The following is a 144,179-nucleotide window of genomic DNA, read 5'->3' as shown; positions in this document are numbered from 1 at the left end:
TCCCAAATATACTTCCTAGCTTCCCTAAGAAGCTTTTTCTTCTGTTGATAAGACATACCCCTCACAAGATCTCCAGTTGCTAAATAATTCGCCAAATCAGAGAACCATGGCAAACCCTCTACCTCGGCGCTAACAAAGTCTATTGTTTCATGAGGAAAAGTATCTCCTATGGAATCCTCACGAACCTCTTCTCTCTTTGGATCCTCTAAACGTGACAAATGATCGGCAGCCACGTTTTCCGCTCCCTTTTTATCCTTAATTTCTATATCGAACTTGGAGAGCAAAAGAATCCATCTAATGAGACGCGGCTTCGCGTCTTTCTTTTGGAATAGAAATCGCAAAGCGGCGTGGTCAGTGAACACGGTGGTTTTGGAAAGCACGAGATATGAGCGAAACTTATCAAACGCAAACACTACGTCTAAGAGTTCCTTTTCCGTGGTGGTATAGTTCTCTTGAGCATCATTTAGAGTTTTGCTCGCGTAGTAGATTGGATGAAAGTGTTTATCGACTCTTTGACCTAGGACCGCACCTACGGCATAATCGCTTGCATCACACATGAGCTCAAAAGGTAAGCTCCAATTGGGTGAAACAAGTATCGGGGCACTCACGAGTTTTTCCTTCAAGAAGTCAAACGCTTTGATGCACTCATCGTCGAAGACGAAAGGTACATCTTTCTCTAAAAGTCTAGTCATCGGGCGTGTGATTTTGGAAAAATCCTTTATGAAACGCCTATAAAAACCCGCATGACCTAGGAAGCTCCTAACGGACTTGACACTGGTAGGTGGAGGTAATCTACTTATGGTATATATCTTGGCCCTATCCACCTCTATACCCTCTCTCGACACCTTGTGTCCTAAAACTATCCCCTCCGTCACCATAAAGTGACACTTCTCCCAATTCAACATAAGATTTGTCTCTATGCACCTCTTAAGCATCCTATCAAGATTTAAAAGACATTGTTCGAAAGTGGTGCCATAAACCGAGAAGTCATCCATGAAAACCTCCATGGAAGTCTCAAGCATGTCTTGGAATATAGCAACCATGCATCTTTGGAAAGTAGCCGGAGCGTTGCATAACCCGAAAGGCATGCGGCGATACGCATAAGTGCCGTAAGGGCATGTGAACGTCGTTTTATCTTGATCATCCAGGGCGATGGGGATCTGAAAATAACCCGAAAATCCATCGAGAAAACAATAGAATTGTTGACCCGCTAGACGCTCCAACATTTGGTCAATGAATGGCAAGGGGAAGTGGTCTTTCCGGGTGGCGTCGTTTAACTTTCGGTAGTCTATGCATACCCGCCAACCGGTAACGGTACGGGAAGGGATCAACTCGTTCTTTTCGTTCACGATCACCGTCATCCCACCCTTCTTTGGGACGACTTGGGTCGGGCTAACCCATGGTGAATCGGAAATGGGGTAAATCACCCCGGCATCTAACAACTTAAGCACTTCTTTCTTAACGACCTCTTGCATGTTCGGATTTAAGCGCCGTTGAGGTTGCACCACCGGCTTATAGTCATCTTCCATGAGTATCTGGTGGGTACAATAGGCGGGGCTTATGCCCTTGATATCCGAAAGACGCCATGCAATGGCTTCCCTTTTTTCTCTCAACACCTCTAACAACCTACCCTTCTCCCCCTCTTCTAACTTAGACGAAATAATGACGGGAAACTCGGAACCCTCACCTAAGAAAGCATACTCTAAGTGGGACAGGAGGACTTTGAGTTCTAATGGGGCGGGTTTCTCTATAAGTGTACTCTCACTCTCACTTTTGATCTCACTCAATTCTGGCACTTCGGGGACTTACTCGTCCTCTTCTACTCCCTCACTCTCACTCACAACCTCCTCTACCTTGTCAACTACCTCATCTATCCTACTCTCAACTAGGTCGGCTCCACTAATATAGTCAAAGCAATGGTCGACACAAGATAAAAACGATTCTATGAAATAGACCGAATGACAAGGACTACTAAGATCATCGGAACCACTAGGGTGTTCCATGGAGCGTGCTATCTCGAAAGTGACTCTCTCCTCACCGACTTGGAGTGTGATTTTCCCGTCAAAGACATCAATGATGGCCTTGGCGGTACACAAGAATGGGCGTCCTAGAATGATAGGAACCTTTTCGTCGGCTTCCATATCAAGAACGACAAAGTCTACAGGAAAGACGAATTTATCCACTTTGACTAGAAGGTTTTCGATAATGCCACGTGGATACTTAACGGATCCATCGGCTAGAGACAAAGACATGCGTGTAGGGGACAACTCTCCTAGACCTAACCTCTCATACATGGAATATGGCATCAGGTTTATACTCGCTCCTAGATCGGCTAGGGCCCTACACTCGGTATCACTCCCAAATAAGCACGGGATGGTATAAAGGCCCGGATCCGTCAATTTTTCCGGGACCTTGTTCAACACTACGGCGGAACATCCTCCATTAAGGGGAATGTTAGAAACCTCTCCTAACCTATCCTTGCATTTTAGAAGGTCTTTTAGAAATTTTGCATATTTGGGCATTGATTGGAGAGCTTCTGTGAAAGGAAGGTTGATTCTAAGCTGCTTAAAGATTTCTAAAAATTTCCCGTACTCTTTGGAATAAGTTTGATTTTTAAGGCGGGAAGGAAACGGAGCATGGGAAATATCAACATTGGGTGATGGAACAACTTGAATGGGCTTTTTACCTACGCTTTTCTCACTTGAAGGCCCCCCGGTGTGTGCGGTACTTGCTGGGATTAACCTAGGTTGCACTTTACCGGGCGCCTCCATTTCAATCTCTTCATCTACAGGCTCCTCATCTTCTATCTCAACACTCTCGGGTCTCACTACCTCTCCTAGAGTCCTACCACTACGGGTCGAAATTGCCTTCAAACTACCATATGGGTTGGGCTTTGTGTTGCCCGAAAATTGACCGGGAGGTCGTTCTTGCAACTGGCGTGCAATATCCCCAACTTGCTGTTGAAGGTCTAAGAAACTTGAATGATTATTCTTTAGGAGCGTAGCGTGGTCCTCTAAAGTACGTTGGGTAGCCTGATCCTTAACCAATAATTGGGAAAGAAGGTCCTCTATCCTAGACAAACTACCATTTGACCCCTCATTCTTAGGTTGAACCTCTTGGTTTGACCCCTCACCTCTGAACTGCCCACCTGAACCTGAACTAGCAAATGGACCTGTTTGACACGACCCCCCACTAGAATAAAAACCTGGCCCCCTGCTTTGATATTGACCTGATGAAAAACTAGGGGGGTTACCTGATGAGCGATAATTGTTAGCATGCCAACTAGGGTTACTATTGTTGAATGGGTTAGTTGGACCCCTATCTTGACCTGCTATATACTCGACCTGTTCTAGGGTAAGTGTTGGGCATTCTATGGTGTCATGTCCACCTCTACAAACTTCGCATCTATCTACCTTCTTCTTAATTTCTAGCAACTCTTTGGTGATATAATCAAGCTGAGATACTACCTTTGAGTCTGAAACGACTTGGTTCACTCCTCGAGAAGATGAGGAAGTAATCACAGGATTGGAATTCCTGCCGGTAGCACTATGATCTATATCAGCATGAGCGAAGCTCTCAAAGAGGTCATTACAGTCAGCCACAGTTTTCTTTCCCATTAGGTGGCCTCCTGCAGATGTATCGAATCGGGCTTTGCACTCAGGGGTAAGACCGTTATAAAATTTTTCTACTAAGGCCCAATCCGACAGTCCATGTTGGGAGCAACGTGAGAGCAATGTTTGAAACCTCTCCCATGCTAAGTGATAAGGTTCGTCAGGCTCCATTCTGAAGGAATGGATCTGATCTCGAAGGCGAGAGGCCTTCGCAGGTGGAAAATACTTAGCAAGGAATGCATCTCTAAGTCCAGCCCAAGTAGTGTAAGTACCTACTGGCTGCGAATCGAGCCATGTGGCTGCGCGACCAGCAAGTGAAAAGGGAAAGACTTGGAGAAAGCGGGCATCAAGATTAACACCTTCGATGCCGAAGGTGCTACACAGACGGGTGAGGCGATTGATATGTGCTGGCGCGTCCTCGTCATCACGACCATGAACCTGACAAGAGTTGTCAATGGCAGTCATGATGTATGAAGGAATTTGCCAAGACTTATCATTGGTGATTTCAGGAAGGGTGATGGGTGAGTTTGCGGTAAAACCCAACGCTGGTGACAGTTTGGTTATCGGCCATTTGGTGAACTGGTGGTGGACTAGGGTGACGGGAGGGTGGTGGGGAATTGTGGGGTGATGACTTCGGGGTGTAGTCGTAGTTCGGTGGTTTAGATTGAAGTGTAGAGTCAGAAGGGGCTGAAGATGAAGTTGAAGATTTTTTTACCTGAAAACTGGGTGTGGAGAAGGAAGACTTGTCAATTGGCGGCTTCACTGGTCCCTGCGAACGCGTGTGGGGCATGAACTGCAAAACCAAGAATAAACAAGTAAGACAACTCCAACAAAAGACTCGAAGAATACGAAAAAGACACTAAAATTACTTGGACTCCTACGACTCACAAACACACAAAAAGCACGTAACGATATCAGCTGAAATCCAAATTAAGCAGTTAACGCAATTGCCAAGAGTCCCCGGCAACGGCGCCAAAAACTTGATGTGGAACAAGTAGTTCAACTAAATAAACTAAAATTACCCTAAATTAAGACTCAAGTAATAAAAATCTAGACTCTCTAACCTGACTAAACTACTCACCGGCAAGTGAACCGGTCGACTCTAGCACAGAAAAGTAAGTCCAGATGTCGAACCCACAAGGACTCTAATGAATTACGTTAACGACTCTATTTAGACTAGACACTGACACGACTAAACAATTGTTGTGTTTTAGGGGGGGGGGGGTTACTAAAATCCTAAAATTGCAATTAAAATGAAATTTAAACTAAGACACGAACGAAGACTAGGGTTTGATTCAGATGAGATTAACGACTACCTAGACTCGAATCCAGTTTAACTATGAATGGACCTCTAACGGTATTATTGTTGTATGGAGCTGGGATCGTAAAATACTGAACCTTGAGGTATTTCAATGCTAAGACTTCCCGACCCTTCTCATGAAGAAACCTAGGAAACCCTACAAGGTTGTTGTGTATACCGACTGTTAGACTTCCTCTCAGTCCTCTAACGACTCTAAAAGTGCCCTAATACGACTATCTACCTCTCAGCGCGACAATCTAAGGCAATTCTAGGTTCTGACTTGGTTTACTAGACATAAATGCAATTAGGGAACTAAAACCGACTTCTCTCAAAATCTATTTTAGATATATACTGCACCGAGACCTAATAACTAACTCGAGCCTCTCAGCGACAAGTTAAGCAGAATATTTATTTCTAATTGTATTTTAATTATTGTTTCTAAGGCTATCGGCCGATTTACCCAAAGATCACCCGAACCCGCAAGGATGCAAATAATCAACACAAATTTATTATGTGAAAGACATTCACCGAAATCTATGTGAAACAGTAAACAATCAACAACCAAAAGTAAATATGCACACGCACCAAATCAGAAATTCTAGAACACTTTACTTTCAGAAATCAATCCATAATCAAACAATAAACCGTTAAAAGATCCAAACGTTAATCAAACTATCATCTTGTCTAGGTAGTATCTAGGGTTTAGCCAAGAAACATGTTGTTCATAATAAACAAATCAAGTTCAAAACAAGAATTCATCGGAAAATATTGAAAACGCGAAATTAAAAAAAACCGGGAGATAAAACCCGAACAATCTTCACTTCCACGCTCCAAGTTTCAACCAAATGATTCTCGCGAGCTAAATCACCTTGAAAGACTCAAAATCTCCTCTCCAAAGTCGCCTAGGGTTTCTTTTTTCGTAATTAGGATTGTGTGTTCAGTTTCTTGGGAATCCCTCATCAAAACCCTAGCTGCTAACAATGTTTCTCCGAAAATACACCCCTCGCGTGACGCCAAGGGGGTGTGGCGTCACGCGACGCCTCCATGCCTTGATTTTATTAATTTTTTATTCAATTTCGATTTCCAGCTCCTCCGACGCGCGTACGAATCCCGGTTTGCTTCTAAACTGCTCGTTTTTACTCGTTTTTATCACTTTAAGCTACGGGACCTGAAATCAAAGCTTAACGTCAGCAGTATCAAAATTCTAACCTAAACTAGACTCAAAACAACTAAAAACTGACCAAAATATACACTATAAACATATGTACTTTGCAGTACATCAAATAGTAATCCGATCGGGTGGCTGTCCGACAGGACGGCTGTCCGATCGATAGGATAGGATAGGATGGCTGTCCGATAGGACGGTTGTCCTATCGATAGGATAGGATAGGACGACTGTCCGATCGGACGGCAATCCATCCCAACGATCTGATCGTCTTTGGCACCTGATTATTTTTTAGGGTTTTACAGTTTTGATCGAGACGGTGTTATGACGTGCTAGACAACAGAAACCCCGTCTCGAACCAAGTGACCCGATCGGACAGGAATCACCCAAATCTGACCGGTTTACTGGTTCATAACGTTCGTTTTGGGTTAACCCGAAATTGGTCGTCTATTTGATAGAAACCAGATCTTGAACCATCGCAACACTAAGTATGAGTAGAAGGTCGGTTCAAGCTCCGATTCTATTGGTTTTGAGTGCATTAAGTGTAAAAGAGTTTAAAGAAAGCTGGAAAACCATCTTTCAATCCTTGTAACCATGATTACGTGTAATTCTATGCGAGTACATTGTCTAATCATGTGGAAATTCTTCAGATCTGAGTTGTTCTTGGTGGAATGATGCCAAAGCTTGAAGTTCATAAGAACTCCATGATGACATCATCATAGAACACCTCAAATCCACTGATTTCACAGTTAAAAGTTGAGATTCAAAAGATAGAAAGGTGAAGGAGTGCGTGTAGATCATAAAAGTATAAGATTTGAGGTAGAAACTTACAAGAATCACGAGAAATTGAGAGGAAAGAGCCCTAAAGCGTGCTGGTCGAGTGAGAACTCCACATCAAGGCTATTGATGTGAAAGTGGAGGTATTTATAGGCAAGAGAGGAGAGGAGGTGGTGCAGTGAGTCGGAGAGGACGGCTGTCCGATCGAACAGGACGGCTGTCCGATCGAACAGGACGGCTGTCCGACAGGACGACTGTCTGATCGAAGTGCCATTCGATCAAACGCCTCCGGCGAGTTAAGTTTTGGCGTTTCGTTTCGATCGTTAAGCATTGCAATGGTTTGGCTACACATTTTCATACCCATACTCGTATATTTAATTTAATTAGTCACATAGGGTCGTATAAATATCCATATTTCAAAGTTGCGATACAATAACCGGGTTTCGTTTCGAATATACGTTACTTTGCGACGTTTCACAGCCATCGAGGAGGGTGGAATAGATCCTCACTCAACGTCATCATGAGCGTTGGTGTGTGTGATGCAATGTGTTATAGCGATAACGTATGCGTAATATGCGAAAATACTGCGATGTATGCGATATAGCTACATTATGATCCAAATCTCTGGTGCTAGGCGTAACGAGTATATTGAGTAGTAAAAAGCGCGAACGTGCGGGTTGTTACAGCTGGTGAGTTCAAAGTTTTGTTAACGCGTTTGGTTACCAGACACGAGTATAAAACAGTTCAATGATTTGATTTGATGTTGTTATTAACTCGATTACCGCAGATGGCAGCTAGATTTGTTTGCCCAAGCCCAATGTCTCTATCAAAACATTGATCAAGTGGTTAAGGTAATTAGTTCACTCCAGTCCTCCCCGGTACGGTGTGAGGGTGCCAAACCTAATAGCGCTATCAACTAATAACCTCGTTGCCTCCCTGACAACTAATCGGTAGATGTAAGGGGTCTTAAATGATAGAAATGAGTGTAATAACCAACATCCCAATAACCTGACATTCATCCCGGAACGTTACCCGATATCCCTCACCGGGATGCATGCTTGGAAAAAGAGCAGTGAACTCACCTTGGTTTGCTCGATTTGTTAAGTTACCCGTTATCCAAGTTAATCAACCAACCCTACCGTGTTACCAATGAATATCAGTTTCACAGTTATACAAGTCATTATTTTCACACAGATTGCATCTCACAACAGATCACAACATATCACGTAACCAAATTCACTCTTCTAATACAAGTACACATCTCATGAGTTTATCACCAGTAACACAGAACATAACAGGTGAGTTTGTTACACCAACTCACTAAACCAAGTTTCTTGTTATCATTAACACGTGACATGGATAGTGTACACACCAGTATCTATCATCATTAATCATTCACAGACACCTACTGTTCGTTACAATGAATTGCACGACGAAACATCCTTGTGATGAAAGGTACATTTTTCGTCGGGATGAGGTGTGACGAAAGTACCTAGGTTTCGTCGGACGGCTGTCGACGAAAGTCCCTATGTTTCGTCGGCATGAGATGCGACGAAACTACATGTTTCGCTTAGCAACCAGTTACAGATCTAATCATTTACAGTTCTACATGTTCTAGTAACCCTAATCATCATCAACAGTTTCACTGTAATCATCAATCGATCATTCAGTTCTCAATCATCAACAACATACAACAAGTACTTTAACAATTCGCATATACATATGATCATGATCATTATAACAGTTATTCAATTAATCTTCTGTTCATCATTCTAACCAACCAATAATCATAAGGAAGCACAAGAACATTCAAGACTCCATCGAATTACTCTAACTACATAACACAGTTATTGAGCGATAACCATTACGCACATAAGATCCAACGTATTTCACACATAATCATTGCAACACAAATCGTCGTATCGGATATAGATCCAATGAACTAATCAAAACACTAACCTTGATACAGTAGCTAGGGTAATTAGACCAAGAAGATGATATGCTTCGAGAGGGTTTGTTGCCGTCGATAGGTTTAGAAAGAGTCTAGGGTTTGCTAACTGACATTCTACGTATATATATAATCGAGACATGCTTGGGCCTCACCTGGGCCGAAGCCCTTCACGGCGAAAGGTTATCTCAGATGAAACTCATGTTTCGTCGAGCAAGGTGATGGCGAAACACTTAATGTTTCGTCGGTTATGGTTTGTGACGAATCACCCAAGTGTTTCGTCGAGTTATGTTTTAACAGTTCATGAATTTGTCAAGTTTAATATCTAATCAAACCAAAATGCAACTCATACACAAACAATATACAATAACAGAGTTTGTAAACAAATAACGTGCCGAGGAAAGACCTTGAAAACTCGGGTTGTCACATATTCCATGTTCAAATACAATTGAGTTGTTTTTAACTAGGCCTAAATTCACGGTTAACCACCCATAATCGATCCGTTATAACTAAGTGATTATGGTTATGGTTATCTATTAACCGACATCGTGGTTATGGTTATAGTTTTAGGCCCAAACGGACCCATACACACCCCTAGTTTCACCGGTATATTTGGAGTTTTATAAAATATTATATTCGAAAAATAAAATGTTACATGTTAAAGACATATCGACCACATATTTAATATTTATTTAATATATATAATTGGAATTGGAAATTGAATATGAATATGATTTTTATAGTAACTAGAATTCAGACCCGCCGCAATGCGGCGAATATTCTTTAGTTATAGCTAAGTCGATTTAGGACCCGCACGTTATGTTAAACCTGTCAAACGGGAAAAAATAGGCGATGTAAAGACGTTCACCCACACACGCACGTTGCGTCGTGTTAACTCGCAAAATTTAGAACGAAACGTAAAAACGTTAAACCAAGGACGCGAGTTGCGATGTGTTAAGTCACAAAATTTAGAACCAAGCATAAAACGAAAAATTTGCGGAAAATGAAAACTATAAAGTACCAAAGTTGAAAGTAAAAAAAGTTGCGAGGATAGATTGCAAAAGATAAAAAGTTTTGGGTTAAAAATAAAAATAACAAATAGTTTTGGGTTAAAAGTAATTTATGAAATATTTTTTGATGAAAAGTAAAAAAAATCAATTTTTTTGGAAAACCCCCAAGCCAAGGTCACATGAAATGTTTTAGGGGTTTTCATGGTATTTTAAGCATAATAAACATGATCAAGGGTATTTATGTAAACCAATCATAAACCACATATAAAACAAGTGTAAATATGTATATTTTGACGAGAATAAGTGTTGAATTTGCGTAATTTAGCATATAGATCACAAGTTTGCAAGTTTAACATATTTTGCACAAATTGAGAATAAAGTATCACGTGTTTAATATTTTTGAATGTACGAACGTGTATGAAGTGTATGTAACATAAATGTAACGAAAATGCGAATTTCATTATGATCCAAGTCTCGGATTTTACAAAGATTACAACGAAGCGACGATTACAAGAATACAAAGTTTCCAAAAATAGAATTACAAGCAATGGTTTCTAAATATGGAAAGTACGAAAAAGCAGGGCGTTACTCAATTCATTATTATCTTTTGAGATTTCTATAACTTGACTAGAATACCCGAACACAATAGTTCATGAACAAATCCACAACACAACTAAATCAAATTCTTGCAACAACTTGTTCCAATCTAGTCGATAATAACCACATCCAATTCGTGAATTAAAACCTAAATAACAATCGTTAACTTTTGATTACCCTTCGTAAACCACCGAATAAGCAGTCAACGAACTTTGTAATCCCCAAATAGACCTTCAAATTCAAATCTTTAAACAACACTTTGAATTCCAATTAACATCTGAAATATGAAAATAGAATTGTAAATCCAAAATCCACAGAATTGATTATAACCTTCGATTCAAGCCAGAGACCAATTCCATACCCATAGAAATTTAAATTTCAAACCAATGAACACAATGAGTGATCAAATCAACAACATACTTGCAAAAAACCCCACCAGCCAATGAACTCCAATCCAACAAAATTAGTTTGATATTTGTAGAATTAGAAAGGAATTCAAGCCAATTTCACTAACACAAATGGAACCGAAGAAAACTTGAATCACAGACAAACTGGGAATCACTTAGATTATCCCCAAGAATCGTGTAAATCTCTATTTGATCAAACTAATTTGATGATACCATTCAAATTGTTCAATCAGATTGAACTTAGAGTTTCACAAGAACAAATATGGAGTTGATTAAGAAGTCACATACCCTTGTTCGTTTTTGTCGACCAATGTTTTCTTTGTGCGTCAAACCTTTTGTACATCACCCGCAAACATATCGGTTTTTGGTTTTCAGCATCAGATCCAATCCATTAACCAAATGATACAATTAATGTAAGTAAACCCTAATCGTAACAACCAATTGTGGTCCAAAGAGCCCATAACCCCACCAAAGCATCAATACAATGAGGCCCAATTGTGTTAATAAAACCAATTTAATTGACATGCCCCCAATTGTAAAGATGTTATATGTTTATAAAAGGCCCCCCTTATTCCCACACCCCCTAGATCTTATTTTCACATCCCTAGTGTATACGGGCCGTATACAAAATATACGGCCCGTATAGAATGTTTTTTAATAGGAAAATGCGCAGAGAATGTTTTTTTTGATTTTATTATATATGGCCCGTATATAGTTATACAAGCCGTATACAAGTGTATACGATTTATAAAAAGTATACGGCTCAATGGATTTATTTTTGAGGTTTTTGATGTTTACCAAATTAATACGGGCCGTATAACTGTATACGGGCCGTATAGATTGATGTTTTTCAATTATCACGTTTTTCCCGTAAAAACACCATCATTCTAGGGTTTCTAAACTCTTCATCACCTTTAAACAACGTTGATCAGAACACGCCGCTTAAATCGGAGCACAAGTAGAGTAACGTTACCGATCAGTCCGTTGATCAAGTAACTAGCAGAAGAACCCGACACAAACAAGTTCTCCACAGTTTGTTATTCAGATCTCTATTCAGTCATCTTTCCAAACTACAACACACGATAACTTTAAACTTTATAGTGTGTGATTTGACCAGGAAATGATTGGAGGTGATTGCTACCTTTAATAAGCTGTCATTGTTGTCAAATTCGATTTCAACAAATCTTTTCCTTTTCCTTCAATTTCTAGAACATTCTGCGTAACATGAAGACGTGTCGGGTTCTTCTACTAGTGGTATTTTAATGAAGTATTGAAGATTGAATGTGCAAACCCAACCGTTTTTTACTACGGAAACGGTGGCTATGTGAAATACAAACCGCAACCGTTTTTTACTACGGAAACGGTGGCTATGCGAAATACAAACCGCAATCTTTTGTGACTATGGGAAACACAAGTTTTCTTTTTGAGCTTGATGGATGTCCGTTATCTCAGTTGAGGCGGGCATTGTTTAAATCTCAATATAAGTAGATGTTACGTGTAACTTCATTAAACCAAGAACAAAGCCTATTTCGAAACACATGTATTCGTATCAGCGTTGTTTATCACCCTGTGTGAGCATTGGAAACCCGACAAACAGTCTTGACAACTGTGACAGCTTATCTATCTGTGTGTGTCACATCCATCCTGTTATAGCAATCGATATGATTAATTTTACAGATTTTTTTTTCTAATTAGCGTTGTTAACTACCAAAAGAATGCATACACAAATAGTTCTAGTGGACGAAGCAAAGAGACCGTTGTGTATATGAATCACGTTTTTTTCTAATTAGCGTTGTTAACTACCTAGAAATTGATATGGTGAGTTGGTAATCAAAATCAAGATGTCAGACAACGTGCCTTTCGAGATCCAAGAGGAAATAATCAAATGACTTCCAGTAAAATCACTGATTCGATTCCGATCAGTCCCCAAATCATGGAAAGATGTTGTTGTTATTGTGCCTATCTTGGTTATTCAGTACTTTCGTGATAATAAAACAAGAAATAATCAAACGGCTTCCAGTAAAATCACTGATTCGATTCCGATCAGTCTCCAAATCATGGAAAGCTGTTGTTGTTATTGTGCCTATCTCGGTTGTTCAGTACTTTTGTGATAATAAAACAAGCAGACATTGATTTTGCCAAGATTGAAGGAAAGAATCTGGCCATAAGCGTTGTGGATTCTCAGCGTTATTCGAATGTAAGTGGACTGGGTTCTGCTAGTTATTCGGAATGTTTCGAATCATCACAGAAGACGTGTCGGGTTCAACTCTCCTATATCAACATACTCTTCTCCAGACGCTTAGTTGTTACGAATGACAACTTGAGGGGTCTAGTTAACTTTCAGATTCAGATTCAGGAAGCAGATGATTGGAGCGCAGGAATCAATGCAAAACCCTCACCCTCAAAATCAACCAGAAACCAAAGGAAAAAGGGCAGATAATGGCTGATGGTTCTTCGTCGAGGAAACCAAATGTAGACGGAAATGATAGGCCTGGTAACCGAAAGAGAAAAAACCCTAGTGCATATTCAATCTTCATTGCTTCATTAAAATTACAACACACGATAAAATGCTTGGAACTCACCTGGTAACAAATAATCAGTTCAAACTTTCAACAGTCGACATCTGGTCCTTGTTTTTCCACATCATTCTGTCACTTTGTGTGTTGACGAAGCTGACAAACACATTGGTATTTTCTCAAAATGTGCAAACTTGAAGAATCTCACTTCATTGCATATGTGCTTGTGCTGTAGAAACAGGTGATGAATTTGTGTATCTAAATCTGGTTCTCTGCCTTAGATCGGTCATTCCTTGTGATACATGAATGTTGTATTCTTGTCTTTCAGAAGAGTTGGTATTGAACCAAGAATACTTCAAACATTCTAAACCCTACTTGGAAACAAACCAACAAAATCCTTATACTCTTCTAGCAGAACCCGACACGTCTTCTATCATGTGACGGACACAGGTGCAAGAGAATGGCGAGTTATTTTCAGTTATTTCTGTTGATCCACAAATTCCATTGTTTAAATCAGAATCAGGTTCTCAAAACAAGGATCGTTCTAATAGATTAAAGAGAATAAACCAATTTTTACCATTTTTTACCCATAGTATACGGGCCGTATAACAATATACGACCCGTATACATCGTTCGTATACATTATATACGATCGGTAAAAAATTTTTTTACCGAGAGTATACGGCCGTATAAACCGTATACGGCCCGTATACATATGGTAAAAACCTCTGTAATCTTTATATAGTGTGTGATTTGACCGGTTGTATTAAGTTATCTCTGTTGAATTTGATTTCAACAAATCTTTTCCTTTTCCTTCAAATTCTAGAACATTCTCCGTAACATGAAGAGAAATCAATTGTATTTTCTGATTTAAACAAATCTTCTCTTGTTAAGTTTCTGAACCAACCGAAATCCACAAATTCCAACAGTTACTTCGTTTTTACCGTCCGGTTTCCAAACTCTTTCACTCAAAGTTAATATTCACTGTGGTGGATGCAAGCATAAAGTTAGAAAAATACTCAAGAAGATTGAAGAGTACACAATTGAAGGTTCAGTGCACGAAAAGTTTCTTACGAACGATATGTATCAGGAAGCTCAGTATCAACAACTTGTGAGTGGGAATATGGCTATGAAGAATAGTATGGATAAACAATCACCGGTATGGATTTTGGTGTTTTGGTAGGTTGAAAGAGGTTAATGGTCCTTGTTTTTCCATGTATCAACAATCACCGGACGTGTCATGTTCTTCTGCTAGTAGTATGAGTCTGAGTCCATTGTGGTTCGTGAACGTATTGTTGAAATCGTCCATCACTTAAGACCTTCAAAGATTTGTTGAAATCGAAGAAAAGAGTAACTAGCAGAAGACGTGTCGGGTTCTTCCAACAAATTGTGTATATGCTTGTGCTGTAGAAACCGGTGATGAACTTGTGCTGTAGAAACCGGTGATGAACTTGTGTTGTAGAAACCGGTGATGAACTTGTGCTGTAGAAACCGGTGATGAACTTGTGCTGTAGAAACCGGTGATGAACTTGTGCTGTAGAACGTTGGAAACCCGACAAATAGTCTTGACAACTGTGACAGCATATTCAATCTTCATTGCTTCATTAAAATTACAACACACGATAAAATGCTTGTAAAATTGCATCAACTCTCCTATATCAACATACTCTTTTCCAGACGCTTAGTTGTTATGAATGACAACTTGAGGGGTCTAGTTAATCTATTACAAGCTACAACACACGATAACTTTATACTTTATATAGTGTGTGATTTGACCGGTTGTATTCAGTTATTTCAGTTGATCCACGAATTCCAACAAATATTTCACTCCAGTAGCTGAAACCAAACGTAGACGGAGATGATAGGCCTGGTAGCCGGAAGAGAACAAATGACAGTGATTCGGAATGTTTCGAATCATCACAGAAGACATGTCGGGTTCTTCTGCTAGTGATTCGGAATGTTTCGAATCATCACAGAAGACGTGTCGGGTTCTTCTGCTAGTAGTATGAGTCTGAGTCCATTGTGGTTCGTGAATGTTTCGAATCATCACAGAAGACGTGTCGGGTTCTTCTGCTAGTAGTATGAGTCTGAGTCCATTGTGGTTCGTGAATGTTTCGAATCATCACAGAAGACGTGTCGGGTTCTGCTAGTAGTATGAGTCTGAGTCCATGCGGCAGACACAATTCTTGCAACTTAAATCCACAATCAACGTATACAGATGCAAGAGAATGGCGAGTTATTTTCAGTTATTTATGTTGATCCACAAATTCCATTGTCTAAATTAGAATCAAGTTCTCAAGACAAGGATCGTTCTAATAGATTAAAGAGAATAAACCAATTTTTACCATTTTTTACCCATAGTATACGGGCCGTATAACAATATACGACTTGTATACAATCATCGTATACATAGTATACGATCGGTAAAAATATTTTTTACCAGTCGTACACGGCCGTATAAACAGTATACGACCCGTATACGCATGGTAAAAAATGGTAATAGGTTGTGGTTCAGCCAAAATGACATCTAGCATTACTAACGATTCAAGTAAGTATCTAAAATTTTGAAAATTCAGGTTTACCTTGTTAGTTTCTCAAAACACTAATAAACATCTGCTTCCTGAATCTGAATCAGAATGTTAACTCTTTCACTCATAAACATCTGCTTCCTGAATCTGAATCAGAATGTTAACTCTTTCACTCATCAACATCGAGGGTTGTATCGGAATCAGGCGTTGGAAGGATTGTAGTAGTAGGACATTGGTACCGCTGTGAAAGTTGCATCAGGAAGCTCAACTTTAACGGACCGGTTATTCGACCGAGTAATCAATTGTATTTTTTTAGTTGATTCTCTTGTTAAGTTTTTCTGATCCAACCGAAATCCACAAATTCAAGTCAAAGATCGTTCTAATAGATTAATGAGAATAAACCCTCGTTTCTTCATCTTCATCTTCATCTTCAAGAACAATGATGAACATATGATGTTGGGAATTAAACGCATGTATGTGACAAAACAAGGATCGTTCTAATAGATTAAAGAGAATAAAGCAAGGATGTTGTGAATTCGCATAAACATATATTCGTTTCATAACCTCCTGCTATAAATCAACCACAACTGACAAAGAGCCTGTATTAGAAACCATCCTATGTCTTTTACCAACCGAAGAGGCAGCAAGGACAGATAATACTTCATTTGTCGAGAAACCATATTGTCAAGAAACTAACATCTTTTAATACTTTATTTGTAACCGTAAGGATAATGTAAATTTGTACGTAAAGATCTCTACACAAACTGTGTATGTGCTTGTGCTATAGAAACCGGTGATGAATTTGTGTATCTAAATCAGGTTCTCTGCCTTAGATCGGTCATTCCTTGTGATACATGAACGTTGTATTCTTGTCTTTCAGAAGAGTTGGTATTGAACCAAGAATACTTCAAACATTCTAAACCCGACTTGGAAACAAACCAACAAAATCCTTATACTCTTCTAGCAGAACCCGACACGTCTTCTATGATGATTCGAAACATTCACGAACCATAATGGACTCAGACTCATACTACTCACCCTCCCCTGAGGAAAAGTTTTCCCGACGACTCATGACAAAGCAGTTGGTTTGGGTTCATATCAGCGTTGTTTATCACCCTGTGTAAGCATTGGAAGCCCGACCACTAGCAAAATCATTGCATTATATCTCCGTTGAAAACAAGTGATTAAAACGCTTCTCCTTACAACTCTCATCAAATGCCTCACCCTCCTTTTTATTACAGTCATACGACACGTTTTTTTGTTTTTCAGTCTTTGTTACTTGTTAAAGTTTTATTTTTTTCTACTTTTAGAAAGATTTGACCACCTAACGACTGTAAAATGTATCGTGTGATTGACACAGTAAAATCCATTAAATACTTTGGGTAAAATCTAATTTTCTTTTCATACGGGCCGTATACAGTTATACGGCCCGTATACAGTATTCGTATCCATTGTATACGACCAGGCAAATTCTTTACACATGGTGTATACGGGCCGTATACAGTTATACGACCCGTATGGAATGAAAAAAACTGACAAAGTCTGAAGGCACAGACTTTGTTAGTTTTATTTTATTATATACCTGTCAAACTGACAAAGTCTGAAGGCACATACTTTGTTAGTTTTATTTTATTATATACCTGATAAAGTCGATTTAGGACCCGCACGTTATGTTAAACCTGTCAAACGGGAAAAATAGGCGATGTAAAGACGTTCACCCACACACGCACGTTGCGTCGTGTTAACTCGCAAAATTTAGAACGACACGTAAAAACGTTAAACCAAGGACGCGCGTTGCGATGTGTTAAGTCACAAAATTTAGAACCAAGCATAAAACGAAAAATTTACGGAAAATGAAAACTATAAAGTACCAAAGTTGAAAGTAAAAAAAGTTGCGAGGATAGATTGCAAAAGATAAAAAGTTTTGGGTTAAAAGTAAAAATAACAAATAGTTTTGGGTTAAAAGTAATTTATGAAATACTTTTTGATGAAAAGTAAAAAAAAAATCAATTTTTTTGGAAAACCCCCAAGCCAAGGTCACATGAAATGTTTTAGGGGTTTTCATGGTGTTTTAAGCATAATAAACATGATCAAGGGTATTTTATGTAAACTAATCATAAACCACATATAAAACAAGTGTAAATATGTATATTTTGACGAGAATAAGTGTCGAATTTGCGTAATTTAGCATATAGATCACAAGTTTGCAAGTTTAACATATTTTGCACAAATTGAGAATAAAGTATCACGTGTTTAATATTTTTGAATGTACGAACGTGTATGAAGTGTATGTAACATAAATGTAACGAAAATGCGAATTTCATTATGATCCAAGTCTCGGATTTTACAAAGATTACAACGAAGCGACGATTACAAGAATACAAAGTTTCCAAAAATAGAATTACAAGCAATGGTTTCTAAATATGGAAAGTACGAAAAAGCAGGGCGTTACTCAATTCATTATTATCTTTTGAGATTTCTATAACTTGACTAGAATACCCGAACACAATAGTTCACGAACAAATCCACAACACAACTAAATCAAATTCTTGCAACAACTTGTTCCAATCTAGTCGATAATAACCACATCCAATTCGTGAATTAAAACCTAAATAACAATCGTTAACTTTTAATTACCCTTCGTAAACCACCGAATAAGCAGTCAACGAACTTTGTAATCCCCAAATAGACCTTCAAATTCAAATCTTTAAACAACACTTTGAATTCCAATTAACATCTGAAATATGAAAATAGAATTGTAAATCCAAAATCCACAGAATTGATTATAACCTTCGATTCAAGCCAGAGACCAATTCTATACCCATAGAAATTTAAATTTCAAACCAATGAACACAATGAGTGATCAAATCAACAACATACTTGCAAAAAACCCCACCAGCCAATGAACTCCAATCCAACAAAATTAGTTTGATATTTGTAGAATTAGAAAGGAATTCAAGCCAATTTCACTAACACAAATGGGACCGAAGAAAACTTGAATCACAGACAAACTGGGAATCACTTAGATTATCCCCAAGAATCGTGTAAATCTCTATTTGATCAAACTAATTTGATGATACCATTCAAATTGTTCAATCAGATTGAACTTAGAGTTTCACAAGAACAAATATGGAGTTGATTAAGAAGTCACATACCCTTGTTCGTTTTTGTCGACCAATGTTTTCTTTGTGCGTCAAACCTTTTGTACATCACCCACAAACATATCGGTTTTTGGTTTTCAGCATCAGATCCAATCCATTGAACCAAATGATACAATTAATGTGACTAAACCCCAATCGTAACAATCAATTGTGGTCCAATGAGTCCATAACCCCACCAAAGCATCAATACAAAGAGGCCCAATTGTGTTAATAAAACCAATTTAATTGACATGCTCCCAATCGTAAAGATGTTATATGTTTATAAAATCAAAACCGACACACACATCAAACTTTATTAACATCACACCAGCATGCACTCTCACATCTTCTAACTCGTCTAATCAATAATAAAGCCGGCAAGTTAATCTAAAGTCACCAACAGTTCATTCATTTGTTCGGTTAAACTTAAACGAACATAAAAGCCTTTCACCGTTCACCGGTTACAACGTGTTAAATAAATATCTCCCCTATATGTTGGTCGACTCGTTTAGAACACTATCACCCTAGAACCCGGTTGGACCAGCGTCGAAACATTTGTGGAGATTATAGAGTCGGTGCTAGGGCATCGTCTTCCTTCTCAGACCTCATCAACATTCGCACATCTTTAAATCAAATAATAATATCTATCTGCGTCACCATTCGTACGGTATTCCCTCTCAATTCTGATTCTGAGATACGAATACGTTAAAGTTTGAAGAAATTAGGGTTTCAGGGATCCAGGTTACGATTCGAAAGCGAATTATCTGGTAATTTCTTTTTCCTGTTATGTGTATTCAATTTGTTGTATATGTGTTTTATTGATTTGTTCTTTTGTGATGTGATTTGAAACCTAATGTGGTTGTGAATTAGGGCTTTTTATTGTTGAAGCGTTATTAACTTGTTATTTTGTAGTTTAGGTTAATAAGAGTTGAGATATGGAGGATTCAAAGCAGGATTCGAAGCATAAGTCTAGCAAGAAGGATGATTATGTGAAAAAAGATGAGGAATTGAAGAGAGGGCATCGTGATAAGGAGCGTAACGGTGACCGACGTAGAGACCGGGAGAGGGAGAGAGATAGAGAGAGGGAAAGAGAAAGGAGTGTTGATGAGAAACATAAGGAGAGAGAGAAGCATAAAGAGAGGCACAGAGATAAGGATAAGGAGAAAGAGAGGGATAGGGAGAGGAAGGAAAGGGAGAGAGAGAAGGAACGGGAGCGCGAACGTGAACGCGAACGTGAACGGTTGAAGGAGAAAGAGAACAGAGAGAAGGAGCGAGAACGGGAGAAGTTGAAAGAGAGAGAAAGGGAGAAGGAGAGGGAGAGGGAAAGAGAGAAGGAAAGGGAAAGGAGGGAGAGAAGAGAGAGGGAAGAACGAGACAGAGAAAAGATGAGGGAAAAACGTAGAGAAGCTGAACGGGATCATAACGGTGGTGACGTAGATGATGGCAAGGATAGAGATAGAAAAAGGCGTAGGAGGGAAGATGATTACAAGGAGAGTAGTAAGGTTTCTAGCAGACGGAGGGAAGGTAGTGTGGATATCAGTTCGGGGAAGAAGGTTGATGAAGATTCTTCCGATAAGAAAGTGTCGAGGACCCGTGAAGAAGATATGGAGGAAGAACAACGGAAGTTGGATGATGAAATGGAAAAACGGAGGAGGAGAGTGCAGGAATGGCAGGAAAAACGAAGAAAGAAAGAGGAATCTGAAAGAGAACAACTTGGATTAACTAGTGAGACTGCTGGTAAAACATGGACTTTAGATGGCGAGTCTGATGATGAAGAAGCTGTTCCTGTTGAGAATGCAGATGCTGACATGGATTTGGATGGCAATGCGAAGGACGTCAATCAAGACGGAGACGTTACGGTTAATGGATTAGATAATGGTGATACTACCCATGCTTCGCAGAACGGTGGTGATATGGAAGAAGATGAAATTGATCCTTTAGATGCTTTTATGGACACCATGGTGATACCAGAAGTTAACAAGTTAATAAACACTGCGGTTTCTGGTTCAGATCATAAGAGTTCCGACTTAGAGAAAGATGACAAGAATAAGGATAACGAACAGCAGAAAAAGAAAAAGACCGGTGGCCGATCAATGGGGAGGATTATTCCCGGTGAAGATTCTGATGAAGATTATCCAGATGTTGAAAATGATGATGATCCTTTAGAAGATGAAGACGACGACGAGTTTATGAAACGAGTGAAAAAAACCAAGGTTGAGAAATTATCACTTGTTGATCACTCAAAGATCAAATACATTGAATTCCGAAAGAATTTTTACATCGAAGTAAAAGAGATAAAGAAAATGACTCAAGAAGAGGTTGCTGCTTACAGGAAGGAACTGGAACTGAAAGTACACGGAAAAGACGTACCCAAGCCAATTAAAACGTGGTACCAGACCGGACTCACGACGAAAATTTTAGAGACAATTAGAAAGCTCGGTTACGATAAACCAATGTCTATTCAAGCACAGGCTTTGCCAGTCATAATGAGTGGTCGAGATTGTATAGGCGTTGCAAAGACCGGTTCTGGTAAAACCCTAGCTTTTGTTTTACCGATGTTGAGGCATATAATGGATCAACCAGAACTCGGTTCTGGAGATGGGCCCATTGGGCTTATAATGGCACCTACCCGAGAGCTTGTTCAGCAGATTCACAGTGATATAAGAAAGTTCACTAAGGTAATGGGTCTTCGCTGCGTGCCGGTGTATGGTGGTTCCGGTGTTGCCCAACAAATCAGTGAGTTGAAGCGAGGCGCGGAAATTGTTGTTTGTACGCCAGGTAGGATGATTGATATTCTATGTACGAGTGCTGGGAAAATCACGAATCTGAGAAGGGTTTCGTATCTGGTTATGGATGAAGCTGATCGTATGTTTGATATGGGTTTTGAGCCACAAATCACCCGAATTGTGCAAAATACCCAACCCAATCGCCAGACTGTACTTTTTTCTGCCACATTTCCTCGCCAGGTGGAGGTATTGGCCCGGAAAGTTCTTAACAAACCCGTGGAGATACAGGTAGGCGGAAGAAGCGTTGTGAATAAAGACATAGCCCAGCTAGTGGAAGTGAGGCCCGAAAACGAAAGGTTTTTTAGACTTTTAGAGTTACTTGGAGAATGGTATGAAAAAGGTAAGGTTTTGATATTTGTTCAATCACAGGACAAATGTGATGCTTTATTTAGGGATTTGCTTAAACACGGATATCCGTGTTTATCGCTTCATGGGGCTAAAGATCAGACGGATCGAGAATCAACCATTTCTGATTTCAAGAGTAACGTATGCAATTTATTGATTGCAACAAGTATTGCTGCTAGGGGTTTGGATGTTAAAGAGCTTGAACTTGTGATTAATTATGATGTACCAAATCATTACGAAGACTATGTTCACCGTGTTGGCCGTACAGGGAGGGCAGGGAGAAAAGGGTGCGCTATCACGTTTTTGTCGACTGACGATGAAAGATATGCACCGGATCTTGTAAAAGCTTTAGAGTTGTCGAATCAAGTTGTTCCCGATGATTTGAAAGCTCTTGCTGATGGGTTTATGGCGAAGGTTAATCAGGGACTTGTGCAAGCTCATGGTACCGGTTACGGTGGAAGCGGTTTTAAGTTCAATGAAGAAGAAGATGAAGTCAGAAAAGCAGCGAAGAAAGCACAGGCCAAAGAATATGGATTTGAAGAAGATAAATCGGATTCAGAAGATGATGATGACGGGGTGCGAAAAGCAGGTGGTGATATTGCTCAGCAGGCTGTTCTTGCTCAAGCTGCCGCTCTTGCTGCCGCCAGTCAACAGCCTCCTACTAGTGGGGTACCTATATCTCTGCCAGGTATTCTCGGTATGGCGGGTGTTGCTGGCGGCAATGATGGTGCTGCTAGGGCTGCAGCACTGGCTGCTGCCATGAACTTGCAGCACAATCTGGCTCGGATTCAAGCTGATTCTTTGCCGGAACATTATGAAGCTGAGTTGGAGATTAACGATTTCCCGCAAAACGCTAGGTGGAAGGTGACACATAAAGAAACCCTCGGACCAATTGCTGAGTGGACTGGGGCTGCTATTACCACTAGGGGTCAGTATATTCAACCCGGCAGGATCCCGGGACCCGGCGAGAAAAAACTATATTTGTTCATTGAAGGTGCTACCGAACAATCTGTTAAACGGGCCAAAGCCGAATTGAAACGTGTTCTAGAAGACATCACAACACAGGCATTATCTCTTCCAAACGCACAGCCAGGGCGTTACTCTGTTGTATGAGAATCAGACTCGGCTCGTGCATACAGGTGTGTTACAATATCTAAATTGTTTAATGTTTAATTAATCCGCTCATTAACTGAAAGCATCTTATGCAATCTATACATGTTGCATGTAGTTAAGACATGAAGTAAAAGTTATTCGTTTTGGCTGAATGTGCTTTTTGTTATGTGGTTGGATCAGTGTCGTGTTGATGGTCATTGGTCAGATGTGTATCATAAATATTTATATATTTTTAATGTGCTTTTGTAGGAGGATCCAGCTTGCACATGTGTAGAGCAATTTATACATTTGCTTTTATTGGCTGCCTGCAGATGGCGATCACAAACCTTTTTTCCCACTAAGAAAATGTAAAAGTGATGTATACTGAAGCTTTAGTCTCGAGTTGCATATCGTTTCTATATGATGTTTGTTCTGATTTGAGCATTCATTTCTGATTGTAGGTTGGTTGGGGAAACGACCTAACGGGCTTTTCTTGCTTCTTTGACAGTGTTCTGAAGTTGTCACCTATTTTCTCACCACAATCATGCATGTGACACATGATATTTTATCAACATGCATTATAGACTAGAATAGTTCTTTTTATTTATGATATATTGCCAATTACGGTTGGTAGATTCAACCACAGTGTTCCTTCAGTAATGTGGCAACTATCTATAGTGTTACATAGTAGGATTATAACTTAATAGCATCAATCAAGCGCATGAATGTTGATGGATCAGTTAAATCTAAGGGATCTGTGTTATTGAAGAGTAGTTTTCGGCTTTAGGACTATATGTGTTATTCATCATATGTGAGTCGTATGTTTAAGAATCGAGGAAAAACATCTTTAGTTGGTTTGAACTCATTCATTGTGAATAGTATGTAATGTTTGTCACTGTGTTTCATACTTCAATGGTTTCGCTCGTTTGTGCTGTTATGGTTTATTAAAAAATATATATTAATTAATCCTTCCAGCCCCATGCAAATTTCTATATTTAAGAGATTAGTTCTGCATGATTTACATTGCTACATTCTCCTTTATTGGTATTTGATTTTTGTACCATAACATTTTCATCATTGATATTTAATGCAGTTTTAAATTGTATCATGTGTAATGTTAAAAAAAGTAATACTTGGTTCTTTTTACATGAATAGCAGCCAATTTGTTATTTTATACTTTCTTAATACTTCATTAATTCTGACAATTCTAGAATTTCAGGTTATAGATCGTCTTTATGGAGCTTGTTGCGTAACATCAAACGCTATTTCATTCAAGAACTATACATTGTTGGGAGTACAAATTCACTTGTGAATTGTGATGATACTGCTTTACTCCACCAGCTCCTTCGGTTTGTTTTTATTTCCTTGTTATTAGTACTGTTTACTATTTTGCGAATCCTACTGGGAGTGTGTTCAACCGTTCTTATGTAATACTTTTACAAAACAAATCTTGGATCATACTCTCTGCTGATACATTGAGATGTGATTTTGCATGGCCTATGTATGTTTAATCAATGCTCCTAGCATCAGATTTGCATAATCTTCAATATTAGCGCTAAATTGTTTCAATTTTGCATAATTTCTACAACATTTTCAGGTTAAACTTTACATTTATATAAATGCATTGTTCGTTGCTTGTATATTTAAATCCTCCATAGTAGCACTACACCCATGTATTGAGAATCTTGTGATGAAATTAAAGAGTAAATTACAAAAATCGTCCTTTATGTTTGTATCGGATTGTAAAGTGTGTCCTTTGTCTTTAAAGTTGACGGGATTCATACTTCATGTTTGTAAATCAAAACACGTTATGTCCTTTACCCTAAACATAGTTTATTTTTATAGTTAAGTCTGGTTACATGGAGCGAGGGCATTATTGCCTTTTCCCATTCCCTTTTGATTTCCATTTATTAAAAGCCCACCACCACCATGTACCACCACCACCTCCCACAACCATCACATCCACCATAGCTCCTTTCCTCTTCAAATCTGGCCACCGCTACACCACCACTATTCGGAACCATAACCAAAACCCACCACATCCACCAATGATTAATAACCAATAAATAGCCAAACCCCACTACACCCACAACCCACCTGTCACCATTAATCAATCGTTTAATTACCCAACAAAACCACAAAAAATAAACAAATACCCACTAAAACTCAAACCAAAATCTGGCTCTTTTTTTTGTGAAACGAACCCAAAAATCAAACCCATATAAACTGACCCATTTAACCCACTCAAAATCAAACCAAGATCTGGTTCTTTTTTTTTTTTTTTGTGAAACGAACCCAAAAATCAAACCCACAGAAACCGATCCACTGAAAACCAAAAATCAAACCCGGAAACCGTGGTGAGAGGTGGCGGCGGAGGTGTTAAAGGGAGGTGGTGCCGGAGGTGTTACAGATCTGAGATTTGAGAAGATGAGTGGCGGTGGGTGGGTGGTGGTGATGGTCGGGTGGCGACGGCCTGGTGGTGGTGGTGTGGAAAAAAGAGAAAAGGGTGAGAAAAAGGAGGGTTGTTTATGGTGGTAGAATGGTTGTCCGATTGGGTGTATGGAGATGGTGGCAGGTGGGTGGTGGTGGTGGTGTATTGAGGTGGTGGTGGTGTATTGAGGTGGTGGCAGTGGTCTGATGTGTGTATGGAGGTGGTACCAGGTGGGCAGGGACGGCCCGAAGGGTGTGCGGGATGGGCGACGGCTCAGGGCCTAAACCCATCGGGGGCCTAAATTTTTTTATCAGTTTTACATTGAAAAGTTAGAATATATACACTGTAGAGAGAGAGTATTTTTTAGAGAGAGATAGAGGGGTCGGGTGAGAGTGGGTGGGTTTTATTTGTTTATAAAAAATGAAATTGTAATTGTATAGGAAATGACCAAAAACCCTTATGTGGGGTCTACTTGGTCAGATTTAATGAAAAAACTAACTAGGTTAGGGTTAAATGACGTAATGTGCAAGGGTCTGCAAACATCAAGTACATTTTTTGTACCTTTTGACGACAAATGATACAATTTGCAATCTAGTGTTAACATAAAGTACGATTTTTGTAATTTACTCGTAATTAAATCATAAGGGCAACTTAATGTACAAGACTCTGGCTTTTGGGGCTAAGATATATGTAAAGCATAGCGGCTAGCGCTAACAACACGTGGATGATTCGTGATTTGTGAAGTGAAAAACTAAGCCGATTATGATGGAATGTTAATGTTTATTATTGTACATTTTATGCAGATACTGAAAGGAAAGAAAAATAAAATGCATTACCGTTTATAGATTTGAGATCAGGTTCCATTTGTAAGATGCCTCCTGTTAATATGTGGAGATTAGGAAAATGTGTGAAAATGGTATGGTTTTAGATGCTTTTGATAGATAAGATGCTTTGATTCTTCATCCAATTGGGGTTGACTCTCTTATTAGGAGCCAGTTTTCTTGTTACTGTAAGGATCTTTGGTACTGACTTGTGTGATTTAAGGTCCCACCAACCAACATGTTGTGTCTTGTTTGTTGTTATTATAAATAGGCTTTCTGTCTTTTGATATGAGAAACAAAACATGAGTTGCATTGCATGCAGTGCATGAAAGGCAGTGGTTGTTAACTCTCCCTCAAGGGCTTCTTGCTTTGGTTTCTACTTGCTTTTTTTAATTTAAAAAAAAAAGTTAATTATAGAATGTATGGGACAAGAAGGTCAAAGCACGGGGCTCTTGAGGGAGTACTAACAAACAATGTCTTTGTTATTTGCGTTGGTGAATTTGGACGTCGTTAAGGCAGCTTTTTACCATCTCTCCCTCAAAGACTCCCGACGTTTATTTTGGCTTATCAAAAGTTGGGAGTCTTTCAGGGAGGGACGGCAAACAGCTGTCTTGATCTATTTATTGTTGATCACTAGCATCTTGCGCGTGCCAAGCATTTTTTAGGTTTTGTTTGCAGATCACAAAAGTAATAGATTGTTTTTGTTTCGTGAAGTTTGAAGCGATATACCCTGTAATGCAAGCTAAATCCGTAAGCTTTTGAGGGTCTTGTTTTTTTTTTTTATTTGTTTTCGATTGAAAAGGTTTGTTGAACGGTTCAGCTATCATGATTAGTTAAACATGTTGATCCACTGGCCAATTAACAACGTTTAACCTATTTTTACAACCCTCTACGTGTTTAACACGTTTCAACTTGGACCATACCTTCAATTCGTTCAGAAAAAATGGGTTAAACAAGTTGTGTTCAAATTAACGATTTTAAATGTGTTTAGAATAAGGTTGATGTTTTTGACAAGATTAAAAATATATTGGTTGTGTTTGATTTCATGATTTCCGAGGCAAAATTTATTTGTTTAAAGGTTAATGCAAACAGTCTCTATTATCATGAAACTAGAAGCTTCACTTTTGACATAATTGATAAACTAAAAAGGCCCATAACTTACTTTTATGACAGGCATAAGAGTGCTTAGGTTTTCGCCCGTGGAAATAGAGGGGACAATCATACTGGGTTGACGAGTTTAAGTTGACGGGTTCAATTTGTTCAAACTGAACACAAACCTTATTTTTACTTGTCAAAAACATTGGCATGTACTCGGACTCACTTAAAATCATGTAGCACGAACTTGACTTGATTAACTCCATTATCTAAAATGTTTGACAGAATAACGAATAGTAACCAAGCTGTAAATGTGTCAACTGGGTGGTGTGTTGCAAAGCCGGAATACTGGTTGACTTTGTTTGGTTTAACAAGTTGGCTGGATTTGTTTAATAAATTGGACTAAACGAGTCAACCGAATAAGACCTAATTATTTTCATGTTGTGTCGGAAATTGCTACCCATATGTGGAAAGTTGTCCCATATCTTATTTCCGTTCATGAGATTGAAAGTTTAAATTCTGTAAAGTGCAGGTACAGTAATTAGGACAAGGTTAGTTTGTCGTTAAAAAAATGTGAAAAACTTTGTTGGAAGTATTGTTGCCCGTATACTCATCAAGCACGTGTGAGCTCCTTCTATAGGGATGCAATTTGTCGAATACTAGTTTTATTTAGGGGGGGGGGGGGGTGGTCACTAGTGATAGAATTCTATCACTCATAAGCACCAATCAAGTTCCGCCATGTCGTCAACCATTTTTCCATCACTCACAACATTTTTTAGTGGGGGTGGTCATCACTCACCACCACACCCAACAATTTTCCCCTAACCAACAATTACCCTCACAAAAAAAGTATCACGTCCGTGAAGAAAATAACGGAAATCAATTTTCGTGGAAGATTAACGCGTTATAGTTTGGACCGGCGGTGGGAAATAACGAGTTATACATTGTCCGTGATAATATCACGGAACCGCCCCGTGTACTCTTATGGTCATTAAGAGGTTCAAGTCATCTAATGGTTCATTAGTGACCTAGTAGTCAGTGGTGTGATGCTTACCCATACAAAACAGCGCGAGTATAAATTCCTGCAAAATACAATGTTAGGTGGTATTATGCTTATAAAAATTTGTTAAAAAAGTCTAATAGTCGGGTTTTTGGGTTTCATTTCAAAGTCTTTTCTGGTTTTGGTCCAATACACTCCTAACTCCTAAGTTAGATGTTAGAATCAAATCACTTATAATGGGCCAAGATGTTTGGGTTGGGCTTGTAAGATTAGTGGGACATGTGGCCTACTGCCGACATAAACGATGGCCCACTGATATCCATTTTCATGTGAATGTGAGTGTTCCACACTTCCACTTGTAACTCCAGACAATTATGACTTCTAATTATGGCAAGAAAGAAAAAAAAAAACGTGATGACTCATGAATGTGAAACTTGTATTCCTTTTGATTGGTTGTCTCAAAATAAATAATCCAAATTTATACACAAATTAAAAAAATAAAAATATTCGGTTTAAAATTCTTGCGATTAATGTTAAGATGTAGTAAACACTTGCATAGAAATATAAGTTTTATAAAAGTTATTTTTATAAGTTGGTTATATATTTTAAATGACTATATATAGGGTGCCAAGAGGCCCAAGACATCCTCTTCCGTCTTCAAAGCAAAAAGAAAAAAGATAAAAAAATAGCAAAAAGATAAAAAAAATGGGTGAGATATGACATAAGGAAAGTATTCGATCTTGTTTTGGTAATTCGAAAAGATGGTAGGATCAATCATGATTATCATTTTTTATCCTTCTAATTTTGAAAATATATAGGATTTATCTTGTTTTATCTAAATTCGTTTAGATCTTGTAGGAATTATCCTTTTGTCATTATTATCTACAAAATTGATATTTTTCGAAATTTGATTCTCTTTTCAAATGAACGAATGAAATTAATCCTCGTTTGGATTTAATTCTATCAAAATTTGATTCTCTTTTAAAATGAGCGAATGAAATTAATCATCATCTAGTCGTCTAGATTTAATTCTTAAAGTAAGTGGACGGATTGGATGGTTTCAGGCAGGGGCGGATGTATATGAAACCAAGGGGTAGCCTCCGCTACCGCTTGGTCAGAAAATTTTTGACGTTTTTAGTGTAAATTTTGGAAAAATTTGACGTTTTTTCGATTTCGTTACCGCCTATTTATAAAACGTTCCCGCTTGGTCGGAATCCTAGATCCGCCACTGGTTTCAGGTGATATTAAAACGGGTTTGAGTCAATACGAGAAAAAAATATATACTTTATGATTTTAGATAGTTGCAAAAAGCATCATACCAATCAGGTCCTAAGAACCAGGTCTAGTGGTAAATTGATCTGCATTCTTTAGTGGAGACACAGATTCTAGGGGTGAGCAAAAAAACCGAAATAACCGAACCGTAATCGAATAACCGAAATAACCGAATCGAAAAAAACCGAACCGAAACAAAAACCATCGGTTCGGTTTTCGGATTTTTAATGACCGAAAATTTCGGTTCGGTTTTCGGATAAACATTTTCAATAACCGAAAAAAACCGAACCGAACCGATAAGTTACAATCCATATATTTTTATGTTTAAGTTTAAATTGTTTATGTGTTTAACCCAAATTACCCAATGCTAGTAGAAAATATTAATTCTATTTTTGAATGTTAAGTATTTATAATAAAAACATTACATGTTTATTTATAATTGAAATGATTTATTTGTTACCTATAAAAAATAACAAAATTTAATATAAAAAATTAAATGATCATCAAATTATTATAAAAGAAAATATCTTAATAAAAACTTTGAAAAATATAAAAATAGATTAGAAGGTTAGGTTTATGTAAACAATTTTAATTAAAGAGTTTAACTATAATAACTTAAATGTAAACATATAAAAAGATTGTTATAATATAAATTATACTTATTATGTTTTGAATCTTACATAATTTTGTTCCAAAAACCGAAATAACCGAAAAACCAAACCGACGTAAAAACCGAAAAACCGAAAAACCGAAACCGAACGGTTTTTAAAAACCAAAAACCGACATATCGGTTTCGGTTTTGATTTTGCCCAAAAACCGAACCGAACTGTGCACACCCCTAACAGATTCAATTCTTACTTGGGCCATTTTCGAGGGACATCTGGGTGATGGAACGAATCAGGGCTTTAATCCCGGGTTCGAACCTGACGGGGACGAAGGTTTACGGATTTCATCCGGTTCCCGCGCATCGCCGGGGGAGGGGGGGGGGTCTCATGGCGGTCGAGGAGTCGACCTTAGACATAGCCCCAAACAGGGTGGGTTTACACGTGGGATTCATTGGTGTTCAAAAAAAGCATCATACCAATCAGAATTTGGCTAAGAAAGATATGATCATAAAAAGGAATTTTCACACAAAGCTCAAAAATAAATGTGTGTTAATTTCTAAATCCTCGTTTAAATATATGTATTATGTCTAGTTTTACTCATGGTATTAGGATAGTCTCACTAAAGCATTTAATACCCTATTTGTCACGTTAAAATAAATCAAAACCAATATCTATTTAAAATGTTATCTAGCTTTAATAAAATATATCCACTTATTCTTTTCTTCGACCAATCATAAAATTTACATGTAGGTTACGGCAATAAAGGGTTTCTCAAACTAAAAAAAGCAATGACTAACCATACTTCCACTAAGTCATGCCTTTTGTACATTTTAGTGAAAAAAAAAAAGCCAATAACATCCGTTTCTTTATCATCATTTACAACCTAAAGCTAAATTAACAAATAAAAGAACTACTAAATGGATTACTTGTGTATCCAAACATGAAAATTCGAATTTTCAAAATATGAATGTGACACCTGATACCTAATGATGACGTTTTAACCAACAGATTTATCTTTTTACGCGGACGTATGTTAGTTTTTGATGATAAACTTGTCACAAAACGTCAATATGTCATGTCAATTTGTTGTTAAAATGGACCCATTGGACCCATTTTATATGTGATAGGTTTATGGATAAGATGAACTTCATGTTAATTTGAAGTTTTTTTGAAGTGGCTTGAACAATAATTTGCAAATTAGGGAAACTAAATTCTAATAAAAATAACACAAAAGATAACCCAAATGCCATTTGTTTGGAATCATGTCTTAGGAAATATAAACCGCTACAAAATGTTTGCAGTCTTGCAAACACTGAGCTGCCACTAAAACAACAACAATAACAACAACAACCATACCCAGTAAATCTCATAACCAACTATATGTTCTACAATAACTTGAACATTAACAAAATAGAAGACGCTAAACCGGAACACCATGAGCCATTTCTGATCTTTTCATGCCTGAATCCGGACAAATGGCCATTCTTTCCGAGACATCTGAAAGACATTTAAGGTTGCAATTGATTAAGGCTCTAACAAAGTAGCATGTTTCTTCCATAGTGTTGCCATCGGGTATGTCCACCACAAATGACTCCACAACTAACGTCCCAGATCCTTCGCTTACCTCTGGATGAACGGTTAGGATTGACGAATAGTTCTGAAAGATAAAAAATTGAGATAAAGAAGTTGGTTAACACTAAAGTTGTTAAAAACAGCCATATCGTTAGATCCCTCTTCGAGGGGTGATGGTAGAATTGGTTACCTGGCTCAGTGGTTGGACCATTACACTTTTCTTGTGAAACTATTATTATTAATATTTTTTTTTTGCACCACAAATTTTTTAACACCTTAATTCCACCTTTATTTTGCACTTGCAATGATTTGAACCCACAACCTCACATTTGTAAAGGAGGACACCATACCACCAGACCATCAGGTCATGGGTTCAATGAATCCGGATCTACCAGTGAACCAGTAGTGCGAACTGCGAGCGGTTAATTTTGAAAAGTTGTAATTACCTTTAGCCTATGGTCACCACCAACAATTTTGATGCCAAGTATGTGCTCCTTGTCATCAAGAAGTTCCAACCTCTCTGTGCTGGTAGTGGCTGGAAGCCCTGACTTGACATTCACCTCTCTAACACTTCCAATATTAATCTCCCCATGCATAGTGCACCTACTAACAAAGGGCTTGTACTTCTGAGGTTCATCAAATCTCCTTACTAATGACCACACCTACACAAATTTGCGTAGTAAATTCATTCAAACAACAATAATCACTTAGCAAATACTTAATTAATTCAGAGTTGATAGAGAATTACGATATCAACGGGAGCTTTGATGTGTCTAACGACGACAGAAGCGCACTGTTTATGTCCAAGAGTATGCCTGTGGTGTCTTCTTATATAGTGAGCTGCATCCATTCTTCATCAGTTTCTTCGATCTCGATTTAAATCGTGTAATATGAAGGAAACATCTGGCTGTATGGTTCAAAAAGTTACGAAGATTAACAACTAGAATTTTTTTTTGGTTGTTTAAAGGTGAAGATGGGGAATTTGTGATGAAAATAGTGAATACTAATAGTGTGTGTGTGGTGTGGTTATGAATTATTGGAATCACTAAATCCACTACCGACAAAGAAAGAATTATAAAGTGGCTCCATCCAAATGGTGCCACTATCATCAATTGGGCTATTGTATCCGTCACTCCAATTATCATTATCAATAGAAATATTTGGAAACGAGTACAAGTTAAAGAAATTTTATTGCATTATTATTATTATATCGATAAATTTATTATTTATTAATTTAAAGTAGTTTTACTCATGAACTTTAAATTTCCAAGTCTAATGTACATTCACTCAGTAATTGAATTTGTCAAGTTCATTGTTTTTAAATACAAAAGTTAATTTATGATACCAAAAAATAAATTATTAAACAAGTTTCAATGCACTCAATCTAGATTTGAAATTCAACAAAAGACAAGTGGCTATAGATTCATTTTGTACTAGGGAGTCTTAGAATTTGAAATCTTTTAGTGATTATTAACTTATAGTTTCGTTAAGACCAATATATATACACTGGGATTTCAAAAAGATTATTATCTTATTATTTTATCGATTGGGGTTCAATTTTGTTCTAGTCCCAAGTTGGGACTGGACAAATTATTAACTTTATCGATGTTATTAATTTATAGAGGTTTTACTGTATTAATATGTAATTTTGAAGAGGAATTAAAATATTAAATTAAAGTGATTTAGAGACATGTTAAATGTGTTAAGGTCAAAAGTGATAAGGAGTTAGATGTGTAGGATTCTTAATATATACTATATTAATACACTAAGGTTATAGTCCCGTGTATTAAAAGAGCTGCAAGGAGTTGAGGTGTAGGATTTTACTCACCCTCTCTCCTTGCCATGGCGTACATCCGTCTTCCCTATTCTTTTCCTCTTTCATGTCGGCCACGGTTTTTTTTTCCACCTCCCAACATTGGAAAAGGTCTAATGCAAATTTAATAATCGGTAGGCATACTCACCTATTAGAATATACTTTAATAAATAACATAATAAGAACGACTAACACACACCTTCTAATTCTAAACCTAATTCTACAAGAATTAATACTGTGAGACTTGAATCCTCAATCACATGAAGAGAAACACCGCTTTTACATGTTTTGAGACCACTTGCATGTATATATATAAGAACTTATGAATGTAGTTATGTATGCTTCTAATTTTCGAACCGTTACAGGCCAGCTAAATGATAATGGGCTTTGAAAGGTGGTAGCATGGCCCAAAAGTGAGAATCGGCAAAAAGAATAATCTCTGTTTAGGGAATGGGCTAGACCAAAACCAGTTGGCTTGTGTATGAAAAGTTTCATTTTTTACTTTTTGTTTATTTACATTTTCGTTCTTGTTTACTTTCCATATATTTTAGGATGTACTGGATTCAGAATATCATATACAGGCTAAAACACGCAAAATAGAATAGATATTTTTTTTAAATCAATATTTAATATTTAGTTTATTTCATTCATACTTGGCAAGTTACATCAAGACAGAAGGCATACGGGCAACAAGCTGCGCCGTCACGCCTTTCTGAATTCCAAACGCTAATCTACCAAAGACAAAACCCCGTCCCCCCTGAGGCTGAGCAATTGTTGTGGATGACCCGTTGGACCCTGGTCAGGAATTGGATAGCTTCTGGCGCTAGGCAGCCAAATGTATCAAAGGCAAAAGAAATAAAAACATGATGGTTCTCTGCACAAGCTTTAGCGTGCTTATCAACTTTCTTCGATTCTACCTTTCTTGCTGCTTGTCCGGCTACAAACCCGTTTTCCTTTAAACCAATCAGAAGGGAAACCCCCGTGAGGTCCACACAAGCATGTTTCCCTCTAGCCCAACCAAAGACGAGCAGATTAGGGGGTCGCAGAGTAGATCTCCCTTCCATAGGGTTCGTAAGGAAATACACAGGAGCCTCTTTGTTAGCCGAAATCCCAGCTCTTTTCAGGATGTCCCACAAAACATCTCGCACCCAGTCATACCGATATTTGAACCCAGTGAGCTCTTTTCAATGCAGCGCGTGCTCTCCGTATTTATTTTTCAATCTTGTCTTTTTAGAGTAAATCACGAAACTCTTTCTTTATGTTAACACTAAATTACAAAGTGTGTCCATTGTCTTTAAAAAATACAAAAAAATGTACTCAATGTTTGCAAACCTTTACATATTATGTTCTTTAGCCCTAACTTAGTTAGTTTCATGATTAAATCTGACCAAATGAACTCCATACGAGAGTATTTTGGTCATTTTATCCTAAACACCAAAATAAATAATCCAAAACTCATCTCTTCCCCTTAGCTCATTCTCTCTCTCTACACAAACTCTCTCTCTATATATACACAGATCCACCCGTCCACAAATCGGCCGCCATCCACAAATCATAAGAAACCAGCTAGATTATTGACACGTGTCTGTTGCACAAAATACCAAAGGAAACGGTTGTTTAATGTTTATGATCCAGCTCCCAACGCTCTTGAATGTACATTTAACAAACTAGTGTGGTTTAGCTGACGGGTTTCTTAAGAAGACTGGGCCACACTTACCTACATGCAACCGCACATTTGGCCCATGTTTGCCTGACATATATATAAAGTGCCCATAATGCCCTTTACTAAATACTAATATACCATCTATCTAAGAGCATTCGCATCCCGTCCATCAAATTCTATCAGACGGTCCTCCGTATTATAGATAGTAGTTATGAGGGGTTGTGAATGAAGCAGAGATAAAATATTACTGTTCATCTATAAAAATGAAAAAAACACTATTCACCCTTATTTTTTTAAATATTTTTTAAAAAAGTGATTGTGAGTAGAGAAGAGAGAAATTATAATGATAAAGGTATAAAAAGTATTATGTAATTGAAAAGTAGAAAAATATAATCATTTTTAATGGAATTATAGAAATGAAGATGGTGGGTAAGATGTGAATGCTCTAACTTATATTCGATGGGTATTCAATTGGATACTTGGATTCGTATCGCTCAATTTGTTCGGTTTTGTTTTTTAGTTTATGTTCATTGTATTCGTATTTCAGGGTTTCTTTCTTCAAAAATTTTATATCATTTATACATACAGTTATACTACACATTTGTCTGTATACGTACATGTGTATGTATTTGAGAATACCACGCAAAAAAAGGTCCACACCTCAGCGAATCAAGCAAATTATATTTAAATTATATAATTAACATTTAAGGAGATGATGTTATCAATTTCGTAATATACACTTTTGAAAACGATTTGTAAGATAACTTTCTAGTGATCTGTTTGATGATATTTGACCCTTCTATAACTTTTGTTGGATAGCAATTTAACTGTTTAAGTGTCATGAATAAACGAAGCACACTGATTATGAGACTTCCTTCTGTTTTTCAATAATGAATGTTATTAGAATTTGGGATAAAAATAAATCCGACTCTTTACCATTATGTAAAGACTCGCGTGGTTGAACATCTTCCCACCGAATCGAAAATTTCATTCCCGGCCAGGTGAAGTGGCACTCCGTGCGCTCACCGAAGATACCATCATATTGTTAAAAATATAGTCGGTTTAAATGTTTTATTTTTGCTATTTATTTTGTTTCCCTCTATATATTCTAACCGTTAGTTTTTGTTTCTTTTTGAGGTTTTGTCGGTTGGGCTTAGAGCCTCTTGCTGGGCTGCTTGTGCTTATGGGCTTGGAGCTGCTTGTATTATTTAAAGAGGTCTCTGCCTCGGGTTCAAACACACCGCCTCACTTAGATCCTTCTCGAATACACTTGTGCTCTTGCCTTCTTTCCCTCACACGTACATTCGTGAGGCTGTTGGCTTTGTTCGGTTTCAATCTTTTGGTTGTTTATGTTCACCAATCAATCTGTGATGACTGGTTGATTTCTTTGTATTGGTCTGGAAAGAAGTTGAATAAAATTGTTCCTGTTGTGTGATTGAATCTGTTCTTGAAGTTCTGACATGGTATCAGAGCTCCAAGGCTGATTTTGGTGCTCTGGTATTCTTCCGCTGCTCTCGCCGTTGTCTGATTCTCCGGTTGGATCGGTCCAAGGACTCCGATTAAAGGTTACTGTGTGGTGGTGGTTTTTTCCCCTGGTCCTGTGGTCCGCTGTATCCTCTCCTGATGCCATTTCATTGTGGTTGCTGCGCCGCTGTTGGGAACACGAAACCCTAGTTTTTGGGGTTTTTTTCTCATCTGGTCGCGTTGAAGAATTTCTCGTTGGTCCCGTTAGGGCAAACCAACAGATCTAATCATCTGTCTTCTGACCAAGTTCTTGTAACCCTAAGTGAAGGTTACAAGACTTGATCTCTTGGAGTTTTGCTAGCACCCGCTGTGAGATTGTTCTATCTCTATACTTTATTTAGTTTTTTGCATCATTGAGTCAGTGTGTCTAGGCATCCCCTGTTTACCGGACTAGTCGGGCCGACACTTGATCGAGTCCTATTTGCTTATTTGTTGCATTTGTCCGTGTCGTTTAGCTCCCTGAATACTGTCTGCGGAGGCACCTTTTGAGTGACGAACCTCTGATCGGACCTCTGTTCAGGCTTCGCTTTGTCCCTGGCCCTTTTTTGCCCCTTTTATTGGCTTCTTGTTGTGGTGTTTCTGTGGCTATCTGTTTTCTATGGGTGTGTGATTATCTGCCATTAATTGTTGCTGTGCCTTTCTGCTTCTTGTAACTGTGCACTAAAATGCCTGATACGGAAAAACAAGGTGAATCTTCTGTCACCATGGTTAGTAAATTGGATGCTAGTGATCCGTTATATCTTCATGCTAGTGACTCTAGTAGTCTCTCAATTGTCAATATTAAACTAAAAGGAACTGAGAATTATGTGGTTTGGTCAAATGCTATGAAATTTGCTTTAACTGCTAAAAATAAGCTAGGGTTTATAAATGGCACCTGCACCAAGTCCACTAAAGATGATGTTTTAGCAAGTCAATGGGATAGGTGTAATTCTGTTGTGCTAACTTGGATTCTCAACTCTGTATCTGAAGAATTATATGTAGGTCAAGTCTACTCTAGTCTTGCTAGTGAAGTCTGGAGTGACTTAAAGGACACCTATGATAGGGTTGATGGGTCGGTTGTGTTTGGGTTATACCAAAAGATTAATTGTGTTAGCCAAAATGGCACTAGTGTCTCTGAATACTATCATAGACTCAACACTATGTGGAAACAATTTGATGCCATGGTTCAATTACCTTCCTGTACTTGTGATGCTTCATCCAAATACAATGAGTTCAGTCAATTGATCAAACTTATGCAGTTCTTAATGGGATTAGATGGCATTTATCAACCTGTTAGAACAAACCTGTTAACTAGGGATCCTTTACCTACTGTTAAAACTGCTTTCTCTGTCATCTCTAGGGAAGAATCTCACAGAGATTCAAATAAATCCTCAAAAACTCCAAATGTTGGTTTTGTTGCCAAGGCAACTCAATATAATGACAACAAAAAACGTTTTAACAAAGGGCCTAATCCCAACTTAAAATGCTCTCACTGCAATAAGGTTGGTCATGTGATTGAAAAGTGCTTTGAACTTCATGGCTATCCTTCAAATTATAGAAATAAACCAAATCAAAACAACTCTCAATGTGTAACACCCCGTGTTTTTGAATGTCAAAGTCCAAGTCAAAGTCCAAGTCAACTTTGACTTCTTTGACTATAATTAGTCTATTTAATGTTTTATTTGTATTATGTGGAGTAAGTGTTGTTAATCAAGAATCGAACTAATCGAATGTTTAATCGACGCAAACGATTTACGACTGTGAATAGTAGGAAGTAACAATGCGATAAAGTTAATCAATCAATAATCAAGCTAATCGAATCATCAATCGAACTCGAGACTTGAACTGTGCGAATTTGGTGTTATATTACTTGTGTGTGTGCCTTATGTGTTACCTGTGCGTGTTTACTTTATGTTTTGTGTGGTGATCAGTCGAATCAATCGAAACTCGAATCGAAACTCGAAACTCAAATCGAATGCAATCGAAATTGAATGGTAACGTAAGGATAGTGTGAAATATGGATGATTGTATGTTAGATATAGTGATTGGGATTAAAAGTAATTTGGATAGGAAACTCCATCATACTCGTACCGTCTTCAATCGAAATCGAAATATCGAAAATCGTCGCGCCGAACACTCGAACCAGGCTGTTGATCGATCAGGCTGTCAGCCGATCGAACAGCCTAGCCGATCGGACGGACTGTCCGATCGAGCAGGCTGTCCGATCGGGATGCCTGGCTGATCGGCCAGCCCTTTCCTCTTTGGGAGCCTATAAATAGGGCTGTCATTGTCATTCTTTCCACTTTTGGAAATTCTCTGACCGACCAGCTCGTGCTTCTCATCTTTTCTCAGATTTCTTCCGATTTCGGTAAGTTTTTATCCTAAATCTTGTACTTTCTTGATCAATACACGCTCCTACACCTTTCTATCTTTCAAATCTTGATTTCTAACCGTGAAATCATCAAGATCTAAGCATTCTAGGATGATGTCATCATGGTGTTCTTCAAGAACATCATGTTTTGGCCTCAATCCACCATGAGTAGCTCGGATCTAACCGATTTCCACATAAACAAACTAAGATCTATCACAGATCTGAACATTTGCTTGGTGTAAAGGATTGAAAGAAGGATTTCCAACTTTCTTTCAACTCTTTTACACTCAATGCCTTTAAACCGATAGAAACGGAGCTTGAGTCAACTCACCAATCATTCTAGTGGAAGAGGGGGTTAAGATTCGGATTCTATCTACGAGGTTCACCGACTTCGGGTTAAATATCGAACTACCGTTCCGAACAGGTCACCGGCCGGACTTGGGTGATTCCTGTCCGAGCAGGGGAAACAAGTAAGAACGAAAGTTCCATGGTTCAGCTCGTTGTCAAACTACCTTGATATAACGTCAAATAATCAAAACAGCCAAGTGTTAGACGAACAGGCCGACCAGGTCAGGATGCTGACCGAACGGACAGCCCAACCGATCGGACATGTCAGCCGATCGACCAGGCCAGCCGATCGGATAGCAAATGGCCCCTCACTTTGACAAATTCATGAAGTATAGTATTGAATGAGGTGATGTCCGATCGAACGAACCGTTTGGTAAACATTATTCATCGGATCATGAGATACTATGCTTCAACCCTTAATCGATTTACAACTCGTAGTAGTACGGAGTGCCACCCGATCGAACATGCTGTTCGATCGATCAGGTGACATCCAGCTGAGGACTCACTTTTGAAGTCCCTAACCGATCGGTTAAGCCGGCCGATCGAACAGGCCGTTCGATCGATCGATCGATCGATCGACCTGAAAGGTAAGGACACTTCAGTGTTCTCAAATACTACAACGAAAACTTCAAAAGGTCAAACCATCATACATAAACACATCCTACTCAAAGGAAGAAACAATCCACTCGAACAGTCCAACCGATCGAGCCTACCGGCCGATCGAACAGGCTGTCCGAACGGACCTTCCAACCGAACGAACAACCCGTTCGATCAAGCCTGCTGTTCGATCGACCAGGCTGTTCGACCCACTTACACTTGTTTCCATTTTACGTGTATTCATCGTTATGCTATCGAACTGTTCAGGCTAACCCTACTCTCAAGCGCTCCCTTCAATCCATCAATCAATCGCTGTGAGTATACTCGATCCCTTTTTGCTTTTAGCACTTTTGGGTGTTATATACGTTACTTATATCAAAACACAATCGATCACACTACTCAATTATTTGAACGCTAACCAATCATGCATGTATTACGTGACTAAATGAATGCTTATTGATTGTGTTTACACGTGGAATGCTGTCTACCTGCCTTAACGACGTAGTACTATAGTTTGGACTCAGCACCCGTTCACACGGGGGTTGTTAAGGACAATTACTTGCATGGATTACGGCGGTAATCATGTATTGCGAACTGTATCTGTCACACCCCCAAAAATCCACACGCGGAGTACCACCGCTTGGAGGCGTGACATGACCAGGATCAAGCCACCATTCATATTGAACATGTGATTAATAAGTAAAAGTAATTGTCATTCAACCACCAATATGAAAGGTGTTTAAAATATAAGTATGTTATCACAGTTTAGCGGAAGCGTATAAATAAAACCCAACATAATAAAGTACGAAATGTCATAAAGTGTGTTAACGAAACATTCACGATCCGTGCCCACAACGACCTGCTCCTCCTTGTGCAAGCTCCATATGTACCTAAGGTCCTGCAAGGCATGCAGCAGAGAGTCAACAACTAGTTGAGCGAGTTCACAGTTAATAGTTCAGTAATAGTAATGGTATAGTAAGCATTGCGTTCGTTCATTAAGTCATGTATCGTATTAGTTCGTATCGCAGCCCTCTGGGCATGTATGTGAAGATTAGGGAAAGTTCTCAAGTATTCTAGACTATGTATATTTGTATCGCGGCCACCCTGGCATGTGTGCGAAGTTTTAGTATATAGTTCGCGGCCTTTCCAAGGCATGTGTGCGAAGATCAGTCATAATATCGCGGCCAACCCCTGGCGTGTGTGCGAAGATCAGTTCAATTAGTATACTAGTCTAGGTCGTATCTCATCATTACCCTTCCTCACCCTGAGGACCAGATCATTAAATTCTATCATCTGAGTAAGTACGAATAAATAATCCAAAACCCATTCCCACCCTGGGAACCCCATGCCTTGGCTGTGCGAACTCACCTTGGTTTGCTCGGTATGCTAAATATGTGCTCACAGTTTATCAATCAAGTCCTAGAGTACGCATGTGTACATGATCAGTTTATATCCAAATTGTTCACGTATAGATATAATCACAGAAGTACTAAACATGTATTCAATATCATACAAGTCATGCATATCACTTAACAGCAGTTAATCTATCCAGTTAACTTCTAACAGAGTTAAGTCAGGTTACTGTGCAAAGTATTCAAGTCGGCGAAACACAGATTGACGAAACATACTCTGTTTCGTCAATCACCCTTTGGCGAAACAAGATTCTATTTCGTCGATAACCCTTGGCGAAACACCCCCCTCTATTTCGTCAACACCCTTGACGAAACACTCTTCTTGTTTCGTCAAGAATTCTATTTCGTCAAGTTTAGATTCGTGAAGATACCAGTTACGTCGCAACTTGTCAGTTACAGAATTATCACAGAAACCCTAATCATGCTAGCAGCCGTTTCATGCCATCATCAAGCTTAATCATACTGCAATCATATATTCATCATCAAACCAAATCATCATATGGAAAATCATCAGGATCTTGGGTACCATTAAATCATACCAACATAACAATATCATGTGTTATCCTTTGGTAATCTAAGCATATACTGACCATTACATGGGGGTATAATCACAGATTCAAAATCATCAATATTCTAGTCTAATCATCAGTAACAACCAATCCGATTTCAATACACACAATTGTAACCGATATGATATATTCTAATATTATCAAACTATCAACCAATCATGAACATAACGTTATATAGCATCAACCCTAATGATTTCAAACAAGAACAGTCATTGATGATATAGAAAAGCAATCACACATAGATAAACACTAACCGCAACGAACAGGGAAGCAACTAGATCGGTTCGAGACTTCGGAGACACTAGGTTTCCGTCAACAGAGAAAGAGAGCCCTAGGGTTTTTCTGATTTTGCTAAAGTGTGGCGGAGGGAGTGGTTCCGTATAACTTATACGCGTATAATGGTCCTGGGCCCTTAATGGGCTTGACGAATCTGATGGGCCGGCGAAACAGGCTTTGTTTCGTCGAGATCAAGTTGGCGAAACAGGCTTTGTTTCGTCGAGATCGGGTCATGGCGAATCACTTGATTCGTCGGGTCATGCATTGAACAGTTTAAGGTTTCACGTAATACAACCAAACACAAACACATGCAAACACAATAAGTTTTATTATAACACAAGGTGTACAGTTACAAGTCAAACAAGTCAAACAACTAACAGTCAAAGTCAACGTGCAATAAATGCGAAAGTGAAAGTCGGAAACTCGAGTTGTCACATTATCCCCAACTTGAAAGAAATTTCGTCCCGAAATTTAGCATGCGGTTACTGAGGAAGCTAGGTAAGTTGTATCGTTCACTGGTTTTCCTGGGGTGTCAACATCATCCCCCCGTTGATTTGGAATTTCGTCCCGAAATTCTGCTGTAGTAGCTTCACCCTCAGTAGTGGTTGCATTGGTTCCGAATAACTGGGGATACTTGAGTTTCATTTGATCTTCACGCTCCCAGGTGAACTCTGGGCCGCGACGGGAGTTCCAACGAACGCGAACAAGAGGGATTCTCGTGTTCTTGAGGACCTTAGCATCCTGGTCCGTGATTTCAACAGGTTCCTCGACGAACTGCAACCGCTCGTCGATAGTGAGCTCCTTCAAGGGAACTATGAGGGTCTCATCTGACAGGCACTTCTTCACATTTGACACGTGAAAGACATTGTGAACTGCACCGAGTTCAGCTGGTAAGTTTAGCTTGTATGCCACTTTGCCAATCTTCTCAATGATCTCAAACGGTCCGACGTACCGCGGATTTAGTTTGCCGCACTTGCCAAAGCAAACCACACCCTTCCAGGGTGAAACTTTAAGTAAAACCCGGTCCCCGACCTGAAATTCCAACGGTTTCCTAGGCTTATCCGCGTAGCTTTTCTGACGGTCGCGAGCTGCCGCCATACGTTGCCGTATCTGCGCAATCTTTTCCGTGGCATCCACTACAATCTCTGGACCCGTGATCTGACTATCCCCCACCTCTGCCCAACAGAGAGGTGACCGGCATTTACGCCCGTACAATGCCTCGAATGGAGCGGCTTGTATGCTGGTGTGATAACTGTTATTGTATGAGAACTCCACCAAAGGGAGATGCTTTTCCCAGCTGTTGCCGAAGTCGATAACGCATGCCCGAAGCATGTCTTCGAGAGTCTGGATCGTTCGCTCAGACTGCCCATCCGTCTGAGGATGATATGCTGTGCTCATGTCTAATTGTGAGCCAAAAGATTTGTGCATCGCTTGCCATAGCTCTGACGTGAATCGTGCATCCCGATCCGAAATGATAGAGGTGGGCACCCCGTGCCTCGAAACAACTTCTTTAAGATAAACGTCTGTGAGAGTGGAGAACTTATCCGTTTCCTTTATAGCCAGGAAGTGTGCAGACTTGGTGAGTCGATCCACGATCACCCATATGGTATCATTCCCACGCTGGGATCTGGGTAGGCCTGTAACAAAATCCATGGAAATTTCTTCCCATTTCCATTGCGGTATCTTGGGTTGCTGAAGTAGGCCCGCTGGTTTCTGATACTCCACTTTGACTTTTGCACATGTCAAACACTTGCCAACGTAAGTCGCGATGTGGCCTTTCATGCCAGGCCACCAGTATGTTGTTTTGAGATCGTGGTACATTTTATCCGACCCTGGATGTACCGAGTAGCGGGACTTATGAGCTTCATCCATCACGAGCTCTCGTAAACCGCCATAAAGTGGGACCCAAATATGCCCCGTTACATAGTAGGCGCCGTCTTCCTTTTGTTCCATTCGTTGCCTTGAGCCGCGTAAGGCTTCAGCCTTGACGTTTTCGGGTTTCAATGCTTCTATCTGAGCAGTTCGTATCTGTGCAGGAATACTGGACTGAATGGTGAGTTGCAAAGCTCGTACCCGCCTAGGTGTGGTATCTTTCCGACTGAGGGCGTCAGCCACAACATTGGCTTTGCCTGGATGGTACTTGATGGCGCATTCGTAATCGTTCAGAAGTTCGACCCATCTTCGTTGACGCATGTTCAAATCCTTTTGCTTAAGGATATGCTCGAGACTCCTGTGATCGGTGTAAATTGTGCACTTGGTACCGTACAGGTAGTGTCGCCATATCTTAAGCGCGAAAACAACAGCTCCCAGCTCTAAATCATGCGTCGTGTAGTTCCGTTCGTGAACCTTGAGTTGACGAGAAGCGTAAGCAATAACTTTATCCCGTTGCATCAATAAACAACCGAGCCCCTGCATCGATGCGTCACAATAGACCACAAAACCTTCCGTGCCCTCTGGCAATGAGAGAATAGGTGCGCTGCAAAGCCTATCCTTCAGATATTGGAAAGCGGTTTCCTTGGAATCTCCCCAACGGTAGGTGAGACCCTTCTGTGTCAGTAGTGTAAGTGGCTGCGCGATCTTTGAAAAGTCTTTAATAAATCGTCTGTAGTACCCCGCCAAACCCAAGAATTGGCGTATTTCCGTTGGTGTACGCGGTGCAGGCCAGTTCCTGATCGAATCTACCTTGGATGGATCAACATGAATCCCATCCTTGTTCACCACGTGGCCTGGAAAGTGGACTTCACGAAGCCAGAAGTCGCATTTAGAAAACTTGGCGTACAATTGCTCCTTTCGAAGAAGTTCCAAAATCAATCGTAGGTGCTGCTCGTGCTCCTCGTGACTCTTGGAGTAAATCAGAATGTCGTCGATGAAGACAATCACAAACTTGTCTAAGTACGGCTTGCACACCCTGTTCATCAGATCCATAAATACGGCAGGCGCGTTCGTTAACCCGAATGGCATAACAAGAAACTCGTAGTGACCGTAGCGAGTTCTGAATGCGGTTTTGGAGACGTCCTCATCCCGGACTCTCAGCTGATGATACCCTGACCTCAGGTCTATCTTGGAGTAGTAACTCGACCCTTGCAACTGGTCGAATAAGTCGTCTATACGCGGAAGAGGATAACGGTTCTTCACCGTCACCTTGTTGAGTTCACGGTAGTCGATGCACATTCTGAACGTACCGTCTTTCTTCTTCACAAATAATACTGGAGCTCCCCAAGGCGAAGAGCTTGGACGAATGAAGCCCTTTTCCAAGAGCTCTTGTAGTTGCTTTGACAGTTCTTCCAGTTCAGTTGGTGCCAAACGATACGGTGCACGGGCTATTGGTGCTGCTCCAGGAGCTAACTCAATCTGGAATTCGACCTGGCGATGAGGCGGTAGTCCAGGTAAATCTTCAGGAAACACCTGAGGAAAGTCGTGTACTACTGGGATATACTCCAATTTCTTTTCCTTCGTTGATGCATCAGTGACAAGTGCCAGAATGTCAGTGTGACCCTTGCGCAAACATTTCTGAGCCTTCAAGAAAGAGATGATGCCAACCACAGCACCACTCTTGTCGCCTTGAACTTCGAGAGGTTCTTGACTAGAACGAGGAATACGAATGATCTTTTCCTTGCATAAAATCTCTGCGTGATGTTGGGATAACCAATCCATACCGATAACGATGTCGAAACTACCCAAAACTATGGGTATAAGATCAATCGAGAAGGTCTGACCAGCTAAAACGATGCTACAACCCTTGACTACATGTGCGGCTTCTACACTTTTACCATTTGCTAACTCTACGACATGTTTGGTGTTTAGAGGTGTTGGTGTACGTTTTAACAATTTACTCATTTTCAAGGACATATAACTTGTATCAGCACCCGAATCAAATAAGACAGTAACATAAATATCGTCGAGAAGAAACTTACCCATAACCACATTGGGATCATTCATTGCGTCACCTCGACCCAGCACAAAAGCACGACCCCGAGCTTCGTTGCCATTGTTGTTGTTGTTTCCCCCGTTGTTGTTGTTCCTGTTGCCCTGGTTGTTGTTGTTGCGATTCTGGTTCTGGTTCAATTGAGGGCAATCACGTTTAAAATGACCTTCTGCCCCACACTGGAAACACCCCCGGTTCCCACGCTGTGGCTGCTGCTGTTGGTTCTGTGGAGCTGGTTGATATTCGCTAATTTACACATATTTTAGTCCCCCGTTTTACCCCTATTTTATGCGTTTTCGGCCGTAAAACCGTCATTCGGATACTTAATTATCTACATTTTTGTTTACATGCCTAAAACAGCATACCAGACAAGATGATAGCAAACACGAGGACTTTCCGGACAAAACGACGAAGCTGTGAACGTTCTGTTGGAAAAACTGACCTGGGCGTGTCGCACGGTCATGCGACCTCATGCACGACGGTGCATATCCGATGATCCTGAATGACCCGGCAGTGAACGGTCGTGCCATATGCGGAACGGTCGTGCGGATCCGACAACCAAACAAGACATCGGAACTGAACGACAAAGGACCAGGCGTGCAACTAGACTTCGGTGAGGAACGACCGTGCCAAGTGAAGAACGCCCGTGCGTGTCCGAAGACCAGTCAACGATCTGTGACGTCACGCAGTAAGATGGACCACCACCAATAATTGCTTAAAGTGCACGGTCGTGCGATCGGAAGAACGACCGTGCAACATGGAAAAAGCATAACAACAGAACATAACCATTCTATTAGTAACTCTGGAATTTTGGAGAGCTTTGCAGGCGATTTTGAGGCTCCGAAGGCTTCTGCTTTCACTCGGATTCAAGCCACATTGCCCGGTTTTGCTCATTTACTATCCGGATTCTTAATCTTGTGCTTGTTTATGGTTGGGTTTTCTAATCTTTCCATGTTTTTGATAATCTTTCAAGCATTTAGATTAATATTTATGTATTATTGTAGTCTTTGGGCAAAAACACAACAATCCCTTGCTTGATTATAGCTATTAGTATGTTAATCTATGTTTGTAATGAAATTTGGAAGTGTTTTCTATGATTATCTTTGATGATTAGTTTGCAACCTTGTTATTGATATTGATTTCTTCATTATAAGTAATTGTGTTGGATGATTGGTGCTTGGTTAGGTAAGATAGTTGCAAGATGAAGCTTATTTAATCATGTATTAGTAAACTTTTAATTTGGTTAACTAGTTTAACTTGGTTAAAATGTGGGCACCATGATACTCTAACGGGTTAGTGGTTTAATAAAATGTAATTATTGTTAATCAAGAAGGCTTGCCCTCACGGAAGGACTCTAACGGGTTAGATGGTGTTGTTATGAATTCTTGCCATGATTTGTTAGCTTAGTTAGTAGTTTCGGCCAAAATTGCTATCTTGGTGAATTTATGTGCAAGATTTGTAAAATGAACTCGGTTGTGATTTAATCTAGTTTATGCTTGTCTCGGTGGTTGCATTGTGTTTATCAGTGTTGCTTTCCTTGATTAAGTGAGGTTAGAAAACTCCTAACGGATGACTAACTTATTTTTAGGAGATTTTTGTAGACATTAATCAATCGTACGTTAAAGAACAATTTTAGGTGGTTAAAGTGTGTTTATCGTTTTAACTTTCCGAATGATTGTCATGTTAGGATTCCCGAAAGGGATACTAATTGTCTTAAATTGGAAAATTGACCGAATGCTTCTAGTGCCAAAACCGACTTAGTTGACATGCTTTGGTTGTGTATTAAGCAAGGCTATTTATATATAATTTACTATGTTTTATAAATATTTGTTTATGCTTATGTTAGTTTAGTTAAAACCAAAACAACGAATGTTTTTACCGATAGTTTAGCGACAAAGGTCTAGTATTATTTCTCCGCCCATTTCCGTGGATCGATACTTGGTCTTACCGATACTTTACTACATATATGACGGGGTACACTTGCCTCTTTCGTGTGTGTTTTGATGTAAAAGTAATAATCACTTTTATAAATTTAAAACCAATTCGTGTGTAATTTCATTGTAAAAATGTTTATAGTCGCGCACGTATCAAGTTTTTGGCGCCGTTGCCGGGGACTTGCGAGTTTTAGGAACGACCCGAGTCATTGTGTTATCGGTGTATATACTTGTTAATATTTGTGTTTATTTTCATGATTATTTATTTGTTGATTTATTTGTTAATATTTCTAGCTTTTAATTCAATTTATTCATTTTCGTGATTCTTTTGTACACTTGTAAATTTTTATTCTATTTATTTGTTCAAATCCGGATTTATTTATTCATTTATTCTTTGAGTTTTCGGCTCTTAAAAATCATTTTCATACTAGCCGATTCGATTATTTTCGTTGCTTTAATTTTTATAAAAATTTCGGCCCATTTTCGGATTTTTATAAATTTTACAGCCCATATTTATACATATTCTGCTTCTATTCAAAAAAAAAAAACAGCATTATTATATTAATAAAATATTCATTGTGTCAGTTATTCGTTTGCAGGTTGATGTCCTCAACTCCCGCGCCCGCTATTGCTGAGCCGACTGACGAACCAGTGCATAATCTTAGAAGAAGTAAGAGGCTGCGCGAAAGGTCGCTTGTCATTGCACAACGCATAGCAAATGCAATCGACGAGCCGATGATTATCTCTGAAAACGAAAGCTCAGGGACGAGGAGAGAGTCGTCATGGCGGACGACGACCGACCGCTGAATGAAACAAATCAGCCCGGAAGGGCAGGCCTGGAGCCGAGTATCCTTCAGCCTACTATAGATACTCCTACTTTTGAAATTAGACCTAGTATTATTAATATGGTACAAAATTCTGTACAGTTTGACGGACGTGAGCATGAGGATCCTGGGAGGCATATCGCTGCTTTTCTCGCTGTCTGTTCGACATTTAGGATTACAGGTGTTTCGGAGGATGCGATTCGGTTGAGGTTGTTTCCGTTTTCGTTACGTGACAAAGCTAGAGCTTGGCTTATGTCACTTCCTGCCGGGTCCATCAGGACCTGGAATCAGTTGGCGGAGCAGTTTATGCAGAAATATTTTCCACCTGAGAAAACGAACAAACTACGGAACCGGATTGTTTCCTTTCGCCAGGACGAGGGCGAGTCGTTGCATGCGGCTTGGGAGAGATTCAAGGATTTGTTGATTGATGTGCCACATCATGGCTTCTCCAAGCGACAGCTGGTTTTGACGTTCTATCAGGGGCTCAGCTTTAATACGCAAGAGCGATTAGACATGAACGCGGGAGGCGATCTTGGAACTAAGACGTCGACTGAAGCGTATGATATTATAGAAAAAGCTGCGTTGAAATCCAGCTCGCGTCGGGAAGGAGATAGAGGTCGATCATCGTCATCATCATCTCGCTCAGGAGTTCATGCTGTAGACGACTACACGGCCATTACTGCATAAATCTCGGCTCTTACATCGAGATTCGACAGGTCCCAGATGATTGCGCATGCTGGCTCGGGATGTGACCAGTGCGGAGTGTCACACGAGCCTGGGGCATGTTTTCAGGGAGTCGTATATGAGGGCCACGAAGAAGTAGATTTCGTGAGTAATCAGATAAGGCCGCAAAACAACCCGTACAGCAACACCTATAATCCCGGTTGGAGAAATCACCCAAATTTTGGGTGGCGAGCGAACGCAGGAAATCAGAACCCATTGGGGTTCACTTAGCGTGCTCCAGCGCCTCAGTAGGGTCAGCAGTACCAGCAGTACAACCAACCCTACCAGCAGCGTCCATATTCGTACCAGAATCAGGGCATTGGGAGTAGCTCCCAGCAGCAGGCCCCTCAGTCTAGTTCCAAGCTGGAGGATATGATGGCTCAGCTTCTCTCTAGCTCCGAAAAATGATACCAACAAAGCGAAGATCGTTTTCTGGCTAACGAGGGAGAAATGAGGAGTCAGAAAGCCTCGATTCAGAATATCGAGAATCAGGTTGGTCAGCTGGCACAGATGATGTCCAAAAGACCCCCAGGCGGTCTTCCGGGTAATACAGAACCAAACCCGGGCGGACACAGGGATGTGAATGCTGTCATGACCAGGAGTGGAAAAACTACCGGACCCGTCATATCGGACTCAGCACCGATCACTGAAGCGGTCCCGACTGACACACCGGACGAGGTGCAAGCCAGGCTGCGCCCAGCAAGTACAGCACAAGTCCAGGAGCCGGTTAAAGATTACACTCCTCCAGTACCTTATCCAGGCAGGCTGAAGAAGCAGAAGAATGAAGAACAATACGGTAAGTTCCTTGAGTTGTTTAAGCAACTACACATCAATATACCGTTTGTTGAAGCCTTGGCCCAGATGCCAAAGTATGCGAAATTCCTTAAGGATATCCTCTCGAATAAACAGAAGCTCGAGGATATATCATGTGTGGTGATGAATGAGACTTGTTCCGCCGTTCTGCAAAACCGTCTGCCCACGAAAATGGGAGATCCTGGTAGTTTCACGCTCCCGTGTTTGATTGGAAACATGTCTGTTAGCCATGCATTGGCTGACTTGGGAGCGAGTATTAACCTTATGCCGTATAAGGTTTTTACTAAACTGGATCTGGGTGAGTCGTCACCTACTAGGATGAGCATTCGGTTGGCAGATCGCTCAATAAAGTATCCGCGCGGATTTGTGGAAAACATGCTTGTAAAAATCGATAAATTTGTTTTCCCCGTGGACTTTGTTATCCTTGACATGGACGAAGATTCAAGGGTACCTTTGATACTTGGACGTCCTTTCCTCAATACAGCGAGGACGATTGTTGATGTGGCAGCTGGCCAAATCACGCTCCGAGTGAATGATGAGCACGTGACATTCGATATCAAAAGATCGATGCACCATCCGCAATGTCACGATGACAAGCTTTATTACGTCGACATTGTCGATGCATGTGTGTGCTCTCATTTTCAAGGTACTATTGACGAGATTGATTCGGACACACGTCTGTCGTGTGGGGACCTAATTGGCATTACGCAGGAGGGCCACGATTTCGAGCAGCCAGTCTATCAGATTGGTGACGATGGTTCCCAGAGTCCGGAGAGATTTGTTGAAATTGACCATGTGAAAAAGGAGGAAGCAGAGCCTTCGGTTGAAGATCCGACGCCTTTGGAGTTGAAAGAACTCCCACCACATCTCGAGTATGCATTTCTGGACGAGGAGCGTCGCTTACCGGTCATAATTTCGGCATCATTGGAAAAGGATGAGAAAAATCAGCTTCTCGAGGTTCTGAGACTTCATAAGAGAGCCATTGCATGGAAAATCATGGATATCAAGGGCATCAATCCTTCTTTTTGTACTCACAAGATTCTGATGGAAGACGAGTACAAACCATGTGCACAGCATCAGAGGCGTTTAAATCCAAATATGCAGGACGTGGTGAAGAAGGAGGTGATTAAATTGTTGGATGCCGGCATGATTTATCCTATTTCTGACTCTGTGTGGGTGAGTCCGGTGCAGGTTGTACCTAAGAAAGGTGGTATGACTGTAGTTTCAAATGATAGGAATGAGCTAATTCCTACCCGTACCGTCACTGGGTGGCGAGTTTGCATTGACTACCGCAAGCTCAATGATGCTACTCGCAAGGATCACTTCCCGCTTCCATTCATCGACCAGATGTTGGAACGTCTGTTGGGGAAGTTGTATTACTGTTTCCTAGACGGATTCTCTGGGTACTTTCAGATTCCTATCGCTCCTGAGGATCAGGAGAAGACTACCTTTACATGCCCCTTCGGCACATTCGCCTACCGGCGGATGCCTTTTGGGTTGTGTAATGCACCAGCGACCTTCCAGAGATGCATGGTTGCAATTTTCCATGACATGATCGAGGATTCCATGGAGGTTTTCATGGATGATTTTTCGGTATTTGGGGATTCCTTCGATCATTGCTTGGAAAATTTGAGAAAAATGTTGAAGAGGTGTGAGGAGACGAATCTGGTCCTGAACTGGGAGAAATGCCACTTCATGGTGAAGGAGGGCATAGTTCTGGGACATAAGATTTCGCATGCTGGTATGGAGGTCGATCCAGCTAAAGTGGATATCATTTCACGACTTCCGCCTCCCACCTCTGTTAGAGCGATACGGAGCTTTCTCGGTCATGCCGGGTTCTATCGGCGATTCATTAAAGATTTTTCAAAAATCGCCAGACCCATGACCCGTTTGTTGGAGAAAGACGCTCCGTTCATATTCGGAGATGATTGCTTGAGAGCCTTTGACCTTCTCAAGCAAAAGTTGATTGAGGCCCCTAATTTAGTTGCACCGGACTGGAGTCTGCCGTTTGAGATTATGTGCGACGCGAGTGATTACGCTATAGGGGCCGTTCTTGGCCAAAAGAGAGAAAAGCACTTTCACCCGATCTATTATGCGAGTAAAACTCTTCACGACGCTCAGGAGCATTATACCACGACAGAAAAAGAGCTCTTAGCGGTCATTTTCGCATTTGACAAATTTAGATCGTACTTGGTGCTTTTGAAAACCGTTGTATATACTGATCACGCTGCCATCCGATATCTCTTCAGCAAACAGGACGCTAAGCCACGTCTGATCAGGTGGATCTTGTTGCTGCAAGAGTTCGATATCGAAATTCAAGATAAAAAGGGTGCGTTAAATGTAGCGGCTGACCATCTATCTCGGTTAGAGCATGGAGACATCATGGACGCACGTTGGGATTCCATAAATGACAACTTCCCACACGAGTCTTTGATGAGTGTTGAGATATGCGATGAGTCGCCATGGTTCGCCGACCTTGCGAACTACCTTGCTTGCGGGATTCTGATTAAAGGGTTGACTCACCAGCAAAAGAGGAAATTCTTTTCGGATGTCAAGCACTACATTTGGGATGACCCTTACTTGTTTCGGGTTGGTGCTGATCAGGTGATCAGGAGATGTGTTTCAGGGAAGGAGGCGACCGATATTCTGCGCCACTGTCATGAGGGACCTACCGGAGGCCACCATGGAGCCAACTTTACCGCCAAGAAAGTGTTGGATTCCGGGTTTTATTGGCCGACTATATTTCGTGATGCGCAGAGTTGGGTTAGAGCGTGCGATGCTTGCCAGAGGGCGACAAATATATCGACACGTGATGAAATGCCTCAGAACTGGATTCAGGTTTGTGAAGTCTTTGATATCTGGGGGATAGACTTCATGGGACCATTTACCCCCTCACGAGGTAATAAGTACATCCTGGTCGCGGTTGACTATGTATCGAAGTGGGCAGAGGCACAGGCCTTACCCACCAATGATGCCAGGGTGGTCGTGAGATTTTTGAAAAGCTTATTTGCCCGGTTCGGCGCTCCGAAAGCGCTTATCAGTGACAGAGGGACGCATTTTTGCAATACTCAGCTCGAGAGAGCTTTGTCCCGTTACGGTGTGCATCACCGTCTATCCACGCCCTATCATCCACAGACAAGCGGGCAGGTGGAAGTCAAGAACCGGGGGCTGAAAAGAATCCTTGAGCGGTCGGTAGGTGCAAACCGCAAGGATTGGTCGGATAAGCTTGATGAAGCGCTGTGGGCTTTCCGTACGGCTTACAAGACGCCTATTGGGACTACTCCCTTTAGACTTGTGTACGGAAAGGCATGCCATTTACCGGTTGAGTTGGAGCATAAAGCGATGTGGGCGCTAAAAACCGCAAATCTGGACCTAAAAGCCGGAGGCGAAGCCCGGTTTCTCCAGATTCATGAGTTGGAAGAGTTGCGACAACGCGCTTACGAGAGCTCCGTGTTGTACAAGGAACGCACGAAGAGATTGCACGATAAACGCTTGAAGGACCACAAAGAATTCCAAGCGGGCGATCTTGTTCTTCTTTACAACTCGCGGTTGCGCTTATTTCCCGGGAAGCTTCATTCACGTTGGACAGGCCCGTACACGGTTAAAGAGGTATTTCCGTATGGGACTGTTGAAATAGAGAACGCGGACGACGTTATTTTCAAAGTAAATGGGCATCGCTTGAAGTTGTACGTTGCCGGGCTGACAGAGTCGGTGATGGAGGTCATTGAACTCCAAACCCCGCACACATCATAAGTGTGGGGAGGAGAGAGTCTACGCTGCTGACTCGTGGATCAAAAATGCAGCAAGAGCGTATTTTGCGCTTTAGGGGTAGTATCGTCATTTAGAATTTATTTTCTAGTTTTAACTTGGAGTCTTGCTATCGACTCGTCGACAAAAATTTAGCATGAGTCTACGCTACTGACTCGCCGACAAAAATGTAGCAGGAGCGTCTTTGGCGCTATAGGGGCAAAATTGTCCGTTTTTATGTTTTTGTAGTTTTAGCGTAATTTAGGTTAGTTAGGTAGTTTCCGTTAGTTTGTACAGTTTCTATTCGTGCCGAGCGAAGGTTCTATGTTGCAATATTGTTAGAACAGTAGGCGTGTTGAAAAATTGGCGAAAAACGGCCAAAACAGTCGCTGGAAATGGCTTCTGCAGAAAATTCTGATCTGCAGCTGATGCACGACCGTGCCAGGATTCGCACGACCGTGCATTTCCTAGCTGCTGGCACGGTGGATCGCACCCTCAGTGCATCACCGAGACAAATGAATGTTGTTGGTGACGCACGACCGTGCCAAACGGAGAACGACCGTGCATCAGGCTGAGGGCAGTTTTGTCATTTGGCACTATAAATACCCTCATCTGCAGCCCCCATTCACAAAATCGCGAAACCCTACCAGCACCAGGCCGTTCCAGAGCGATACTTCATCAAATCGCACGATTTTTCGCACGATCTCACACCCTTCTTCGCACGGTACGTTCCTGGTTGTAAATTTCTTGTTTCCTTACTTTCTAGGTAGATTTCCTCCGATTCTTCAAGGGGTTTATTCGGGTTCTCTTCATAAACAAATCGAAACCCTAACCCATGTTTGAATCTTGCTTATCGTGAACACCCGGTTGAGTTTCCGACCCCTGTTTGTTCAAAAACGTTGTTGATTTTGGAAAAATCAGGCTATTCAAAGTTCAGGGGTTTGAAATCTGCAGGTCAGTTGTCGCACGGTCGTTCCTTGTATGGAACGGTCCTGCCATTCCGGGTAAATCACGATGTCAGCTTGTTGTCCGGTGTTGCACGGTGGTGCCGATTAACCGCACGCCGTGCAGTTCCGAGTTCCCTGGGCAGATGGTGCACGTCATCGGCGACGCACGACCGTGCGTATCGCCGCACGACCGTGCCGGATGCCCAGATCAGATTTACAGCTCCTTCATAATTGTGCGTTCTGCTGTTTTCGAATGAAATTTTTCCTGTTCCATGACTTCTAACTATATTCCTCGTGCAGATGAATCATCCCTTCCTTCAGTTCGATCCCAACGACGAGCGTGAGGCTTTATGCATTCCAAAAAGAGACGCATTATGGGCCCGGAGGGGGCAGTTCGGAGTCCCTAGATGGCTGGATTGGGAAGTAATGCAAGAACTCAATCAGTATGACCGTTTAGAAAACATGATGAGTCGTCCACTTACAAATCTGGTCGGTTGCAACCGACCCGTTTACAGGGAGCTGACCATAGAGTTCTTTGCATCATATGCCTACGAAAAGCCGACTGCTGCTCGACGACCCAAATTCCGCCACAAGGAGCGGATAGCTTTCAGATTATGTGGTCGATGGCACAGGTGGTCGGTTGGTCGTTTGGGTAGGAGGCTCGGGATTTACACTAGAGAAGACATGGATGATCCCGATGTCTTCACAGAGCAGTTCACCTTCCCTTCTGATGTAGCACGAGATGCGTTTTGGGCTGCAAATGCTGTTGTGGACCCATACAACCCGAGGATGTCAAAAGCCTTACGACTTAGAGACCCTCTGGTGCGAGTCATGCACCATGTGTTTAGCCACACTATATGCGGTCGCATGGACAGTCTTGGTAACTGTCCAACACCAGATTTGATTTTTCTATATGCATTGGTGGAGAAGGCACCCATCAACTTAGCGGCGCGAATGGCTGAATACTTTGTGAAGTGCTCAGGGAGGACTCCTAACAGTCAGATACATGGCGGTCAGTATGTGACCGAAATTGCATACAACGAACACCTTATGACTGAGGAGGTACTTCAGGGTCTCACTCTGATAACCGAGGGGGTTCATGTTGACATCAGGTCACTGAAGGCGATGGGGGTAATTGTTGAGACTGATCACGGGGATAGGTTGAGGGGGCTCAACAACGAGGTCTGGGACCCGTTGCCCCCACTCCCAGCAGAGGAAGAGGAAGAGGATATAGAGATGCAGGAGCAGCACGGACCACACACACCACTGCACCACACACCGCCACACTAGCCGCAGCACCATGAGTACTACCAGCATCAGGATTGGCCTGAGTTTTATCAGCAGTTCCAGCAGATGCGTGTTACGCAGGAACAGCATGGTACGTACATCGACCAGATTAGGACCAGCCAGGACCATATTCGGGCTAGTCAGGATCAGCTCAGGGCCACGCAGGATCAGCTGAGGCATAGCCAGGAGAGCTTATACCAGGGGGTGAGTGCCGGATTTTCGTACCTATTCGGGGAGATGCTCCATGCATATCCCGACTACTTTCAGCACCCTCCACAGTTCCCACCGTGGAACCCACCTGGTTATGGTGGTGCGGGCCCATCCTTCACGAGAGACGATGACGGTGATGACGAGTAGGAGTTAGTGGTGATGTTCGTTGGTGGTTTTTATTATTATTTTAGTACTTGTCATTTCGGGTGTTCTTTTTGCTTAGTATGTCGAACACCCTCGGATTGTATTGTATTTTCAAAACACTTTACTTTATGATTATGTCTTTGTTTGGATTGGTAGTATTTATGTACATTATGGTTTATTTGTGTTTATTCTGTTACTGTTCTGTTTTGCTGTACCATATGACATACTTGCAGATTTTGGCTATCAAGTCTTTGACCGGAGCATATGACAGATACAGCTTTGGAAGTCTCGATTCATCAGATATCATCTTGAGGGGAGTACTATTATCCTTTTTCTCTATATTTCGGTTTCGCATTGGGGACAATGCGAAGTTCAAGTGTGGGGAGGGGGTTAACTTTGTTAACTTTGTTTGTCCTCATATATAAAAAAAATCAGAAAAATCAGAAAAATCATTCAAAAATACCTGTATTTTGTATATATTTTAGTAAATAAACCGGTTGGTTGTGTTTTAGAAAGCTTCGGATTTGATAAAAACTCGACAAGCAAAATATTTTTTGAAAAAGGAAACCGGAAAGCGTGACAAACAAAGAAAGACTTACATGATAGTTTTCACACTTTTACCCATTCCATCCGTACGTGAGCATTTTGAGCCTATTGTTATATATTTGTTCATTTCGGATATAGGAGTGAGCCGGATGTTATGTGTAATATAGAACTTGTCACTAGTATGCTTGTTAAAACCATGAACTTGTGGATTTGTGTAAAAGTGATAGAGGCACTTAGATTACCCCTTTGTTGTAAACCTTGTTCTTTGTGTTGTGCTCCCCGTTCACCTTATATTACCCTTTAGGATTAACCATGTCGAGCCTTCCCGTTTACCTTTGTTTACCCACATTATCGCCCACTTAGCCAAATTTAGCCTTTGTATGTTTTAAACCCCTTTTTAGTGTTGAAACTCGGACAAAATAATCGTTTAACTAACATTTGTTTCAGTTTATTGTATAGTATGTTTTCTAAAAAAAAAACCACAGAAAATAAAACACCCTAAAATAGGGTGAATTTGATAAAATCGAGCAATTTTGAACACTTAAATGTTAAAATTTCGTTGATAAGCTCGATTGCGCAATAGTCGCCTTTTTAAGGCATTTGTATGTATAGTTGTATACGTTGTAGCTAGTTAAACGCTACTACCAAGTTTTAACCATTTTCGCCACTTTATATGTCTACTTCCATACCCTTCGCCCAAGCCTAACGTTACAACCCGTAAAGACCTCTTGATTTACACTTATTTGCATGTTAGTTGGTGGAGACGAGATCTTATGACAAGCTTATGATATTGCATGTTTCATTGACGAGGCATTGAGTGTTTGCACATACACATTATATGTATGTTTCATAAATAAAACCGAGTGTGTGTGAACATTGTGAGTCGCGTGAAGATTAACATGTTGAGTCGATTAAATGTGAAGTCACGGCTTTTTGGTTGTCACTTTATAATTGCATATGCTTGTTGGGTTTGAGTCTTTTGATGTTGTCTTTCGACAAACCGGCTAACCGTTTATAGTAGTTTTCAATAAAATAGTGTGTAAATTATCGTTCTTGTTTGTTTCCGTCTTTTATTGCTTTTTAGTTCAGCTTGCTTGAGGACAAGCAAGGTTCAAGTGTGGGGAGATTTGATATTCGCTAATTTACACATATTTTAGTCCCCCGTTTTACCCCTATTTTATGCGTTTTCGGCCGTAAAACCGTCATTCGGATACTTAATTATCTACATTTTTGTTTACAGGCCTAAAACAGCATACCAGACAAGATGATAGCAAAAACGAGGACTTTCCGGACAAAACGACGAAGCTGCGAACGTTCTGTTGGAAAAACTGACCTGGGCGTGTCGCACGGTCATGCGACCTCATGCACGACGGTGCATATCCGATGATCCTGAATGACCCGGCAGTGAACGGTCGTGCCAATGCGGAACGGTCGTGCGGATCCGACAACCAAACAAGACATCGGAACTGAACGACCAAAGGACCAGGCGTGCAACTAGACTTCGGTGAGGAACGACCGTGCCAAGTGAAGAACGCCCGTGCGTGTCCGAAGACCAGTCAACGATCTGTGACGTCACGTAGTATGGTGGACCACCACCAATAATTACTTAAAGTGCATGGTCGTGCGATCGGAAGAACGACCGTGCAACATGGAAAAAGCATAAAAACAGAACAGAACCATTCTATTAGTAACTCTGGAATTTTGGAGAGCTTTGCAGGCGATTTTGAGGCTCCGAAGGCTTCTGCTTTCACTCGGATTCAAGCCACATTGCCCGGTTTTGCTCATTTACTATCCGGATTCTTAATCTTGTGCTTGTTTATGGTTGGGTTTTCTAATCTTTCCATGTTTTTGTTAATCTTTCAAGCATTTAGATTAATATTTATGTATTATTGTAGTCTTTGGGCAAAAACACAACAATCCCTTGCTTGATTATAGCTATTAGTATGTTAATCTATGTTTGTAATGAAATTTGGAAGTGTTTTCTATGATTATCTTTGATGATTAGTTTGCAACCTTGTTATTGATATTGATTTCTTGATTATAAGTAATTGTGTTGGATGATTGGTGCTTGGTTAGGTAAGATAGTTGCAAAATGAAGCTTATTTAATCATGTATTAGTAAACTTTTAATTTGGTTAACTAGTTTAACTTGGTTAAAATGTGGGCACCATGATACTGTAACGGGTTAGTGGTTTAATAAAATGTAATTATTGTTAATCAAGAAGGCTTACCCTCACGGAAGGACTCTAACGGGTTAGATGGTGTTGTTATGAATTCTTGCCATGATTTGTTAGCTTAGTTAGTAGTTTCGGCCAAAATTGCTATCTTGGTGAATTTATGTGTAAGATTTGTAAAATGAACTCGGTTGTGATTTAATCTAGTTTATGCTTGTCTCGGTGGTTGCATTGTGTTTATCGGTGTTGCTTTCCTTGATTAAGTGAGGTTAGAAAACTCCTAACGGATGACTAACTTATTTTTAGGAGATTTTTGTAGACATTAATCAATCGTACGTTAAAGAGCAATTTTAGGTGGTTAAAGTGTGTTTATCGTTTTAACTTTCCGAATGATTGTCATGTTAGGATTCCCGAAAGGGATACTAATTGTCTTAAATTGGAAAATTGACCGAATGCTTCTAGTGCCAAAACCGACTTAGTTGACATGCTTTGGTTGTGTATTAAGCAAGGCTATTTATATATAATTTACTATGTTTTATAAATATTTGTTTATGCTTATGTTAGTTTAGTTAAAACCAAAACAACGAATGTTTTTACCGATAGTTTAGCGACAAAGGTCTAGTATTATTTCTCCGCCCATTTCCGTGGATCGATACTTGGTTCTTACCGATACTTTACTACATATATGACGGGGTACACTTGCCTCTTTCGTGTGTGTTTTGATGTAAAAGTAATAATCACTTTTATAAATTTAAAACCAATTCGTGTGTAATTTCATTGTAAAAATGTGTATAGTCGCGCACGTATCACTGGTAGTTGTAGTTGCTGGTTCTGATTCGCAGGTCGCGCACTCCTGCAGTCTTTAGCTTCATGCCCTAACTTGAGGCATCTCTGACAACGTTCCTTGTGACACCGTCCACTGTGGTGTCTGTTGCACTTATTACATAGTGGGTGAAATCCCCGATATCCACCCTGCCCCTGACTGCCTGATGATTGCTGACTCGGATTCTGGTAGTCATTTGTCTTGCGCTGCTGTGCTTGAGACTGAACTGAGACTGAACCTTTACTGGAATCCCCATCCCATTTCCTCTTGTTGTCACTGGGAGTAGCAGAGGTAGTGACAGCAGTAGTGGTAGCACTGATGCGTTTTGGCAGCTTGTTCTGTTCCACTGCTTGATCGGTGAGTCGATGAGCAAGACGCTGAATGTCTTGGATGTTGTTGAGGTTAGCCGATGTCACATGGCTCTGGATTTCTGGCGCAAGTCCCTTGAGGTACAACTCAATGCGCTTAACGGGAGGGTCCACCATAGTTGGACACAGGATGGCCAGCTCGTTTGACCGTTTCGTATAAGCTTCGATTTCCGATCCCGTCATTTTCAGATGATACAGTTCCACCTCCAACTTGTGGATGTCATCACGCTTGCAGTATTCTCGTTTGATCAGTTCCTTGAAATCTTCCCAAGGTGTGGCGTTAGCAGCTGCCAACACTAGGATCTGAACTTGCGCGTTCCACCAGGTTAGCGCTATTCCTTCAAGAGTGCCAGTGGCGTACTTGACCCTGCGAGCCTCAGGGCATTCACACATTTCACATACTGACTCTAGCTTCTCAAACCAATGGAGGAGTCCCACTGCCCCGTCGGTGCCACTGAAGGTGCTTGGACGACAGTCCATGAAGTTCTTGAATGTGCAGACAGGTTGTGGAGCGTTTTGACCTATTGTGCATAGAATAGGACAATATTAAATACAAAGGTTGATTTAGGAATGTAGGATTCAAAGATCCTAGTGTGTATCCCATCCGCAGGGTATACTACCTGCTTGTGCAGCTGCAAGTGCCGCAGCTACTTGTTCATTGATAAGAGCCGTCAACTGGGCTTGAGTCATGTTCACACGTCCAGACATGATCTTCATAGTAAAAGTAGAGTAAGTGAGAAAGGTTCGCGGGTAGTGCGATGACAGGAGAGTGTAAGCACATAGATATTTTCAAGTAATAACGAATAGTAAGCAATGTAATCTAGCATACTACGAGCAAAGTTCTATGTAGTTCTAGCAAGCAGGTAATAAACATAAACCTTATTACCTAGGATGTTGAGTCTTGCACGTGGAGCGAAGCGTCGTTGTGGATCGTTGAGAGCACTGTTCTGGTTGTAGTCTGGTTTTAATAAAAACGTTTTTCCCATATTAAAACCACGTTCTCTATAACCAATGGTTCTGATACCAATCTGTCACACCCCCAAAAATCCACACGCGGAGTACCACCGCTTGGAGGCGTGACATGACCAGGATCAAGCCACCATTCATATTGAACATGTGATTAATAAGTAAAAGTAATTGTCATTCAACCACCAATATGAAAGGTGTTCAAAATATAAGTATGTTATCACAGTTTAGCGGAAGCGTATAAATAAAACCCAACATAATAAAGTACGAAATGTCATAAAGTGTGTTAACGAAACATTCACGATCCGTGCCCACAACGACCTGCTCCTCCTTGTGCAAGCTCCATATGTACCTAAGGTCCTGCAAGGCATGCAGCAGAGAGTCAACAACTAGTTGAGCGAGTTCACAGTTAATAGTTCAGTAATAGTAATGGTATAGTAAGCATTGCGTTCGTTCATTAAGTCATGTATCGTATTAGTTCGTATCGCAGCCCTCTGGGCATGTATGCGAAGATTAGGGAAAGTTCTCAAGTATTCTAGACTATGTATATTTGTATCGCGGCCACCCTGGCATGTGTGCGAAGTTTTAGTATATAGTTCGCGGCCTTTCCAAGGCATGTGTGCGAAGATCAGTCATAATATCGCGGCCAACCCCTGGCGTGTGTGCGAAGATCAGTTCAATTAGTATACTAGTCTAGGTCGTATCTCATCATTACCCTTCCTCACCCTGAGGACCAGATCATTAAATTCTATCATCTGAGTAAGTACGAATAAATAATCCAAAACCCATTCCCACCCTGGGAACCCCATGCCTTGGCTGTGTGAACTCACCTTAGTTTGCTCGGTATGCTAAATATGTGCTCACAGTTTATCAATCAAGTCCTAGAGTACGCATGTGTACATGATCAGTTTATATCCAAATTGTTCACGTATAGATATAATCACAGAAGTACTAAACATGTATTCAATATCATACAAGTCATGCATATCACTTAACAGCAGTTAATCTATCCAGTTAACTTCTAACAGAGTTAAGTCAGGTTACTGTGCAAAGTATTCAAGTCGGCGAAACACAGATTGACGAAACATACTCTGTTTCGTCAATCACCCTTTGGCGAAACAAGATTCTATTTCGTCGATAACCCTTGGCGAAACACCCCCCTCTATTTCGTCAACACCCTTGACGAAACACTCTTCTTGTTTCGTCAAGAATTCTATTTCGTCAAGTTTAGATTCGTGAAGATACCAGTTACGTCGCAACCTGTCAGTTACAGAATTATCACAGAAACCCTAATCATGCTAGCAGCCGTTTCATGCCATCATCAAGCTTAATCATACTGCAATCATATATTCATCATCAAACCAAATCATCATATGGAAAATCATCAGGATCTTGGGTACCATTAAATCATACCAACATAACAATATCATGTGTTATCCTTTGGTAATCTAAGCATATACTGACCATTACATGGGGGTATAATCACAGATTCAAAATCATCAATATTCTAGTCTAATCATCAGTAACAACCAATCCGATTTCAATACACACAATTGTAACCGATATGATATATTCTAATATTCTCAAACTATCAACCAATCATGAACATAACGTTATATAGCATCAACCCTAATGATTTCAAACAAGAACAGTCATTGATGATATAGAAAAGCAATCACACATAGGTAAACACTAACCGCAACGAACAGGGAAGCAACTAGATCGGTTCGAGACTTCGGAGACACTAGGTTGCCGTCAACAGAGAAAGAGAGCCCTAGGGTTTTTCTGATTTTGCTAAAGTGTGGCGGAGGGAGTGGTTCCGTATAACTTATACGCGTATAATGGTCCTGGGCCCTTAATGGGCTTGACGAATCTGATGGGCCGGCGAAATAGGCTTTGTTTCGTCGAGATCAAGTTGGCGAAATAGGCTTTGTTTCGTCGAGATCGGGTCATGGCGAATCACTTGATTCGTCGGGTCATGCATTGAACAGTTTAAGGTTTCACGTAATACAACCAAACACAAACACATGCAAACACAATACGTTTTATTATAACACAAGGTGTACAGTTACAAGTCAAACAAGTCAAACAACTAACAGTCAAAGTCAACGTGCAATAAATGCGAAAGTGAAAGTCGGAAACTCGAGTTGTCACAGTATCAGACAGTCAACCCGCAGTCATTGGTATCGATAGATCCATGTCGATAATTAACATGCTTCGTTTTCCTCTGTGTACGTGCTGGTTATGCGTAAACTATTCGAACTCTAATATGCTATTATCAAACTTGTATGCTCACCTTTACATTATATGTATTGACTTTATTTTAACGTATGTGACAGGTGTTTAAGATGTTTGCTTGCTAGGAAAGCGAGGCTAGAATAAAGCTCTAGAGGCCCCCAACAAATAGTTGTCTGTCAGGAACAAGCGTCTAGAGCATAATTGTCTGTAGATCTTGTCCGGCCGGGTCTTTAGGAGCATTTGAACAATATTTATTTGTTTTATTTAAATCTGAGTTGTCGGAACAGAATTACTTGACTGGTTGTTATCTGTAATAATATATTGTATTATTTGGGATACGGTATGGGACGTATCATTTAACTGAATAGTATTAATAGTTGTTGTGGAAACTTCTGGACAATCTGTTTCGCTCAGTGCCATGCCCCGATGATTCCGCCGTCGGTTGGGGTGTGACAGATTGGTATCAGAGCCATAACTATAGGGAATTAGGCTGGACACGACCTAATCCGAGTCGCTGTCTTAGAGACCTAGACTATAGTTAGGAACCAACAGACCAAGCGTATACGCTAAATCCTGCTACTCTACACTATTACTACACTCGAATTTTCAATAATGAGAAGGCGATTTGGTCAGGATTAGGTGTGAAAACCATAACACTCCCGGCTATATTGCCGGATCAATGCTGTTTTATTCACCTATCAAAGGGTTCTTCATTACTTTTTCGATAACAAACGAGGAGAATTATACCAAATCAGGAGTGAAATCCCTATTTTGATGAATAATCAGATCAATTTTACTAAAACAAGGAAGAAATTACTAAGCCAGGGGTGAAACCTGAACCTTGGCAACTTATTCCAACTTTTACTCATCTCACTAAAGCTTCGACGGACTCCAACGACCTGAACTCACGAGTATGACCTAGGGAATACGTCTTGAATGCCCAAGAATCAAGGCAGCAACGCGAGCCCGAAAGTTAAAAGTAACTACAAGTCTATTGTGAATAGTCGAATTGCTTTGGGTAGTCCATGTGTAGTAGCCGCAGACAGTCTATCTCTCGATTTTATGTGTTTTCGATTCTGAGCCCGCAACCGCCGACTCTGATGACTCATTGATTTTATGTGTTATATGTGTTTAACTGTTTATATGTTTAAAATTTGAGGTTTATTCGATTTTGCTATCACTTCGATCGACACACACGACTCATATTGCTATTCTACCTCAATACGCTAACAAGTCGTTACAAATCTAGACGATACTATGCTACGATATACGCTATACTATACTCTACTCGACATGCTATACAATTATACGGTACTATTCGATATACTATACGCGATCGCTATATACGAACGACTCGCGAGCTTTGAATAATAGGTTTCTGTATTCTGACTGCATCTGTGATTAAATGTGTATGTGCTTCTGTGCTTAGGTGTCTCTGTGCTCTACGTGCCTACGTGCTTATGTGCTTTTGTGATTGAGTGAATCTGTGACTTTGTGCTTATGTGATTATGTGATGCGTGTTTTGACGTATTCCTAAGCTTTATTAAGTAGTAGACGTGTGAGGTGAGATTCAATCATGTTGTGTTGAGTCCTGTGACGATGTCTGTTGCAGACAATGTCGTCTGGATCCCGACACCATCTTACTCGCCAAGAGAAGAGAGACAAGCGTCTCGCTGCTATCATTGCCAAGAGTGTGGCGAAAGCTGTGAGCGAGGTATATGAAAATGTCAGCAAGTCGTCTGAGGAGTCGCGAACTGAAGCTCCTAAAGATGCCAACAAGACTGGTTTCAGCTTCAAACAGTTTAAAGCATGCGGACCCAAAGAGTTCACCGGAGAAGATGGCCCTACCGCCATGTTTCAATGGTTTGATTCGGTCGAAGTCACTCTGCGGCAAAGCGGCTGTCCTGAGAATCTCCGCACCCTCAATGCTACAGGCGTCTTCCAGTCCCGAGCACTAGACTGGTGGACGGCCGAACGAAACAAGCGCGGAAATGATGCAGCTTATGAGCTTACTTGGGAGGAGTTGAAGGCCATCATGATGGACGAATTCTGCCCTCCCCATGAACGCCAAAAGTTGGAGGACGAGTTTTGGAACATCAAGCAGAAGGATAGAGACAACGCTGCTTTAACTGCTCGCTTCAAGCAGCTTAGCATCATCTGTCCCGACCAAGTCAAGACGTCAGACATGGCCATCAAGAAGTATATTCGAGCTCTACCCGATTGTGTTGCCGATTTCGTTCATGCTGCCAAGACATCATCGATTGAAGAGACCTACCTGCTTGCCGTTGAGATCAATGACAAGCGGGTAAAGTCTGGTTTCTGGGATAAGCATACCAAGTCTCTGTATCAAGCCACCACCGCATCGACCATCGACACCACCACTGCTCAACCCTCCAAGTCATCAAGAAGAAAGAAGAAGCACAACAACAACAACAACAACTCCAGCAACAAGAACTGTGCTGTGACAACGACTGCTGCTCCTCTGCAAGCCGTACAGGCTCAGCAGCAGTCTCACCCTCGACAAGCTCCAGTGATCAATGCGCCGCCAGCCAAGCGCGCTTACACAGGTCCCCACCCGCTCTGCCCGACATGCTCATACCATCATCCGGTGGGAATCGCCTGTCGTTTCTGCGCCCACTGCAACCTCTATGGGCATTTCACTGCGAATTGTCGCTATGGTCCCCGTCAAGCCCCAGTTCAAGCCGCCGCTCATCAAGCTCTACTCCCAGCCCCTCAAGGCCACCCCGCAGCTCAAGCACCCGCGGTCAACGCTCGAGTCTGCTTTGCATGTGGTGATCCTAACCACTTTGCAAACATGTGCCCGAACTGGGTTGTGAAACAAGAACCCCAGCAACAGCAGCCACAGTAGCAGCCTCAGCAGGAACAGCAAGCAGCCCGTGCCAGAACCTTTAACATCAACGCCCGTCAAGCCCAGGCTGACAACAACGTGGTTAATGGTACGTTCCTTGTGAATGGTATTTATGCATCATGTTTGTTTGATACTGGAGCCGATAACTGCTTTGTGTCGTTTGAATTCGAGAAGCTCCTTAGTCGTAAGCGCTCTTATCTCCCCTCGTCATTCGAAGTCGAAGTTGCTACTGGAAGAACCATCACCGTTAATTCAATTCTTCGTGATTGTACCCTCGAGCTCAACAATCACCTCTTCCCAATTGATCTCATTCCGATGCAGCTCGGAAGTTTCGACGTCATAGTAGGCATGGACTTTCTTCGCGAAAACCATGCTGAAGTTGTGTGTTTTGAAAAGATGATTCGATTCTCGCTCGCAAATGGTGATCTCTTATGTGTATACGGTGAAACAGCTTCGAAAGGTCACAAGCTCATGTCATGCGTCCAAGCTAGCAAGTATCTCCGCAAGGAATACAGCGCTTTCTTGGCCAACATTGTAGTAGCGGAGAAGGAAAAGAAGAAGAAGGCCGAAGTCAAGGACGTCCCAGTGGTTCGTGAATTTCCTCAGGGGTTCCCTGATGATCTTCCCGGACTACCGCCAAGTCGTGATATCGACTTTCGTATTGACCTCATTCCTGGAGCTAACCCTGTTGCTAAAGCCCCTTATCGACTCGCACCATCCGAAATGAGGGAACTCTCAAACCAACTCCAGGAGTTACTTGAAAAAGGCTTTATTCGCCCGAGCACCTCTCCTTGGGGCGCGCCAGTCCTTTTCGTCAAAAAGAAGGATGGGTCATTCAGGATGTGCATCGACTATCGGGAATTGAATAAGCTGACCATCAAGAACCATTATCCCCTACCTCGAATCGACGATTTGTTTGATCAGCTACAAGGTGCATCATGTTTCTCGAAGATCGATCTATGCTCAGGTTATCATCAGTTACGCATACAAGAGGAAGATATACCCAAAACCACCTTTCACACTCGATACGGCCACTATGAGTTCGTTGTTATGCCTTTTGGTCTAACCAACGCGCCCGCGGTTTTTATGGATCTAATGAATCGCGTGTGTAAACCTTATCTTGACCGTTTCGTCATCGTGTACATCGACGATGTCTTGATTTATTCCAAGTCGAAAGCCGAACATGCGCAACATCTACGTTTGGTTCTCGAGTTGCTCCAGGGGAACCAACTCTACGCCAAGTTCTCCAAGTGCGAATTCTGGTCGGAGGAGGTTCAGTTTCTGGGTCACATCGTTAATAGTCAAGGTATTCATGTCGATCCCGCGAAGATTGAAGCAGTTAAGAGCTGGATTACGCCTAAGAACCCGTCTGAAGTCCGTTCTTTTCTTGGATTAGCGGGCTATTATCGATGATTTATCGAGGGATTCTCTAAGATCGTTGTGCCGCTTACCACACTCGCTCATAAAGACAGGTCTTTTGTTTGGGGAACTGAACAAGAATCTGCTCTTCAAACCCTTAAGCGCAAGCTCTGCAATGCTCATGTTCTCGCGTTGCTAGACGGAAACAACGATTTCATTGTCTACTGTGATGCTTCTAACCTTGGTCTTGGCTGTGTTCTCATGCAACAAGACAAGGTTATAGCCTACGCATCTCGTCAGCTCAAAATCCACGAGAAGAACTATACAACCCACGATCTCGAGCTAGGCGCAGTTGTTTTTGCATTGAAGATTTGGAGACACTACCTGTATGGTACCAAGTGTACGATCTTCACCGATCACAGGAGTTTACAACACATCTTTAATCAGAAAGAACTTAACATGCGTCAACGCCGATGGGTAGAACTTCTTAGCGATTACGACTGTGAGATTCGTTATCACCCGGGCAAGGCAAATGTTGTAGCCGACGCACTCAGCAGACAGAGTTATTTGCTCAGTATTCGCGATACCCAAGCCCAGCACAATCTCGAAACTCTCATCCGCGAAGCCCAACATGCTTGCTTTAACGAACGCACTTTGAAGAAAGAGAGGATCTACCACGATGGAGCTCAACTGGTAAGCAAGGCAGATGGGATTTTCTATTATCTGGACCGAATTTGGATCCCTAAGCGGACCGATTTGCGAAAGATTATAATGAACGAAGCCCAGAAATCCCGCTATTCTATTCATCCCGGTGCCGATAAAATGTACCGGGATCTTCATTACAAGTACTGGTGGCTGGGTATGAAACGGGATATCGCCCTCTATGTTGGAAGTTGCCTGACTTGTGCGAGAGTTAAGGCCGAACATCAACGACCTTCTGGCTTACTCGAACAACCTCCAATCCCCATATGGAAGTGGGAGAGTATAGCTATGGATTTCATAACCAAACTTCCGCCCACGCCATCAGGTCACGACAACATTTGGGTTATAGTTGATCGTCTGACCAAATCAGCCCACTTTTTGCCAATACGGGAAGACTACAAGGTAGAACGACTAGCCCGAATCTACACCGACGAGATCATTTATAATAATGGTACGCCTCGTGACATCATTTCAGACCGTGATGCTCGGTTTACTTCGCGATTGTGGGAAACGTTTCAAGCGGCCCTTGGCACGTCGCTTAACCTGAGTACTGCATTCCATCCTCAAACCGACGGACAGACTGAAAGGACGATCCGTACTCTTGAGGACATGCTCCGAGCGTGTGTTATAGACTTCGGGGGTAGTTGGAACAAGTACCTACCGTTAGTCGAATTCTCGTACAACAACAGCTATCATGCCAGCATACAAATGGCACCATTCGAGGCTCTATTTGGAAGAAGATGTCGATCGCCTATTGTATGGCACGAGATCGGTCACTCGCAATTAACCGGTCCCGAGTTACTACTAGAAACGACTGACAAAATCCTCCAGATTCGAGACAACTTGTCGAAAGCTAGGGATAGACAGAAAAGTTATGCCGATAGAAGACGCAAGCCCCTTGAATTTGACGTTGGCGACTACGTACTCCTAAAGGTATCACCTTGGAAGGGTGTGGTCAGATTCGGCAAGAAAGGGAAACTAGCGCCTCGATATGTTGGACCTTTTAAGATTCTGGAAAGGATCGGAAAAGTCGCCTACAGACTCGAACTACCGGAGGAACTTAGTAACGTCCACCCAACTTTCCATGTGTCGAACCTCCGAAAGTGTCTAGCTGATCATGATCTGATTGTACCGCTCGACGACCTTCAAGTAAACGAAACGCTACACTTCGTAGAAAAGCCTGTCGAGATCATGGATCGCCAAACCAAGCAACTCAGACGCTCGCGCATCCCTATCGTGAAAGTCCGATGGGAAGGAAAACGAGGCGCATAGTTCACTTGGGAACTCGAATGCGACATGAAGGCTAAGTACCCGCAGTTGTTTGAATGAAGATCTGAAGCGAGAAATTGGTAAAATCATTCACGGCGATGTGAAGCTTCGAGCCTAATTTCGGGAAGAAATTCCCTAAACAAGGGGAGGCTGTAACACCCCGTATTTTCGAATGTCAAAGTCAAAGTCCAAGTCAACTTTGACTTCTTTGACTATAATTAGTCTATTTTTTGTTTTATTTGTATTATGTGGAGTAAGTGTTGTTAATCAAGAATCGAACTAATCGAATGTTTAATCGACGCGAACAATTTACGATTGTGAATAGTAGGAAGTAACAATGCGATAAAGTTAATCAATCAATAATCAAGCTAATCGAATCATCAATCGAACTTGAGACTCGAACTGTGCGAATTTGGTGTTATATTGCTTGTGTGTGTGCCATATGTGTTACCTGTGCATGTTTACTTTATGTTTTGTGTGGTGATCAGTCGAATCAATCGAAACTCGAAACTCAAATCGAATGCAATCGAAATCGAATGGTAACGTAAGGATAGTGTGAAATATGGATGATTGTATGTTAGATATAGTGATTGGGATTAAAAGTAATTTGAATAGGAAACTCCATCATACTCGTACCGTCTTCAATCGAAATATCGAAAATCGTCGCGCCGAACACTCGAACCAGGCTGTTGATCGATCAGGCTGTCAGCCGATCGAACAGCCCAGCCGATCGGACGGACTGTCCGATCGAGCAGACTGTCCGATCGGGATGCCTGGCCGATCGGCCAGCCCTTTCCTCTTTTGGAGCCTATAAATAGGGCTGTCATTGTCATTCTTTCCACTTTTGGAAACTCTCTGACCGACCAGCTCGTGCTTCTCATCTTTTCTCAGATTTCTTCCGATTTCGGTAAGTTTTTAGCCTAAATCTTGTACTTTCTTGATCAATACACGCTCCTACACCTTTCTATCTTTCAAATCTTGATTTCTAACCGTGAAATCATCAAGATCTAAGCATTCTAGGATGATGTCATCATGGTGTTCTTCAAGAACATCATGTTTTGGCCTCAATCCACCATGAGTAGCTCGGATCTAACCGATTTCCACATAAACAAACTAAGATCTATCACAGATCTGAACATTTGCTTGGTGTAAAGGATTGAAAGAAGGATTTCCAACTTTCTTTCAACTCTTTTACACTCAATGCCTTCAAACCGATAGAGACGGGGCTTGAGTCAACTCACCAATCATTCTAGTGGATGAGTGGTTCAAGATTCGGATTCTATCTACGAGGTTCACCGACTTCGGGTTAAACATCGAACTACCGTTCCGAACAGTTCACCTGCCGGACTTGGGTGATTCCTGTCCGAGCAGGGGAAACAAGTAAGAACGAAAGTTCCATGGTTCAGCTCGTTGTCAAACTACCTCGATATAACGTCAAATAATCAAAACAGCCAAGTGTTAGACGAACAGGCCGACCAGGTCAGGATGCTGACCGAACGGTTAGGCTGTCCGAACGGACAGCCCAATCGATCGGACATGTCAGCCGATTGACCAGGCCAGCCGATCGGATAGCAAGTGGCCCCTCACTTTGACAAATTCATGAAGTATAGTATTGAACGAGGTGATGTCCGATCGAACGAACCGTTTGGTAAACATTATTCATCGGATCATGAGATACTATGTTTCAACCCTTAATCAATTTACAACTCGTAGTAGTACGGAGTGCCACCCGATCGAACATGCTGTTCGATCGATCAGGTGCCATCCAGCTGAGGACTCACTTTTGAAGTCCCTAACCGATCGGTTAAGCCGGCCGATCGAACATGTCGTTCGATCGATCGACCTGAAAGGTAAGGACACTTCAGTGTTCTCAAATACTACAACGAAAACTTCAAAAGGTCAAACCATCATACACAAACACATCTTACTCAAAGGAAGAAACAATCCACTCGAACAGTCCAACCGATCGAGCCTACCGGCCGATCGAACAGGCTGTCCAAACGGACCTTCCAACCGAACGAACAACCTGTTCGATCGAGCCTGCTGTTCGATCGACCAGGCTGTTCGGCCCACTTACACTTGTTTCCATTTTACGTGTATTCATCGTTATGCTATCGAACTGTTCAGGCTATGTAACAATTCTCATCAAAAAGTCCTAATTATTACTTTAATTGTCCAATAGGAAACCCTAATTAAGAAATCCAAGTGATTCTGCATAAACCCTAAAATTTTCAGAACAATCGGAATCAGGATCAGGGTCCCTAAAACTCAGGGGGGGGGGGATAAACCCTAGTGATGATTATCAATAATTTTCGTTGTCTAAACTGAGAATTTTTGAGGTAGTTGACTCATCAAACCTATACCACCGACTAGGCTACCCTATAATTAGACCACACCCCTTACGGACCGTAAGGGTTACGGCTTACGGTCCGTAAGCGAGGCTATTTTCCGGGTATAAATAGAGGACCTTGGGACTTGCCTGAAGAAGTTGAAACGACGCACAAATTCACTGTGAACATCGGATTAGAGCAGTAGTAGTACAATTAAACACACACGGGTCACGAAGTTGTCACACCCTGATTTCCACGTGTCACCGGTGGGCCCGGTGTGGGGTACAGTGACGTAGTTGGCATCGTCATAGACAATCAATACAATATAATAATGCACAGCGGAAGCAGAATAAATACATTTCAACTTTTAAATAAAGTGCAATAATAAATATCACAGTAGTTGAAACGGATCCACAGGCGGATCAAATAAAAATAAAACAGTTATTTGTCGTCCGAGCTTGCGAGACTATAGTGGACGCTCTTAGGAAACAGCCAGCCTAGTTCGTATAGTACCTGCACTTAACCTTTTGGGAAAAATACGTCAGTTTACACTGGTAAATACAAATCAACCGACTCATTTTGAAAATGATTGAAAATTGATTTAAATGCACAAGGCATAAATATTTTTATTAACTTGGGATAATTATTCAATATAAACTTGTGAACGATTTACATGCACTCGTATCTTTGGTGGCAGGACTTGTGTGCCCGATCAAGCGGTATTTTAAATACCGCACAAGCTATTCAAGACTGTACACCCATAAGGCGCAGGACTTGTGTGCCCGATCAAGCGGTATTTTAAATACCGTACCCCAAGCCCGTATAGGGAAAATAAGTCAAAATGTATTTACCTGAGCAAGTATGTAACACAAACGGTAAGTGTGGTAGCTTTTACTGGGCCTCCTAATCTGGAACAAAGGTTTATAATTAACCTATTAGATTTCTAACGGGTCTTTTATTCAAGCCTAAGCTTTGACCGGTTAGTTTTAAGGATGATACGGTTTACGCACGATTAAGCGAAAGACCGGATAGAATGTGATTTAGACCCGACAAGTTTGAATACTTGTATAATATGGGTATACTAAATACATTCTGGATTTTGAAATAAAAATGATATCGTTTGACCCGTTTCGGTCAATTTACGCAAACTAGTTACGTAAACCGAACCGAACGCAAAAAGGGCGTTACGGGTAGCCAAAAGAGTCAAATGCAAGTTTCCTGAGATAATATGCTTTAAATACGATATAACATCAGTAAGTTATGTTCTATATTGCCCGGAATAATTTTAAACTCAATTTATGCCTTAGAAGGGCATTTTGGTCATTTAAAAGATTATAAAAGAGTCATATTAGAAATCTGAGTTTCGGGTCTGGTTTATACAGAAAATATACTTAATTTAACATGTTATAACAGTAGGGTATGACCCATATACCAAACTTAACATTTAAAATCAAACTATGCACCATAGGGGTATTTTAGTAAATTTACAAGGGCTAAAAATGCCAAAACTGGAAATCTGAGTTCATATACTTATACTTACTGTTATTACATGAAAATATGCTAATTACATCAGTAGGTATAAGTCTTATATGTTTAAAATGAGTATAACGCTTACTATGCGCTAAAAATGCTTAAAATGCGATTTAACGCCGTTTCCGGGTTTTCAAAATAAATCTGAGATTCTTATATTTCCAGAATACTTAAAATAATTTATTTAACATATAAAATCAGTAGGAAAAGGTTTCGGGTCAAAAGAATGCATAAAACTCATTTTATGGCTTAAACGGTCAAAACCGACATAAGCCGAAATAACTAAGCGATCTAAGATACGGTCAGCCAAAAATTAAATAAAAATCATCTAAAATCCCAAAATATTATATATCATCAGTTGGTAAAAAGTTTTGTATCAAAATGTGGCCTGAAATGGGTTATATGCGAAAAGGGCCGTTTATGTAACTTAAGAACATAGTTTTACGTTAATGGCCATAACTCAAAATCTGGACCACCAACTGATCCGAAATTTTCGGTGCAAGTTTATATATTAGAAATAAAGATTTCTATCCTTTCACTTTTCCAAAAATCACGTTTTATATCAAAAAGGGCAAAATAGTCAACTTTTAAGCATAATCGGAAACATGCATTTGAATCGGCTAAGTATAGACTCAATCAACAAAAATTCCAGAAAGTTTTACCAAAATAAAAATGGTCAAAAATACTTCCCAATACATATTTCAAACATGCATGTACGAATCCAAATCGATAGTCTACGAAATAGTCGTTTTATAGGACTTTCGGTTCCGATTCGTATCTATACTAAAGATTGTCGAGTTGATCGTGGTAAAACACATTCTTATATTCATTATAAAGCTATCTATGATGATCAAACAGATTGCATGTCATTTACATTACCTTTCAAGCTTATTTTTGCAAAAATCACTTCTGTTGACTTTTTAGAAACACGTTTGACTCGACAATTAGCATGCATATAGTGGGATTCAGATAATACCCTTTTGAGAGTTTGTTTCCCACATAAATACCAACATATATCTGGTTTCAATTTGAGAAATGACTGAATAAAACTCGTTTAATCAGAAAGTCAAAGTATATGAACAACCAGTTTGACTTTTACTAATATTCGATGCAAGAACGAATTAAGGACTGAAATAGAAGCTTACAAAGGTCCTATAGATGCTTAGTGAACACTAGGATGCTGCCTTGACGTTCAGATATGCTCCAGAATGCCTTGAGAGCTTTTGAAAGTCTTGGGTGTTCTTGTTCACAATTGCAAATGTCCAAGAAATGAGCTCTTTGATCAATATATGGAGGAAATCAGCTGCTAAAAGGAGGTTACTGTTGTCCTAGCCATGCAAGAGATTTTATTGGAGCAAAAGGAGGTGAACACAGCTGGTTACCACTTCAATTTTGGACTTAAAATGCAATTTTCGCGAAATGCTGCACCTGGCAGTCTCACGCGGCCCGCTTGGGCCTGTCCAGGCGGGTCGCCTGACCTCCTGTTCAGCCAAACAAATTTCCAACTTGGCAGCTTTGGTCCCTGAACTTGTATGCGATGTTTCGGCTTCATATCTTGACTCGTAAACCCTAAATCTTGGTTTTTAAGAACCTTAGGACATTTACCAACATGGTAATGTCCTCGGATAACTTTGCGCTCAACCGAAAAGCCATGAAATTCGACGTTGACGCTTTTAGTCCCTCAAGTACGGTTTTGGCCATAACTTTCTCATACATTGACGAAACTTCACGAAATTTTAACCGCATATTCTAGTGAGTATATTTTAGCTTCTCAAAGCTTTGGGTCTGCTAAAAGTTCACTCAGAGGTATAAATTAAACATGTTGACACTTTTGGCCCCTATAGTTTGCAATTCCTCACTTTTTGTGCAATTTCCGCGTCGTATGATCCATGAACCACCCGTTTAAGGTTATGAACATTATGTAGGGTTATCATAGAGTCTATTTATCCATTGTTGACACTTTGGACCCTTACGTTCCATAGTTTTCACTGTTTGTCACTTTTAGTCCCTCTAAAGTTCATTTTCACATACCGGAACCTTATGACACGTGTCAAGACATTATTGGACGAAATTTTTCGAGGTGTTACATCCTCACCCCCTTAAAAGAAATCTCGACCTCGAGATTTACTGAAACAAATGGGGATATTTCTCTTGCATCGTGGATTCCACTTCCCACGTGTATTCGGGACCTCTACGGGCATCCCATTTGACCTTAACAATAGGCACGTGCTTCCTTCGAAGCTTCTTTACCTGTCGATCCTCAATCGACAAAGGCTTTTCCACAAATTTCAAACTTTCGTCTATGTGTATATCTGTATGCGGTATAACCAGTGAATCGTCAGCGAAACACTTCTTCAAATTACAGATGTGGAACACATTATGAATAGCACTAAGCTCTTCAGGCAAGTTTAACTTGTAAGCGACTGACCCGACACGTTCGATAATCTCGAAAGGTCCTATGTATCTCGGGCTTAGCTTGCCTTTCTTTCCAAATCGCATCACACCCTTCCAGGGCGATACTTTAAGCAATACTTTATCACCTACATCGAAGTGAAAGTCTTTGCGCTTAGGATCCGCATAACTTTTCTGCCTATCCCTGGCAGCTTTCAAACGATCGCGTATCTGAACGATCTTGTCTGTCGTCTCAAAGACGATATCTGGTCCTGACAACTGGACCTCTCCAACTTCTGCCCAACAAATGGGCGATCTACACTTTCTACCGTATAGGGCCTCAAAAGGCGCAGCCTTTATGCTGGAATGGTAGCTATTGTTGTAGGAGAATTCAATCAGCGGTAGGTTCTTATCCCAACTACCACCCAAGTCGATCGCACATGCGCGAAGCATGTCTTCCAAAGTTTGAATAGTACGCTCACTCTGACCATCAGTCTGAGGATGGTAAGCCGTACTAAAATTCAAACGAGTGCCCAACGATTGTTGGAAACTCTTCCAAAAATGTGACGTATATCTAGTATCTCTATCGGAGATAATAGATATAGGTATACCATGCAACGCTACAATCTTATCGACGTATAATTGAGCTAACATATCGGAGCTATACGTCTCCTTGATGGGTAGAAAATGGGCTGACTTAGTCAGTCTGTCTACTATGACCCATATGGTATCATTTCCCTTTTTCGTCTTCGGCAACTTGGTGATAAAATCCATTGTCACCATTTCCCATTTCCATTTGGGAATTTCAGGTTGTTGAAGCAAACCTGACGGCTTCTGATGCTCAGCTTTGACTTGCGCACAAGTCAAACACTTTGCTACATGTTCAGCTACTGACTTTTTCAAACCAATCCACCAGTAGTTTGCTTTCAAATCCTGGTACATCTTATCAGCTCCAGGATGAACGGAATATTTAGAGTTGTGGGCTTCCTGGAGGATAACATCCCGAAGTCCTCCATAGACTGGAACCCATATTCGTCCGTTTAGTCGTAGCATTCCATCTTTGTCGTAGGATAACTGCTCCTCAGTTACTCCTAACTTTTCTGCAGGATAGTTAGCTTCCAGCACAGCTTCCTTCTGTGCAGCTAACACCCTATCATTCAAATTATTTCTTATTTCAATGCGCTTGGCATTGATTCTGATTGGTTTCACCCTTTCCTTTCTGCTTAAGGCGTCGGCAACTACATTTGCCTTGCCTGGATGGTATCTTATCTCGCAGTCATAATCATTGAGAGTTTCCATCCATCGCCTTTGACGCATGTTCAATTCCTTCTGATTGAACAAGTGTTGAAGACTCTTGTGATCCGAATATATTATGCACTTGGTTCCATACAAGTAATGTCTCCATAGTTTTAAAGCAAACACAACTGCACCCAATTCCAAATCGTGGGTGGTGTAGTTCTTCTCGTGCACTTTTAGCTGGCGGGAAGCGTAGGCAATGACTTTGCCTTTCTGCATGAGTACGCAACCCATGCCCGTATGTGATGCGTCACAATACACCACAAATTCCTCTATTCCATCAGGCAATGTCAACACTGGCGCATTGCTCAACTTCTTCTTCAGAATGTCGAAGGATTCCTGCTGCTTAGGGCCCCAATCGAACTTAATCTTTTTACGAGTCAACGAAGTTAGGGGCGCAGCAATTCTTGAAAAGTTCTCAATAAATCGCCTATAGTATCCTGCCAATCCAAGGAAACTGCGAATCTCGGTAGGAGTCTTCGGCTCCTGCCAGTTCATGACTGCTTCTACTTTAGCGGGATCTACTTGGATACCACGCTCGCTTACAACATGTCCAAGGAATTAGACTTCTCGAAGCCAAAATTCACACTTCGATAATTTGGCATAAAGCTTCTCTTGATGCAGAAGTTTGAGAATACAACGAAGGTGTTTCTCATGGTCAGCTTGGCTCTTCGAGTAGATAAGGATGTCGTCAATAAAGACGATAACGAATTTACCTAGATAGGGCTTGCAGACACGATTCATGAGATCCATGAACGCGGCTGGTGCGTTAGTGAGCCCAAACGGCATCACTAGGAACTCGTAATGTCCATAACGAGTCCTAAACGTTGTCTTGTGCACATCTTCGTCTTTGACCTTCAACTGATGATAACCCGACCTCAGGTCAATCTTGGAGAAATAGCTTGCTCCTTGCAACTGATCGAACAGATCGTCGATCCTGGGTAATGGATATCTATTCTTAATAGTGACCTTGTTAAGCTCACGGTAATCGATGCACAGACGCATCGACCCATCCTTCTTTTTAACGAACAAGATTGGCGCTCCCCAAGGAGACGAGCTAGGTCTAATAAAACCTTTAGCTAACAGATCATCCAATTGCGTCCTCAACTCCTTCATCTCCGTTGGTGCCAATCTGTATGGTGCTCTTGCTACAGGCGCAGCGCCTGGAATGATGTCTATCCGAAACTCCACTTGCCTATCCGGTGGCAAACCGGGTAGTTCTTCAGGAAATACTTCAGGATATTCCGAGATAACAGGGATATCCTCAACCTTCGGCTTCGGCTCATCAATGGTAACTTGTGCCATATAAATGACACATCCTTTCTGCATGCATCTAGATGCCTTGAGCATGGACACTTGCTCCGGCAATCCATGATGGGTATCTCCTTGAATAGTAAGTGACTCACCAGACGGAGTCTTAACTATTACTTGCTTTCTGTTGCACAGAATCTGGGCCTGGTTACTTGATAACCAATCCATGCCTATCACTATGTCGAATCCAGCTAGCTTAAAGGGAAGCAAGGATAACGGGAAGGAATGATTCCTAATGGATATAACACATCCATCTAGAACAGTCGAGGCGGTTTCTAAGGTTCCATCGGCTAATTCCACCTCATATTTCACACTTAAGGTTTTAACAGGAAGGTTCAACAATTTACAAAACTTATCATCTACAAACGACTTATCAGCTCCTGAATCAAACAAGACTCTAGCAAAAACATCATTTACAAGAAACGTACCTGTAATGACGTTGTCGTCAAGAACTGCCTCCTTGGCGTCCATTCTGAAGACTCTCGCATTAGTCTTCTTCCCATCATCAGCTTTCTTCGCATTCTTTGGGCAGTTTGGCCGAATGTGCCCTTTCTCGTTGCAACCAAAACAAGTTGCATCCTTCATCTTCTTGCAATCCACAGCTTTATGATCTGTGGACTTGCAGATCCCACAACGTTTCTCGAAAGACTGGGATTTAGACTCCTGCCTGCATCTCCCAAAATGATGCCTCTTACAAACCTTGCATCTGGGTTTCTCACCCGACTGATCTCCTTTCTTGAACCCCGACCCTTTCCTATGGTCGTTGTTTCCCTTGTGTCGTTTCTCAGATCTTCGTGAGGTGTCATCCTCACGTTTCCTTTTGTTCTCCTCTGAGCTCTTCATAGCTCTCAGTCTGACAACATCTTGAGTGAGGGAGAGGGATAGATCAGCTACTGATCTAAATGTAGTAGGCCTTGAAGCCTTGACGCTTGCCTTTATCTCCGGTGCCAGACCCCCAATAAATCGAGCAATCCTACGCGGCTCCGGGGTCACCAGATAAGGCACTAACCGAGATAAAGTGTTGAACGTAGTAAGATACGCTTGACAATCGAGGTTCTTCATAACTAGAGACACAAAATCCGATTCAATTCTTTCGACCTCATGCTGCGGACAGAAATTCTCCTTGATCAGTGCTACAAACTGATCCCATGTCATGCTATACAGAGCGGTCTTTCCAGTAGCTTGTAGAAGCGACTTCCACCATGCTAACGCGTCTCCCTTGAACGACTGGGACGCGTACTTCACAACATCCCTATCAGCACACCCGCTGATATCAACCACAGTATCCATCTCATCAATCCACGTCATACAATCGACGGCTCCCTTTTCCCCAGTGAAATCTCTGGGCTTGCAAGATACGAAATACTTGTACGTACAGGACCTGCTGTGCGTATCATGCTTCATCTTAACTTCTTGCTTTGGGATGCTGCTGTGGTTGGAGGAGTGATTATCATCCTCATCCTTCTTCAGCTCACTCTTTTTAGAAGGTGGCTTACTATGAGCCTCAGAATGAGTCTTGGGCTTTACGTGCGTTACTGTTCGGGTCCTGCTCCGAGTACCGCTAGATTCCCTGAATTGCCTATCCATAGCTTTGGCAACAGCGTTATCTATCAGTGCTTGCAACTCTGCACCAGTGACGTGAATCTTTGCATTATCTGAGTGTTCCCCAGAATGACTGTTGGTCTCCTCCGATTTGGCCATTGTAGCTTTAAGCTACAATAAAGGACAAGGTCTATTTAGAAACCTAACAGTATTATCGTCCTAGACGAATCATTAACCATGGTATTTAATAACCATAATAGTTAATTTTATTAATTTCATTCAAGGCTTTTATTAGCAGTTATATTATGGAATGAAATATATATTGGCACAATAGGCCTAGTCACTACGGACAGCTACTAAATTATAAATTTAGATTTTTATAGGATTATAAATTGTATAATTAAACAAATAATCCTTTATTAGACAGAGAGTCATAAACCACAACTGCCACTATATGACATAGTCATAACCCGTAGGTATCAAGTCATTAATAGGCTTGTATACAGATATAATCTGTAGATAATTTATTAAAAAGGGTGGCTTGTGTGATTTTTCAGATCACGCTTAGCCAGGAATGTTAACATGTTTTCAGATGTTAACAGGGAGTTGAATCTTTTCAACCAGGTTTTACCATCATGGCCAGGCCTGTTAATAAGGCATTCAGGCTAGGTTATACCTTACTAAGATTCTTATTAAAATGGCAAATCAAATAAAAATTGATATCTTCCATTTATTTTAATATTATATTCATGCATATAAATAAAATGAGAAATTCAAATTAACCATTTCAAATTTTAAATAAAGTACTAGTACATCTACGCCCTAAACGGGACTTTGAAATAACATGAATGACATGAATAACATGCCCGCGCAGGGGCTAAACACATAACAACAATAACAAAATAAAATAAAGCAAACCCACGCAGGGGTAGAATAAGAGAAATATATCCACACAGGGGTAGAATACAGGAATAGATGTCCACGCAGGGACATGAGTAAATGAGATAATAATCAAAGGATTCAATGATCCTTCTTACTCTTACCCTTGAGTAAGTCAAACACCTTCTTGAACATGCCACTGTTGCGTCGGCGATCAGCTCGCATCTCGTGTTGCAACTCACGTCGCATGCTGTTAATCCCATGCAGGATTTCTTGAACCTGCGGCAGCGACATCATAGGCGCCGGTGGCGGTGGCTGGTACTGCTGTGGCTGCGGTGGCTGTGGCTGCTGGTAACCCGGAGGGTAACCAAAAGTAGACTGCCCAGCAGCCCAAGTGTCTCCAAATGGACCACTAGGTGGAAGCGAGCTGTAGTTTGCAGCTTGCCAATAAGGGTCTCCTGTGTAGTCGTAACCCTGGGGGAAAATCTGCTCGAATGGGTTAAACTGAGCTGCGCTGGCATAAGCCGGAATCGGCTCTCCATAGTTATGCGGCGGCAGAGGCGGGATCGGTACTGAAGTGACCTCCGATACGGGATGCGGAGACTCCCCCGTCTCGGACTCCTCGTGAAGAGGCGTGTAGCGGCTGCTACCAACATGTGGAGGGGTGCCTATGCGAATCCCTCCGCTCGTAGACATACGCGCATTCCTCCTTGGCCTCTGAGGCGGAGGAGGTAAAACTGGTGGCGGCGGTGGCGATGGAGTGATCACGTCGCGCCAGAGGGCCTCTGGTAGGTCCTGCTGCAAGGGCGGCTGCTGAAGCTGCTGCTGCTGAGAGTGGTGCTGCGAGTGCACCGGCGAACCATGGCGAGACTGGAGCATCGGAGAGTTGTGGCGGCTGGGGGTGTAATACCAATCGTGCTGCCGAAACCTCTCCTGAAAGCTATCAACACCATTGTAGGGTGATCCCCTAAATGGTGACCCATCCGAAATCTCGATGGGATGGTTGGGCGTACCTGACGGTGGCAGTGAAGGGTCCGTGTCTTCATCAACTTCCATCTCGTGATCACCAGGAAAGTGGTCCTCCGGTCCTAGTGGGTTATGACCCACTGGCTCATCCACAAAAGCATCAGGGTTATACAGACCCTGGTAAACTGGTGCTGGTTATTGGTGGGGCGACTGATGAAGAGGTATGTAAGATACATGAGAACCATGGGGCCCATTCTCCGAGTGGGGCCCAAATGATTGGGGTAGTGATGGCGAAGTGCTCATAGACACCGAGTGTCTAGCCGGCTCGGTGAATGATCCCCAAAGATCATTGGCTGCAGTGTGGTGCGTAGCTGACGGGGCTCGCCTGTGTGAAGGTCCTGCCTCATGGTCGTGAGATGTAGCGAATCCTCCTCGACCTCTCATACGTGGCGGCATAATGATCCTGTCAAAATTTAAACAAGTTGCACAACAAAATATATAAGACAAAGCTAATAATAAAAATAAAATAAAATAAACGAAATGTTGAACATTTCCTAAGTTCTTTGTCTAGACTCGAAAATCGAGGAATGTGCAATTGTGTAACTGAGATTAAACACAAAGGACTAGTGTTTAATTCACTCAGCGTTGGCTCTGATACCAACCTGTCACACCCCGATTTCCACGTGTTACCGGTGGGCCCGGTGTGGGGTACAGTGACCTAGTTGGCATCGTCATAGACAATCAACACAATATAATAATGCACAGCGGAAGCAGAATAGATACATTTCAACTTTTAAATAAAGTGCAATAATAAATATCACAGTAGTTGAAACGGATCCACAGGCGGATCAAATAAAAATAAGATAAAATTTGTTCAACAGATATTTGTCGTCCGAGCTTGCGAGACTATAGTGGACGCTCTTAGAAAACAGCCAGCCTAGTTCGTATAGTACCTGCACTTTACCTTTTGGGAAAAATACGTCAGTTTACACTGGTAAATACAAATCAACTGACTCATTTTGAAAATGATTGAAAATTGATTTAAATGCACAAGGCATAAATATTTTTATTAACTTGGGATAATTATTCAATATAAACTTGTGAACGATTTACATGCACTCGTATCTTTGGTGGCCCGGGATCTGCTGTCCAGGCTAAAGATTGAATGACACACCACATTAAAGAGTTATACACGCCGAGTGTACGCCTACACCCCGTGCTCTGGTCGTGGCCATCTCGTAAGATAATGCCAAGGATATCCGGGACACGGTCAATAACCCCCCAAAGCCTAAAGTAAGACAAGACTGTTTAAACGAGTCGCACAAGCTATTCAAGACTGTACACCCATAAGGCGCAGGACTTGTGTGCCCGATCAAGCGGTATTTTAAATACCGTACCCCAAGCCCGTATAGGGAAAATAAGTCAAAATGTATTTACCTGAGCAAGTATGTAACACAAACGGTAAGTGTGGTAGCTTTTACTGGGCCTCCTAATCTGGAACAAAGGTTTATAATTAACCTATTAGATTTCTAACGGGTCTTTTATTCAAGCCTAAGCTTTGACCGGTTAGTTTTAAGGATGATACGGTTTACGCACGATTAAGCGAAAGACCGGATAGAATGTGATTTAGACCCGACAAGTTTGAATACTTGTATAATATGGGTATACTAAATACATTCTGGATTTTGAAATAAAAATGATATCGTTTGACCCGTTTCGGTCAATTTACGCAAACTAGTTACGTAAACCGAACCGAACGCAAAAAGGGCGTTACGGGTAGCCAAAAGAGTCAAATGCAAGTTTCCTGAGATAATATGCTTTAAATACGATATAACATCAGTAAGTTATGTTCTATATTGCCCGGAATAATTTTAAACTCAATTTATGCCTTAGAAGGGCATTTTGGTCATTTAAAAGATTATAAAAGAGTCATATTAGAAATCTGAGTTTCGGGTCTGGTTTATACAGAAAATATACTTAATTTAACATGTTATAACAGTAGGGTATGACCCATATACCAAACTTAACATTTAAAATCAAACTATGCACCATAGGGGTATTTTAGTAAATTTACAAGGGCTAAAAATGCCAAAACTGGAAATCTGAGTTCATATACTTATACTTACTGTTATTACATGAAAATATGCTAATTACATCAGTAGGTATAAGTCTTATATGTTTAAAATGAGTATAACGCTTACTATGCGCTAAAAATGCTTAAAATGCGATTTAACGCCGTTTCCGGGTTTTCAAAATAAATCTGAGATTTTTATATTTCCAGAATACTTAAAATAATTTATTTAACATATAAAATCAGTAGGAAAAGGTTTCGGGTCAAAAGAATGCATAAAACTCATTTTATGGCTTAAACGGTCAAAACCGACATAAGCCGAAATAACTAAGCGATCTAAGATACGGTCAGCCAAAAATTAAATAAAAATCATCTAAAATCCCAAAATATTATATATCATCAGTTGGTAAAAAGTTTTGTATCAAAACGTGGCCTGAAATGGGTTATATGCGAAAAGGGTCGTTTATGTAACTTAAGAACATAGTTTTACGCTAATGGCCATAACTCAAAATCTGGACCACCAACTGATCCGAAATTTTCGGTGCAAGTTTATATATTAGAAATAAAGATTTCTATCCTTTCACTTTTCCAAAAATCACGTTTTACATCAAAAAGGGCAAAATAGTCAACTTTTAAGCATAATCGGAAACATGCATTTGAATCGGCTAAGTATAGACTCAATCAACAAAAATTCCAGAAAGTTTTACCAAAATAAAAATGGTCAAAAATACTTCCCAATACAGATTTCAAACATGCATGTACGAATCCGAATCGATAGTCTACGAAATAGTCGTTTTATAGGACTTTCGGTTCCGATTCGTATCTATACTAAAGATTGTCGAGTTGATCGTGGTAAAACACATTCTTATATTCATTATAAAGCTATCTATGATGATCAAACAGATTGCATGTCATTTACATTACCTTTCAAGCTTATTTTTGCAAAAATCACTTCTGTTTACTTTTTAGAAACACGTTTGACTCGACAATTAGCATGCATATAGTGGGATTCAGATAATACCCTTTTGAGGGTTTGTTTCCCACATAAATACCAACATATATCTGGTTTCAATTTGAGAAATGACTGAATAAAACTCGTTTAATCAGAAAGTCAAAGTATATGAACAACCAGTTTGACTTTTACTAATATTCGATGCAAGAACGAATTAAGGACTGAAATAGAAGCTTACAAAGGTCCTATAGATGCTTAGTGAACACTAGGATGCTGCCTTGACGTTCAGATATGCTCCAGAATGCCTTGAGAGCTTTTGAAAGTCTTGGGTGTTCTTGTTCACAATTGCAAATGTCCAAGAAATGAGCTCTTTGATCAATATATGGAGGAAATCAACTGCTAAAAGGAGGTTACTGTTGTCCTAGCCATGCAAGAGATTTTATTGGAGCAAAAGGAGGTGAACACAGCTGGTTACCACTTCAATTTTGGACTTAAAATGCAATTTTCGCGAAATGCTGCACCTGGCAGTCTCACGCGGCCCGCTTGGGCCTGTCCAGGCGGGTCGCCTGACCTCCTGTTCAGCCAAACAAATTTCCAACTTGGCAGCTTTGGTCCCTGAACTTGTATGCGATGTTTCGGCTTCATATCTTGACTCGTAAACCCTAAATCTTGGTTTTTAAGAACCTTAGGACATTTACCAACATGGTAATGTCCTCGGATAACTTTGCGCTCAACCGAAAAGCCATGAAATTCGACGTTGACGCTTTTAGTCCCTCAAGTACGGTTTTGGCCATAACTTTCTCATACATTGACGAAACTTCACGAAATTTTAACCGCATATTCTAGTGAGTATATTTTAGCTTCTCAAAGCTTTGGGTCTGCCAAAAGTTCACTCAGAGGTATAAATTAAACATGTTGACACTTTTGGCCCCTATAGTTTGCAATTCCTCACTTTTTGTGCAATTTCCGCGTCGTATGATCCATGAACCACCCGTTTAAGGTTATGAACATTATGTAGGGTTATCATAGAGTCTATTTATCCATTGTTGACACTTTGGACCCTTACGTTCCATAGTTTTCACTGTTTGTCACTTTTAGTCCCTCTAAAGTTCATTTTCACATACCGGAACCTTATGACACGTGTCAAGACATTATTGGACGAAATTTTTCGAGGTGTTACAGAAGTGCTGCCACAAAACAGGGTAATAACTCGATCGCTATTACGATTCATTTTCCGACCGATCAATACATCCAATGGATGTTTAAGTGCCACCCACATTAGGGTTATACTTTGTCGTTCGTCGTTAATTCGATGGATGTTTAAGTATTGCACTTTGTCGTTCGTTGTGAGAATTTGATCTTGTGAGTTATCGTAAATGTTGTATTGATTACTAACCCGGTTTTGTGTGCATTGTTATTTAAATTAGGTTAACAAGGCTAAACAATATTCTGTCCGTGTTAAATCTGCAATGTGAGTCATTCTCTTTTTATCAAATTATTTTCAAAAGCATGTTTTCAAAAGTTATAATTACAGTGATTAAGTTTATGTAATCACCAAGTTACAGCCAGTATGTGGGGTTTTGTATACATTACTGCTATTTTATCAATTTAGGTGGGCGAACCTAAAATTTGTGATATTCGTCACTATTGGGGCAGCCAATAGTGGTATGACCATAGTCACAGATCTGGTCGAGTGACAAATACTGTGGGTAGTTGGTAGATATCAGAAACATTGTAATCTCTCTTAATACTGTAAATTATAATAAACGAGTCATTTTAAATAGGATGATTCACTCAGTATTTCCTGCTGACAAAACCTTTTTCAAACATGTTTCAGGTGATCTATTGTAATTCAGGAAAAATGATGGGGAGCATTTCAAAGCTTAAGAAAGTGGCTCATTATAAAATAAAGAAATATGTTTTGTAAAAATAAAGATTTCTCAGTGAAATCATGTTATTGTAAATTACCGGGTTTATATCCCGAGTTGTGAAATAAAATAATCAGGAAAAGTTTTTAGCTTTAAAAAGATCCTGATGATAAACATCCGCTGCTAAAATCAATTAAATAGATATCACGGGATTTCTGTCCCGCGGCTCCTGAAACGGGTCAAACCGGGTCGGGGCCGTGACAGAAATAAGGTGGTATCAGAGCCACTGAGTTAAGCTAATTAAGTATTTAGAAATACTTAATTTTTACCTGATTACTATTATGTGATTATGTGTTTTATTAAACTGACTATTTGTTAGTTACAGTATGGGTAAGCAAAAGCTGCCAAATATCTATCTTAAATTAGATAGGTCAGTCAACGAAAAGGGAAGTTCATCACAAACCAAATCTTCAAAACTCCCTGCAATTCCTGAAGAAGGAATATTTGTGCGAAAAGCACAATATGAGAAACCACTTTCTCCTAGAAAAAGGAGTATGATTATTAAGAAAAGTAAAGAGCAAATCCGAGAAAAGAAGATTAAAAAGGAAACCCATGAATTAATCAATAAATCACCTTGGGAAGACAAGCTAGATGAGAAATGGGCAAATTTGTATATGCTAGCCACAGTAGCAGAAAATGCAAATCTTTAATATTTTAACTCAAATTTTAGCACCTTATCAGAAACCTTATGCAATAAATAAATAAACCTTAGTGTGTTTCCCAGTTATCTTTGTAATAAATTAGTAAGCAGTATGCAATAAATTTTAAAGATTATTTATGAATAAGATTTTAACTTAGTATTTGATGCATTGCATATATGCTACAACAGCATGAGTGAGATATCTGAAGCCTTTCAGAACCTCAATCTTTACCCGGTGAATATAGAAGTTTTCAAAGAAATTACTGGATACTTTCCTGATGTGGAACAACCTGTAGAATTCAATGCTCCACCTTTGACAAAGCCAAAACGAAAGAAAAGAAAGAATTACGTATGGGGGAGTCGTATACGTAGGAAAAAGCCAGCTCCGAAACTTCCTAAATAAACAATCCTTTAGAAAAAGGAAAAGAAACTTGTAAACAGCAGGAGATGGAAATTGAAGTCAAGGAAGATTCTAGGCAAATGGGAATGCAGTTTGAGGAATATTCTAAGGAAATAGAAATGGAAGTTGGACAAGGTTCTAGACCAACCCAGATGGAAATTGGAGAGAGCTCCAACCAAAACCAGGGAATAACTTTTCAGGAAGAAATAGATTTTCTATTGGCAAGCTGTGAGACTATTCAGCCTATCAATACTAATGTTTTTACCTATCCTATTGAAAATCAACTCCCTATGAATTTTGAACCAGCAATCCCAGAACCAATAATTCACTCCCAACATGTAGGAATGGACGAATGGTGGACGAATGATTGGCAATTTCAAAATATTGTCAACGATCCTTATTTCTTTCTTCCACAATTCGATCCAGAACCCCTACCTAATCCACCAATGAGTAACGAAAATATGGCTGAACTTCGCCATTTTGGTGAAGAATTGATGGATGCAGGAAATAGAATCAGGGAGATAGGGGGAAGCCTGGAAGTATGATGAAAGGGAGCTTCGTTTTTAGGACGACAAGTGACGAGAGATAGTAGGATGGTAATGATGTGTGTAAAATGCAACATATAAATCACATCAATTAAGGCATAAAACTAACCCTTTTTAAGTACTAATGTTGGAAAAAGAGTGTTTTTGTCTTCCTTTTGTATTTTCAGGATGAAATGAGCTCAAAATCACAAAAGAAGCAAAAAGACAACTAATTCTAGCACAAATACAAGAAAAGGAACAAAAGTAGACTGCCCGGACCCTCAACGGCACCTCCCAAGGCAAAGAAGAGAAAACAGAGTCTGAACACGCCCCGTGTCCAGCGAACACGGGGGCGTGCCCAGGAAGCAGCAGAAAAGACAAACCAGTAGAAGCTTCCATTGCCCACCACGGGGTCGTGTCCAGCGGGCACGGGGGCGTGGTGAAAGTACAGCAGGCGCATTAATTGTAATTGCGAATTACAATTAATGAAGAGAGAGAATGTCAGACGGGCACGGGGGCATGTCCAGCGGACACGGGGCCGTGCCCAGCCTTCTGTTCAGCCTATAAATAGAGGAGCTTGGTTTCATTCTCTTTCATCCCTTGGCACACCACCCCTCTCACACTCCATCCACCACCCACCACCACCATAACACCATCATCCACCACCATCATCCATTGTCCATCGTAGAGTGTGTGAGTCATCTCGGGATCCAAGATTGATCGTAAGAGTTCTTGACAATCAAGGCCATGTTTGCCTAAGTCTCTTACATCACTTGGTGAAGACAAGTGTTTAGTATAATACTTTTTATTTTTAATCTTTTGCACTTTTTATTTGGTTTTGTATTAATGACTTTAATAACTAGTTACTTATGTTGAAGGTGATCTTTCCTTATCGTTTGTCCGTGGTGTCTTGGCGTTATTTTACTGTCTATATAAAATAAAAGATTTTCACCATTCATATCTCCACGGTCTATATGGAGGTATGTTGGCTACCTGGTCGGGGGTTAAGGGAACAGTTTGGTAAGGGTCTTGCCCTTGTTCAGCGTTTAGAGGTCCTGCTTGGGACCTGGGTCAAATTTAGTAGGATCTCCTTCAATGCCCATAGGTATTGGATGGCGGGGATCCAAACTCTTTGACCCCCTCATAAGTTAACTACTATTAATACTATAACCCAGCTATTTAGGACTGTATCCCTGCTGACTCAGACTACTTAGCCGAGGGTAACGTCACCGCCGAAAGCGGGGCCTACCACAATTTGCATTAATAACTTAATTCATTATCTTTCAATAATCCGACCCTTTAGGATTGTATCCTTGCTGACTCAAACTACTGGGTTGAGGGTAGCGTCGCCTTCAAAAGAGGGGCCTACTACAATAACTAAGATAATCTCTTAAACAAGTGCAAAAGTGCGAAAATAATCAAAGGTTATACTAATACACGTGTCGGATCCAAGTGATTCATCTTGTCTATCTGTTTTTATTTTATTTTATTTTGTAGGTCCGTGTTTCGGGATCCAATCCGTGATTTTCATGTTTATGTTCATAGATGGAAGAGATAAGAGATGATAAACAAACAACTTTGCATTAATCCGGTAGTAAAACATTACAAGTCGGCCCGATTACATGGAAACCGAACTAATACCAAAGAAGTATACATCCAGGGAGAAATCAAGTGGTGATTTCTCCCGGTGAGGACTCAAACCTCCTATCACTCTCTAGCACACACTTGTGCTCTCACTCTTGTGTTTTACAAGACAAGGTGTTGGTATTTATATCAAACACAGGTTGCACAGTCGAAGGATCAAGCTGACTGTCATCTGTCGACCATCCAGCTTTCGAAAGACACATACATACCTCGAAGGATCACATATCCTTCGAGGTCCATCTTTCGAGCTCATCGAAGGATATTCATAATCCTTCGATGCCTTATCCTTCGACATCAACATATACAACCATAACTTGTCTTGCAACCACACACGGTCAAACGAATAACCCTCTCGTTTGACCACTTCAAACGAGCGGGTCTATACACGTTCGATAGACCGTTTCACTAACTATTACAAATTCAGCGTAAAATAATAACTAATCTATTCGACAAGCATCGGACACAAAATCTGCATCAACAAATTCCCCCTTGTCCGTTGCTGTCGAATGCTGAAAATGCAACTGCAATCAATCTTCAGTCAAGTATTCATCTTCTCTGAGTTGACAAATTCCCCCTTGACCGATGATCCAGGTAAGTAGTATCTTGATGCTCATTGTATAATATTTCCCCCTCAGAGTGCGCGCATCCGAGTTGAGTGTTGTGCAATTTCCTCAAAGGACTCAATTGACCGATCTTCCGCTGATCTTCCAATACTCCAACCGGCATTTGATAAGGGTTCCATTCTTTAACAACTGCATCAAGTCTTGATCTTCAAGCGTCTGTACAAAACATTCCACGCAGAACCGTTTGTATCACCTGAAAATCACAACCTCTACCACCTGTGATTGCGTTTAGAAATTTACCGAAGAAATTCAACATTTGAAAATTTTTATCCCCCCATTTCTTTGGTAAGATCTCTAAACCTTAACAGATTCTTTCCACTTCAAAGAAACTGTCGTCAAATGTTCACCAATTCCCTCCACTGAGCGGAACTGTCATCAATCTTCATTGAATGTTCTCGGTTCCGAAAATTCACGAACATGACTTTCTTCTTTGCATAAACTAGTTGAATAAGAACGTCCCCTGGTACCCCGTAGGATCTGACTTGTATCCCCCCAAAGACCAAAGTCTTTGTGAACTCGTTAGGACCGGTATAGACGTTCCAGGTTCATACGTACGTCTTCAAATGCGAGAATATGACAATAAACAAAATCCTTTCGAACATTTCCGAATAACCGGTAACAATCATAAATACTGATGCGCGGAAGCGAACATATCGTGTTGTTTTTGGCCCATAATAGTCGCGTTACCATTTTTGCCATTGCATCGGTAACCGTGACTACCCCACAATTTTTCAAACATCAAGTTTTCATCATCTCTTTGTTTTCATCATGCTGCATCACCCCGCGCGCTCCCAAATTCATACGAATTTTGACGTTGACAATTAGAAGCGCGGTTCAAATCATCTTCGCGAACACCCGACCCCACTCTGCATCAAAAACCTTTGTTCCAATGGATCCCCCTTTTTTTTTTTTTTTTTTTTTAAATATTTGCCCAAAATTCACACCAAATGGACCCAATAGAGAAATCTAGCAAAATATAACTTTAGTCGCTAGATTTTCAGTTTGATACACCTTGTGTGGACGCGACTCGGCTCGGTTCGACTCGGTTTTGATACGGTTAGGTCCGGCTCAAGCTCGACGTCACGACATTCCTCCGTCGTGCGCCCCAGAGCTCGACACGCGAAGCACGGACCGCCGCAAGCAAAGTCCCGTTTACACATCATCATGACATCACATTAGTGATGTCATGATGATGTCAACCTTTGTCCTATGTTGACTAAATGAAAGATTTAATCATGTGGGCCGAAACATGTCTTGGGCCGTGAACACAGACAACCACCAAAATTTCAATGAAATGTATTGGTCTATTTCAGCGGTGCATTGGGCTTGCTTTGGGCTGTATTGGCTGAATTGAGTTGTATGGGCGGTGCATTGGCACATTGAATTGGACAGTGATCACAAACACAAATAACTAAGCTCATTGGTCACATGGGTGGTGCACACCAATCAACAAAACAACTTTCGAATATATCTGATTTGTGAAAGTGGGCGGTGTAAAACTGACAACAAATATCTTTATCTTTCGAAACAACAACATGATAATGATCTCTCGATTTAGATCCTTCGATTTCGTTTGATGATCTTTCGACACAAACAAACAAAGAATGATCTTTTGAAACAACATGATGATCTTTCGATTATGTTCCTTCGATTTCGTTTGATGATCTTTCGACAGAATTTTCTGATCTTTCAAAGAATATCAAGGTGACCCTTCGGAAATCAACAAGAATGACCTTTCGAAAAGACAGATGATCTTTCGAATTCTTTTAGGGTGACCCTTCGTGAAAATAAATGATCTTTCACAGATTTTGAGACGTGACCCTTCGATGCATTTGGGGTTAAAGGTGATCCTTCGAAGATAGATCAATTGACCTTTCAAACAGTAGCCTGTTCCTTCAATGATGTGAAATGACCTTTCGAACAGATAACTGATCCTTCGAAGTATGAAGATGTCCTTCGAAGTATGAAGATATCAAGAACTTCAAGAACACAGCTACTGGATAAAATTTGCAGATTTGATGAAAACATTTGTACACGAATTTTGATGAAGAAAACTTGAACTTTTAGGAGAAAAACATAAAACCCAACACTCGTTTTATCACAGATCTGAATATTCGGGTTCAGATCTGAGTTTTTCTCATTTTCACCATTTTTACATCTTGAACAAAAACCCACAAAAATCACAGATCTAGAGCACATGTGACTTAGTAAACGGTTAGTTTTACTAAATCGGGCACCATGGCTCTGATACCAATTGTAGGTCCGTGTTTCGGGATCCAATCCGTGATTTTCATGTTTATGTTCATAGATGGAAGAGATAAGAGATGATAAACAAACAACTTTGCATTAATCCGGTAGTAAAACATTACAAGTCGGCCCGATTACATGGAAACCGAACTAATACCAAAGAAGTATACATCCAGGGAGAAATCAAGTGGTGATTTCTCCCGGTGAGGACTCAAACCTCCTATCACTCTCTAGCACACACTTGTGCTCTCACTCTTGTGTTTTACAAGACAAGGTGTTGGTATTTATATCAAACACAGGTTGCACAGTCGAAGGATCAAGCTGACTGTCATCTGTCGACCATCCAGCTTTCGAAAGACACATACATACCTCGAAGGATCACATATCCTTCGAGGTCCATCTTTCGAGCTCATCGAAGGATATTCATAATCCTTCGATGCCTTATCCTTCGACATCAACATATACAACCATAACTTGTCTTGCAACCACACACGGTCAAACGAATAACCCTCTCGTTTGACCACTTCAAACGAGCGGGTCTATACACGTTCGATAGACCGTTTCACTAACTATTACAAATTCAGCGTAAAATAATAACTAATCTATTCGACAAGCATCGGACACAAAATCTGCATCAACATATTTTTCAGCATTTAGTTAGTTTTTATTTTTCTTAGTTTAAAATATTTTTCTCACTTTTTGATTTGATTAGACGTTGAGGATAAACCGGTACTAAAAGCTCTTGTGTCCTTGGACGACCTCGGTATCTTACCAACACTATACTACGTCCACGATGGGTGCACTTGCCCATATGTGTGTTTAGTGTTAGTAAATATCGTGTTTTATAAATTTAAAACTTGGCTAAAAGTGTAAAAAGGGGCTTAAATATACATCTAAAACATATACACACCGACACGCATCAAGTTTTTAGCGCCGTTGCCGGGGACACAAGGATTTTAAGAAAGTTAGGAATCAACGGCCTAATCATATTTTTATTTTTCTTTAATTTTTTAGGATTTTTTCTTAGATTTTCAGCTTCTGCAGAACTCAACACGGGGCCGTGCCTGCTGAACACGCCCCGTGCTCAATCATTGGAACTGGCAATCCTGTTTTAAGTCAGACAGTAGGCTGAACACGGGGCCGTGTCCACTCAACACGCCCCTGTGCCCAAGATTCAGTTACTGAAAACATAACCGTTAGATCCCGGCGGTTGGTAATTTCTGACACAAACATGAGTGATAGTAATTCTTTTTACTTTCGGCACTCTTATGGTTTGTGGTGTCGATTATGTGGAGGCGAACATGAGGAATTAAAATGTTATTTTCTCAACTATAGGCCCCACTATATAGACCCACCGATTCCTTGTAACCTTAAGAGGGGCGAAAGTAAAAATAAGCACTATCTCTCCCTCGAATGCGCCCAGCCAGATATTCTAGGAGAAATGCTCCTTGACGAGTTATTTCAACTAGAAGAACTAATTCTAAATTGGTCAAAAGAACTTAGGAAGGATTTTATAGATCCATCCCAAGATGATGACCATGAGGAAATGTTGGAACCGCATTCCGACATCCTCGTTGCTCCCGAAAATACCTTCATACCTAGAAAAGACGTGGACGATAGTGGTCCCTGTGTCGATTGTGCCGTGAAGGACTCCCCATCGACTTCGTTCGGTGCATACATAGACCTGAGCAATTCGGCATACACCTTCTTTAACGAGAGCCCGGAAAAGGGTTGGACTTGTCCACCTAGAATGAAAATAGGAATTACCCTCACCGATAACCTCTTGCGTTCTCGCCTTAGTATAGGACAATTAAGGTATCTTAGGCACTTTGGGGTTGTTCCATCAAGTCAAGAGCCACCCGATATAAATTAACTCCTTAGTAGAGACAAAACTTCATAAAACAGCTTTCCGACACGGGGCCGTGCCCGGCCAACACGCCCCCGTGTCCACCAAAAGATTCCCTTCTGATCAGAACGTCAGAATACGGACAAACTATGTCAGAATTTCATCTGCACACGGGGCCGTGTCCAGCGGACACGGGGCCGTGTCCAGAAGGCTGTCGTTTTCTATAAATGCAGCCAAAAATCCTGCACATTTGGACCAACTTGGGACAGAGATTTGAAGGAATCTTCTCTCAAACAATCCTAGGTAAGTCTAAAAGAAGTTTCCAACAACCATCTTGTCCTTTCCTCTTCTAGACATTTCCTTCTTTTTTCATCTTTCTTCAAGAACTACCATGAAAAGTTTGAATTTTTTTCAACCTTTGTGGTAGGAAACAATGAGTTTTGATCATGGAATCTTGGTAAAAACATGTTGTGTAACATTGTTTAAAGTTATTTATTGCCGAAAAGTCTACATAAATTCAGGAAATAACTCAAAAACCCAAGATTCCTTGCTCCAAAATTCTGCAGAAAGATGAACACGGGGCCGTGCTCAGTGAGCACGGGGCCGTGTCCAGAAACTGTTTCGTCATATAAACTGCTTTTGGTTTATTTTTCGTAGAATGGCGAGTGAAAACAGCGAAACATCATCCGTTCATTCCTCAAACAGCCGAAGGGGAAGGAGGCCCTCCGTTAAAGCTACACTTGTGCACTATGTGATAGCACTGAGGGAAGCTCTCGACGAAATGACGTCAGTAGAGGAGGTCCTCATTGACCGTATTAACGATCTTACAATGGGACTTGAAAGCAGCTTCCAAGAGATTAACCTTTTGCACCAAAGGTTAAACATTTTGGTAGCACCTCCTATGGAACCAGTCCTTCCACAACAAGACTGGAACTTGGCACTCGGGGTTAACAACCCTACCGGGTGGGGAGACTTTCCCACAGAACCTCCCATGGAAAACCCACAAGAAGTTCCAGCGGAAGTTGCAACTCCTCAAACTAATGCAAATGAGCCCTCTTTTCTCCTTCCAAGGGAGGTGGAGGAGTGGCTCGCCGACATATGAGGAGAACCACACCCGGAAGAAGGAGTTTTAAAAAGCCTTATCTAACCAAGATTAGTAGCTTCTTGGAAATTTTGCTAAATTAAAATAAAACATAGGGCTAGAACTCCATAGTTTAATATTTATGTACTTTCATCTTTAACTTTATGTAATGTCTCTCTATGTTCGCAATGTTATGATGGTTTTTAAGATTGATGGTTGTTGTGAGAATTAAACACACTCATGGTGGTAATGGATGAAAAAGGGAACGAGAAAAATGGAACCATGCACGAAGAACAGAGCAACCCGACAAAAATCTCCATCACAGAAGGCTCAACACGGGCCGTGCCCAACCAACACGGCCCCGTGCTGAGCCACCTGCAGAAAATCACCCAGTTCAGGTAACTGGACACGGGTCGTGTTCAGCGGACACGCCCCCGTGTCCAGGCTTCTGTTTCAATTCTCTAATTTTTGTTACTGGCACTTGACCACGGGGCCGTGCCCGGTCACCACGGGGCCGTGTCCAGGATGCCAGTAACATAAATCTTTGCTTTTTAACCCACTTTTACACATTCTAATCAACCAAAAACATTATTTTTGGACACATTGAGGACAATGTGTAATTTAAGTGTGGGGGGGATGCTAAAACCTTGAATTTTGCAAATCCTAAACACAAGCCTTACACAAAACTCTATTGGAACTGCTAAACACCCCAAATTTTTTCAAAAAATCTTTCATTTTTTTTATTTACTTGTCTTAGTTTAAGTTGGGAATAACAAGTTCTAAAAAAAAAGTTATATTTTTACAAGTTTACAACCGATAGCGTCGTGATAACAAAGAACCAACATAAGAAAATTATGAAACGGCATAACAAGTCTAGTTAAAAATTCGATTATATATACTTGATCACATTAAAAACCCATTCCCACAAAAGTGAGTTTTGAGCCTTTATTGAGCATAAAAATATACATATTTAGATTAAATGCTCATTTTTCGTTTCTTGTGTGAATAGCCGCTTGGTTCTTACAAATCTAGAACTTGCCACGACGATACATTCCCGGTCCTTACCAACTTAAACCCAAGTAAGTAAATGATGGAGGCATTAGGACTAACCATTTTTTCTTTCAAAACCATTATTTTTCATTTTTTTATCACCTACCCAAAATCCCCCTAGATAGCCCCTTTGAGCCTAAATCTTTTCATTTCATTACCCTAAAACCCTTTTTACCCACCAAAAACCTTTTTATTTTTCACCCTTTATTTTAGTAACAAGCTCGGTTTTTCGTAAACTCGCCTTTCCTTAAAATATATATATATATATATATATATATATATATATATATATATATATATATATATATATATATATATATATATATAATGATGAAGTCAAAAACAAACAAAAGCTATATAAAAGCTTGTTTGGAGAAATACTTCAAAATAAAAAGTCGCCAAAGACAAGGTACTTTACGAAAACCGACGCTTTTTACGATTTTCGCCCTTTTACTAACCACTAACCCAACCACCCACCTTTAACCCAAGCCTAACCCTTCACCCCAAAAGTCCTCTTGATATTTACAAAGGTAAAAAGTTAAAAAGGAGGAGGATTGATTGCTTGGCAAGCCTATGGAAGGCGTAAGTTCCATGCCGCTCTCGAGTGATTCACTAAAATATACACCTTCGGCCGAGTGTTGAGTGATCTCCCGCGAGGTATGTGAACTTGTATATAAATGGAATTTTAATAAGGCATGCTATGCCCAAATAAGTGATTTATCTTATGAAACGTTCAAAATAAATCATAACGAATAGGATTGTAAATAAATAAAAATAAAACTTACAAAGACCTTGGATTCCCGACACTCTAGGACAAGCTAAAAACTTCTCTTCTACCTATTCCATTTGGGAGTGTAAGCCACATTTAAAGAGTTTTGCTTGAGGACAAGCAAAAGTTCAAGTGTGGGGGTATTTGATGTGTGTAAAATGCAACATATAAATCACATCAATTAAGGCATAAAACTAACCCTTTTTAAGTACTAATGTTGGAAAAAGAGTGTTTTTGTCTTCCTTTTGTATTTTCAGGATGAAATGAGCTCAAAATCACAAAAGAAGCAAAAAGACAACTAATTCTAGCACAAATACAAGAAAAGGAACAAAAGTAGACTGCCCGGACCCTCAACGGCACCTCTCAAGGCAAAGAAGAGAAAACAGAGTCTGAACACGCCCCGTGTCCAGCGAACACGGGGGCGTGCCCAGGAAGCAGCAGAAAAGACAAACCAGTAGAAGCTTCCATTGCCCACCACGGGGCCGTGTCTAGCGGGCACGGGGGCGTGGTGAAAGTACAGCAGGCGCATTAATTGTAATTGCGAATTACAATTAATGAAGAGAGAGAATGTCAGACGGGCACGGGGGCGTGTCCAGCGGACACGGGGCCGTGCCCAGCCTTCTGTTCAACCTATAAATAGAGGAGCTTGGTTTCATTCTCTTTCATCCCTTGGCACACCACCTCTCTCACACTCCATCCACCACCCACCACCACCATAACACCATCATCCACCACCATCATCCATTGTCCATCGTAGAGTGTGTTAGTCGTCTCGGGATCCAAGATTGATCGTAAGAGTTCTTGACAATCAAGGCCATGTTTGCCTAAGTCTCTTACATCACTTGGTGAAGACAAGTGTTTAGTATAATACTTTTTATTTTTAATCTTTTGCACTTTTTATTTGGTTTTGTATTAATGACTTTAATAACTAGTTACTTATGTTGAAGGTGATCTTTCCTTATCGTTTGTCCGTGGTGTCTTGGCGTTATTTTACTGTCTATATAAAATAAAAGATTTTCACCATTCATATCTCCACGGTCTATATGGAGGTATGTTGGCTACCTGGTCGGGGGTTAAGGGAACGGTTTGGTAAGGGTCTTGCCCTTGTTCAGCGTTTCGAGGTCCTGCTTGGGACCTGGGTCAAATTTAGTAGGATCTCCTTCAATGCCCATAGGTATTGGATGGCGGGGATCCAAACTCTTTGACCCCCTCATAAGTTAACTACTATTAATACTATAACCCGGCTATTTAGGACTGTATCCCTGCTGACTCAGACTACTTAGCCGAGGGTAACGTCACCGCCGAAAGCGGGGCCTACCACAATTTGCATTAATAACTTAATTCATTATCTTTCAATAATCCGACCCTTTAGGATTGTATCCTTGCTGACTCAAACTACTGGGTTGAGGGTAACGTCGCCTTCAAAAGAGGGGCCTACTACAATAACTAAGATAATCTCTTAAACAAGTGCAAAAGTGCGAAAATAATCAAAGGTTATACTAATACACGTGTCGGATCCAAGTGATTCATCTTGTCTATCTGTTTTTATTTTATTTTATTTTTCAGCATTTAGTTAGTTTTTATTTTTCTTAGTTTAAAATATTTTTCTCACTTTTTGATTTGATTAGACGTTGAGGATAAACCGGTACTAAAAGCTCTTGTGTCCTTGGACGACCTCGGTATCTTACCAACACTATACTACGTCCACGATGGGTGCACTTGCCCATATGTGTGTTTAGTGTTAGTAAATATCGTGTTTTATAAATTTAAAACTTGGCTAAAAGTGTAAAAAGGGGCTTAAATATACATCTAAAACATATACACACCGACACGCATCAGTAAAACTATGGTTGTGTAGTAAAAGTAATAGTGAAATCAGTCTGTAAATAACTACGAATAAAACTTTGTAAGATATTGGTGTGTAGTGATACATACTATAACCGATATAAAATGGAATCGAGAAATCGATAGTTTTGACTATACGTGTATTGTAAATTATCTGATTGTTTTTGTATAATTGCTATTTATCAGATACTAATAAAAATTATATATATATTATCAGATGGCAAACATTAGTAATGAACCGGTAAATGAGGTTAATCAGTCGGAGCAACATCCAGGGGATCAATATATGACTAGGCAAGATATTGAAAATATTGTTGCTCAAGGGATAGCCAATGCTATTCCAACAATCGTTGCTGCTGTGAAAAATCCAATCGAACCGCAACATATCATTCCTAGTAAACGTATTTCTAAAGATAACTTCAGTAATAGTGTAAATGTGGGCAATAATCATGTTAATCATGATAATGAATCCCAGCACACGCCGCTCCCTAAGAAACTGAAAGCTGCAACACCTGGTTGCACTTTCAAAGAATTCCTTGCTTGTAAACCCACTGAATTTGCAGGCAATGAAGGGGCAACTGCATCACTGCGTTGGTTAGAGAAAACCGAAGTAGTAATTGCAATAAGTAAGTGTGCCAAAGATGATCAGGTCATGTACGCATCAAATCTTTTTAAAGAAGGAGCACTCGAATGGTGGAACACTGTGTTACAAGCTAAAGGAAGAAATAGGGCATATGCTATGACTTGGGAAGAATTTAAGAATCTTGTAGAAAGAAAATTCTGTCCTGAGTATGAAAAGGAACAAATGGCAAATAAGTTCCTAAATCATCGGATGATAGGTGTAGATTGTCGCGGTTATACTTCGACATTCTTTGAATATGCTAGAGTGGTACCAACACTGGCTTCGCCAGAACCGGTACTCATTTCTGGCTATATTTGGGGATTAATTAGCGAAATTCGCAATATCGTTAAAGCTGCGAGACCTCGCACTATTGACGATGCAGTAGAATTAGCTAACACCCTAACTGATGAACTGGTACGCACAAGAGATGAAGACAGGAAAAAGGAACTAGCTCAGAAAATTACCCAAGGATTTCGGGTGGGTAATAGTAGTAATTTCAAGAAAAGAGGAGCAGGGCAATCTTCAACTCTGCCATTCTGCAAAACTTGCAAAAAGAAACATTTCGGAAGATGTAATATAACTTGCAATTTTTGCAAAACTATAGGACATCGTGAAGAAAACTGCAGAAAGAAATCCATAATTTGTTACAATTGTGGAGAAGCCGGACATTTCAAAATAGAATGTCCTAAATTAGTCAAACCAGTAGACAACAAACCCAAGGCGACCGAAGGAGTTACTAAGAAGAATGTCAGGGCATTCCAGCTAACCACTCAAGAAGCAGAGCTCATTCCAGATGTGATAGCTGGTACATTCCTAGTTCACAACGTATACGCAAAAGTATTATTTGACTCGGGTGTAAATCAAAGTTTTATAAATACTTTATTCGGCCAAGCTCTTAAGTTACCATTAACATACATTAGGCAGATTTTTACAGTCGAAACCGCAGATGGGAATTCAGTAAAAATCAATCAGGTTTTGCAAAAAGTAGAAATAGAACTTTCAGGTCATAAATTTGCTGCAAACCTATTACCTATGAAATTAGCTGAATTTGATGTTGTGTTAGGAATGGATTGGTTAATAGCCAACCATGCTCAAATCATTTGTGATAAAAACTCTATAGAAATTCAATCACCTACTGGAGAAGTAATCATGATTACGGGAGATAAACCGCGTAAACCCATGAAGTTCATATCAGTAATGAAAGTTGCTAATTATGAACGAAAACAAGGAATAGTATATATGATTTCAGTAATAATTAGTATTAAGGGTAAAGAACTTAAGGAAATTCCTGTAGTCTCAGAATACCCAGATATATTCCCAGAAGATTTACCTGGATTACCACCAGATAGGGAAGTAGAATTTAGGATTCATCTAATTCCAGGAACTACACCGATAGCCAAGGCACCTTATCGGTTAGCTCCTACCGAAATGTTAGAACTAAAGAAACAATTAGATGAATTATTAAGTAAAGGATTCATACAACCTAGCTCATCCCCTTGGGGAGCTCCAGTGTTGTTTGTGAAAAAGAAAGATGGATCAATGAGAATGTGTATCGATTATAGAGAGCTAAATAAGGTTACAATTAAGAATCGATACCCATTACCTAGGATTGATGATCTTTTCGATCAATTGCAAGGCGCTAGGTACTTTTCTAAGATAGACTTGCGCTCCGGATATCATCAATTAAAAGTTCAAGAAGAAGACATACCTAAAACTGCTTTTAGAACTAGGTATGGACATTATGAGTTTACAGTCATGCCCTTCGGGTTAACTAATGCACCTGCAGCATTCATGGACATGATGAACAGGATCTGTAAACCATATTTGGATAAATTTGTAATTGTTTTCATAGACGATATACTTATTTATTCAAAAAGTCAGGATGAACATTGTCAGCACTTGCATGCACTCTTAAATTTGTTAAGAAAAGAAAAGTTGTACGCCAAGTTCTCGAAGTGTGAATTTTGGCTACAAGAAGTGCAATTCTTAGGACACGTGGTGAATCATGAAGGTATTCACGTAGATCCTGCTAAGATAGAAGCAATTACCAATTGGAAGGTTCCACAAACCGCAATGGAAATTAGAAGTTTTATAGGTTTAGCTGGGTATTATAGACGGTTTATTAAGGATTTTTCCAAGATAGCTGTACCATTAACTAAGCTAACCTGTAAAGCCATTAAGTTTGAATGGGGACCTAAACAAGAAGAAGCCTTTAGAATCTTGAAGCAGAAATTAACAAATGCTCCAATCTTAGCCTTACCAGAAGGAACTGAAGATTTTGAAGTATATTGTGATGCTTCAAAACTAGGATATGGATGTGTGCTTATGCAACGCAAAAAGGTGATTGCATATGCTTCAAGACAATTGAAAAAGCACGAAGAAAATTATACGACTCATGATTTAGAATTAGGAGCTATAATTTTTGCCCTTAAGATATGGAGACATTATCTGTATGGAAGTAAGTTTACTGTTTATACAGATCATAAAAGTTTAAGGTATATATTTGGGCAAAAAGAGTTAAATATGAGGCAAAGAAGATGGATGGAAATCCTGAGTGATTATGACTGTGATATTCAATATCACGAAGGAAAGGCAAACACAGTCGCAGATGCCTTAAGTCGTAAGTATCAGGAGTAGCAAAAGCGAGTCCGTGCTCTTAGAATAAATCTACAAGTAGATTTAATGGAACAATTGAAGGAAATTCAGGAAACAGCAATCAAAGATGATGGTGAAGGAATGAAAGGTTACATAAAAGAATTGGAACAAGGAAATGATGAAATTTGGAAATTCCGCAAAAGCAGATTTGGGTACCTAAGCAGGGAAATTTAAGATCTAAGATTTTAGAGGAAGCTCATAAATCTAGGTATACTATACACCCAGGAAACAATAAGATGTACCAAGATTTAAGAAAGAATTTCTGGTGGATTGGAATGAAGAAGGATATAGCTAGATATGTTTCTAAATGTCTTACTTGTTCACAAGTTAAAGCAGAACATCAGAAACCTTCAGGTCTACTACAACAATTAGAGATGCCAGTATGGAAGTGGGAACTTATAATAATGGATTTTGTTACTAAGTTACCCAAAACCAGAAAAGGTAATGATGCGATTTGGGTAATTGTGGATCGATTAACCAAATCTGCTCACTTTCTACCTATGAAAGAAACCTTTAGCATGGAAAGATTGGCAAAGTTGTATGTAGATAAGGTCGTATCTTTACATGGAGTTCCACTCTCCATTGTATCAGATAGAGATAGTCGGTTCACTTCCCATTTTTGGAAAAGCTTCCAAGAAGCAATGGGAACTCGACTAAACCTCAGTACTGCATATCATCCACAAACAGACGGGCAAAGTGAAAGGACGATTCAAACTCTAGAAGACATGCTCCGATCATGTGTAATTGACTTTGGTGGTAATTGGGATAACCATTTACCCTTAATTGAATTCTCCTATAATAATAGTTATCACTCAAGCATCGAAGCCGCTCCATTCGAAGCACTGTATGGACGCAAATGCAGAACTCCAGTTTGTTGGGCGGAAACAGGAGAAAGTCAATTATCAGGTCCAGAGATTGTACAAGAAACCACAGACAAGATAACTCGAATCAAGGAAAGACTGAAGACGGCTCGAGATCGCCATAAAAGCTATGCAGACAATCACCGCAAGCCACTAGAATTCCAGATAGGAGACAAAGTACTTTTGAAAGTCTCTCCTTGGAAAGGAGTAATACGATTCGGTAAGAAAGGAAAACTAAGTCCAAGATACGTAGGACCATTTCCAGTAATCCAACGTATAGGACCAGTTGCTTATCGGTTACAACTACCAGAAGAATTAGCTGGAGTACATGATGTATTTCATGTATCCAATCTCAAGAAATGTTTATCAGACGAATCCCTTGTAGTACCTCTTCAAGATATAGAGGTAAATGAAAAGCTGAAATTTGTAGAGAAACCACTGATGTGCGTGAAGTGTGTTATATTTTTAGATATATATTTAAGCCCTTTTTACACTTTTAGCCAAGTTTTAAATTTATAAAACACGATATTTACTAACACTAAACACACATATGGGCAAGTGCACCCATCGTGGACGTAGTATAGTGTTGGTAAGATACCGAGGTCGTCCAAGGACACAAGAGCTTTTAATACCGGTTTATCCTCAACGTCTAATCAAATCAAAAAGTTAGAAAAATGTTTTAAACTAAGAAAAATAAAAACTAACTAAATGCTGAAAAAGAAAATAAAATAAAAACAGATAGACAAGATGAATCACTTGGATCCGACACGTGTATTAGTATAACCTTTGATTATTTTCGCACTTTTGCACTTGTTTAAGAGATTATCTTAGTTATTGTAGTAGGCCCCTCTTTTGAAGGCGACGTTACCCTCAACCCAGTAGTTTGAGTCAGCAAGGATACAATCCTAAAGGGTCGGATTATTGAAAGATAATGAATTAAGTTATTAATGCAAATTATGGTAGGCCCCGCTTTTGGCGGTGACGTTACCCTCGGCTAAGTAGTCTGAGTCAGCAGGGATACAGTCCTAAGTAGCCGGGTTATAGTATTAATAGTAGTTAGCTTATGAGGGGGTCAAAGAGTTTGGATCCCCGCCATCCAATACCTATGGGCATTGAAGGAGATCCTACTAAATTTGACCCAGGTCCCAAGCAGGACCTCTAAACGCTGAACAAGGGCAAGACCTTTACCAAACCGTTCCCTTAACCCCCGACCAGGTAGCCAACATACCTCCATATAGACCGTGGAGATATGAATGGTGAAAATCTTTTATTTTATATAGACAGTAAAATAATGCCAAGACACCACGGACAAACGATAAGGAAAGATCACCTTCAACATAAGTAACTAGTTATTAAAGTCATTAATACAAAACCAAATAAAAAGTGCAAAAGATTAAAAATAAAAAGTATTATACTAAACACTTGTCTTCACCAAGTGATGTAAGAGACTTAGGCAAACATGGCCTTGATTGTCAAGAACTCTTACGATCAATCTTGGATCCCGAGACGACTCACACACTCTATGATGGACAATGGATGATGGTGGTGGATGATGGTGTTATGGTGGTGGTGGGTGGTGGATGAAGTGTGAGAGAGGTGGTGTGCCAAGGGATGAGAGAGAATGAAGCCAAGCTCCTCTATTTATAGGCTGAACAGAACGCTGGACACGGCCCCGTGTCCGCTGGACACGGCCCCGTGCCCGTCTGACATTCTCTCTCTTCATTAATTGTAATTGCGAATTACAATTAATGCTCCTGCTGTACTTTCAACACGCCCCCGTGTCCGCTGGGCACGGCCCCGTGGTGAGCAATGGAAGCTTCTACTGGTTTGTCTTTTCTGCTGCTTCCTGGGCACGCCCCCGTGTTCACTGGACACGGGGCGTGTTCAGGCTCTGTTCTCTTCTCTTTGTCTTGGGAGGTGCCGTTGAGGGTCCGGGCAGTTTTCTTTTGTTCCTTTTCTTGTATTTATGGTAGAATTAGTGGTCTTTTTGCTTCTTTTGTGATTTTGAGCTCATTTCATCCTGAAAATACAAAAGGAAGACAAAAACACTCTTTTTCCAACATTAGTACTTAAAAAGGGTTAGTTTTATGCCTTAATTGATGTGTTTTATATGTTGCATTTTACACACATCAAATACCCCCACACTTGAATTTTTGCTTGTCCTCAAGCAAAACTCTTTTAATGTGGCTTACACTCCCAAATGGAATAGGTAGAAGAGAAGTTTTTTAACTTGTCCTAGAGTGTCGGGAATCCAAGGTTTGTATAGGTTCTATTTTTATTTTATTTACAATCTTATTCGTCATGGTTTATTTTGAACTTTTCATAAGATAAACTACTTAATTTGGCATAGCATGCCTTATTAAAATTCCATTTATATACAAGTTCACATACCTCACGGGAGATCACTCAATCACTCGGCCGAAGGTGTATATTTAAGTGAATCGCTCGAGAGCGGCACGGATTTACATTCTCCATATGCTTGCCAAGCGATCAATCCTCCTCCTTTTTAACTTTTACCTTTTGTAAATATCAAGAGGTCTTTTGGGGTGAAGGCTTGGGTTTAAAGGTGGGTGGTTGGTTAGTGGTTAGTAAAAAGGGCGAAAATCGTAACAAGTGTCGGTTTTCGTGAAATACCTTATTATTATTATTATTATTTTTTTTTTTTTTTTGGTGACATTTATTTTTGAAGTATTTCTCCAAACAAGCTTTTTGTAGCTTATGTTTGTTTTTGACTTCATATATATATATTTTTTTTTTTTTTTTTTGATCACGTAAAGGTATGTTTATGAAAAACCGAGTTTGTCACTAAAATCAAGGTGAAAAAAATGAAAAAGGTTTTTGGTGGGTAGAAAATTGTTTTAGGGGTAATGAAATGAAAGGTTTAGGCTCAAAGGGGTTTTCTAGGGGGATTTTGGGTAGGTAAAAAAAAAATGAAAAATAATGGTTTTGAAAGAAAAATAGTTAGTCCTAATGCCTCCATCATTTACTTACTTGGGTTTAAGTTGGTAAGGACCGGGAATGTATCGTCGTGGCAAGTTCTAGATTTGTAAAGACCGAGCGGCTATCCACACAAGAAACGAAAAATGAGCATTTAATCTAGATATGTGTATTTTTATGCTCAATAAAGGCTCAAAACTCACTTTTTGTGGGAATGGGTTTTTAATGTGACCAAGCATATATAATCGAATTTTAGCTAGACTTGTTATACCGTTTCATAATTTTCTTATGTTAGTTCTTTTTATCACGACGCTATCGGTTGTAAGTTTGTAAAAATATAACCCTTTTATAACTTGTTATTCCCAACTTAAACTAAGACAAAAAAAAATGAAAAAGTTTTTGAAAAAATTTGGGGTGTTTAGCGGTTCCAATAGAGTTTTGTGTAAGGCTTGTTTTAGGATTTTGCAAAATTCCAAGGTTTTAGCATCCCCCCCACACTTAAATTACACATTGTCCTCAATGTGTCCAAAAATAAAGTTTTTGGTTGATTTGAATATGTAAAATCGTGTTTAAAAACAAAGATTTGTGTTACTGGCACTCTGGACACGGCCCCGTGTTGACCGGGCACGGCCCCGTGGTCAAGTGCCAGTAACAAAAATTATAGAAATGAAACAGAAGCCTGGACACGGGGGCGTGTTCGCTGAACACGGCCCGTGTCCAGTTACCTGAACTGGGTGATTTCTTGCAGGGGGCTCAGCACGGGGCCGTGTTGGTTGGGCACGGCCCGTGTGGAGCCTTCTGTTATGGAGATTTTTGTCGGTTTGTTCTGTTCTTCTGCATGGTTCCATTTTTTCTCGTTCCCTTTTTCATCCATTACCACCATGAGTCCATAAACCATCATAACATTGCTAATAGAGAGATAATACATAAAGATAAAAGTTACATAGATAGTAAGCTTATGGAGTTCTAGCCCTATGTTTTATTTTAATTTTAGCAAAATTTCCAAGAGTCTACTGATCCTGGTTAGACAAGGCTTTGTAGAGCTCCAACTTTCGGATGCGTTTCTCCTCATATGTCGGCAAGCCACTCCTCTACCTCCCTTGGAAGGAGGAAGGAAGGCTCGTTTGCATTTGTTTGAGGAGTTTCAACTTCCGCCGGGACTTCTTGTGGGATTTCCATAGGAGGTTCCGCGGGGATGTCTCCCCACCCGGTAGGGTTGTTAATACCGAGTGCTAAGTTCCAGTCTTGTTGTGGAAGGACTGGTTCCATAGGAGGTGCCACCAAAATGTTTAACCTTTGGTGCAAAAGGTTAATCTCTTGGAAGCTGCTTTCCAATCCCATTGTAAGATCGTTGATACGGTCAATGAGGACCTCCTCTACGGACGTCATTTCGTCGAGAGCCTCTCTTAGTGCTATCACGTAGTGCACAAGCGTGGCTTCAACGGAGGGTCTCCTTCCCCTTCGGCTGTTTGAGGAATGCACGGATGATGTTTCGCTGTTTTCACTCGCCATTCTACGAAAAATAAACCAAAAATAGTTTATAAGACGAAACAGCTTCTGGACACGGCCCCGTGCTCACTGAGCACGGCCCCGTGTTCATCTTTCTGCAGAATTTTGGAGCAAGGAACCTTGGGTTTTCAAGTTATTTTCTGAGTTTGTGCAAGCTTTTTGACAGTAAATAACTCTAAACAATGTTATATAACATGTTTTTACCAAGATTCCATGATCAAAACTCCTTGTTTCCTACCATAAAGATTGAAAATTCAAACTTTTCATGGTGGCTTTTGAAGAAAGATGAAGAAGAAGGAAATGTCTAGAAGAGGAAAGGACAAGATGAGTTGTTGGAAACTTCTTTTAGACTTACCTAGGATTGTTTGAGAGAAGATTCCTTCAAATCTCTGTCCCCAAGTTGGTCCAAATGTGCAGGATTTTTGGCTGCATTTATAGAAAATGACAGCCTGCTGGACACGGCCCCGTGTTCGCTGAACACGGCCCCGTGTGCAGAGAAAATTCTGACACAGTTTGTCCGTATTCTGACGTCATGATCAGAAGGGAATCTTTTGATGGACACGGGGGCGTGTTGGCCGAACACGGCCCCGTGTCGGAAAGCTGATTTATGAAGTTTTGTCTTTATTAAGGAGCTAATTCTTATCGGGTGGCTCCTGACTTGTTGGAACAACCCCAAAGTGCCTAAGATACCTTAATTGTCCTATACTAAGGCGAGAACGCAAGAGGTTGTCGGTGAGGGTAATTCCTATTTTCATTCTAGGTGGACAAGTCCAACCCTTTCCCGGGCTCTCGTTAAAGAAGGTGTATGCCGAATCGCTCAGGTCTATGTATGCACCGAACGAGGTCGATGGGGAGTCCTTCACGGCACAATCGGCACAGGGACGACTATCGTCCATGTCTTGTCTAGGAAGAAAGGTATTTTCGGGAGCAACGAGGTTGTCAGAATGCGGTTCCAACATTTCCTCATGGTCATCGTCTTGGGATGGATCTAAGAAATCCTTCCTAAGTTCTTTTGACCAATTTAGAAGTAGTTCTTCTAGTTGAAATAGCTCGTCAAGGAGCATATCTCCTAGAATATCCGGTTGGGCGCATTCGAGGGAGAAATAGTGTTTATTTTTACTTTCGCCCCTCTTAAGGCTACAAGGAATTGGTGGGTCTATATAGTGTGGCCTATAAGTGAGGAAGAAACATTTTAATTCCTCGTGTTCGCCTCCACATATTTGACACCACAAACCATAAGAGTGCCGAAAGTAAAAAGAATCACTATTACTCATGTTTGTATCAGAAGTTACCAACCGCCGGGATCAAACGGTTCTGTTTTCAGCAACTGAACCTTGGGCACGGGGGCGTGTTGAGTGGACACGGCCCCGTGTTCAGCCTACTGTCTGATATAAAACAGGATTGCCAGTTCCAATGATTGGGCACGGGGACGTGTTCAGCGGGCACGGCCCCGTGCTGAGCTCTGCAGAAGCTGAAAAAAAATCTAAAAAATCCTAAAAATTAAAGAAAAATAATAAAAAAAAATGATTAGGCCGTTGATTCCTAACTTTCTTAAAATCCTTGTGTCCCCGGCAGCGGCGCCAAAAACTTGATGTGCGTGAAGTGTGTTATATTTTTAGATATATATTTAAGCCCTTTTTACACTTTTAGCCAAGTTTTAAATTTATAAAACACGATATTTACTAACACTAAACACACATATGGGCAAGTGCACCCATCGTGGACGTAGTATAGTGTTGGTAAGATACCGAGGTCGTCCAAGGACACAAGAGCTTTTAATACCGGTTTATCCTCAACGTCTAATCAAATCAAAAAGTTAGAAAAATGTTTTAAACTAAGAAAAATAAAAACTAACTAAATGCTGAAAAAGAAAATAAAATAAAAACAGATAGACAAGATGAATCACTTGGATCCGACACGTGTATTAGTATAACCTTTGATTATTTTCGCACTTTTGCACTTGTTTAAGAGATTATCTTAGTTATTGTAGTAGGCCCCTCTTTTGAAGGCGACGTTACCCTCAACCCAGTAGTTTGAGTCAGCAAGGATACAATCCTAAAGGGTCGGATTATTGAAAGATAATGAATTAAGTTATTAATGCAAATTATGGTAGGCCCCGCTTTTGGCGGTGACGTTACCCTCGGCTAAGTAGTCTGAGTCAGCAGGGATACAGTCCTAAGTAGCCGGGTTATAGTATTAATAGTAGTTAGCTTATGAGGGGGTCAAAGAGTTTGGATCCCCGCCATCCAATACCTATGGGCATTGAAGGAGATCCTACTAAATTTGACCCAGGTCCCAAGCAGGACCTCTAAACGCTGAACAAGGGCAAGACCTTTACCAAACCGTTCCCTTAACCCCCGACCAGGTAGCCAACATACCTCCATATAGACCGTGGAGATATGAATGGTGAAAATCTTTTATTTTATATAGACAGTAAAATAATGCCAAGACACCACGGACAAACGATAAGGAAAGATCACCTTCAACATAAGTAACTAGTTATTAAAGTCATTAATACAAAACCAAATAAAAAGTGCAAAAGATTAAAAATAAAAAGTATTATACTAAACACTTGTCTTCACCAAGTGATGTAAGAGACTTAGGCAAACATGGCCTTGATTGTCAAGAACTCTTACGATCAATCTTGGATCCCGAGACGACTCACACACTCTATGATGGACAATGGATGATGGTGGTGGATGATGGTGTTATGGTGGTGGTGGGTGGTGGATGAAGTGTGAGAGAGGTGGTGTGCCAAGGGATGAGAGAGAATGAAGCCAAGCTCCTCTATTTATAGGCTGAACAGAACGCTGGACACGGCCCCGTGTCCGCTGGACACGGCCCCGTGCCCGTCTGACATTCTCTCTCTTCATTAATTGTAATTGCGAATTACAATTAATGCTCCTGCTGTACTTTCAACACGCCCCCGTGTCCGCTGGGCACGGCCCCGTGGTGAGCAATGGAAGCTTCTACTGGTTTGTCTTTTCTGCTGCTTCCTGGGCACGCCCCCGTGTTCACTGGACACGGGGCGTGTTCAGGCTCTGTTCTCTTCTCTTTGTCTTGGGAGGTGCCGTTGAGGGTCCGGGCAGTTTTCTTTTGTTCCTTTTCTTGTATTTATGGTAGAATTAGTGGTCTTTTTGCTTCTTTTGTGATTTTGAGCTCATTTCATCCTGAAAATACAAAAGGAAGACAAAAACACTCTTTTTCCAACATTAGTACTTAAAAAGGGTTAGTTTTATGCCTTAATTGATGTGTTTTATATGTTGCATTTTACACACATCACCACTGCAAATAGAAGACAAGAAAATCAAGTTTCTCAAACACAAACGACTAGTGCTAGTCAAAGTCAAATGGGATTCAAAGAGAGGGCCAGAATACACTTGGGAGTTAGAATCAGAAATGAAGCGGAAATACCCTCATTTATTCCGGTAAATCTCGAGGACGAGATTTTTCTTAAGGTGGGGAGGATGTAACAATTCTCATCAAAAAGTCCTAATTATTACTTTAATTGTCCAATAGGAAACTCTAATTAAGAAACCCAAGTGATTCTGCATAAACCCTAAAATTTTCAGAACAATCGGAATCAGGATCAGGGCCCCTAAAACTCGGGGGGGGGGGATAAACCCTAGTGATGATTATCAATAATTTTCGTTGTCTAAACTGAGAATTTTTGAGGTAGTTGACTCATCAAACCTATACCACCGACTAGGCTACCCTATAATTAGACCACACCCTTTACGGACCGTAAGGGTTACGGCTTACGGTCCGTAAGCTAGGCTATTTTCCGGGTATAAATAGAAGACCTTGGGACTTGCCTGAAGAAGTTGAAACGACGCACAAATTCACTGTGAACGTCGGATTAGAGCAGTAGTAGTACAATTAAACACACACGGGTCACGAAGTGCTGCCACAAAACAGGGTAATAACTCGATCGCTATTACGATTCATTTTCCGACCGATCAATACATCCAATGGATGTTTAAGTGCCACCCACATTAGGGTTATACTTTGTCGTTCGTCGTTAATTCGATGGATGTTTAAGTATTGCACTTTGTCGTTCGTGTGAGAATTTGATCTCGTGAGTTATCGTAAATGCTGTATTGATTACTAACCCGGTTTGTGTGCATTGTTATTTAAATTAGTTAACAAGGCTAAACCATATTCTGTCCGTGTTAAATCTGCAATGTGAGTCATTCTCTTTTTATCAAATTATTTTCAAAAGCATGTTTTCAAAAGTTATAATTACAGTGATTAAGTTTATGTAATCACCAAGTTACAGCCAGTATGTGGGGTTTTGTATACATTACTGCTATTTTATCACTTTAGGTGGGCGAACCTAAAATTTGTGATATTCGTCACTATTGGGGCAGCCAATAGTGGTATGACCATAGTCACAGATCCGGTCGAGTGACAAATACTGTGGGTAGTTGGTAGATATCAGAAACATTGTAATCTCTCTTAATACTGTAAATTATAATAAACGAGTGTAACACCTTGAAAATTCCTGTCCAACGAAATAAAGACACGTGTCATGTGGGGGCAAATGTGTCAGAAACCGGGTCAAATACAAAGATGCGTGGTAGGATTTTAAGAGGGCGTCATGTTATTAAAACACCTCTGAACGACCCAAGGGAGACATGTTATTAAAGCACCTCTGAGTGACCCGAATTTATAAATCACAAGATCCATAAACTATTTGATAAACATCTTGTATATTTTACCGGCTAATTCTAAATAAATAAGATTCCATCCTTTGTATGGAAGTTGGACTATTAATAAGTGTTACTACAATAAATTCTGATTTTAAATCCTAATCTAATGAAAATTGGGAATTTATGAGAATTGAAGCTTTCCTTGTAACTTCCGTCACTTTGCAAGTCCCACAAGAGTCCAATTTGATAAGGGGACATGTAAGAACCATGCAAGCATGCAATGGCTGAACAGATGGTCCCACAACTGAAAAAGATGGCTTGGATTCGGGTTTGTTGATTGCATGGTCAAGACTTGGAAAGTTTACAAATTTTTGTCCTCTGACCACCGGTTACGGACCGCAAGGCCCTAGGCTTACGGTCCGTAAGATGCATACCTGGGAGTTTTCAGCAAAGGTCGGTTACGGACCGCAACCATCTGAGCATACGGTCCGCAAGGACTGCATACGGACCGCAAGAGCTTAGGCTTACGGTCCGTAAGACAGTCGCTGGCAGCAGAAAATGGACAGCTGCCTGTTCAGCCAGTTACACCGACTTAAAAGAATAGTTTTCGAAACAAGGGGCTTGCTAGGCAGTATTTAGCTTGTTAGGGACACCTGGGGTGATCTTGTGACCATCATAGACTTCCATGTCTTGATCCTAGGACTTTTTGGTCACTATATAAGGGAGTGAAGTGTGGTGAACTTTGATCATTCATTGTGTCACTCACTTGGAGCATTCTCTGGAGTTTCCTTGGACAGCAACAAGTTCTCATTAAGTCCATAATCCTATTAAGGATCTTTGTAAGTGTTCCTAATCATCCTTAGTCCATTTTAGCTTAATTAATTAGCTAGAAGTCAAACCATCGTAATTAAGGGTTGACTTCGGGATTAGTCAATAATTACTCACTAATATCCCGAATTAAAAATACCTTTAAGTAGGTAGTTATGTGGGTAACAAACCCTTAAAAGGGTATTTCCAGGTTCCCACTCTAACTATGCTAATTGTTGAGTCAAAGCTTATTATAAAAAGTCAACAGAAAGGTTATTTGCAAATTAACACATAATTAGCAATGTAGGTTACATGCAACCTGTTTGATCATTAAAATGACTTGAAAATTAATGTAAGAACATGTTGCAACATGTTCAACTCGACAATTTTCAGTTTAGGCTCGGTTTGGAATCGGAAGTCGCAAAGTTTGACTTCTGCTTTGACTTTCAGTTCTGACCCGTTTAAGCCGAGGTTAGGATTGCCTTAGAGCTTCTTTTGAACCTATTTACATGTTAGTATAACTCTCTGAGATTATACAACTTGGTTCATTAGATATCCTATTCACATGCATGTTTCCGTTAATCGCTTATATGTTGACCATTATGCCCATTTGACCTTAAAACATGATTTTTGAGAATGTAAAAGGGTAGGCACCTTAGCGACTGATTTATAAACTTGCACCCAAAATTTGAAGTCAGTTTGAGGTCTAGATTAAGAGTTATGCTCAATAGCGTAATTAAGAGCTTCTTTACTAATTAAACGGCGTAAATTATGTATAGCCTATCAAAACCCAAATTTTTATACCAAACTTTTTACCCACTATTATAAAATAATATTTTGGGATTTTTGGTGATTTTTATTTATTTTTAGGCTGAGCATAACTTAGTGTTCTAAGATTAATTCGGTTTATGTCGGTTTTGCCCTTTTTAGCCATAAAATGAGTTTTACAAATCCTTTTGACCTCAAACCAATTTCTACTGATTTGTTATGATAAATAAATTATTTTGAGCCTTCTGGAATGTTAAAAATATCAGCTTTTTACAGAAAACCCGAAAATGGCTCCAAATCGCCTTTTAGGCATTTTTAACGCATAAGTGTGCACTAGAGCCTTATTAAGCTTAAAGGATTGAACCTACTGATATGATCAGTAAATTTTTATATTTTAAATAGTAGGCAAATGTTTTGAACTCAGAATTCCAGAATTGACCTTTTAGGCACATGTGAAATTACCAAAATGCCCCTACGGTGCATAGTAAGGTTGAAGATAATAAATTTCACATAAATTTGATACCCTACTGTTATAACTTAGTAAATTAAGTATATTTACTAATTTAATCAGACCTGTAACTCAGGTTATCATTTTAACCCTTTTACACCTTATAAAATGACCAAAACGCCCTTATGAGGCATAGTTTTGGTTTAAAATCATTGGGGCATAATGGAAGGTATCATTCTGATATCACAACATATTTTAAGCATATTGACTTCAGAAACTTGTATTTGACTCTTATGGTTACTCGTTACGCATCATACGCGTTCGGATCGGCTTATGTGACTAGTTTGGCCATTTTAGCCGAAACGGGTCAAACCATATCTTTTTGGTCTCAAAATCCAGAATGTGATTATGTTACCCATATAAAACAAGTGTACAAGCTTGTTGGGACAAAACCACATTCTAAAACGGTCTTCGCCTTATTGTGCGTTTAAAACCGTAATCTTCATATAAAACTAACCGGTCTAAGCTTAAGACCCGTTAGGATTCTAATAGGTTATTAAAACCTTAATTTCCAGATCTAGGAGCCCAGTAAAAGCTACGTGCACTCATTATATTTGGTTTATACTTTGCTCAGGTAAATACGTTTAACTTATTTTCCCTATACGGGCTTGGGGTACGGTATATAAAATGCCGCTTGGTCGGGGAATTGACCTTAACCGGTCTTGGTTATGTGCAGTCAAATTAACCCGTTTGAAAATGCTGTTTTGTTTGTTTAACGCCTTTGGGGGCTTAATGACCATGTCCCGGATATCCTTGGCATCATTCAAAGAATGGCCACGACCTTAGCACTCGGGTGTAGGCGTACACCCGTAGTGTTGTACAACATGTATAATCGTCGGTACGAGAGAAGTCTCGCGGCGGAATTATATTAAGTGGTGTGTCTATTAATCTTTAACCCGGCATGACCCGGGCTACCGAACGCAGAACGAACATGTAATTCTTTTACAAGATTATTAAGCAAATAATTATCCCAAGTTATAAAAAAGTTTTATGCCACGAGCATTTAAATCAATTTTAAACATTTTCAAAATGAGTCAGTTAAATTGTATTTACCAGTGTAAACTGGCGTATTTTCCAAAAAGACTAAGTGCAGGTACTACGCGTAATAGGCTGGCCACTCCTTAAGCATCCATAGAAGTCTCGCAAGCTTAGGATGCATGAAGTCTGTTGAAATGAAGTTTCCTTTTTATTTGATTCTGCCTGTGGATTCTATTTTGACATTTTGTGATACTCGAATATTACAATAATTTAAGTCGAAATGAATCTATCTTTACTTCCGCTGTCCATTATAATTTGTGTTGTTTGACTATGATGATATCAACTACGTCACGTTAATCCCCCATCGGGCCCACCGGTGACACGTGGAAATTAGGGGTGTGACAACGAGTCATTTTAAATAGGATGATTCACTCAGTATTTCCCGCTGACAAAACCTTTTTCAAACATGTTTCAGGTGATCTATTGTAATTCAGGAAAAATGTTGGGGAGCATTTCAAAGCTTAAGAAAGTGGCTCATTATAAAATAAAGAAATATGTTTTGTAAAAATAAAGATTTCTCTGTGAAATCATGTTATTGTAAATTACCGGGTTTATATCCCGAGTTGTGAAATAAAATAATCAGGAAAAGTTTTTAGCTTTAAAAAGATCCTGATGATAAACTTCCGCTGCTAAAATCAATTAAATAGATATCACGGGATTTCTGTCCCGCGACTCCTGAAACGGGTCAAACCGGGTCGGGGCCGTGACAGGCTAACCCTACTCTCAAGCGATCCCTTTAATCCATCAATCAATCGCTGTGAGTATACTCGATCCCTTTTTGCTTTTAGCACTTTTGGGTGTTATATACGTTACTTATATCAAAACACAATCGATCACACTACTCAATTATTTGAACGCTAACCAATCATGCATGTATTACGTGACTAAATGAATGCTTGTTGATTGTGTTTACACGTGGAATGTTGTCTACCTGCCTTAACGACGTAGTACTATAGTTTGGACTCAGCACCCGTTCACACGGGGGTTGTTAAGGACAATTACTTGCATGGATTACGGTGGTAATCATGTATTGCGAACTGTATCAGACAGGCAACCCGCAGTCATTGGTATCGATAGATCCATGTCGATAATTAACATGCTTCGTTTTCCTCTGTGTACGTGCTGGTTATGCGTAAACTATTTGAACTCTAATATGCTATTATCAAACTTGTATGCTCACCTTTACATTATATGTATTGACTTTATTTTAACGTATGTGACAGGTATTTAAGATGTTTGCTTGCTAGGAAAGCGAGGCTAGAATAAAGCTCTAGAGGCCCCCAACAAATAGTTGTCTGTCAGGAACAAGCGTCTAGAGCATAGTTGTCTGTAGATCTTGTCCGACCGTGTCTTTAGGAGCATTTGAACAATATTTATTTGTTTTATTTAAATCTAAGTTGTCGGAACAGAATTACTTGACTGGTTGTTATCTGTAATAATATATTGTATTATTTGGGATACGGTATGGGACGTATCATTTAACTGAATAGTATTAATAGTTGTTGTGGAAACTTCTGGACAATCTGTTTCGCTCAGTGCCATGCCCCGATGATTCCGCCATCGGTTGGGGTGTGACACAATGGCCTAGAACCAACTTGTCTGCCAATAATTCTGTTGCCAACACTATGAATGACCAACCTGCTAATTCTTCCTTGAATGCTTTAACTGCTAATCAGTTTTCTAAGTTGCTAGGCCTTCTAAATGAGAATAAGCTGGAAGATTCTCACAAATCTAATATGAGTGGTAAGTGTTATAATGCTTTCACCTCTCTAGGATCCTATAAAAACACCTATTGCTTTAACTCCAGTTTTTTCAGTAAAAATAAACTAAAATGGATAGTTGATTCAGGGGCTAATCAACACATGGTTATGAACAATGACAACATGTTTAACATTGTTGATGTGTCTGAATATGATATTACCATTAAACATCCTAATGGAACAGATGCAAAAGTTAAACAAATAGGATGCTTTAAACTGTATGAAGATGTGATTTTGAAAGATGTTTTTGTTGTCCCTGGATATTGTGTGAATCTTATCTCTGTCCACAAACTTGCTAAAGATAACAAACTTAAAGTTGTTTTTGACGAACATAATTGTTACATTCAGGATGTATCCTTAAGGAAAAACCTGGTGATTGGTAGGCAAACTGATGGGCTCTATTTCTGTGGTAATTCTAGTATTTCTGTTATTGCTTGCTATAATAAGACTGAAACAATAAAGCTTTGGCATTCCAGACTTGGTCATCCCTCAGACCAAGTCCTACATGCTCTAAATTTTAAAAATGAATCAAGTTAAGCTGAACTATGTGACACTTGTCACAAGGCCAAACAACATAGAATTCCTTTCCCATTAAGTGACCATAAATCAAAAAGGGTAGGTGATCTTGTTCATCTCGATGTTTGGGGTCCTTACAAACGACCCAGTCTTGATGGTTATAATTTTTTTTCTCACTATTGTAGACGACTACTCTAGATCGGTCTCGGTCTACTTAATGAAATCCAAAACTGAAGTGTTTGAAAACATTAAAAGTTTCTATGATCTGATCCTAACTCAGTTTGAAACAAAAATCAAAATTTTTAGAAGCGACAATGGGTCTGAATTTATTAACACTCAAATGGAAAATTTTGTCAAAATTCATGGCATTATGGGTTACTCAAATCTAAAAAAGGGATACAAACTCTGGAGTTTGGATCAAAGGACATTCTCCTTCTCATGAGATGTAAGTTTTTATGAGACTGTTTTCCCTTTCAAAACAAAACTATTTTCTGAATCTGATTTAGACAAAACAATTTTTTTGAATCACTCAAATTTTTTTGACATCTATGAGTCTTCAAGTGATGCAAATCCCAATGATGAAGAGAAGGAGTTGTCTGATTCTGTACCTGAGACACAGCAACACAGTAGCTCAAATGAGCCAGTTGATGTTGCTGAAGCTCAGCAGTCATTCACCCCTGAAGCTCAGCAGTCACTCAAATTTTTTTGACATCTATGAGTCTTCAAGTGATGCAAATCCCAATGATGAAGAGAAGGAGTTGTCTGATTCTGTACCTGAGACACAGCAACACAGTAGCTCAAATGAGCCAGTTGATGTTGCTGAAGCTCAGCAGTCATTCACCCCTGATGACATGGCTAATGTTCAGCATCATGGTGGGTCTCAAAGTGAGTCTGTGAGGGGTAAGTCTAGTGGTACAAATGACGAATCAGTCCTTCCTGAGGGTAACCAATCTAACCTTAGAAAGTCCACTAGACATATGTCTGCCCCTAAGAGATTCAATGACTTCATTGTTGGAAATGCTAAATATAGTTATAATAATGTTGTTAACTATGCTAATCTATCTAGTGAAAATGTGTGCTTTGCTGCCAACTTAAATAAAACCTCTGAACCTATTAACTATAAAGAAGCATGTAAAGACAAAAGGTGGATAGACGCAATGAATGATGAACTTTCTGCTCTATATAGTAATGATACTTGGGACATTGTTGATCTTCCATATGGGAAAAAACCCATTGGGAGCAAGTGGGTTTACAAAGTCAAATACAAATCAAATGGTGAAATAGATAGGTTTAAAGCTAGGCTAGTGGCCAAAGGCTTTAGTCAAGTTGAGGGTATAGACTTTGAGGAGACCTTTTCTCCTGTTGTTAAAATGGTCACAGTCAGATGCATCATCAGCCTCTCTATGCAAAATGACTGGCCCATTTATCAACTTGATGTCAACAATGCCTTCCTGTATGGTAACCTAAAGGAAGAAGTCTATATGACCCCTCCTGATGGTTTAAATATAAATAACAAAAACAAGGTCTGTAAATTAAAACGGTCCCTATATGGCTTAAAGCAAGCACCTCGCATGTGGAACGAAAAACTTGTTCAAATTCTCGTTAAGATTGGCTTTGTTCATTCAAAATGTGATTATTCTATGTTTGTTAAAGCTGATAACTCTGTGTTTACCGTTTTATTAGTCTATGTGGACGATATTTTACTAACAGGAAACAATTCTAATGAAATTGACAAAATCAAATCCTTCTTAAAGAAGGAATTTCAAATCAAAGATATTGGTTTTTTGAAATACTTCCTTGGTATTGAAGTCATTAACAACAAAGATGGTATTTGTCTCACCCAAAGAAAATACTGTATGGATCTTTTAAATAAATATGGGATGAGCGGATGTAAACCGGTTAATTGTCCCATAGAACAAAATCATATTTTGACAAAAATGAGTAAAACTGAAGAATTAAAGGAAGTTAGTATCACTGAATATCAAAAACTTGTTGGGAAACTTATTTATCTTTCCCACACACGTCCTGACATTGCCTATGTTGTTTACTACTTGTCCTAATACATGCATAAGCCAACCGAAGCTCACTCTCAGATTGCTTTTAGGCTCCTGAGATACCTAAAAAGTGCACCTGGTTGCGGAATCATGTTTAAACCAAGTGACTCATTTAATTTATCTGCCTATGCTGATTCTGTCACACCCCGATTTCCATGTGTCTCACCGGTGGGCCCGGTGGGGGATTATCGTGACGTAGTTGGCAACAATATAGTCAAACCACACAATATATGAATGCACAGCGGAAGCATAAAGATAAATATATTTCAACATTAACTGTAATATCAAAGTATCACCATTGTTGAAATAAAATCCACAGGGGATCAATAATAATAACAAAAGTATTGTTCAACAGACGAAGGCATCCTTAAGCTTGCGAGACTCTTTTAAGATGCTAAGGAGATATAGCCAGCCAATTACGTTTAGTACCTGCATTTAATCTTTTTGGGGAAAATACGTCAGTTTACACTGGTAAATACATTCAACCGACACTTTTGAAAAATGTTTATTAAAATTGATTTGAATGCACAAGGCACAAATTCTTTTATAACTTGGGAGAACTATTTAATATTATAATCTTGTGAACGAATTACATGTTCCTTTGCGTTCAGTAGCCCGGATCAAGTCCGGGTTAAAGATCAATAGACACACCACAGCGATCTATTTATGCACTGACGAGTGTACGCCTACACTCCCCGCTTAGGTCGTGGCCATTTCGTAAAATGATGCCAGGGATATCCGGGACATGGTCATTAACCCCCCAAAGGCTTTTAAGTAACAAGACTGTTTAAACGAGCCGATCAAATTTATTCAACTACCCACTCAATCGGTGGAGAATTTGATGCCCGATCAAGCGGTATACTATGTACCGTAACCCAAGCCCGTATAACGGAAAATAAGTTAAAAGTATTTACCTTTGCAAGTATAAATCCTTAATCGAAATAAATTGCAGATAGCTTTTACTGGTCTCCTAATCTGGAACGAAGGTTTAAAATAACCTATTAGAATCCTAACGGATCTTTAATTTAGCCGTAGCTTAGACCGGTCAGTTTCAACGGATAGTTACGGTTTAATCGCGTGAAAGGCGAAAACCGGGAAAGGAATGTGATTTTGACCAAACAAGTTTTGAAGACTTGTTTTACATGGGTATAATAATCACACTCTGGATTTTGGGGTCAAAACAATATGGTTTGACCCGTTTCGGCTAGTTTATGTAAACTAGTTACATAAGCCGGACCGTGCGCGCTAATGGCGTTACGGGTAACCGTAAGAGTCCTACACTGTTTTCCTAAGTCAATATGCTTTAAGATCATTACAATTCACCCTACATTGGATCATGGATGATCAGCAGGTGGCCCTGGGTGCTAGGGGGCATGTAGAGGGCGCCCATGCTTCAATTAATGCACATAATGTCGTTCACAAGCTCAAACAATGCATCTGTCCAAAGTTTCTGCATCTGGGGTCCTTACGCGGCCCGCATTAGGATTCAGCAACTCGGACGCGGGCCGCATGAATCCTAATGTCAGAAAACGAATCAGCAGCTGGCTCGCGGCCCGCATTAAATTACCCATAACCTTAACGCGGCCCGCATTAGACCTGATTTCCAAGATTTTCAAATCTTTTGTAATGATTAACCTGACCTTTCGGTTTCGAAGGGGTAACTTTGCGATTTGGCCCTCGATTATTTACCATTAAGGGCCTCGTGACCTTTACCCGCATTGTTAAGTCCCCGGTTAGTTTAATTACTATCCGAAAAGCCTTAACTTTTATTGTTGACGCCTTTAACCCCTCTCATATGAATTTGATCATAACTTTCTCGTTTTAAAACGGAGCTTCGCGAAATTTATATCGTATATTCTAGTGAGCGTATTTTACTGTTACAAAGCCTCGGGTTCGTCAAAGGGTCACTCAGAGGTATAACTTAAACATGTTGACACAATTAACCCCTGTAGCTTGTAATCTCTCACTTTCTCCCGCGTTTCGCTCCGTACGATCCATGATTTATTCATTTGAAGGTACGAGCATCAGTTAGGGTTACTATATAGTATATTTACCCTTCGTTGACATTTATAACCCTCGAATTCACATACTTTCAAGGTTTGTCAACTTTAGTCCTTTATTTAATAGTTAATGCCACGTGTAAGCTCATGACACGTGTCAACACATTATTGGACACAAAATTTCGAGGTGTTACATCCTCACCCCCTTAAAATAAATCTCGACCCGAGATTTACTGAAATAAATAAGGGTATTTCTCTTTCATCGTGGATTCAACCTCCCACGTGAATTCGGGACCTCTACGTGCATCCCATTTGACTTTTACAATCGGTACATGCTTCCTTCAAAGCTTCTTTACCTGTCGATCTTCAATCGACAAAGGTTTTTCCACAAATTTTAAGCTCTCATCTATATGCACATCTGTATGGGGTATTACCAGTGATTCGTCAGCGAAGCACTTTTTCAGATTGCAGATGTGGAACACATTGTGAATTCCATTGAGCTCCTCTGGTAAGTTTAACTTATAGGCAACTGACCCGACACATTCGATAACCTCGAAAGGTCCTATGTATCTCGGGCTTAATTTGCCTTTCTTACCGAAACGCATCACCCCTTTCCAGGGTGATACTTTGAGTAACACTTTTTCACCTACTTCGAAGTGAAAATCTTTACGCTTTGGATCCGCGTAACTCTTCTGCCTATCTCGGGCAGCTTTGAGACGGTCTCGAATTTGGACAATCTTGTCTGTCATTTCGAAGACTATCTCTAGTCCTGATAATTGGACATCTCCAACTTCCGCCCAACAAACAGGCGATCTACACTTTCTACTGTATAATGCCTCGAAAGGCGCAACATTTATGCTGGTATGGTAGCTATTGTTGTAGGAGAATTCGATTAATGGTAGGTTCTTATCCCAACTACCACCCAAATCGATAGCACATGCACGTAGCATGTCTTCCAACGTCTGAATAGTACGCTCACTCTGACCGTCTGTCTGAGGATGGTAAGCCGTACTAAAATTCAAACGTGTGCCCAAAGATTGCTGGAAGCTTTTCCAGAAATGAGACGTGTACCTAGTATCTCTGTCGGAGATAATAGACACAGGTATGCCATGTAAGGCTACAATCTTATCAACGTATAACTGGGCCAACATGTCGGGGCTATAAGTCTCCTTGATGGGTAAGAAATGCGCTGACTTAGTCAGTCTATCGACTATAACCCATATTGTGTCATTTCCTTTCCTTGTCTTGGGTAACTTGGTAATAAAATCCATAGTTACACATTCCCACTTCCATTCGGGAAGTTCAGGCTGTTGTAGCAAGCCTGACGGCTTTTGATGCTCAGCTTTGACTTGCGCACAAGTCAAGCATCTGGCTACATAAGCGGCTACAGACTTTTTCAAGCCTATCCACCAATAATTTGCCATTAGATCCTGATACATCTTATCAGCTCCCGGGTGAACAGAATATTTGGAACTATGGACTTCCTGGAGGATAATGATGTATGTAAAATGCAACATATAAATCACATCAATTAAGGCATAAAACTAACCCTTTTAAAGTACTAATGTTGGAAAAAGAGTGTTTTTGTCTTCCTTTTGTATTTTCAGGATGAAATGAGCTCAAAATCATAAAAGAAGCAAAAAGACAACTAATTCTAGCACAAATACAAGAAAAGGAACAAAAGTAGACTGCCCGGACCCTCAACGGCACCTCCCAAGGCAAAGAAGAGAAAACAGAGTCTGAACACGCCCCGTGTCCAGCGAACACGGGGGCGTGCCCAGGAAGCAGTAGAAAAGACAAACCAGTAGAAGCTTCCATTGCCCACCACGGGGCCGTGTCCAGCGGGCACGGGGGCGTGGTGAAAGTACAGCAGGCGCATTAATTGTAATTGCGAATTACAATTAATGAAGAGAGAGAATGTCAGATGGGCACGGGGGCGTGTCCAGCGGACACGGGGCCGTGCCCAGCCTTCTGTTCAGCCTATAAATAGAGGAGCTTGGTTTCATTCTCTTTCATCCCTTGGCACACCACCTCTCTCACACTCCATCCACCACCCACCACCACCATAACACCATCATCCACCACCATCATCCATTGTCCATCGTAGAGTGTGTGAGTCGTCTCGGGATCCAAGATTGATCGTAAGAGTTCTTGACAATCAAGGCCATGTTTGCCTAAGTCTCTTACATCACTTGGTGAAGACAAGTGTTTAGTATAATACTTTTTATTTTTAATCTTTTGCACTTTTTATTTGGTTTTGTATTAATGACTTTAATAACTAGTTACTTATGTTGAAGGTGATCTTTCCTTATCGTTTGTCCGTGGTGTCTTGGCGTTATTTTACTGTCTATATAAAATAAAAGATTTTCACCATTCATATCTCCACGGTCTATATGGAGGTATGTTGGCTACCTGGTCGGGGGTTAAGGGAACGGTTTGGTAAGGGTCTTGCCCTTGTTCAGCGTTTAGAGGTCCTGCTTGGGACCTGGGTCAAATTTAGTAGGATCTCCTTCAATGCCCATAGGTATTGGATGGCGGGGATCCAAACTCTTTGACCCCCTCATAAGTTAACAACTATTAATACTATAACCCGGCTATTTAGGACTATATCCCTGCTGACTCAGACTACTTAGCCGAGGGTAACGTCACCGCCGAAAGCGGGGCCTACCACAATTTGCATTAATAACTTAATTCATTATCTTTCAATAATCCGACCCTTTAGGATTGTATCCTTGCTGACTCAAACTACTGGGTTGAGGGTAACGTCGCCTTCAAAAGAGGGGCCTACTACAATAACTAAGATAATCTCTTAAACAAGTGCAAAAGTGCGAAAATAATCAAAGGTTATACTAATACACGTGTCGGATCCAAGTGATTCATCTTGTCTATCTGTTTTTATTTTATTTTATTTTTCAGCATTTAGTTAGTTTTTATTTTTCTTAGTTTAAAATATTTTTCTCACTTTTTGATTTGATTAGACGTTGAGGATAAACCGGTACTAAAAGCTCTTGTGTCCTTGGACGACCTCGGTATCTTACCAACACTATACTACGTCCACGATGGGTGCACTTGCCCATATGTGTGTTTAGTGTTAGTAAATATCGTGTTTTAAAAATTTAAAACTTGGCTAAAAGTGTAAAAAGGGGCTTAAATACATCTAAAACATATACACACCGACACGCATCAAGTTTTTGGCGCCGTTGCCGGGGACACAAGGATTTTAAGAAAGTTTGGAATCAACGGCCTAGTCATATTTTTATTTTTCTTTAATTTTTTAGGATTTTTTTTTTTAGATTTTCAGCTTCTGCAGGGCTCAGCACGGGGCCGTGCCTGGTCGGACACAGGCCGTGCTCAGCATCGTTACTGGCAGTTTTTGTTTTTCAAGTTACTGAAGGCTGACCACGGGGCCGTGCCGGTGCAACACGGTGCCGTGTCCAACTTCCAGTAACTGGGATCTGGAAAACAATCACTGTAATTCCGACCACGGGGCCGTGTTCGCTCAACACGGGGCCGTGGTGAACCTTCTGACCAACATTCTTTTCTGTTTTTATTGCAGGACTTGGAACCCGACGCCAACCTCACGTAGTGTATGAGCTCCAGTTCCAATAAAGACATAAAAGAACCGCTAGAAGAACCCGAACGCTTTCTCAGAAAAAGGTTAAAAGCCAAAAACCAACAAGAGAAGGTTTCGGGTGATCCACCTCCAATGGCGGACCAACGTACCCTTATGGATTATCTACGACCCACCGTAGGTAATCTAGGCGCCGCTATCAATGCCCCGAATGTCGAAGCCAATAACTTCGAACTTCGACCGCATTTGATACAAATGCTCCAAAACTCCGCAACCTTCCACGGGCTTGCGGACGAGGATCCCCATCTACATATAACTAATTTCTTAGAAATATGTGATACCTTTCGGATCAACGGAGCATCAAACGACGCCATCCGCCTTCGTATGTTTCCATTCTCACTAAAAGACCGAGCGAAAGCTTGGCTCAACGCCCTCCCAGCTGGATCGGTAAACACCTGGGATGAACTAGCCCAAAAATTTCTATATAAGTATTTCCCTCCTGCTAAAACTGCTAAATTAATGACTGAAATTAATACATACTCACAAGAGGACGGGGAATCCTTATATGAAACTTGGGAAAGGTTCAAGGAGCTATTGTGCAAGTGTCCCCATCACGGCCTCGCAATATGGCAACAAGTATCCACTTTCTACAATGGATTGTTGCCACACACTAGGCAGACACTTGACTCTAGCTCCGGGGGGCTTTTAGGTAACCGACGCCCACACGAAATTTATAATCAGATTGAGGAAATTGCTCAAACCAATTTTCAATGGCACACCCCCCGGGGAAATAAGTCTATCGCCCCGGGCGCCCATAAGGTCGACGAAAGCACTTCTTTACAAGCCCAAATCGAGGCCCTTTCTTCAAAAATAAAAAAATTAGAAATGACAAAAACAGCCTCGGTTATGGCTTGCGAAGGGTGTGGTGGGTCACATGAAAATTGGAGTTGCATGAAAGAAACGGACGATCAACAAGAAATGGTAAACTACATTGATAATAGACCTAGGCCGTCGGGTCCCCCAACGGGAACTTACAACCAAGGATGGCGAAACCACCCAAACCTTGGTTGGAGGGAACCCGGCAATAGTAGTAACCAACAAACCCAACGAACAAACTTTCAGCAATCAAGAAATGAGTCACAAAATTTCACTCAACAACAAAGTGGACGAGAAAGGCTCGAAGATACTATATCTCGCCTCGTCTCTGACACTGATAAGAAAAACTCGGAAAGATTTCTACAATTAGAATCTAATTTTAGGAATCAACAAGCTAGCATTCAAAACATAGAAAAACAAATAAATCAAATAGCTCAAAATTTTTCCGAGAGACCGCAAGGCGCATTACCTAGCAATACCGAAACAAACCCAAAGGCGCAAGTTCACCTCATCACACTACGAAACCGCACTGTAGGGCCTGCAGAAGTACCACCACCTACGGAAGACACAGTGCCAACACCTCTGCAGGAGAAGAACTCTCCTCCATCACCAGAGCCTACCAAGGCTCCTCGAGTTCCGTACCCCGGTAGGTTAATTCGTCAAAAGACCAATGAGCAATTTGCAAAATTCGAAAGTCTGTTAAAACAATTGCATGTCAATATTCCTTTTATCGAAGTCCTAACCCAAATGCCCAAATACTCTAAATTTATGAGGGACTTCCTTACACATAAGAAGAAAATTGAAAATTTGCAATTAGTTAATTTAGGCGAAGAATGCTCTGCCCTCGTACTCAATAAACTGCCCCAAAAGAAAATCGATCCCGGAAGTTTCACGATTCCGTGCTCAATAGGGGAATCACCCGTTCGCAATGCCTTGGCCGACCTAGGGGCTAGCATTAACCTCATGCCCTCATTAATGTTCAAAAGGCTTGGCTTGGGAACCTCGAGCCCTACAAAAATGAGCATACAACTCGCTGATCGATCCGTCAAATTCCCACAAGGTGTCATCGAGAATGTCTTGGTAAGGGTAAGCAGATTCGTTTATCCAGTTGACTTTGTCATACTCGATATGGAGGAAGACACCGAGGTCCCCCTTATACTAGGGAGACCCTTCCTTGCCACAGCACAAGCAGTGGTAGATATGAATGACGGGACACTCACTTTGAGGTATGGGGATGATGAAGTGAAGTTCGGAGTTGGGAAGAGAATAGAGGACGACGACCCAGTAAATTACATGAAGGTTATTGATTCGAGCTTGGATGCTGCTCTCCGACGGTGTAACATGGGAAGCAAGGCATCCCACTCAGAAGATATATAACCTCGAATCGGGTCTAGCTAAGGACCCTCATAAACGTGGCGCACCACGGAGGCATTCCGCGGAACTATCCTTAGTTTAGTTTAATCTTTTAGTTTTTGCAGAATAAAACACACTCATGGTGGTAATGGATGAAAAAGGGAACGAGAAAAATGGAACCATGCACGAAGAACAGAGCAACCCGACAAAAATCTCCATCACAGAAGGCTCAACACGGGCCGTGCCCAACCAACACGGCCCCGTGCTGAGCCACCTGCAGAAAATCACCCGGTTCAGGTAACTGGACACGGGCCGTGTTCAGCGGACACGCCCCCGTGTCCAGGCTTCTGTTTCAATTCTCTAATTTTTGTTACTAGCACTTGACCACGGGGCCGTGCCCGGTCACCACGGGGCCGTGTCCAGGATGCCAGTAACATAAATCTTTGCTTTTTAACCCACTTTTACACATTCTAATCAACCAAAAACATTATTTTTGGACACATTGAGGATAATGTGTAATTTAAGTGTGGGGGGATGCTAAAACCTTGAATTTTGCAAATCCTAAACACAAGCCTTACACAAAACTCTATTGGAACCGCTAAACACCCCAAATTTTTTCAAAAAATTTTTCATTTTTTTTATTTACTTGTCTTAGTTTAAGTTGGGAATAACAAGTTCTAAAAAAAAGTTATATTTTTACAAGTTTACAACCGATAGCGTCGTGATAACAAAGAACCAACATAAGAAAATTATGAAACGGCATAACAAGTCTAGTTAAAAATTCGATTATATATACTTGATCACATAAAAAACCCATTCCCACAAAGGTGAGTTTTGAGCCTTTATTGAGCATAAAAATATACATATTTAGATTAAATGCTCATTTTTCGTTTCTTGTGTGAATAGCCGCTTGGTTCTTACAAATCTAGAACTTGCCACAACGATACATTCCCGGTCCTTACCAACTTAAACCCAAGTAAGTAAATGATGGAGGCATTAGGACTAACCATTTTTTCTTTCAAAACCATTATTTTTCAATTTTTTTATCACCTACCCAAAATCCCCCTAGATAGCCCCTTTGAGCCTAAACCTTTCATTTCATTACCCCAAAAACCCTTTTCACCCACCAAAAACCTTTTTTATTTTTCACCCTTTATTTTAGTAACAAGCTCGGTTTTTCGTAAACTCGCCTTTTTATGTGACGAAAAAAAAAACAAACAAAAGCTATATAAAAGCTTGTTTGGAGAAATACTTCAAAATAAAAAAAAACTCGCTAAAGACAAGGTACTTTACGAAAACCGACGCTTTTTACGATTTTCGCCCTTTTACTAACCACTATCCCAACCACCCACCTTTAACCCAAGCCTAACCCTTCACCCAAAAGTCCTCTTGATATTTACAAAGGTAAAAAGTTAAAAAGGAGGATGATTGATTGCTTGGCAAGCCTATGGAAGGCGTAAGTTCCATGCCGCTCTCGTGTGATTCACTAAAATATACACCTTCGGCCGAGTGTTGAGTGATCTCCCGCGAGGTATGTGAACTTGTATATAAATGGAATTTTAATAAGGCATGCTATGCCCAAATAAGTAATTTATCTTATGAAACGTTCAAAATAAATCATAACGAATAGGATTGTAAATAAATAAAAATAAAACTTACAAAGACCTTGGATTCCCGACACTCTAGGACAAGCTAAAAACTTCTCTTCTACCTATTCCATTTGGGAGTGTAAGCCACATTTAAAGAGTTTTGCTTGAGGACAAGCAAAAGTTCAAGTGTGGGGGTATTTGATGTATGTAAAATGCAACATATAAATCACATCAATTAAGGCATAAAACTAACCCTTTTTAAGTACTAATGTTTTAAAAAGAGTGTTTTTGTCTTCCTTTTGTATTTTCAGGATGAAATGAGCTCAAAATCACAAAAGAAGCAAAAAGACAACTAATTCTAGCACAAATACAAGAAAAGGAACAAAAGTAGACTGCCCGGACCCTCAACGGCACCTCCCAAGGCAAAAAAGAGAAAACAGAGTCTGAACACGCCCCGTGTCCAGCGAACACGGGGGCGTGCCCAGGAAGCAGCAGAAAAGACAAACCAGTAGAAGCTTCCATTGCCCACCACGGGGCCGTGTCCAGCGGGCACGGGGGCGTGGTGAAAGTACAGCAGGCGCATTAATTGTAATTGCGAATTACAATTAATGAAGAGAGAGAATGTCAGACGGGCACGGGGGCGTGTCCAGTGGACACGGGGCCGTGCCCAGCCTTCTGTTCAGCCTATAAATAGAGGAGCTTGGTTTCATTCTCTTTCATCCCTTGGCACACCACCTCTCTCACACTCCATCCACCACCCACCACCACCATAACACCATCATCCACCACCATCATCCATTGTCCATCGTAGAGTGTGTGAGTCGTCTCGGGATCCAAGATTGATTGTAAGAGTTCTTGACAATCAAGGCCATGTTTGCCTAAGTCTCTTACATCACTTGGTGAAGACAAGTGTTTAGTATAATACTTTTTATTTTTAATCTTTTGCACTTTTTATTTGGTTTTGTATTAATGACTTTAATAACTAGTTACTTATGTTGAAGGTGATCTTTCCTTATCGTTTGTCCGTGGTGTCTTGGCGTTATTTTACTGTCTATATAAAATAAAAGATTTTCACCATTCATATCTCCACGGTCTATATGAAGGTATGTTGGCTACCTGGTCGGGGGTTAAGGGAACGGTTTGGTAAGGGTCTTGCCCTTGTTCAGCGTTTAGAGGTCTTGCTTGGGACCTGGGTCAAATTTAGTAGGATCTCCTTCAATGCCCATAGGTATTGGATGGCGGGGATCCAAACTCTTTGACCCCCTCATAAGTTAACTACTATTAATACTATAACCCGGCTATTTAGGACTGTATCCCTGCTAACTCAGACTACTTAGCCGAGGGTAACGTCACCGCCGAAAGCGGGGCCTACCACAATTTGCATTAATAACTTAATTCATTATCTTTCAATAATCCGACCCTTTAGGATTGTATCCTTGCTGACTCAAACTACTGGGTTGAGGGTAACGTCGCCTTCAAAAGAGGGGCCTACTACAATAACTAAGATAATCTCTTAAACAAGTGCAAAAGTGCGAAAATAATCAAAGGTTATACTAATACACGTGTCGGATCCAAGTGATTCATCTTGTCTATCTGTTTTTATTTTATTTTATTTTTCAGCATTTAGTTAGTTTTTATTTTTCTTAGTTTAAAATATTTTTCTCACTTTTTGATTTGATTAGACGTTGAGGATAAACCGGTACTAAAAGCTCTTGTGTCCTTGGACGACCTCGGTATCTTACCAACACTATACTACGTCCACGATGGGTGCACTTGCCCATATGTGTGTTTAGTGTTAGTAAATATCGTGTTTTATAAATTTAAAACTTGGCTAAAAGTGTAAAAAGGGGCTTAAATATACATCTAAAATATATACACACCGACACGCATCAGATAACATCTCGTAGTCCTCCATAAATCGGAACCCATATTCGTCCATTTAATCGTAAAATTCCGTCCTTGCTAAGAGTTAACTGCTCCTCAGTTACTCCCAGCTTCTCTTTAGGATAGTTAGCTTCCAACACAGCTTCCCTCTGTGCAGCTAACAACCTTTCAATCAAATTATTCTTCACTTCAATGCTCTTGGCATTGATTCGGATAGGTTTTACCCTTTCCTTTCTGCTCAGGGCATCAGCGACTACATTCGCCTTGCCGGGATGATATCTGATTTCACAATCATAATCATTTAAAGTCTCCATCCAACGGCGTTGTCTCATGTTTAGCTCCTTCTGATTAAACAGATGTTGAAGGCTCTTATGATCAGAATAGATCACAAACTTGATACCATACAGATAATGCCTCCACAGTTTTAGTGCGAACACAACGGCACCCAGCTCCAAGTCATGGGTGGTGTAATTCTTCTCGTGCACCTTTAACTGTCTCGAAGCATAGGCAATAACCTTGCCCTTCTGCATGAGCACACACCCATGCCAGTGTGTGATGCGTCGCAGTAAACTACAAACTCTTCGGTACCTTCAGGTAATGTTAGGACAGGAGCGTTGCTCAACTTTTGCTTCAGAATATCAAAGGACTCTTGCTGCTTAGGTCCCCAAACGAACTTTACTTTCTTCTTGGTCAAGGAAGTTAAGGGCGCAGCAATCCTTGAAAAATTTTCAATGAAACGCCTGTAATTTCCTGCTAACCCTAGGAAACTACGAATCTCTGTAGGCGTCTTTAGCTCTTGCCAATTCATGACAGCTTCTACTTTAGCGGGATCCACTTGGATACCATGCTCGCTGACAACATGTCCTAGGAATTGGACTTCTCGAAGCCAGAATTCGCACTTAGAGAATTTGGCATAGAGTTTCTCATGATGTAGGAGTTTGAGAATACAGCGAAGGTGTTTCTCATGGTCAGCTCGGTTCTTCGAGTAGATAAGAATGTCGTCGATGAAAAGATGACGAATTTATCTAAGTATGGCTTACAAACGCGATTCATGAGATCCATGAACGCAGCCGGCGCATTAGTGAGCCCAAAAGGCATCACTAGGAACTCATAATGACCATAACGAGTCCTAAATGCGGTTTTATGTACGTCTTCATCTCTGACTTTCAGTTGATGGTAGCCTGACCTCAAATCAATCTTCGAGAAATAACTTGCCCCTTGTAACTGATCGAACAAATCGTTGATCCTCGGCAAGGGATATCTATTCTTTATCGTGACTTTATTAAGCTCGCGATAATCGATGCACAGACGCATCTATCTGTCCTTCTTCTTGACAAACAGAACAGGTGCTCCCCAGGGGGACGAACTCGGTTTGATGAAACCCTTAGCTAGCAGTTCATCCAGCTGGGTCCTCAACTCCTTCATTTCGGTTGGTGCTAGCCTGTAAGGTGCTCTAGCAATAGGTGCTGCTCTAGGGATGATATCAATCCTGAATTCCACTTGCCTATCCGGTGGCAAACCAGGTAGATCTTCAGGGAAGACTTCTGGATATTCTGAAATGACGGGAATGTCTTCTATCTTTGGTTTAGGCTCATCAAGAATCACCTGTGCCATGTAAATGACACAACCCTTCTTTAGACATTTTGAAGCCTTGAGCATAGTCACTTGCTCAGGCAATCCATACTGGGTATCTCCCCGAATGGTAAGCGAGTCACCAGACGGAGTCTTTATCACCACTTGCTTTCTGTTGCAGGCTATTTGGGCCTGGTTGTGAGATAACCAGTCCATACCCAACACTAGGTCAAAACCGACCAATTTAAAGGGAAGTAGAGATAGAGGAAAAGAGTGGTTCTTAATGGATATCACACACCCATCTAACACAGTGGAGACGGTTTCTATGGTGCCATCTGCTAGCTCTACCTCGTAATTCACATTTAAGGTTTTGACAGGCGTATTCAGCAATTTGCAAAATTTATGATCTACGAAAGACTTATCAGCGCCCGAATCAAAAAGTACTCTTGCAAAGATATCATTTACGAGGAAAGTACCTGTGATCACGTTATCGTCTAGCACTGCTTCTTTCGCCTCCATCCTGAAGGCTCTCGCATTGGTCTTCTTGGCCTCTTCAGGCTTCTTGGCATTTTTAGGGCAGTTGGTTCTAATGTGCCCCTTCTCGTTGCAACTGTAGCAAGTTGCATCCTTTATCTTTTTGCAATCCAAGGTCTTGTGGTCCTTGGACTTGCATAACCCGCAAGCATACGACTTCGACTGAGTCAGCGAGTTTGATTCGAGTCTACACTTTCCAAAGTGATGTCTCTTGCAATTCTTGCACTTGGGCTTTTCACCAGACTGTTGCCCATCCTTCCATGACTCAGACCCTCTCTTGTTATCACCGCTTCCATGGTGTTTCTTGCTCGACCTCCGTGAAGTATCATCTTCACGCTTTCTCTTCTCAGCCTCTTTGTTCCTCAGCGATCTTTGTCGGACCGCATCCAGAGTGAGGGACAAAGAAATGTCAGCTACAGATCTAAAGGTCGCTGGCCGAGAGGCCTTTACACTTGCCTTTATCTCAGGGGCTAACCCACCGATAAAACGAGCTATTCTCTTTGGCTCCGGGGTTACCAGATACGGAACCAACCGGGACATCGTGTTGAAGCTCGTGAGGTAAGCTTGACAGTCAAGGTTCGTCATAACCAACGATAGGAAGTCGGTCTCTATCTTTTCAACCTCATGTTGAGGGCAGTAATTCTCTTTGATGAGAGAAATGAATTCCTCCCATGTCATGCTGTATAGAACAGCCTTTCCCGAGGCCTAAACCAAAGACCTCCACCAAGCCAGGGCCTCGCCCTTGAATGATTGTGAAACAAACTTTACCACATCTTTCTCTGCGCAACCACTGATGTCCACCACGGTGTCCATCTCGTCTAGCCACGTCATACAATCTACCGCGCCTTTCTCCCTGGTGAAATCTCGGGGTTTACAAGATACAAAATACTTGTAGGTACAGCCCCTGGCGCGAGATGCATCAGTATACACTCTTTCTGGACGGACACTGTTTTCATTGGATGAGTGATTATCATCGTCCTTTTTGGGCTTAGACGGTGGTTTGCTGTGAGATTTTGAGTGGGTTTTCGGCTTTGAGTGTGGTTTGGATATGGTTCTGCTCCGGGATTCAGTATACTCCTCGTATTGTCGATCCAGGGCTGCCTTAACAGCACCGTCGACCAGAGCTTTCAATTCTGCGCCCGTCAAATGAACCTGGGCGTTATCATATTCGTCTTCTTTCGAATGACTATTCTCCCCACTTGGATCAGCCATGGTAACTTGAATCTGCTACAGAAGATAACGAAAAATTTTATTTAGGAGTTATTATGGAATTGTCTTGTATGGCAATTCATTAACCATGGTAACAGAGACCATATCTGGTTAATTTGTTACTCACATTTATTTAGGATTTGAGTATAACTTGTCCTAATTACAAATAATATTGTTAGTGGCATAAAAGCCTAGTCACGAGGACGTTTTATAATATAAGCCGGGATTACAGAGAATCAAGGCATGAAGGTTCGAACCGTAGTCCTTTTACCCTTCCTGACAGGGAGTCATAGACCACCACTGCCTTTTGTCTTATATGACAATAATTATGGCCCGTAGGCACTACATCACTAATGGATGTTTATAAGTTTGGCCCGTAGGCACTACATCACTAATGGATGTTTAATGGTTTTGGCCCGTAGGCACTACATCACTAATGGATGTTTAATAAATTTGGCCCGTAGGCATTACACCACTAATGGATGTTTAACAAGTGATCATCTTTATTGACGATTTAACCCATGATTTACAAATCATTAATTTAGGCTTTGGAATCCTTAAAAGGATTCTTATATAAGAATGACGCGTGCAATTTTAACGAATCACATCTGCCATGAACGTTAACATGATTACAGAGGTTAACTGGAATTCTGAATCTTTTAATCAGGTCTTACCATCTTGGCCGGGTCTAAAAAGACACATGGCTAGGTTTCACTCTTAAGATTCTTTATTTAGGCAGATTAAATTAAAAGAAATGATTTTTGATTTATTTCGTATATAATAATAACAAAAATGAAATTCATAACATAACATTCCATAAATTTCAAATATGATTACACGCTGCCCTAAACGGGACTTTTTAAATAAATAATTACCTACGCAGAGGTTTATAGCAAAACATATCCACGCAGGGACCAAATACAAGATAGATGTCCGCGCAGGGACTAAAAGATAAGTCCACGTAGGGACTGAAATACGATAAATGTCCACGTAGGGACTAAATTGTAAATACAACAATACATAAGGAGACTAATGATCTCGTTTCTTCCTCCCTTTTAGTAGGTTTGCTAGGCCCTTGAGAAATCCACGATTACTCTTTCGTTCTTGTTCAAAGTCTCGTTCCACACGGTTTAGACGGTGGAGTATTTCTTCTTGCTCCGGTGGAGAAAAGCGTGGCTGCTGCGATGGTTGCTGAACCGGAGGTCTAGGAGGTATTGGATACCCATGAGCTGAGTAATCTGGTCTCCAAGAGGTTCCATGGAGGGCATTGTAATTAGCCGCTACCACATATGGATCGGCATCATAGTTATAGTTGTAGTGCGTGTGAGTCGGCTGCTCAAACGGATTGTACGCGGTGGAACCGCCGTACGCTGTTATCGGATTGTCGTATCCAAAAGGTGGCGGAGGTGGTGCAACTGGTGCAGAATTCACCTCTGCAGGGTGACCAGAAGGTTCCCCTAATTGTGGTTCTTCTTCAGGCACTGACGGAAAGTGACTAGCACTCGAGTGGCGAGGGGTGCTGAAATGGAATTCCCCTCCTCGGGTAGACATCCGTGCGCCTGATCTTCTATGCCTTGGCGGATCTGGAATTACTGGTTGAACCGGTGGCGGTGGTGGTGGCGTAACTGCCACAAACCGCGAATCCTCAGAAGGATCCTGTTGTTGCTGTTGGTCGTGAGGCGAGAAATGATGTGAAGGTGTAAAGTACCAATTACATTGGTCAAACCTCGCCTGGTAGCTGTCGGGGCCTTGATAGGGTGTTCCATGGAAGGATGACCCATTAGAGATCTCGATTGGATGATTGGGAGTACCCCTTGCAGGCTCGACGGGATCTGTATCCTCGTCCATATCCACGGCATTATCTTCAGAAAAGTGATCCTCTGGTCCTAAAGGGTTATACCTTATTGGTTCTTGGACATAATCCGCCGGGTTAAACTGTCCTACGAAGAAAGGTGAAGGATCGCCGTAAGAACGGTGCGAAGCAGATCCCTGGAGAGGTATGAACGATGGTTGAGGGTTATTGGGATTGTTTTCCGAATCTGGTCCAAACGAATGACGGTAGGAGGGTGTTGAGCTATGCGAGGTAGAATGTCTCGCAGGTTCAAAGAGGTTTCTTCTTCGTCTCTGTGGTTCTTCACTCCTTGTACTGGAAGGAGCTCGCATGTTCGAAGGTCCAGCCTCGTGATCATTATGAGTAATGATTGTCCCTTTTCCTCTTCCTCCTCTTCCTCGTCTGATTGCAGGTGGCATATTTCCTGCTTTCAAAACTTTAAATTACAATAAACAATAAAAAGACAATTGGAATAACAATTCGAATTTGTCTTATGTTCTTGTCTAGACTCAAGTATGTGCAATTGTGTCATTAAGATTAAACACATTAGGATAGTGTTTAATTCACTCAACGTTGGCTCTGATACCAACCTGTCACACCCCGATTTCCATGTGTCTCACCGGTGGGCCCGGTGGGGGATTATCGTGACGTAGTTGGCAACAATATAGTCAAACCACACAATATATGAATGCACAGCGGAAGCATAAAGATAAATATATTTCAACATTAACTATAATATCAAAGTATCACCATTGTTGAAATAAAATCCACAGGGGGTCAATAATAATAACAAAAGTATTGTTCAACAGACGAAGGCATCCTTAAGCTTGCGAGACTCTTTTAAGATGCTAAGGAGATATAGCCAGCCAATTACGTTTAGTACCTGCATTTAATCTTTTTGGGGAAAATACGTCAGTTTACACTGGTAAATACATTCAACCGACACTTTTGAAAAATGTTTATTAAAATTGATTTGAATGCACAAGGCACAAATTCTTTTATAACTTGGGAGAATTATTTAATATTATAATCTTGTGAACGAATTACATGTTCCTTTGCGTTCAGTAGCCCGGATCAAGTCCGGGTTAAAGATCAATAGACACACCACAGCGATCTATTTATGCACTGACGAGTGTACGCCTACACTCCGCGCTTAGGTCGTGGCCATTTCGTAAAATGATGCCAGGGATATCCGGGACATGGTCATTAACCCCCCCAAAGGCTTTTAAGTAACAAGACTGTTTAAACGAGCCGATCAAATTTATTCAACTACCCACTCAATCGGTGGAGAATTTGATGCCCGATCAAGCGGTATACTATGTACCGTAACCCAAGCCCGTATAACGGAAAATAAGTTAAAAGTATTTACCTTTGCAAGTATAAATCCTTAATCGAAATAAATTGCAGATAGCTTTTACTGGTCTCCTAATCTGGAACGAAGATTTAAAATAACCTATTAGAATCCTAACGGGTCTTTAATTTAGCCGTAGCTTAGACCGGTCAGTTTCAACGGATAGTTACGGTTTAATCGCGTGAAAGGCGAAAATCGGGAATGGAATGTGATTCTGACCCAACAAGTTTTGAAGACTTGTTTTATATGGGTATAATAATCACACTCTGGATTTTGGGGTCAAAACAATATGGTTTGACCCGTTTCGGCTAGTTTATGTAAACTAGTTACATAAGCCGGACCGTGCGCGCTAATGGCGTAACGGGTAACCGTAAGAGTCCTACACTATTTTCCTAAGTCAATATGCTTTAAAGAGGTTGTGGTATCAGTAGGATACCTTCCACAATGCCCGTAATGAGTTTAAGTTCATATTATGCCCCGTAGGGGTATTTCGGTCTTTTTAAAGATTATAAAAGAGGTTTCTGAGTTCTACAGGAAATCTGAGTTTCCCGAACAGTTTATAAAGTCTAAAATACTTTATTTATTATTTAAAATCAGTAGCAACTGGAATCGGGTCAAAAGACTTTGTAGAACTCAAGTTATGGCCGAAAAGGGTATATTCGGTATTTACCGAACCGTTGCCATAACCGCATGTTATGAGCAGGTTAAAAATAATTAAAAATCTTTAAAAATCCCAAAATATTATTTTACATCAGTGAGTAAAAGGTTTGGTGTCGAAATCCGGGTTTAGATAGGCATTATGCTAATTGCGCTATTAATTTACTAAAGTTTCCGTAATTTGCGCTATTTAGCATAACTCTTATTCTGGACCTCGGGTTGACGTGAAATTTTAGGGACATGCTTAGAAATCAGCAACTAAGGTTATGATTCTTCCACATGTCCGAGATTCTCGTTTTAATTTAAAAAGGGCGTTACGGTCAACTTTTAAGCATTTAACGGAAATGTGTAAAAGACTCGGACAACCAACGAACCGGTCACAGAGGGTTATACCATCATGTAACCTGGTCCTAAGAGAGTCCTAAGGCATATCTAAATCAAACTTTAACGGGTCAGAACTGAAGTCAAAGTAAAAGTCAAAGCTTTTGCGACTTTCGGCTCCGAACCGGGTCAAAATAGTAAATGGTCGGATCAAACAAGCTTAGACTAGTTAATATACTTATTATCATGTTTTATGAGTGTTTAAACAGGTTACATATCATCTACATTACCGATTATGCAAGAAATTACAAAATAGCATTTCTGTTGACTTTTTCTAAGCACGTTTGACTCGACATTTGGACTAGTTAGAGTGGGAATCAGAGGGTGCCCTTTTAGGGGTTTAAAGCCCACACGATTACAAACATATAACTATCTTTGATTCGACAAACCACTGGACCATTTGTGATTTATCGCAAAGTCAATCGTAAATTATGACGGATTGACTTTTAAGCTAAAACTATGGAAAAACAAAACCACAAAGGGTTAGGCAACTTACAGAAGCTTGGTGCACGACTAAGGATGTTAGAAGAGTGCTTGAGAGCTCCAGAGATGATCAAGAGAGCAGATTTGAGGTGTGGTGAACATTGGTGCAATGTATGTCCTTTTATAGTGAAAATTTGGACTTAAGATCATTACAACTCACCCTACATTGGATCATGGATGATCAGCAGGTGGCCCTAGGTGCTAGGGGGCATGTAGAGGGCGCCCATGCTTCAATTAATGCACATAATGTCATTCGCAAGCTCAAACAATGCATCTGTCCAAAGTTTCTGCATCTGGGGTCCTTACGCGGCCCGCATTAGGATTCAGCAACTCGGACGCGGGCCGCATGAATCCTAATGTCAGAAAACGAATCAGCAGCTGGCTCGCGGCCCGCATTAAATTACCCATAACCTTAACGCGGCCCGCATTAGACCTGATTTCCAAGATTTTCAAATCTTTTGTAATGATTAACCTGACCTTTCGGTTTCGAAGGGGTAACTTTGCGTGTTGGCCCTCGATTATTTACCATTAAGGGCCTCGTGACCTTTACCCGCATTGTTAAGTCCCCGGTTAGTTTAATTACTATCCGAAAAACCTTAACTTTTATTGTTGACGCTTTTAACCCTCTCATACGAATTTGATCATAACTTTCTCGTTTTAAAACGGAGCTTCGCGAAATTTATATCGTATATTCTAGTGAGCGTATTTTACTGTTACAAAGCCTCGGGTTCGTCAAAGGGTCACTCAGAGGTATAACTTAAACATGTTGACACAATTAACCCCTGTAGCTTGTAATCTCTCACTTTCTCCCGCGTTTCGCTCTGTACGATCCATGATTTATTCGTTTGAAGGTACGAGCATCAGTTAGGGTTACTATACAGTATATTTACCCTTCGTTGACATTTATAACCCTCGAATTCACATACTTTCAAGGTTTGTCAACTTTAGTCCTTTATTTAATAGTTAATGCCACGTGTAAGCTCATGACACGTGTCAACACATTATTGGACACAAAATTTCGAGGTGTTAAAGATTCAGACTGGGCTATGTGCATTGACAGTAGAAGATCTGTCACTGGGTTTTGTATTTTTCTTGGAAATTCTTTAGTTTCTTGGAAAAGCAAGAAACAAAGTGTAACACCTCGAAATTTTGAGTCCAATGATGTATTGACACGTGTCTTGAGTCTACACGTGGCATTTAATGTTTAATAAAGGACTAATATTGACAAACCTTGAAAGTATGTAAATTCGAGGGTTATAAATGTCAAACAAGGGTAAGTATACTGTATAGTAACCCTAAAAGATGCTCGTACCTTCAAACGAATAAATCATGGATCGTACGGAAGCGAAACGCGGAAGAAAGCGAGAGATTACAAGCTGCGATGGGTTAACTGTGTCAACATGTTTAATTATACCTCTGAGTGACCCTTTGACATACCCGAAGCCTTGTAACAGTAAAATACGCTCACTAAAATATAATATATAAATTCCGCGAAGTTCCGTTTTAAAACGAGAAACTTATGACCAAATTCGTACGAGAGGGGTTAAAAGCGTCAACTATATAAATTAAGGATTTTTGGATAATAAGTAAACTATCCGGGGGCTTAATAACACGGGTAAATAACGCGAGGTCCTTAATTGTAATTAACCGAGGGCCATATCGCAAAGTTACCCCTTCAAACCCGAAAGGTCAGGGTATTAATTACCAAAGATTTTCATAATCATTATAAAAGATTCAAAAAAGATATTTTTCTTAACCCTTACGGACCGCAAGGGTCATGCCTTACGGACCGTAAGGAAGTGAATGATTAAACTCAGATCCGCTACAGGCTTACGGACCGCAAGGCCTAAGCCATACTGTCCGTAAGCGACGCCCAGCGACAGAAATATGGCTGTTGGCTCTTTTAAACGGCAAAACAATTATGGATGGGTTTTCCCAGAGGCATGGGCGCCCCCTACTCGACCCATAACACCTAGAGACACATGCCATTCATCCATGATCACTTGTAGGCTATTGTGTAATGATCTAAGAGCCATTTGAACACTATAAATAGACACATTGTGTGCATATGTTCACCACACCTCAAACACACTCTTCTGATCATACTTGGAGCTCTCAAAGCTTTCTCTTAGCATCCTATTTCGTGTCAAGCTTCTGTAAGTCATTCAAATCCTTTGTGGTTAAGTTTTTCCTAGTTTAATAGCTAAAAATCAAACCGTCGCAACTACGGTTTGACTTCAAGATAAATCCTTAATGGCTCAGTCACTTGTCGAATCAAAAGTGGTTATGTGTTGGTATTTATGTGGGTAATAAACCTCTGAAAGGGTTCCCTATGATCACCACTCTAACTAGTTCAAATGTCGAGTCAAACGCGTACTTAAAAAGTCAACAGAAAGCTATTTTTGCGATTTATGCATAATCTGTAATATAAACGATATGCAACCTGTTTAGACACTCATAAAACATGATAATAAATATATAAACTTGTTTACGCTCGTTTGATTCGGCCATTTGCTATATAGACCCGGTTCGGAACCGAATGTCGCAAAAGTTTGACTTTTGCTTTGACTTCAGTTCTGACCCGTTTTAGTGCAATATAGATATGCCTTAGGACTCTCTTAGGACCAGGTTACATGATGGCATAAGCCTCTGTGACCGGTTCGATGTTGTCCGAGTCTTTTACGCGTTTCCGTTAATTACTTAAAAAGTTGACCGTAACGCCCTTTTTAAAATAAAACGAGTATTTCGGATACGTGAAAGGACCATGACTATGCTTACCAAATGGTAAGCATGTCCTTAAAGTTTCACGTCAATCCGAGGTCTAGAATAGGAGTTATGCTAAAAAGCGCAATTAAAGTAAACTTTAGTAATGAACGGCGCAATTAGCATAACGCCTACCTAGACCAAGATTTGGTCACCAAAACTATTACCCACTGTAATAAAATAATATTTTGGGATTTTTAAAGATTTTTAACAAGTTTTAACCTGCTCATAACCTGCGGTTATGGCTACGGTTCGGTAAATACCGAATATGCCCTTTTCGGCCAAAACTTGAGTTCTACAAGGTCTTTTGACCCGATTCCAGTTGCTACTGATTTTAAATAATAAATAAGATATTTTAGACTTGTTAAACTGATCGGGAAACTCAGGTTTCCTGTAGAACTCGGTAATCCCTTTAAAAGTCTTTAAAATAACCAGAAAACCCCTACGGGGCGTATAATGAACTAAAACTCGTTACGGGCATTATGGAAGGTATCCTACTGATACCACAACCTCTTTAAAGTATATTGACTTAGGAAAATAGTGTAGGACTCCTACGGTTACCCGTTACGCCTATTGCGCGCACGGTTCGGCTGATGTAACTAGTTTACATAAATTAGCCGATACGGGTCAAACCATATCATTTTGACCCCAAAATCCAGAGTGTGAATATTAAACCCATATAAAACGAGTCTCCGAACTTGTTGGGTCAGAATCACATTCCATTCTCGGTTTTCGCCTTTCACGCGATTAAACCGTAACTATCCCTCGAAACTAACCGGTCTAGGCTACGGCTAATATAAAGACCCGTTAGGATTCTAATAGGTTATTTTAAAACCTTCGTTCTAGAATAAGGAGCCCCAGTAAAAGATACATGTGATTTAACTGATTAAGGAATATACATTGCAAAGGTAAATACTTTTAACTTAATTTCCCTTATACGGGCTTGGGTTACGGTATATGAAATACCGCTTGATTGAGCATCAAATAATTCCATCGCTTAGGTGGTTAATTGAATAGTTTGATCGGCTCATTTAAACAGTCTTGTTACTTAAAAGCCTTTGGGGGGTTAATGACCATGTCTCGGATATCCTTGGCATCATTTTACGAAATGGCCACGACCTTGACACCCGGGTGTAG

General features: G+C 40.5%; 3 protein-coding genes and 1 non-coding gene across 7 annotated transcripts; 2 read left to right on the top strand and 2 right to left on the bottom strand.

Moving 5' to 3' along the window:
- The first annotated feature begins 19,497 nt into the window (after positions 1-19,497).
- On the top strand, positions 19,498-24,795 carry LOC110937570 (DEAD-box ATP-dependent RNA helicase 42). 4 transcript variants are annotated; one of them, XR_002590867.2, is made up of 4 exons: positions 19,498-19,766; positions 19,917-23,269; positions 23,493-23,590; positions 23,684-24,791. XR_002590867.2 is itself a non-coding variant. In XM_022180007.2 (3 exons), exon 2 carries the CDS (start codon positions 19,935-19,937, stop codon positions 23,241-23,243), a length of 3,309 nt encoding a protein of 1,102 aa, XP_022035699.1. In that variant the 5' UTR covers positions 19,498-19,766; positions 19,917-19,934; the 3' UTR covers positions 23,244-23,269; positions 24,442-24,795. The 4 variants fall into 4 exon arrangements, 1 of the variants encoding a protein (XP_022035699.1); XR_002590870.2 differs by having other exon boundaries at positions 19,912-23,269; XR_002590868.2 differs by having other exon boundaries at positions 23,493-23,596; positions 23,684-23,961.
- Positions 24,796-31,681: 6,886 nt separating this feature from the next.
- On the bottom strand, positions 31,682-33,116 carry LOC110937569 (abscisic acid receptor PYL9). Its single transcript, XM_022180006.2, has 3 exons — positions 32,767-33,116; positions 32,465-32,680; positions 31,682-32,103 (listed from the first exon to the last, which is right to left on the bottom strand). The coding sequence occupies exons 1-3, from the start codon at positions 32,866-32,868 to the stop codon at positions 31,867-31,869; spliced, it is 555 nt and encodes a 184-aa protein (XP_022035698.1). The 5' UTR covers positions 32,869-33,116; the 3' UTR covers positions 31,682-31,866.
- A 4,567-nt stretch (positions 33,117-37,683) lies between these two features.
- LOC118491607 lies at positions 37,684-119,376 on the top strand. The gene is made up of 6 exons (XM_035989504.1): positions 37,684-38,499; positions 55,784-55,926; positions 56,116-56,305; positions 118,335-118,401; positions 118,507-118,827; positions 119,120-119,376. Exons 1-6 carry the CDS (start codon positions 37,684-37,686, stop codon positions 119,374-119,376), a joined length of 1,794 nt encoding a protein of 597 aa, XP_035845397.1.
- Positions 119,377-127,072: 7,696 nt separating this feature from the next.
- Positions 127,073-127,179, bottom strand: LOC118491881. The gene has a single exon (XR_004892326.1). It is a non-coding gene; the product is annotated as a small nucleolar RNA R71 (small nucleolar RNA).
- Positions 127,180-144,179: the final 17,000 nt, after the last annotated feature.

This window comes from Helianthus annuus, chromosome 4 (genome assembly GCF_002127325.2).
Source record: "Helianthus annuus cultivar XRQ/B chromosome 4, HanXRQr2.0-SUNRISE, whole genome shotgun sequence".
In the NCBI taxonomy this organism is placed as follows: Eukaryota; Viridiplantae; Streptophyta; class Magnoliopsida; order Asterales; family Asteraceae; genus Helianthus; species Helianthus annuus.
This window is presented reverse-complemented; position numbering and strand designations above follow the sequence as displayed.

Coding starts and splice junctions, on each gene's coding strand:
- LOC118491607 (XM_035989504.1), top strand. CDS start 37,684: ATGCCTGATACGGAAAAACAAGGTGAATCTTCTGTCACCATGGTTAGT. Junction 38,500..55,783: donor AATGCTCTCACTGCAATAAG/GTTGGTCATGTG, acceptor TTCCTCGTGCAG/ATGAATCATCCCTTCCTTCA. Junction 118,828..119,119: donor TGATGGGCTCTATTTCTGTG/GTAATTCTAGTA, acceptor TCACTATTGTAG/ACGACTACTCTAGATCGGTC.
- LOC110937570 (XM_022180007.2), top strand. CDS start 19,935: ATGGAGGATTCAAAGCAGGATTCGAAGCATAAGTCTAGCAAGAAGGAT.
- LOC110937569 (XM_022180006.2), bottom strand. CDS start 32,868: ATGGATGCAGCTCACTATATAAGAAGACACCACAGGCATACTCTTGGA. Junction 32,681..32,766: donor TCAAAGCTCCCGTTGATATC/GTAATTCTCTAT, acceptor AAATTTGTGTAG/GTGTGGTCATTAGTAAGGAG. Junction 32,104..32,464: donor GTGGTGACCATAGGCTAAAG/GTAATTACAACT, acceptor TTTATCTTTCAG/AACTATTCGTCAATCCTAAC.